At 39.7% G+C, this 144179-nt stretch overlaps 4 protein-coding genes and 1 pseudogene across 14 annotated transcripts in view; 1 reads left to right on the forward strand and 4 right to left on the reverse strand.

The window, feature by feature from the left end:
* Nucleotides 1-203: 203 nt before the first annotated feature.
* LOC149318074 (elongation factor G, mitochondrial-like) lies at nucleotides 204-38737 on the reverse strand. The gene is made up of 18 exons (XM_089508960.1): nucleotides 38647-38737; nucleotides 37560-37712; nucleotides 37094-37226; nucleotides 35504-35708; nucleotides 34812-34928; nucleotides 33938-34088; nucleotides 28435-28589; nucleotides 26604-26688; nucleotides 26038-26175; nucleotides 23536-23637; nucleotides 21888-21944; nucleotides 21050-21187; nucleotides 20483-20565; nucleotides 6777-6939; nucleotides 5262-5406; nucleotides 4506-4666; nucleotides 2405-2458; nucleotides 204-579 (listed from the first exon to the last, which is right to left on the reverse strand). The coding sequence occupies exons 1-18, from the start codon at nucleotides 38686-38688 to the stop codon at nucleotides 448-450; spliced, it is 2214 nt and encodes a 737-aa protein (XP_089365086.1). The 5' UTR covers nucleotides 38689-38737; the 3' UTR covers nucleotides 204-447.
* LOC149318075 (latexin-like) lies at nucleotides 10189-20487 on the forward strand. 2 transcript variants are annotated; one of them, XM_089508972.1, is made up of 6 exons: nucleotides 10189-10371; nucleotides 11985-12047; nucleotides 13990-14167; nucleotides 15925-16061; nucleotides 18520-18582; nucleotides 18697-19609. In XM_089508972.1, the coding sequence occupies exons 1-6, from the start codon at nucleotides 10243-10245 to the stop codon at nucleotides 18904-18906; spliced, it is 780 nt and encodes a 259-aa protein (XP_089365098.1). In that variant the 5' UTR covers nucleotides 10189-10242; the 3' UTR covers nucleotides 18907-19609. The 2 variants fall into 2 exon arrangements, with proteins under 2 accessions (XP_089365098.1, XP_089365099.1); XM_089508973.1 differs by lacking the exon at nucleotides 18697-19609 and adding an exon at nucleotides 20190-20487 and having other exon boundaries at nucleotides 10222-10371.
* Nucleotides 38738-42189: 3452 nt separating the features above from the next.
* LOC149318076 (myeloid leukemia factor 1-like) lies at nucleotides 42190-70070 on the reverse strand. 10 transcript variants are annotated; one of them, XM_089508962.1, is made up of 10 exons: nucleotides 69928-70070; nucleotides 66746-66805; nucleotides 62261-62381; nucleotides 55891-55935; nucleotides 54409-54453; nucleotides 50672-50758; nucleotides 49488-49616; nucleotides 47205-47364; nucleotides 46262-46394; nucleotides 42190-44338 (listed from the first exon to the last, which is right to left on the reverse strand). In XM_089508962.1, exons 1-10 carry the CDS (start codon nucleotides 69972-69974, stop codon nucleotides 44227-44229), a joined length of 939 nt encoding a protein of 312 aa, XP_089365088.1. In that variant the 5' UTR covers nucleotides 69975-70070; the 3' UTR covers nucleotides 42190-44226. The 10 variants fall into 10 exon arrangements, with proteins under 10 accessions (XP_089365088.1, XP_089365087.1, XP_089365093.1 ...); XM_089508961.1 differs by having other exon boundaries at nucleotides 50672-50761; XM_089508967.1 differs by lacking the exon at nucleotides 66746-66805 and having other exon boundaries at nucleotides 50672-50761.
* A 29493-nt stretch (nucleotides 70071-99563) lies between these two features.
* LOC149318077 (serine/Arginine-related protein 53-like) overlaps nucleotides 99564-144179 on the reverse strand; it is a 257271-nt gene continuing 212655 nt past the window's right edge. Inside the window, exons 7-10 of the mRNA XM_089508974.1 lie at nucleotides 141065-141133; nucleotides 102000-102106; nucleotides 100807-100953; nucleotides 99564-99759 (exon numbers count right to left, since the gene is read on the reverse strand). Of these exons, the coding sequence (XP_089365100.1) occupies nucleotides 99667-99759; nucleotides 100807-100953; nucleotides 102000-102106; nucleotides 141065-141133 (416 nt within the window). The 3' untranslated portion in view covers nucleotides 99564-99666. The remainder of the gene's footprint in view (nucleotides 99760-100806; nucleotides 100954-101999; nucleotides 102107-141064; nucleotides 141134-144179) is intronic.
* LOC149318078 (peroxisomal acyl-coenzyme A oxidase 1 pseudogene) lies at nucleotides 117544-128228 on the reverse strand (annotated as a pseudogene).

Consider the following 144179-nt stretch of genomic DNA (forward strand, 5'->3'; position numbering starts at 1 on the left):
GTATTTCTCCATTTAACTCAGTGATGTTTACTCTGATTGGCAACTGCTCTCTAACTTGCTCTTCTCAGGGAAGGGGCTTCCACTCCACTTCCTACCTGATTCTTCTAGTACAACAGGGGCAGGCCTCGGGGAAGAGAAAGAAGCAATATGGAAGGAATTTCAGGGAGAACAGAAGGAAAAAAGAACACATATAATCAGCATAATTTTAATACCCAGTCCATAAAACAAAGTGAAATATTTTATTAAATTAAGCCAATGATTAATTAATGGAATCTGTAACAGTTTCAACAACAGTCTCATAGTGACTTAGGAATTAAGTCAAAGTATTGATCCAGGATGAAATTCAGCAACCTGTTCTGGATTTTGCTTGAGTTTTTAAATCAATAGAACTTTGCAGTAGAAGAAGCCTGTCAGCAGGTCCTTACAATCTGCTCACAGGGAGAAGGATCAACTCTTGGCTTTGCCCTTCTTTCCAGGGAGTTGTCCTGTTGCTTCTAGGTGTCGGTTAATCAATTCTTCCTGTACACTGGGTAAACAGGGATGGTATCTACTGTATTCCATTGTGTATTCACCTTTGCCCTAAAGAGAGAATCTCCACATTAGGACAACTTAAATTAACGCCTATTAGATTACTCATTAAAAAAATTTAACAGTGCATTTTTATGTAATATACTATGGGAGATAAACACAGTAGAAAATGTAGTCCTGAACTAGTGTCTACAGCTGAAAAGGACATGGCATTAGAGCTTACAATTTAAAAAAAGGATTATTAATACACATATGAACAACTTTTGTTCTTCCTGTCCATGCAATCCAAAATCTGGCTTTTTCAAGTCAGAAGTGTAAGAATTTCAAAGTATAATTTTTCTACAATTCCGTATATGCATCTCTTCCCCTCATTTCTCTATATCAGAGGTGGGAAACTGTTTCAGACTATAATTTCCATTTGTTGTAGTTGCTAACTGCCTTCGAGTCAACTTCAATCCACGGCGACCCTATGTATGAGATCTCCAAGTCACCGTGTCCTCAACTGCCCTGCTGAGCTCTGGCAGACTCAAGGCCATGGCTTCTCTTACTGAGTCTATCCATCCGGAACACAGTCTTCCTATTTTCCTATTGCCCTCCACTTTACCAAACATTATAGTCTTTTCTAGTGAGTCCTTTCTTCTCATATGACCAAAATACAATAACCTCTGTTCAGTCATCTTTGCTACTAGGGAGAGTTTCGGTCTGATCTGCTCTTTTTAGCAATCCATGAACTCTTCTCTAGCACCATATCTCAAATGAGTTTATTTTTTCCCTATCAGCTTTCTTCACTGTCCAGTTTTCATACCCATACACAGAAATGGAAAATAAGATGGCATGGAAATCCTAACTTTGGTATTTAATGGTCTATCTTTACACTTCAGGATCTTGTCTAATTCTTTCATAGCTGCCCAAGTCCTAGACTTCTTCTGACCTCTTTACTGCACTCTCTACTCTGACTGATGACTGAGCCCAAGTATGGAAAATTTTGAGCTATTTCAATCTCTTCATCATTTACTTCAAAAATATGTAGATCATCTGTTGTCTTTTTTATGTTTTCTTAGTGTTCAGCTGTAAACCTTCTTTGCACTTTCTGCCTTGACCTTCTTCAATAATCGCTGAGATCCTCAGGGGAGGCTCTTCTCTCCATCCCACCACCATCACAAGCACGCTTGGTGGGGACAGGAGAGAGGGCCTTTCTGTAGCTGCCCCGGGGAGACCAGAATGGCCCCTCTCTTGATGGCCTTCCTTTTCAAACAGGCATTCAAAACAGAAAACTTTTAAAGAACACCCTGGAATGCTATATTGTTTTAATGTATTTTAGACATTTTAACGGTTTTTATTTTATTGTAGTAGTTTAATATTATTTTAATGTATTATTTTTGTATCTTTTTAATTGTATTATTTTTAATGTTGTAAGCTGCCCTGAGTCTCAGTCCTGGGAGAAGGGAAGGAAATAAATAAAATAAAATAAAATAAACTTACCATATCTCTGATATTTTCTGCAAGTAGTATAGTGTCATATATAATCTATGGTGTAATTTAATTATACCATAATTATGGTGTCTCACATAATCCATGACTATCATATAAGTTGGATGGAGTGTATGGGAGCTGCAGCTTAAAAGTAGAGTCTTAGTCCAACATCCAAATCACTGCACTATGCTAGCTCTATAACAGCTAGAAACATATTACAATTGCCTTGTTGCTCTGTGACTTTAAACTCAGGCAACCGTTTCAAGAAGCTGTATCACTACCAATACAAAATCAGCATTAGTATGTTGCAGTTGAGCATAGGTTATAGTAGACACACATTCCTGATTATTTCTGCAAGGGAAATAAAAAAATCAACTTGCTCAGAAATTGTTTAACCACTTACCTCTGTGCATGACCTCAGTTCTGTAGCATATCCAAACATATCATTCAATGGAACCTGATGACAAATTGATAGCATATTTTATATACATTTTAGTGCAAAGAAAATTATTTAGCTTTTTGGAAAAGCTACAGTGAAGGTCTTTATGTCTAAATATTATCTTTTAGTTCATCAGTACCAATAAAATACTAACAAACTGTTTCTCAGATGTTTGGAAAGAGGAGCAATCTTCAAAACATGGGCAAGGAGAAAAATGGTGTGCATTTATACAATGCTACAGAGTTCAGAAAAAGACTCCTGCAGATTATGCATCAAGAAGGAATTAAGGAAGTTAAATCTTATTAACTAGCATAACTGTACTTGGTACAGACTCTAACAAGGCCTAGAACAGAATATTTTCAACATAACCTTATACATTGTCTAAAGACATAGCTAGGTTGAAAAGACATAGCATGGATCCCAAGATGCATCCGAACAGGTGGAGGGTTGCTGATGCCTCACAGCAGCACCCCTGTCCCCCCTAAAAAATCTCTTCTGAAAGGTTTCCCAAACAGGGACAGAGAGCTACAACATCAACAAAACCCATTCCACCTGTGATGTGCAACAATGAATAAGAATGGTATAAACACTGGGCTGAATCCAGTGTGCATGGAATATAATAATAATAATAATAATAATAATAATAATAATAATAATAGGATTTATTTATATATAAACATTATCAAGAATGATGTTGGGCTATAATATAGCACAGTTATTTCTTAAGCTGCATGGTACATCCACACTGTAGAAATAATGCAGTTTGACACCACTTTAACTGCCAGGAGTCCATCCTATAAAATCCTGGGGTTTATAGTTTTATGAGGCACCAGCACTCTGTGGCAGACAAAGATAGACCTTGTAAAACTACAAATTTCAGGATTCCATAGGATGGAGCTACAGTACTTAAAGTGGGGTCAAACTGCATTATTTCTCTAGTGTAGATGTAACCACAGTTTCTGAAATTTTGCACTACCTATTTTTATTGGTGGTACAGAAGAGCTAAACTTCAGTTATTAGCAACATCATTTCAACTGATCCTGTGCACTAGATTAACCATAACCAGTTCTTCAGATCAAACTGGTTTTATGATGCTTGTTCACAATGAAAAATTATATGGTGTACATGTATGTAATTCCACACCTAAATCAGAGGTAGGTCACTTGCTGCCACATTCTGGACTACAACCCCATTTACTATAACTCCTAATCACTGATTCTGAGTTATAGTTCAAGACATCTGGAATGGATCAAGAGTGCCTAACCTTAACATGAGCTGTACAGAAGGGAGTCTAAAGTGAAGGAGAATCCAACATGGTTTTGCTTTGGCTGTGTCTTAAGATGCTATAGGCTTCAACATAATATTTGTCATGATTAATAGGTAATTCAGACAGAAACTGCTAAACTACAAAGTGAAGGTTAGATATGCAACAGAAGAGTACATGAGATCTGTGAGACAATACTGTACATTGCTTATTCAGAAGAAAAATACAGATGGCCATTCTGACACCTGGCATGAAAATAACCAAAATGTAAGCCTGAAATGCATAGCTTGGTTGGAAACTACCTCAGTAAATGTGAGGAGCTTTCTAGAAACTATACACAGAATCCACTTGTCCAGGGCTCTCATTTTGTACAGCTGTCTGGCTGTTAGAATGTGAGAAAGAAAGAAATGCATTTCTTTCAATAAAGTGTGATCCACAATTGGCCTCCTGATTGGACTAAGCTCAGAAGTAAGTGCTGTGATTGCAGCTCCACCATGTGGACAACCTACAGAGTCATATTACCTGTCCACAGAATGGCACGGAGGAACAGGACATGATGAACAGGCTCAGAGTACACAAGATAAAAAGGACTTGCACATTGACCTAAACACTGCAAACTCTACAGCAGCAATTAACTTCTTGTCATACACAGCTCCTTCATCACCTAGATCTATTTTTTAAATATAATTTTCACATTTTAGATAAAACACAGACTAAGATGCACTTTAAAAAAAATCAGAGTTAGGTTCTTTTTCATTCACTGGTAAAGAAATAGAGTTGATTAAGTTCTGCAGCACATACATCAGCATAGAGAGTAAAATAGCCATCAGTTCCATCTTGCCCTGTGATGATGCCATGACGACGATTCACTCCTGAAATGACTGCTCCTTGAAATTCTATGGGTGCTACAATTTCCACGGACATAATGGGCTCAAGAATACACAGCGTTGTATTTTCCATAGCTGCATTATTCAGAGAACAAATAAAATATGTTAGAACATCCCTATCCTTACATCACTTTTGCAAAAAAAAATTAATTTTAAATAAATACAGTACAGTTAGAAGAACAATATCCAACATGACCCTTCCACCCATGTAAGGGAAACTGCTAGTGCACAAGATTTATCCTGCACATGTGTGTCCCCACCAGGACAAATTTGAGGGAAGGAAGTGGGAGGACTATGACAGAAGAGGGGAGATGGAACTCTTGTTGCATAAGGAAACAATCACTCATGTAACAATGGAAAGGTTTGGAAAAAACTGAATGAAATCAAGAAATCAGAGCAGCAAATGAATCTTTTAAAATTCTTAACATTGTTTAAGTGATTATCAAAATGCTGACTTTAGTTATCAGCAAATCCATAAAACATCAAGGCTGATGACAATTTACAATTCTAAAGCTTCTGACAAAACTGACTAAATAGATTGAAGTGATTATGATTACACAGCCAGAACTGTGTTTTAACATATGTATTCTGGATAACCATAGAAAGAGATGAAGAAATGACAGAAGGTTTTTGTGGAAGAGGTTAAAATATCCCATCTTTGAAGTATTACCTTGCTTCAGAGCTCCTTCAGCAGCTCGGATGAAAGAGATTTCATTAGAGTCCACCATGTGACTAGCACCATCCTCTAAGACAAACCGTACCCCTGAAATCTTGTGGCCTGTCAAAGGGCCTTTCTCACATGCATCACGATACCCCTATAAAGAACGATCTGTGCATTAGTTACTTCAGTTCAAAGTGGTAGAACTCTAGAATGCCATTAAAAATGTGTAGAAAAAAATTATGAAGCAAAATAGTAATTTGTGGCCAAAATATTATGGGATAGAAAAGATCCTGCCTAATTTGAAACTCAAAAATAATTCCTTGAGAGAGTAATACATTGTTATGCTATCATAGAGGAAATGCAACATTTTAAATGCCACAGTTCTAAAGCCCCAAGGTACATTTGCAACAAAATGTGAACTGACATCAACATACTGGGGGTGTATGGGTGGCAATTAATAACATAAAGGTAAGGAAGAGGTATTCCCCTTTGACAAGGTTGTCAAGTTGTATCTGACTGTAGTGGGTGGTGCTCATCTCCATTATTAAGCCGAAGAGTTGTCAAAGACTACTCTGAGTCATATGGTAGCATGACTGCACAGAAAGTTGTTTACCTTCCCACTGAACCAGTGCCTATTTATCTATTTGCATTTGCATGCTTTCTAACTGGTAGGTTGTCAGAAGCTGGGACTAGTGATGGGAGCTCACCCCATCATGCAATGCTTGGGCCTCGAAGTGCCAACCTGCCAATCTTGCAATCAATAGAGTCAGCTTCTTAACTACTGAGCCACCACATCGTGAACTATGGTACTAGTTTGGAGAGGATCTCAGGAGCATCCTTACAGTATTACTCTTCATTTCAATCAAAAGCTTAAGTTGAATGCTTTCTATCCTCAAATGATGTTTGTTCTAATTTACAGGCTGAGTTGCAAAAGGGAATCAATGTTACATTAGAACAAGCTTGTGTTAGACTGCTGTAACTTGGACATTTTGATGCACATCAGTCAAGTTGCAGAATAAATGAAAAATACTATGCTATGCCTTCATCAACAGAACCTTACAACACCTCATATACATTTTATAGAAGTGGGATTGAAAAGGCACACTCTCCCCTGTGCAAATGTATTCCACTTCCAGTGACTGCTGCAATGAACACTGTACAATAGAAGCTATGACTTTGAGTGAGCGGGCATGGATGCTACAATAGGAAATCAGCAAAACCTATACATGCATAGGGAAAACTGTGCAGCCCTTTGAATATCAGCCATATATCTAACATGTGATGTGTCCACGTGTATTATTGGATGAAAATGAAATGTTGCCAGGTTTTTTTTTTTTTTTTTTAGCATTTTATGTCCACCGACAGTAACCAATTTTAATATGACTTCCTAACTGACATGCTGCTCCTGAGGATTTCAGGCTTAGTGTCTTGCTCTAATTGTATTATCTTAAAATATAGAGAAAGTGGAATAATGCTTAGTTTCATAATGCACAAAACATGGTGGTGTGAATGATGGGAAATCACCTTTTCAATAGCTGGTACAAACTGTTTTGGGATATTTGTTCCAACTGTTCGGTCCTCAAATTCCAATTTGGTGTAGCTTTCTGGCTCCAAGGGCTCTAGAAATCCAGTCACTTTACCGTACTGGCCTGCTCCACCAGACTGCCTTTTATGAGTGAAATCAAACCTGCAGAAGACATTTAAAAAGGTAAGGAATGTACTACCCATTCACTTTATGTGAAGAGAGGTTGATAATACTAGTTTTATACATGAAAAAACCCTTTACTATATAAAGGGGGTGGAGAATGTGTCAATTGCCAGAAGTTGCTGAGCTGCAGTTCCAAATAGCCCCAACTAGCACAATGATGAAGGACTATCGGAGAAGCAGTCCAGCAATATCACAATGAGCAACATTTCCTTTGCTTAACAGAAAATTTGCTCTCAGGATCTTCCCACAAAAAAATTGATAAAATTTTTGTGCTACTCCGTACAAAAACTAAATTAGAATTGCATTCAAGGGCATTAATCAGTGAACACAGCTTTCAAACTGAATTGAAGCGGTCCATACGTTAAAATACTTTGTAGGGGGAGAAGTAGAAATTATTCTTCTCCCCAACACATTTTCCAAAAAATACACACAAACCATAGAATGTGGAGAAGAAAAACTGAAACATTAATAATTCAATGTGATTTTTTAAAAAACTAAACCCACAGTCAATTACTGGTATTTAAAGACGACAAGGCTTGTCCAGGTGTGGGAGAGATAGTGCATTATACGTAACAGTAACTTAAAAAACTGAACTACAGATAAAAATGTAGAAGTGCAGGTTGAGTCTCCCTTATCTGGAATTCCAAAGTATTCCAAAAACCAAAACTTTTTTCATGGCTGAGATAGTAACACCTTTGATTTCTGATGGTTCAGTGTGCACAAACTATGGCCTGTTACAAACAGACAAAATAAAGCTGCTTCAAGTCACAGTGGAGGTATGGTGTTTCAATGATGTATGCGTCCTAAGAGTCCAGAAGTCGCACCAAAGCCACGTTCCAGTCCTTAGGGCTGGAGTGTGGCTTTGGTGCGACTTCTGGACTCTTAGGACGCATGCATCATTGAAACACCATACCTCCACTGTGACTCGAAGCAGCTTTATTTTGGCTGTCTGTAACAGGCCTTTGTTTTATGCACAAAACTATTAAAAATATTGGATAAAATAGCCTTCAGGTTACATGTATAAAGTGTATATAAAATATAAATATTGTGTTTAGACTTTGATCCCATCTCCAAGATATCTCATTTTGAGTAGATATATGCAAATAAAGGTATTCCAAAATCCAAAAGGGTCCCAAGCATTTTGGATAAGAGAGATTCAACCTGCGTGCTTAACTTTAATGTACAAGTAATTTCCATTATAGTTGTACTATAGCTGTCCTGCACTTAAGAAGGGAACTGGACTGGTTGGCCTATCAGTTCTTTATAATCACAGACCTAGACAAATAATAAACAGATAGAGCTTAAATGCTAGGTGAAACGAACACAACAATCTGTTCACAAACACATCATTGCCAGAGAGCATCTTTACAAGTTGGATTCTTTACTTCTGCTCACTTGCCACTCTCTTCACAATCTTCAGTTTTCAAAAACTTTCCCTTACTTCCACAGTTGCACAGAACACTATGGAACGGATATCCTTTGTTTCCAAAAACTACAATTGCTGATCTCGAAGGCATTACATAGCTGTTAAGAATTATCTTATTCAAGAAAAGCTTGCACCCAAATTATTAGTTACGTTTTTATCCTTTCTAACTATCCACCTCAAAACACTGAGCAGCTTACAGGATTCTCCTCTCTCACAATAACCCTGTGAGGCAGCCTAAATTTGTAAATCTGACCCCTCTGAGGTCCTCCAAGGAATGTCATCTGGTGACGATAGGAACCTGGCTCTCCTTAGTTTTAAATTATTTTGGACTAATGAGTTTGAGTTTGGTGGGAATCTCTTCTTTAGAAAGTGAGTAGCTTTAGAAATCTGAGGCTTTATCCTTGACTTCAGATGGAGTTTATTCCCAATAATTTATACTGGACTGGGATGGATGGCGCTCCCTAACTTTGTCAAAGGGTCAAAGCCGGCCTTGGCTATCATCCCGGCCAAGTATGCTTTCAGCAGAGGCTGCTCCAACCAAGGTGACCAGACATCTTCCCTTTCCAGGACAGGTCCTACATTTCAACCTTTTGTCTGGGAGGAATTCCAAAATGTCCTCCATTTAGAGCATGACTAAGAAGCTCATTTGAGTGGCATCATATTTGCTGTCACCCTTTGAGAAATGCACCAACTTGACAGCCTGTCCTTGCTCCAAATAGCGGGATAGGATGGAACCTCCTGAAGTTCTTATTTTCTAGGAGCAGCAGTAGACAAGACTTGCACCCAGAGCTCAGGCTGCATATGTTTCTCAGAGGGGAAACAAACAGCAAAATTTTGAGGCAATGGGCTGCTTGAGGACACAACGCAAATATTGAAAGGGCTCCCCCACTTAATTTCAGCACAATGGACAAATGAAAGGAATAACTTATAGATGTAGATTCAGTCAAGGGTTGGTTGCTAGTAAAGTCCAGTTTTTCAAAGTTCTGTTAGTATATTTCAAGCCAACATACCATTTTAATGAAGTTCATTAAAAAATGATTGAGTAATGTAATAAACTATAGCACATGCCATATAGCTGTAAGTAAGCCATATGAAATGAATGTATTTGTGCCAAGTTGCCCTCCTTTGTGGCTAGTGATGAAGTGTGGGATTAACAAATGAAAAATTAATAATGGTGAATCCTTACTATTCAATTTATATTTCTGAAGATTTTATTTGGAGCTGCACATTGCTTATCGCTTTTTGTCTTAGGACGAATACATATAATCAATAAATTATATAAATTTATTTTTATTATTTATTTTAATCCATTTTAATCTGCATTTTATAATGGCATTGTTCAGTTTTAAGGTAGGTGGGAGGAGGATGGAGGATCGTGTAGTTTTGGTTGTGTGTATTTGTGTATCCTATGTTATTTTATTGATGTTTTGCTGTTGTAAATAAAATATAAATAAACATAATTAATAAATTATACAAATAAAATGTATTATTATCATTCTTTCCCCTGGGGGAGGTTGTGTGTGTGGTGTTTTGAGGGCTAAATGTTCTGGATAGGCAAAGGGCCGAAGCACAGTCCCTCCTCCTGCTGCTTCTTCTTCTCCTCCTCCTTCTGTGGCCATGGCCGGGCTTTCTTCCAGGGCTCCATCCCCTGCTTCACTAGGGACCAGGCCTCATCCATGGGGCTGCTCGGCGCCTCACAGCAGCCAGGCCCCGCTTGGGGCGCCCTCCTCCCCGCCCTCCATTTTGTCTGGCTGCTGCTGCTGCTGTTCCTTCTTCTTCTTCTTCTTCCTGCTTCCCTCCTGGGCCTGGCCGAGGCGGAGGCGGAGGAGACCCGCCGCGCTGCTGCTGCTGCTGCCATGGAGATCCCTCCGTCCCACTCGGCTGCCTCCCGGGCGGCGGGGGCTGTGGAGAGCTATGTCAACTACCAGCACGGGAGCCCCCACCGCCTCTTCGCCCTGAGGGAAGTGCGCCAAGCCAACAGGGAGGTGAGAGCAGGCGCTGGAACCAGACATACACCGGTTTGGCACCGCTTTAACTCTTTGTCTGGTCCTCTGCTATGGGATTCTGGGAGTTGGAGTTTGTTGTGGGGGCCAGAGCGGAGCAGAGCAACAAACTCCAACTCCCAGAATTCCATAGCAGAGTTAAAGCACTCTCAAACTGGGTTTAGTCTCCAATGTGGTCGTGGGGTTTTTTGGGGGTAATATTTGTCCCGGGGAACATTTGCTATGGCCTTCCTCCTAAGGCTGAGAGAGTGTGACCTCTTGCCCAGGGTCACCCGGTGGGATTCATGGCTGAGCTAGGAATCGAACCCTGGTCTCCAGATTGCATTTCAGCACTAAACCCTTTGAGGTAGAGGGGTTCTTCTCCAGTTTTCATCCTGGCCCCTGTATGTACCTTTTTCATGCTTTGTGCAGAAGAGGGAATGTCAGCAAGTACTGCTTGTGACAAGTGACACCAGCTGCATCTACATTGCAGAAAATAATCCAGTTTGGCACCACTTTAACTGCCATGGCTCTGTGCTATGGGATTCTGGGAATTTTTCTTCGTTGTGGCAACAGAGCTCTCTGACAGGAGGCTAAAGGTCCCACAAAACGACTATAAACTCTCTGGGAGACCTTGTACAAGTCACATTCTCTCAGCCTCAGAGGAAGGCAAAGGCAAACCACTTCTGAATAAATCTTGCCAAGAAAACCTTGTGACAGAACTGCCTTAGTCGGAAATGACTGAAAGGCACACAGTAACAACATTTTATCTCCTGAAGCAGAGTGTGGACAGCCTCCCATCCCTGTATCTAGCTTTCAGGTTTAGCTTGTGATGGCCTCTGCCTGTCCCTTTACCCGCACCAAGGCAGAAACAAAGAAAGGCAATTGCAACAATAGAGGAATACATGTCCAACATTTACTCAGCCTGTTCAATGGGGAAAATAAAAATTCCAAGGTTGATCATTGGAAATATTTCCTCTCTACACCTGGTGTTGGGAACCTATGCCCCCTCCCCATGCTGGACTGCAATACCCATAAGATCTAATCTGTAAATCCACCACTTGGGGGGAGGCCTTTGTAGTTGCAATCCAACATCTGGAGACACCATTCCTGCTAGACTCAAATGAAGGTGTTCATCTGTTCCTCAGCGCTGATTCCCTGATCAAAATGCAGCTAATACAGAAATCAACAGAGCATACCCTTTGGCCATAATTTTATAGGACAGAAAGTCAAGAGTTTTCACAGCTTCCCAAGTTCTGTCTCCCAATTTCCTACCACCGCTCGGCTCTAAAGTATAAGCTATCACTTCCCCATCAGCACTGTCACACGCTCGTGATACCAACAGTGTGTCACTAAGAGACATCTGTTTTCTGCTTTTAAACACAGGAAGCTATCTAGTTAAACTGAAGCCCTTTAAATCCCACTTATTTCACCAGTAGAAAGTTAAAATAAATGCATGGCTTCCCTGCTGAAATCAAAGGGATATTATGGGGAGGGGGTTGGAGGGGGGTTGGGTCTCCTCCACAATCATAACATTTCCTTATTTTCAACAATGATACCTGAATCTGGCAAGATATTCATAATAAGCAAAACAACTGTTTCTTTTTTTAAAAAAGGACATTCCAGGTGTTGGGCATAAATACCGCCTGAAGTTTACAATGGAAGAAATTCTTAAGAAAGTAAGTTCTGCTTTTCATTTATTGTCAGTTTGAGTTTTTAGGGCTTTAGCATTATATGCATGTTTTCTAACCAGAATTTTTCCAACACAGTCCATTAGAAAAAGTCAACCCGGGTTTCTGAGAAACAAGTCATGGCACACTAATCTGATCTCTTTTTTTAAAATAAAATTACAGCTTGGTAGATGAAGAGAATGCTGTGGAGATAGCATATCTTGATTTCAGTAAGGACTTTGACAAAGTCTCCCATGATATTCTTGCAAACAAGCTAGTAAAACGTGGGCTGGACAATGCAACTCTTAGGTGGATTTGTAATTGGTTGATTGGCCGAACCTAAAGGGTGCTCAGCAATGGCTCCTCTTCATCCTGGAGAGAAGTGACCAGTGGGTGCCACAAGGTTCTGTCCTTGGCCCAGTGCTATTCAACATCTTTATCAGCGACTTGGACAAAAGAATAAGATGCACTCAGGGTGGACAAATGAAATGATAGATATAGGATGGGGGATATCTGGCTTAAAAAGACTACATGTGAAAGGGATCTAGAAGTTCTAATACAGCACAAGTTGAACATGAGTAAACAGTGGAATGCAGCAGCTAAAAAGGCCAATATGATTCTAGGCCTGCATCAACAGAAGTAGAGTCTAGATCAAGGGAATTAATATTGCCACTATATTCTGTTTTGGTCAGGCCTCACCAAGAATACTGCATCCAGTTCTGGGCACCAGAATTCAAAAAAGATGTTGAGAAGCTGGAGTGTGTCCAAAATGGTGAAGGGTCTGGAAACCATGCCCTATGAGAGACTTAGGGAGCTGAGTACATTCTGCTTGGAGAAGAGATGGTCAAGAGGTGACATGATAGCCCTGTTTAAATATTTGAAAGGGTGTCATATTGAGGATGGAGCAAACTTGTGTTCTGCAACTCCAGAGAATAGGACCCAGAGCAATGGATGCAAACTATAGGAAAAGAGATTCCACCTCAGCATTAGGCAGACCTTCCTGACAGTAAGAGCTGTTTGACAGTGGAACACAATCCCTCAGAGAGTGGTGGAGTTTCCTTCTTTGGAGATTTTTAAACAGAGGCTGGATGGCCATCTGTCGGGGGTGCTTTGTTTCTGTGTTCCTCCATGGCAGGAGGTTTGACTGGATGACCCTTGTCTCTTCTAACTCTATAATTCTATGAGAAACCATTCAAATTGAACACTTTGAACTACGTCTGCTGAAAACCACACAAGAGAGTCAGACCACTTTCTCAGACAGGCAGTCAAGCTCTGATGTTAGCTCTGGGAAACCCCTGTGATTTCTACAAGTATTTGTCATAATCATGGAACAGTCATTCCTGTAACACAAAGCTTCCATCACAGGATGATTCTATTACAGGATAAGGGCTGTGGTATTATTCATCTGTGTAATTCCAGCCATCATGAGAGCTAGTGTACTGTAATTACAATGCTGGACATAGTTTAAAGTACCCACTGAGTGATTAAAAATGGATGACCATGGGCCATTGATCCCTTCTCATACTGACCTATATTGCAGGGTTGTTATGAGGATAAAGGGGAGAAGGAAAGGACCATATTTGTTGCCATGAGCACACTGAAAGACAAGTTATAAGCATAACTAATAACAAATATAATAATTAGAGCAACTGGGGAAAAGAAGATAGAGGGGAGATAATCTACATGACATTTTAAAAAAAAATCATAGTAGCCTTCAATTATTCAAAGTGTTCAGGATTCATACTGGGAGGTGGATAAAGTAAAATGCATGACCATTCCAAAACAAATAATAGCTTAGCTATATCTTATTTAAATAGTATCAAATACAAGAATGAAATATAATGTATTTCTCATTAGAACATGCTAGCATATTCTGATGAAATTTTAACCTGTTAAATTACTGTTGTTGTTGTTGTTGTTGTTGTTGTTGTTGTTGTTGTTATTTTAACAGGACAGTCCTGTGAACTGCACAGCTGAGATACTTTATCATCATGGTGATCCACATGTTGCTCCAGAAGTGCATTATACTGTGGAAGGGGAGTTTGGGACCAATACAGAGCAAGCAGATAACAAATTTTACAACAGGATCAAGAATCTCTCTGAACCACTAGAAGCACAAAATATTCCAGGTGTTTTTTCTTTTAAATATTTTTATGACTTGAAATTCTGCTTTCTGAATGTTAAAACAGAAGTTTTGAAATATCACAAGTGGATCCTGCAACAAAACGGTGCAGTGTATCCTGTTTCCAAATTGATGTGCTCTTGCTAAGATTTCTAGGCAGCCATTCCCTCCAAGCAGAGCATGGCATGTGTGTTCATTTGATAATAGGGCTGTGTAACAGTATTATTATACCAGAAACAATAAGTCTTGTGTCACTTAAAAACAAACCGATTTATTATGACATGATATTAATTTACTATGGCATATATTTCTGTAGACAAGAGTCTATATCATCAGATGTATGGAATGTCATCATGAACTGGCAGGAAAAATAATAGCAGTGAGGTTATGGAGACTTGTGAGATTCAGTAAGTCTGTTTCTTACATCTTATTTCCACTTGAGCTTGCTGCTAACATTTATCTTTTCCCTATACCCAAGTGAGTGTATATCTGCTATTCATTTTGACACTCTGTGCATCTGTGGAAGTAGGCTCTGCTCCACAAAAGCCAGATTAAACTATGCCATAATAAATTAGGTGAAACACCACAAGTGTTCATTTGAAATGTGTTGCTGGAGGAAAGTTTTATGGATACCATGAAGTGCCAAAAAGACAAATAAATGGAGCAAATCAAGCCAAAACCCTCCCAAGAAGCCAAAATGACTGAATTGTGGCTGTTTTTCTTTGGACACATCATGAGACAAGATGATTCATTAAAAAAAAGATGATAATGCTCAGCAAAGTGTGAGGCAGTAGGAAAATAGGAAAACCAAATTGTAGATGGACAGATTCAAGAAAGCCATGGCCTTGAGTTCACAAGACATTAGCTGGGCCTTTAATAACAGGGAGTCTTCACAGAGTCACCATAACCTGAAACTTATTTGACAACAATTAACAATCACCATTACCTGATCCTTTTGGGAGGGGATGTTACTGCAAGAAACTAATATGGCTATTTGTTCTGAAAAATATTGTTACATTTCATTCTACTAAGTTATCTAAAATGTGCAAAGCTGGTTTCTGGTGCAAAATTTGGATGTTTATATTCAGCTTTAACACAATCTTTATGGTTAACAATAAAGCTTAGTATCTATGGTTATGGTATAGATAGAGAGGTGTGTGTGTGTTTGTGTGCGTGTGTGTATACACACACACACATATACATACAGCATTTATATATTATTCTAACAGAGTGAAAGATGAATTTTGATAGGAAAACTACATGAATCCTAGTCATAATACTTTAACCATGCAGTTCTGTATTTTTCTAAACTGAGCTCTAACACAAGTCCAAAATATGGATGAAAAATAAAGCACACAAGCTGTGCAAGCTGATGCAAGACCTTTAAATTTGCATATATTTCACTAAATATTTGCTGGAGTTACATTACTAGACATTTTTGAATACTTTATTACTAGAGTGTGAGAGGAGGGGCTGAGGGAAAGCATGCAAATATCTATATAATACCTAGATCAGCGGTTCTCTACCTGTGGCTCATGACCCCTTTGGGGGTCAAATGACCCTTTCACAGCGGTCGCCTAAGACCATTGGAAAACACATATTTCCAATGGTCTTAGGAAAATAATTTTATGGTTGGGGGTCACCACAACATGAGGAACTGTATTAAAGTGTCACAGCATTATGAAGGTTGAGAACCACTGACCTAGAGAAAAAAATATCTCCAGACACTCCCCATTTCAATACTAACTTTGTTTCTGTTGCCAGACAGTTACGGAAATGTGGATGCAGAAATGGAGCCTGTTCGGCATTTAGCCTGGGTTGCCTGTGGGTATGTAATATGGCAGAATTCCACAGAAGATACCTGGTACAAAATGGCACAAATTGAAAGTGTCAAGCAAGTGGTAAGTTAGCTTCACTTTCAAGGGATTTAAAGGTTGTTTTCTTCCAAGGCTTCTTTTCCACTTCCATGCAGAAAGCAACTGTTTGTGAGATGATCTCTCTGATGACAGCCCAAAGTGGCCAATGTTCTACCTATTCATCCTTCCAATTAAACTGCCCTTTTCCCTATACAGGATTCAATGTTTTGTTGTTATTTTTTATTGCCCTCGATCTTGACTCCTAGTGATCCCGTGGATGGGACTCTTCTAAGACTTGCTATCCTCCACTGCTCTGCTTAGGTCCTGCAACTTCATACCCATATCCTTAATAGCATGCAGTCTTCCTCTCTTTCTATGTCCCTCCACCTTTCCTAGGATTCTGTCTTTTCCAATGAGACATGCCTTCTTCTGATGTGGCCAAAGTATGATAGTCTCAACTTAATCATCTTGACTTCCAGGGAGATTTCTGACTTGATCTGTTCTAGGACCCATTTGTTTGTCTTTTTGGCTGTCCATGGTATCTCCAACACAGCATCTCAAATTTCAATTTCTTCTTATTTGCTTTCTTCACTGTCCAGCTGCCTCACCCATACATGGTAATGGGGAATACAAAGGCTTGTACCATTCTAACTTTTGTGCTCAGTTGTGTATCTTTACTCTTTAAGATCTTTTCTAGTTCCTTCATAGTTGCCCTTCCCATTCCTAGTCTTCTGATTTCTTGACTGCAGTCCCTGTTCTGATCAATGTCTGATCCAAGGTACAGGAACTCTTTTACTATTTCAATTTCCTCATTGTTTAGTCTAAATTTGTGTAGATCCTCTGTGGTCATTATTTTTGTTTTCTTTATGTTGATCAGTAATTCTGCCTTTGCGCTTTCCTCCCTGATCTTCCTTAGTAGCTGTTCCAAGTCTGTGATGTTTTCTGCTAGTAGGCTTACAACTAGTTAAGTCAATGTGGCTTCCAACTAGTTAAAATGTTCTGCTTAACAAAAGCTCTAATAACAGCATGTTCTGATGGCATGGTTGGCTGTTTAGGGCCCAGGAATAAAAAACAAGACTATTGGGGGGAAGGGGAGGGCAATGGGTATGTGGGCTATAGGAGCAGGTGCCACCCTCCATGTTGCTGGGTAAGCAGAGACAGTTTTGGATACCTAGAGGTTGCCCATTCCACTTCAAGAATGTTTTTAATATTTCTGAATACAATTGTCCCTCTATATCCATGAATTCTTTATCCACGGATTCAACTATCGACGGCTTGAAAATATTAAACAAAAATAGAAATTCCAAAAGGCAAACCTAGATTTTCCCATTTTATATAAGGGACGTCATTTTACTATGCCACTGCATTTAATGGAACTTGAGCATCAACAAATTTTGGTATCCATGGGGGGGGGGGGGGAGTGTCCCGGAACCAAGCCCCAGCAGTTACCAAGGGCCCACTGTATATATCTCATAGAATCACAGAGCTGGAAGAGGCCACAAGGGCCATCCAGTAAGACACAATCTATATTTGTATAGAACTGCTAGGTTAAACAAACATTTTACAGAAAAAGAAACCCCATGTTTTTACAACTGCTTTTATCAAATTTAATGACACAGTATAGAGTCATTATTTTTACTACAAGTTGTTATCTGCCTTCAGGTCAACTCCTACTTATAGTGACATTATCCTAGGGTTCTCTTGGCAAGATTTATTCAGAGGAGAGTTGTCATTGCCTTCCTCTGAGAAGTGTGATTGCTCAGGGTCACCCAGTAGGTTTCTGTGGTTGGGCAGCGATTTGAAATCTTGTCTTCCAGAATACTAGTCTGAAACTCAAGCCCCTTTGCTATGCTGGCTCACTATCATCTCCACCATTACTACTAAAATTTTATTGTTGGGAACAGCACAAATTCTGATCAACAGTTAGGGTCGAGAATCCAAACAAACAGATTCTTCTTGGCATTCAAAACAGTTGTGTTAATAAATGGCAAACACTCGGTTTTACTATTAGATATTTCTACACATGTGCTTTAAATTACAACAGGGAACAGGACATTACTTCCTGTTTGACGATTCCTTTTCAAAGATCTATAGATCTGCCCAAAAGATCTGAGAGCATAAATATCAAGAAGAATCCAAGATCAGGAAGAATTGTCCAGAGTGTTTTAATATTAAGATGAGAACACCCACGAGTCACTTCTGGCCTTATTAAGTTGTTTATGGGAAAAAAGGAGTATTGGTCCTTATGATAATATCATCATTCATTGTTGTTTTTAAAAGAATTAAAACAAACAAAATAGGACACAGTTACTCAAGAAGCCTCAGACTACTTAAATCTCTGGGCTTTGCCTCCCAAATTATATGAAGTTAAAATGACCAAATAAAACAAAATAAAACCTCTTGTTTGTTTATACAGCTCTCCATCATTTCATGTTCAATGGAGACATTTTAAATTTGAGCTGAGCTTAATAAAGTGTATTTTTTCACCTTTTATTGGTTTCAGAAGAGAAATGATGACTATCTTGAATTTTCCTATGTGGTTTTAATCCATGATATTGTTTCCCAAGTAAGTAACATTATTTAATTACTTATTAGTTTAAAAGAATTTTATTTGGGGAGGGTTTAAGAGTATTCCCTGCAAAAAGGTGATTCTAATAAGGTGATTCTCCCAACACTCAAGTTCAACAGGCATCCAGAACAGATGTCAACACTCAAGCACCTCACAGCTGAGAGCAAGGGAATTAGGAGTTTGATGCCCAGCCTGATGGGATTGCTGTGCAGGATAACACCGAATCAAAACAGTCTGGAAATTAATGTGTTGGGAGGCAGGTTACAATGCCAGTTCAAGAGAAGGCATAGCCTCCTGTGCTATGCACATGCCATGATTTAGAGGGAGTGCAGACAGAAAAAAATAGAATGTCATCCAGAGCAACAGAATTTTATTTCCTAAGAATCTGTTTGTTTTTAATTTGGAAAAAAAAAAGCTCCTAATGCTAAAAAATCTTGACTCCTATGGCTCCATATCTGTCTTTGAAAGTAAGCTACAAATGCCTGCTGCAATCTCAGAAACTAGAGGAAGGGCTGAAGAAAATTCTCAAGGGTGTGGGACAATCCAGAATACACTTAGGCAAACTTAACAATTACATGATATTATATAATTTTTTGCTAATAACTTGAGTTGTCACTTGAAGGTTGCTCACTTTTGAATCTATTGCTCTAGGTGTTCTTTCAACAGCAATTAGAATATCAGCTTTTGGGAGGTAATAAGCCTTTACTCCCTGACATGAAAAGCTTCACTCAATCATTTGGAATCAACCTTCTAAAGACAGAGGAAAAGCCAAAGCTGTAATCTCTTTTTTCAGACTAGTTGGCAATGCTAGCTAATTAGGTGCAGTAGTATTATTTTTTCAGCATGGAGTATGCATAGCTCTAACTGGGCCTTTATTGTAAATGTAGCAGCCTTGGGTTACATTTTCATAATTTTACAAGCTAAGGACACAAATAACTGAACAGAAGGTGAACTTTTCATGACTTGTCTTCTGAACCAGCTTCTTATACATAAAATATCTTTTATGTCTTTCTGTGGAATCATAGGGTTGTAAGGTACTGTACTCAAAATTTATCATAAAGTGTAGCTCCACCCTCCTTAAAATAGAATCTTTTTTCCATCGGTTCACCACCTCTGTTAGAGGAAGGCTGCTTTCATTAGAGGAAGAGAATCTGTGGATTCAGCTCATGACATTTCCAATATTAACCCCCCTGTGCCTATGGAACAGATCGCCCCAAAGTCCAACTTTAGAGGTTTTAAGGATGCCTCTCCAGAGTGGGTGCACACAGCGTGTGGACTATGCTTTGTCCACATCAATTTATATTAATTATACGGACAGCCTACTTGTACTGTATACTACAGCTTTGAAAAGGTTTACCTTAAAACAACAATGTGTGGGATTATTTGCCATTATTTAGAATCTACCTTCTGGATTGTTCGCATCTATAGCTCACTATACTTCATGTACATACAAATGAGAAAGGATGAGAGAGAGAGAAGGAAGGGAAAAAAGTGAACTTATTAGACGAGGAAAAGATTTTTTGCAAGAAGAGCAAAGCTCAAATAGTTACCTGGATTTTCTAATATTTAGATTTTTCTACTATTTGGTGCTCTTTTATTTACAGGAAATTATTCCTTGGCATATGCAAGTTTTATGGAATCCACAGCATGGAGTGAAAGTAACACGGAACAGCCGCCAGCCAAAACGTGCAGCTCAAGATTAGCTACACACCTTCTGTGCTACTCTTAAAGATGTTATTAAGTGCTTCTATAAAGCAACTGTATTCAGATAGAACAAGGGCTACACAATAGGTTTAGTCAGGTTCAAAAATTCTACCAACATTATGCATATTGTAAGAACCAGAGCAATAATCTCCTGACCTTGATTTGGTAATTGTTTGCAACAGTGAATACTTACGGTACAGTTGCCACAATGCTCTCTCTAAAGGCTACTTTAGGCTTTCCAGTAACACAAGGACAAGCATATTCTCTTTCCATTCGCTGGGTTAAAAAACAAACAAACACAATTATACAGATTTAAGTATGGTGCCAAATATATTCAGCCAAGCTAAAGAAATAAACAAATCAATATTTAATACTCTTTACAATCGTATATTAGACAGAGGCCAAATTTTAATTTCCGTTGAGGTTTTTCTCGGTAATGAACTAGAATGCCTTATATACACATGCCCCCACCCTCCTTTGAAGGAGATACTTTTGGGGACAGTATTGTTTTTATCCCTATTCTGCAATTGGGGGGGGGGGGGAATCTTCAACCTCAACAAATTTTTCATAAATTATGCTCACAAGGAATTGTTAACTTTGTTCCAGTTGTAGAATTTGAACCATTAATATATAATTTACAGCATTCTTATGCATGGAAGCAATAAACACAGCTAGACTACCGGCTGAATTTAAAGAAACACTTTCAGAAAGAAAAGTGAGATTCAGCAGCATAGTTTATCAATACAATCTTAATCATCACCTGAGCATAGATTTCAAGATGTAGTTCTCCCATTCCTGAAACAATTGTCTCTTTGTTCTCCGTGTCAAAATGAACTCGGAATGTGGGATCTTCTCTTGTGAAGCGATTAATACCTTTTGAAAATTTATCCAAATCATTCTAGAGTGGAAGAGAATCCACAAGTGTAAATTAATGTCTTCAATTTTATGACCCAAGGGGCTGACCATCCAATACAATTATTATTATTGTGATATTTATTTATATTCTGCCCCTTTCCCAGCCTGTGACTCAAGATAGGTTATAACAATTAAAACAAGTACAGCTAAAAAATTCACCTCATATGAAAGTTTAGTATATAATTAAACTATCAATAAAATTAAAAACGGTTAAAAGAAGTTAAAAAGAAAGCAAAAAATACACAGTATCTCATTATGCAAGGCCCATTCCCCCTGAGTAGTCATAGAATCATAGAATTATAGAGTTGGAAGAGACCACAAGGGCCATCCAGTCCAACCCCCTGCCATGAACTCTCATCTTGAAAGGCAGCAACACAGAGTGGGACAATTTCAACAAACTCTAGAGGCTCATGAAACAATCTTTAACTTCTCTCAAGGAAATGTTGATATTAGGATGTGAATAGCATTGAGCATATCCATGCATACTTTCTGCTGAAGCAAAAAACTTATTAACATTTGGTAGTAGAAGGGATCTTCCACATCAAAAGACATGGTTTAGTTATTTCTGAACAGACTTGATAAATGCAGTTAAATACACATATTTCATCTGAAATCAGATCACCAACAAACTCTAGAAGTAATGACATCTACTTTTAAAAATAATAATAACTTCAGACTCTTACCTTGTTGGATGGCTTCATTGCTACTGAAATGACAGGATCAGGAACATGAATAGATTCCTAAACAAAGAGAATTAGTTTGAAATAACTATTTGTCAGTATAAAACCACTGGAAATATTCTTTACAAATTTACACTCAAATTAATGTGTGCTCAAAAACTACGCTTGTATATACTTCCCATTAAGAAAACATTCCTAGCAGATGACCATCAGATTTTCTCCTTACCTAATGAATTTATTTACCTACAAAATTCAGGCCTGTTCAAGCAAACAATCTTGATATAATTAATCATGGTTTATTAAAAGAATACCCACATATCTCTTATGCCATTATTCATAATTCAAAACTTCCAGATTTTGTTAAACCACAGTTCTGCATTAGAGATTCAGATCCTAGTTTAATAATTTGGTTTATAGTCAGAGGTTTCCAGTTTAGAGGTAATGGAAAGCTGTGGGTTTTATAAACCACAGAAGGTTTGTATTATGCCAGAGGGAAATGCATTTAGGCAGATGTCTAGTTGCTAGTTTGACATTGATTGTTATACCTGAACTGGGCCCTTGATCCTCTCAAAAAATATTTTGACCATTTGAAGGTATGAATTCTCTTCACTTTGGCCATGCTCAGGCAATATTTTATATCTAGCATCTTTAATGACAGGGGCATGAGATATAGGTAGCTGGCTTACATGAAGTCTTTTTGACTTTTGTCACCTTGGGGCTGGGGAATGAAATGGCTCAGAGAAATCCTGTGTTCAGGTAAGTGTGGGATCTCCCTGTTTCATTCATTCATGTCACTATGTTGGTTGAGCAGAGGCCAAGATACTTCAAGCCTACTTTGTGTCTCTGCTCTCTGTCTTGCTGCATGCAGCCCATCAGAATACAAGAGGTTAATAATCTCCTAAAACAGGCTATTGAAATTCCTTCTCCCTTGAAGAATATTGGGATTTCAAACAATATTGTATACCTAACGATCTGATAAAGTCAGCCCTCCATAGCCATGGATTCAAAATTCCAAAAACCAAATCTTGATTTTGCCATTTTATATAAAGTACATTATTTCATTATGCCATTGTATTTAATGGGACTTGAGCATCTACGGATTTTGTTATCCATGGGGTTTTCTGGAACCAATCCCCAGTGGATACTGAGGGACCACGGTACTTAAATACAAAACAGAATGGTATTCATTGCAATGTAAATTCCTGACCATGCCCTTTCATGAAACAATACTATAGAGTTTTCATTCATATAATCTTACATACTATGTTTTTAGTTTGTAAAAGTTTGTAATAGCTGTAAAAGAAGTCTTAAAAATAAATACCATTTTCCTAAAAGTTTCTTTTGTAATGAGGACATTTTGATTTTGTGGAAGACAACTGAGTATATTTTTAAGAATTAAGGGTGAAAGCCAGTGAAAGCTTTACATTCACTGCTTCCATTGGAAGAATGCAAACATGGTGAGCCTCCTTCTCCAAAAAGGTCTTAAAATCTGTTCTGGAGGATCTGAAGACGCTTTAGAGCAGATCTGCAGGAAGCTGCTGAAGATGGAAAAGAGGGACCACGTCCACTGACTAAGCAGTCTCCCATTAATACAACTCTGGATACTATCCTAAATCTAAAATAACAGCAGCTCAGTTAAGAAAGAACTTACCATGGAAAGGTCGGTGCTAGACTTATCTGTAAATGTATCACCACTGGCACAGTCGATGCCAAACAATGCACAGATATCGCCTGCATAAACTTCTTCCACATCCTAGCAAAGCAAACAGTATTACAGATACACTTTACAGTATTAAGAGTGATTATTAAAGAAATGGCGAGTTAACTCCAACGCTGATTCAAGTGAAGCCTGCTTGTGCTGAACACAGGTTGGTTAACCATTCTATAGCAGTAGTAAGGGCTGCATATCAAATTTATCTTGATTATCAGAAAAAAGAGATTCATCCAAACAAGTATAAAAACATCCAGAACGTAAAACGAATAAATTTAACATGTACATACAAAACACATGGCACTCATACTGATAGAATTACCAGCATAGATGCATAAAGGAAACTGGCTCAGCATTTCCCAACCACTGTCTTCAGTGGCGTGAGCCTTCTCATTAACAGCATTAAATTCAATCTTAAAGAGCAGCATCTGCAAATGAGCATGGATTTAGAATTCTGTTTTCCAAACTAGTGAATAGCAAGGGTGAATTAAGTGACCCTTTTGGCAAAATGTGAATGGCCTCTCCTGGAATCTCTCGATGCAGTAATTCACCTTTCAAAATAAATTGCAGAGCCCCTGTACTGTTTGTGGATTTGCAAGTTGCCTGTCAACTCATGGTGACCTCATTAATTTCATATGGTTTTCTTAGGCAAGGAATACTCAGTAGTGGTTTTGCCAGTTCATTCGTCTGAAATACAGCCTATAGAGTATCTGGTGTTCATTGACAGTCTCCCATCCAAGTACTAACCAGAGCTGACCTTGCTTAGCTTCCAAGTTCAGATGGGATCTTGTGCCTTTAGGATATTTAGGTCTTCAACATTAAAATATACATTTTTTTTTCAAAACCAAAAGTGGACTTTCCATTTCCATTTTTGTTTTGCTTTCCATTTGGTAACACATTTAGACTGTTCCTTGACTCCCAGAGTGTTCAAGAAACAGAAAACACCTCTGGACATAGCACATTTGCCCACCTCTGGCACAGCCCCAATTTGTTCTTGAACCAAAACCCACTGCTAAACTGTTCAGTTTGTACTGGAATCTGCTAATACACATCAGCCAGCAAAAGTCATCCATGAGACATTCATCTTACCCTACCAAGTTGGTCAATATGTAAAACTGACCAGTTAGATAATTAAAAAGGGAAGGAGTGTCATGAGATGAGTAGCTTTCAGACAGGATAAGTAGATGACTGGTCATATGAGATACATTTCAAGGAAAGAAAAGAAAAAGGGATTTTTACTATCTGCAACTCCTGAGAGTTCATTTTTTAAACGGAAGCAGAATTAATGAATGAAGAAGCACAATGATATTGTTTTTACAGTCTAAAGATTAAATTCATTGGCTAAAGATCATAGGCTAACTGTGCAGAAAGAAACTGACCCTGATGCCCATTTGTAATACTGAAATCTTTTACAGTTTATTCATTTTGCTAAGAAAATGGTTGGTATGAGCCAGAAGACAGACAGAGGCGTGTTTTCCACTAGCAAAACAATATTTAAATGAAAAGCAGTAACAGCTGGGCAGTAGAAAAAGACAGAGTAAATAATTAAAATAGTGCTAATTTTCCTAGCCTACAGCCTAGGTTGATATGTAATCTTTAAAGAGGGGCATAATTTAAACAAAATGTTGTGGAACAGATCGTCCCAGAAGGTGGTGGGCTCCCCTTTGTTGGAGGGTTTTTTTTTATGGCCAATGATCAGGGATGCTGCAACAGTGGATTCCCTGCCTTGATTAGAGATTGGATTAAATGGCCTTCAGGGTCATTTCCTACTCTTTGATGGATCAGCAACAATGATTCCTTCTATGGATTCATTCCTGCATTAGCTGAGACACAAACAAAAGCCTCCTTAGAACATTAGCATGAATAGCAACTAATGCACTTGTAAAAGAGATCAATCACTCAAATAAGTGACAAAAGTATCTCACTCCCTGCACCACAGTGTCAAAAGATTTTTTTTCTTTATTCGTCTTTTTTTTCCTGATTCCTATTTGCCTAAAATATATAAGGAGTGGAATCGTGACAGAGCTAGTTCTTTGCCCTCTGCAGGATGAATCCCTTTGCCTGTGTCCCAGTGCACAGGAGAAATTGACTAAAGCAACATGTTCTCAGAATCAATAGCTAAAATAAGGGGCCAGATGAAGGGCCAGCCCACACCATACCCATTTTATTACACTGCTGAACACAAAAGCAGGGGATACACTAAAACCAAAAGGCTGTCTTTTTTAGAGGGGGGAAAAATTTAAAACCGTATAATGTGGAAATAAAAGCTCATTGCGCAATCAAGGAATTTACCATTCCAACCACCTCATTTGACTAGAAGGGCCTTATTTTTGATACAGATGATTGGATACAGTGTCTTCTTTTCTGACTAAAAGAGTTTGTTTACAGTAAAAATATCTCACAGATTAGACAGAAGTGCATTCTAACTGTCATCACACTCACCTGCATCATGTCTGCATGCATGCGGACAAGTCTCTGCACCCTCACCCTTTTCCCAGTCCTGGTGTTGTAGATATAATCAGTTTTCTTCAACATGCCTTGATAAATACGAACATATGTGAGCTGCCCAAACCGTCCAGCCTGCAAGTGGCACGAAACAGCAGTTTGTAAATCAAGACAGACAACAAGCTGCAAGAACTAAAGATGTCAAAAGAAAATCAGTACAAAACAACCTGAAATAAATGATCACTATTAGTGATCTTTTCCTGGTTTTCATGAAGACACTGCCTACTAATTACATTCCGCCCGCGCAGGAGCACATGGGGCAGCGCGTCCCATTTGGATGAATGGGCTGCGCGCCCATGGTGTGTGCACGCTACCGCGCTGCCGCATGCACGAGCCTCATTCATTTGAATGGGGATTGAGCATGCGTGGTATTTGGCTTACGCAGGGGGGGGGTGTGTGTGTAAAAGATCCCTGCGTAAGCCAAGGGCGCACTGTAAATTCAAAAACTCTGTGTACTACCCCTCCCACACACACACCACCCAAAATCCCCAGAATAAACTTACCTCAAGTTTAAATGCCAGGCCCACGAAGGGCAGGGAATTGTCTCTCACCGAACTCAGCAATATCTTGGATTTTTCCGTAGAATCCCTTGAAGAAAATTAAATTTTAGTTCAAATTCCATTATGTTAACATTGCTTATCCACCTGCACATCTTGTGGTGTTATACTGTATTTTAATCAATTTTCTCAACATGACCATGGGAAGTGTAAAATGGGCATAAGTCCTACAACAACAATTCTGTTACACTGTCTACCATCTATCTATATATCAGGGATTGGGAATGTGTGACCATCCAGATGTTGCTGGACAGTTTCCATGCTTCCATGAGCTGTAGCCAACATGGCCAGTGTAACAGCAAGAGTTACAAGTCCAACTAGAGGGCTAGGTGTTCTCTGTCTTTGCTCTCCAAAGTGCTGTAGTGTAAGACTGCTGAGGGAATGGATTTTAATAGAGAGCTATTCTACTTTCCTTAAAAAAAATTGCTTCTCATACGGTTGGGCTGGATGAAATTTAACATTTAAAAAAATTGTACCATCTGTGAGTTTTAGCAGTACTATTTAAATTAAGGTTGATGCATGCCACTTCAAGTCCAAGTATTGGAAGAACGGTGGGACAGAAGCCATAGGGAAAAAGGGGAAGAGACTAAGGATTGCTTTTGTCCCACTGTCACCTCTCTTCAACCAGAGCTTGCAAGTTTTTTAAGCACTATAAAAGCCTGCAAAGCTAGTTTACTTAAGATGACAGCTGGGGAAGAATCCAGACCTCGTTTATAATATCACCTTCACCACTACAAAAGAATGCCTGGTCTATCTTCAGCCAACTCTATGCATCTGGAAAAAGATTCAACAGGACCTTCCCCATTGACCCAATCAATCTTGTAAACTGAATATAGGGCAGTATATAAATACAGTTGGCCCTCCATTTTCGCAGGGGATTCATTCCAGACACCACCACCCGTACGTGTGAAAATGGAGACTCGCTGATATTCAAGCCCCATAGGCTTGCATGGGACAGGTACCCCCGAGTGTGTGTGGAGTGCACACCGCGAAGGGCACGCCCTATTGAATTTAATGGAGGTTGCCCCTCTGTGAATATTCAAGAACGCAGATCTCAAGTCTGCGAGAACACAGGGGTGACTGTATTAAAAAAAAATGCTATAAATAAATAATGTGTTTTATAAGCTTCATGCTTTAAATCAATTGCTACCATAACTGGCTATTGTTTGAACTAGCTAAAAACTGCCTCTCTGATTAATAATTGGGGATGATAACAATTGAAAAGATCCAGAGCTTTTGATTTTGTAGGTGTCTGCCTAGAAATTAGTTGCTACATGGTAGAACTGGGAAAAGTGTGTCCAGACATATTGCCAGCTGCAGTGAGAAACTGTGGATACACATGGACTAGAGAGAGCCATTTCAGATTCCCAACCAGTTATGAAGCTTACTGGGTGAATTTGGGTGACAGCATTTGTTTCTGAGTGTTAAATTGACTTATTTGTTAAAATTAATCTGGCACCACTTGCCTCTTTTGCTTACAAACTGTTTAGTTTTTTTTAAACACACACACACACAATTGTCTGCTTTACAGCAAAAACATAAAAGAATAGGTAGAAATCTTATGACATGCAGGACAAAGTCCCAGTGGTTTCAAAGCAAACTCATATAGGACAACAGTTCACGTTCTGGGGTGAAAGCTTCATGCCATTTTCATTCTGGCTTTTCTTTTCCAAGAATAAGTAGAACGGGATACAAAACATGTATCCATATGGGGGGGGGGGGGGGGGTGTCAGCATAACCCAAAGGTGCTTTACCCACTTTCAATATGCATACTCACTCTTGATTGCAAAGGGCATAGTTTTGCACTTCTGAAGGGTTTGGCAGGTATTCAAGAACAGCATCCAGCAGAGGCTGTACACCTTTGTTCTTCAGAGCACTTCCAACCAGCACAGGTGTAAAGGATTTACTAAGCGTTGTTCTTCTGATTGCAGACTAGGGAGAAATAAAACGTTTATGCATTTAGAATTAAGAGAACCAGCATGGTGTTGTGGTTTGAGCATTGGACTATGACTCTGGAGAACAGGGTTCAAATCCCTACTCAGCCATAAAATGCTCTATTTCGGCATACATACTTCCCAAACCTAATCCCCTCCCATGGCATACAGTATATGCCTCTCAACCCCAATCTCCTCCCAAGGTTTATTGTAAACCATAATAAGACAATTTTCTCTCATTCTTCTATCTCCAGTTTCTTTCCCCACCTTACCTCAGGACACCCCAATATTCTCTCTAGCTTAGCATTTCACAGTTGTTCGTCAGGCCATTCTGCGTGTCTAAATATATATTTTTTAAAATTCACAAACATGTACTTCTGCATATTGACCAGGATATCCCCTGTGTTTATAGAAACTGCTACCTTATTTTTGGATGGTCCTATTTTGCTTCCAAATCAACACACACTCAACCAACTGCACTTGCTATTAGAAGGAATGATGAATCTCCAGGAACCGGCAAAATCCTCAGATACCCAAATTAGCTGGATGGCCCCAGAAGGGTAACGGGTTACATTATTAGCCCTCCAACAGAATGGCTGATGTGTTTTAACCCTTGGGAGCAAGAGAGCACTCAGCAACTCTTAAAATGGGTCTCCTCATGTCAAGTGTTGTGTAAGAGGTGGAATAAAGTATAAATCTATTGCATAACCCCATGAAGCATTTCCCCAGACCACAAAGTCATCAAAGGCTAATGAGGGTAACAGGAAATTTATTTCCAGATTCAACGCTATATTTTCCATGCTCATCAAGTCCTCAAGCCAACTCCAGTTCTTGTCCAAGTGGGTTCAGCTACGGTGAAACAGTGTCTGCTTACACCAACTGCCCCTGAATTTAGATACAAGGGGATGGTATATACTGTCAAGGATTTTTATCTGCAAGTAAACCTGAGTCAAAAAAGAGCATCCACCGACATTAGATTTTTGCTTAGGAATAAATGTAGAAATGCAAGTGCACATCTAACATTTATAAATTCAGAAAAAACAAGGTGACAGATGACCTCCAAGATCTGTCACAGCTCCGTCCATCACACTTAGCAGCTGGTCTCCTTCAGCTAGTGATCATCCTCTACAGTCATCTGTGGTTATTAATGCCTGGTAGTGAAAGGCTGCTGCTTCCCTGGATAGCAGCAAAATGTCATGACAAAGATATTGCAGACACATGCCGTACAGCACACACTGCAAATGAGTTCAGCTCCTAAAAGCAATGAAATGTGATGCCTCAATACACAAAGCTATCTGTGCATGATAGCTAGCTATATAAGCTTCCCATTAAAAAAAACAACCAGCAGTCAAAACAACTATGCTAAAAAATTTCCTGCCCATTAATCATAGTTTGTTTATCCATTTACAATTATCATCCAATAGTATTTTGAGTTATTTACCTATTTACACTTATAATCCAACTATGGTTTTGTGTTATAGGCCACATTTTCTTTTTTTTAAAAAAATCTCTGTTATAACCTGTCCTTTCTATAACCTTTGAAGGTAGAGGATGAACCAAAAATCTTTACCTTCAAATCAAAACTTGCTTGTATTTTTTCTTGTTGTGAATGAGCCACTAACTGTACTTCATTGCAAGACTATTTGCTACTTGAAGTCATGGTGCACAACAATTTGCACAATCTGAGCAAGTGAAACAACAGCTGAGCTGAGATTTGAGGGTAGATGTTTCTGATTCAAGACGAAACTATCTGCTGATTCGGTTAAGAACAGGACAGGAAGTGGAGGCTCCCTGTGGCTGTTAGAACCACACGAGAAGAGAAGAATACAGAACATGGCTAATCCATGCCCTTTGAAGGCCTGTTTGCCCAATGGGAGTCATCAATGTAGGTGCAATCATATACCCTAATTCAGAGAAAGGCAACACTTCTTTTTGACTCGTCGCTCCACCTTACATCTCAGGTGGATGCGACGGTCAGGAGCACCTGTTATCAGCTTCGGCTGATACGCCAGCTGCGTCCCTACCTGAGCCGGGGGGACCTAGAAACAGTAGTACACACTCTGGTAACCTCTCGGTTGGATTTCTGCAATGCGCTCTACATGGGGCAACCCTTGTACCATACCCGGAAGCTGCAATTAGTGCAGAATATGGCAGCGAGACTGGTCACTAATACACCTAGGACCAGTCATATAACACCGGTCTTAAAGGACCTACATTGGCTGCCTATTCGCTTCCGGGCGCAATACAAGGTGTTGGTTATAACCTATAAAGCCCTAAATGGCTTGGGCCCAGAGTACTTGAAGGACCGCCTCTCTCCGTACAATCCGCCCCGCACGCTCAGATCCAGCAGGCAGCAGCTACTAAAAGTTCCAGAGGCTAGATTGAACAACACCACCAGAAGGGCCTTTTCGACCTCGGCCCCCATCCTCTGGAACGCGCTGCCTACCGAGCTCCGTTCAGCAACCTCCCTGGCCCAATTCAAGAAGGAGCTAAAGACGCTTCTCTTTAGGCAGGCTTATCCCTAAGCCTCTGCCTTGTGAGCCCTTCCCCCCTCTGTTAAGTCCCTGTTAAGTCCCTTTGTTAGTTCCCCTGTTAGCCATTGGTGAGTCATCTGTGATTTGGCACAGACTATTTTTACTGTATTGATGGTTTTAATATGTTGTTTTAATAATTGTATGGATGTCTGCTGTGAACCGCCCTGATGTTTCGAAGGGCGGTATACAAATAAAGTTTATTTATTTATTTATTTTATTGGTTTACAGCCCCCAGAACCCTCCAGTCAGCACAGTCAAAGGGATATTCTGGGAGCTGTAGTCCAAAAAATTATCTTTGCAAAGTTCTGACCTAACCACTGGTTCATGGGCTATATGAATGGTTATGTCACTGACAAGAAGTAAAGCAGAAGAGGCCTGCCCACATTCTGCCATGTTCACATTAGCTCACATGGCCCAAAACACCATTGCCTTCACGCATATCATTTAGATTGGTCGTTACCTACGTATATCTAATATCAAAGACAATGTTCAAAGGTATGCCTTCCTACCAGAAGTTAGAAAGATTTTGAGGGAGACTCTAACTTACAGAAATTCACAGCCTACATGGGATGAGAATTCTGGGAGATATTTTCAAAATTTTACTTCCTACCGTGTATATACAAAATAGAAATAAAAGTTCTGCTCCAAAGTATATGAATGCTTTATGCCAAGCTGACCACTGGTCCACAGGGTCTAATCCTGTCATCTCTTGCGCCATACTTGTTCATCTGTTCCAGAACCACCAATAACTCCTCAAATCCTTAGGAAGATGTCTCTCTCAGCCCTGCTACTTGAGATTCTGGAGATGCCAAAGACTAGATCTTAGATCTGCTGCAGGTAATGTATAATTTCTGGCACTAGGAAATGGCTCTTCCCAAACACAGAAGGAAGGGAATGTCTCTCTTGTTGCAAGCAGAAACAACATTTGGCAATGTGAGCCCTGAAAGTAGCTCATACTTGGAAAGACAGCTAAAATGGCTTACTAAGATCAGTTCAAATCTCATTTTACTCATTAATTCACCTGGTAACAACTGGTATGGTATCCCTTCTCAACTCAGTTCTGTTCTTTTAAAGAAAGAGCTTTACAGAATGATGTACAGTTGCCCCTCCATATTCTCTAGGGTTAGGGGAACAAGACCCCCATGAATATGGAAAAACCGCAAATAACAAAAACACTGTTTTTACCTGAGAGGACACCTCTCTAGGAATCTCTAGGTCCTCCAGTGCAACTCTGTGGTCAATGTCCAACATACACTGACCATAGAATGGCACTGGAGTAGCTACAAATGGTCTTTCAGTGCAACCTTTAGTTAAAGTTGACCACAGAGTTGCACTGGAGGACCTAGACAGTCCTAGAGAGAACATATTAATGAAATCCGTGAATAATCAAATCCGCAAATATCAAAGCTGCAAATATGGAGGGATGACTGTATTGTTTTCACTGAACTGTTTTGTATCCTTTTTAAGTGTGTTTTAAAATTGTGAATAGTTTAATTCTATATCAATTGTGAACTTTGTACATTTTAGCTATATTGTAATTGCTTTCAATTGTAAGCTGCCTTGACACCCAATTTGGGGGAAAGGGTGGGATGTAAAAAGTTGTTAATAATATCAACAACACTATCTGTAATAAAGAGGCTAACAAAGCTGTCATACAAAGCTGTCTTAAGTATTATCAAAATTATGTACAGTAGGCCCTTGTTCCAGGATCCCCTGTAGATATCAAAATCCATAGATGTTCAAGTCCCATTAAATACAATGGCATATCGTAAAATGGTGTCCCTTATATAAAATGGCAAAATCAAGGTTTGCTTTTTGAAATTTATATTTATTTTAAAAATAATTTCAAGCTGTGGATGCTTGAATCTGTGAATTTAGAGGGCCAACAGTATATAAAATACTTGAAATGCTCATCATGATTTTAAGAAGCATGAGTATGTGACTGTAGAACATGGACTCAACACTGATCTAAGGCCAGGGTGACAATAACTTAGGGTTGTGGGGGCTGCATTGTCCCTCTTCAAACTGGTTGAGGGCTGCACCTTACTGCTACCACATAATTCTGCTGCCAGAAAAATCTCAGGATTTCCACCGGGAAATATGGTGTTGTTTCACAAGAAAATCACATGCCCTTAGCCATTTGTAGAAGCTTGATTCTGCATCATTTGCCAACAGAATTGCTGAGATTTTGGTGGTGGTAGCATTTGGGGCAGTAACAAGAATCCAGGCTGGTGGCAAAGAAATAGCCATGGGGAGCACAAGTGTTGCCCAATTCCAATCTAAAATGCTTACTCCTGTATAGGAACACAGAGTTGGAAGGTATCCCAAGGACCATCTTGCATCTGCAACTTGCAACCCTAGGGCTTGCCAGGGTTAACAAAAAAAATTGCTCCCAAATGCCCCTAGGAGAGATGGGGGCATTTCACCATATTTTTGCCTCCCCCCCCCCTCACTTTCTGTTTTAAAATAGGCTTCTCTTGGGGGTTCAAAATATGCTGAAAATACTCCCCAAAGATCCTAGTGGGTATTTGGGAGTTTCCCTAGCTTTCTACAGTTGCCTACCTGTGATCTTGTCCAACACTTTGCCAGTGTAGGAATCTACTGCTAAAGTACCCCTAGAAGTGGTCATCTGACTTGTTCACAAACCTCCAACAAATGTTAGATTAAGCCCTATGAAAGCCTCAAACCTTGTTTGCTTCTTTATAAGCAGAACACAATCTATACAGAAAACATGGTGGAAGCCACAAATTCTAGTACATCAAATGTCACTAGTAACTGTTTTCAAAACAAAAGAGATATTAAGTCCCATTACCTTCAAGTCAGCCACTGTTGGGATCTTCTCTTCAAGAAAAAGTTCCCCAAGCTGTTCATCTATGTTTGCAACACATTCAATCAGTTCCTGGCGGCGATCCACTGACTCTGCTCTGAACTCAGGAGGAATTTCATCATATTTTACAATCTGGCTAAAGAGACAGAGTGGATGGGAAGCCACATCAGCATTTAGCTACACAACCAGATATTTAAGAAATCTGGCAATCCTCTGTACAAACTACAGCAGCAAATTTAGACTGTTTTTACAAATGGCATATTTTCAGTTGATTTTGCCTCTGTACAAAGAATGAAATAATTAGGTTGATTTGCATACACATTTGAGTTAAAACTGTTTAAACAAACCAGTAATTACGGACTGAAGCTGCTTTGTTTAACACTAAAGATAGTTAATATTCACCATAGTTCATTGGTGTTGACAATATGAGAATTGTGGCTAAGTCAAAGCTTCTATTCTGATCCTCCAGTCACATGGGAATAGACTAGCAGGGGGCACATGACCATGAGGCATCTCGTGGCTTGTTCTTGCACATTTGTGTCACACTAAACTATGATGGCCAGTATGCTAGAACTAGTCTTAACTGTGGTTAATACAAACCAGGGTTTATTAGAATGCTTACATTAGATATATTTAGGTGGTGGTGCCCATTTAACCATCAGTGACGTTTAAGACCAGCAGGGAAAATTCACACAGAAAAACAGGTGGCTGTGAATATGTTTTGCTTAATAGACTAGGGTTGTAACATCTATTATAATCCTTGCTTAGTAAGCTAAATATTAACTGGGGGGGGGGGTGAATCTGCTTGGACATCATGAACCAAATATCTTCATATTTAAAAAGCGTTCACACCCCTTACCCAAAATCACCATCAAAGTACATCGCTTTTTCTTCAATCAGATCGATAACTCCTCTGAAATCTCCCTCCAGTCCCATTGGAATCTGAATAAAAGCAGCATTGTGATTCAGCTTGGATCTGTGAAATTAAAAATGAATAGAATTTTCCTATAAAATCACAACAACAGATAGCATTTCCTACCATGAAAGCCCACTTCCTTTTTAGTACAAGCCCACTTATCCCCAGAGACACACTACGTACTAAGATTCCAGATCAAGAGGAGAGAATGGCAGAGCACCAAACAAGAGCTCCTCCACATTGACTCCAAGATTTGTCTAAGGAGATTTCACAATCTCTACGGTGTTAGCCTGAAAAGTAAATTCTACATAGGGGATAATATCAAGAGTCTATGGCTCAAGCATAACTATGAAAGAAGAAGACAAAGTTCATGTGGTGAGGTATGGTATCTGTCTCATGAGTGACAGTCATAAGAATTAAAAGGGTCACTTAGCAGGGAGTCTTCAATCCATTGCATACGTGACACTCACTGCTGAACCAATTACTCACCTATCCACTATTAGACATGACATTCTAGTCCAAAACATTCCACCAAAGATGCACATATTTTGTCACAGCATTTTAAAATTGTTTAAACCAGTTTGCTGTCTTTTTTTTTGGCTGGAGTTGGAATCTTCTAATTTCATTGTTCATACCTGAGTTGTTGCAGAGCTCTGTTTGGGCTTGAACCCATCCGATCTAGTTTGTTGATAAAGGTCAAAAAGGGGACATTGTACCGCTTCATTTGTCTGTTCACTGTCATTGTTTGGCACTGAACTCCCCCAACAGCACATAGCACCAGGATGGCACCATCAAGAACTCTCAGTGCCCTCTCCACTTCTATAGTGAAATCAACATGACCTGGAAGTAAAATAAACATTTCCATTATTATTTAAAAGCTTCTAGTTAACTTAGAATTCCTGCTAGTTTTGAATATGAGTCTCTTTTCTGTTGTTCTGTATGACTTTCAGAAATGGAGAGAAGGACATGCATGTGCAAATCATCATTTTATCAGGTTTAGCAAATATACTTCCAGTAAATTGTCTTTGAAAAACACTCTGCATTATAAAGTGTTTTTAATTTTGAGATAAATCATTCTATCATTTCCTCAAAGCAAGAAAGCAGGAAATGATAATCCATTTTTTGTAAACAAATCCATCCCTCCCTCCAAAAACAAAACAAAACAAAAAACTAACCAGTTTAATTTGAAAGTTGAGGAATATATGATTTACATTAAATACAGGTGCCTTGGTGGTGCATTGGTTAAATACCTGTACTGCAGCCACTCACTCAAAACCACAAGGTTGTGGGTTCAATACCAACCAGGGGCTCAGGGTTGACTCAGCCTGGCATCCTTCTGTAGGTCACTAAAATGAGTACCTAGCTTGTTGGGGGCAATTAGCTTACACATTGTAAACCGCTTAGGGAGTGCTTAAGTGCACTGATAAGCAGTACAGAAATCTACTTGCTATTGCTATGATTTGAACAAAGCTTACATCAATTTATTATATTAATAACCTGCATTTCTTCCATGAGGTTCAAATTTATCAAGCAAGTAAATAACATGTACCGTTCATAGAAAGATATGTCCAAGTATTGTTGTGACTTATTTTCAGTTTTAAAGGTATTATTAATACCAATAGTACTACTAAGAAAAGACAGTACTGACAGTCCCTCTGAACCTTCAGGGAGATTTACATCTAAATGCACATGCACAAACAAACTTTTGCAACCAATCCTATTGGAGTACCTTGGAACAGGAGTGGTGAAAAATACAGGGAACCCCGAGATATTAAAAAGCATTTGATGGGCTATAAAGCCAGCTGCACTCCTTTAATATAACCAGGGCTGGGAACCTCTACCCCTCCAGATGTTGTTAGACTACAGTGCCCATCATCCCTCACCACAGGCCACAGAAGCTGGGGGATTGCAGTCCAGCATTTGGAGGGTCACATGTTCTCCATCCCTCCCACAAAGGCTTATCTCTTCAGCAATAAGCTCTGCTCCATATCTGGACTGTACAGATTGGGACTGGTAATCTCAACCACAAAGATTCCAAGTCTAGTCCACACACACAGTAGTTGGGTTACAAAGTCATAGCCTCAGTTGCATCTGTAAAACAACTGAGAGTGAGCTAAGAAACAGTTTTATAAACCAGATATGATTTTGGCTGTAGGTCAAAATCATGCACTCTTAACTCCGGAAACATTTCGCATGCCGAATAGAAATAAGCTTAGTTCATATACCAGGGGTGTCGATTATGTTGATGTTAGTATCTTTCCACATAGTATAAGTTGCTGCAGACTGAATTGTGATCCCTCGCTGTCGTTCCAACTCCATTGAATCCATGACAGCACCAACCCCATCTTTCCCTTTCACCTAAGATGAAAAAACATGTATAATCATTACTACAAGTCAATGCATTTCTTCCTATACACCTATGCCTATTTGCATGAACCATGTTTCTTCTCCAAAACGTCTTATAGATTGCTGCAATCAGAATTATCCCATTGACATCTAGAGCAATAGAAGGCACCTGTACTATTCCTGCATGCAACTGCAATTTTAAAGCTTCTGGGTACATGTTTATGTTCTCCTCAGAACTCTACAACAAATGTTATGCTGCCATAGTAAACCAACAGGATTCTGGCCAGTGAGAGCAGACAGTATTCATGACATCCTCTCCACCAGATCCATCATGTTCAGAAGTACCTCGTGCATTTGTGCTATCCTTCCTGTGTAAAAGAGAACGCGTTCAGTTAAGGTAGTCTTCCCAGAGTCGATGTGTGCAGAAATTCCTATGTTGCGGATCTTTTCATTGGGAATAATCCCCGAAGAGCACCATCGGCCGCTGTTCAAGTACAGCTGAAACACAAGAGAGGGTATAACGATATTGCCACACATACTGAGATTATTCAGTGTACAAATCCACTCTATTCCATGCCAGCATTCTCTGAAGATGCCAGCCACTGCCCTGGCTCAAGGCTATGGAATTCTGGGAGTTGGAGTTTGTTGTGGGCCCAGAGCGGAGCAGAGCTCCACTCTGGGCCCCACAACAAACTCCAACTCCCAGAATTCCATAGCCTTGAGCCAGAAAAGAGTTAAAGCGGTGCCAAACCAAGTTATTTCCCCAATATGGATGCAGCCCCAGTGGGTTTACACCAGTGATTCCCAAACAGTTGTTTTGGACTTCAGTTCCCAGAAGCCTCAACCATCTTGGCCAACAGTCTGGGATTTTGGGAGCCGAAGTCCCGAAAACACTTGGAAGGCCAGAGTCTGGGGACGACCGGTTCACACGGCCGAACCAGGATTTGAACCCTGGACTCCAGAGTCACCATCCAGCCTTTGAACCACTGTGCCACACAAACACACACTACGCTCCACAATAGGATTTGGGGGCATTTGTGTCACAGTCTGGAGCTAATAAATAAAACAGCATTCGGTAAATACTGGAATAATAGAATTAAAGAAAACTGGGTCCCAGTCAGAAATGTGACTCTGTGAGGGAGGTTTTCTAGGCCACTCTGCAAACAGAAGGGCTGCCATTTTAAACAAGGACCCCACCATCTAAGCCTTAGGGCAGGGGTCCTCTTTAAGGGGATTTTGGACTTCAGTTCCCAGAATCCCAAGCTTTTGGCCAACATGGCTGAGGCTTCTGGGAGATGAAGTCTAACATTCTTCTTAAAGGGCACAAGTTGTGGGGAGCACTGCCTTAAGGATGCTCTGAGGAAAGGCCTCAGGGCTTCTCATAGGCCTCAATGGCCTCCCTCCCTCCCTCCCTTTTGGATGCCCTGAGCACCTGTTGCCGGGGCAACGCCGAGCCCAACACCCGCCGCAACATCCCGCCCGGCTCAAAGTCGCGCCGTCCACAGCCCCCTGACCAGCTTCACTTCCGGTTTGAGCCGGTGAGCCACTTCCGGGTCACAGATGTAAAAACTTCCATCGTGGCTGCAGCGCCCCCTTTGGCGGGGAGGAGGTAGTGCTTTGAGGAAATGGAGGAAGGGTCGACGGGAAGGCAACCAGAGGTCCTCCTTTCCCAGGACATGTCCTCCATTTAACTTTTCTCTCCAGGAGGAATGCCCCAAAGGCCCTCCATTCTGAGCATGACTTAAGAAGCATAATTGTCCACTATTTCCAAGGACAAAATGTAGGACAAATTCTAGACCAAACTGTAGGACAACTGCAGGACAAAACTCAGCCCAAAATGTAGGACATTTAAGGTCCTCCATTTTTCTTAAGTGTCCTACATTTTGGGCTGAGTTTTGTCCTGCAGTTGCTCTACAGTTTGGTCTCGAATTTGTTCCACATTTTGTCCCTGGAAATAGTGGACAATTATGGCAACCCTGCTTTAGGAGTTATTTTAGCATGCCCTACATTTTTCTCCCTTGGAGTGACCAGACGTCCTCCTTTTATAGGATCTGTCCTACATTTCAACCTTCTGTGGAGGAGGCATTCCAAAATGCCCTCCATGACGAAAAAGCATGGATTTTACATTACTATGAGTGCTTTTAGCTTTTAGTCAGGAATGTCCTCCATTGTTTCCTTGAAGGCCCACCATCTTGAGGTGATTTCTCCTCAGGGTGACCAGATGCCCTCCTTTTCTAGGACATGTCCTCCATTTCAACCTTCTTCTGCCCAGGAAGAATTCCAAAAGTCCTCCATTTTGAGCCTGACTAAGAAGCAGGAATTTATACTTTCATTCTGAGGAGCCTGCTTTGGCCAAGAAAGCTAAAGGCCTGGTCAAACCACAGATCCCAGGACTTAAAAAGTGGTGTCAAATTACACTCATCGTCCCTCCATATTTGCGATTTCAATTATTCACACGGATTTGGTTAATATGTTCTCTCTAGGAATATCTAGGTCCTCCAATGAAACTCTATGGTCAACTTTATAAGTTGCCCCGGAAGACTTAGAGATTATTATTCCTAGAGAGCATACTCTACTAGGCCTTTGTAGCTCCTCCAGGGCAGTTCTATGGTCAGTGTCCATCGGACGTTGACCGCTGAGTTGCACTGTTCTCTCAGGTTAAAAACATGGTGTCTTTGTTATATGTTGTGTGAATGTTCCCATTGTGTGCAATGGTTTCTTTCAGTACTGGAAGCCAGGACCAGCCACCAATAGTTCAGGGACCACCACTAGCCAAGGGGCCACCAACTTGACCACCACAGGAAAGGATATACAGTGGACCCTTGTTATATGCTGGGGTTTGGTTCCAAGATCCCCAGTGTATAACAAAATCCGTGGATGCTCAAGTTCCATTAAAGATAATGACATAGCAAAATGCTGTCCCTTATAAAAAATGGAAAATCAAGGTTTGATATTTGAAATTTATACTTTTTTTGAACGTTTTCAAACTGTGTATGCTTAAATCCTTGTATAAAAAATCCATGTATAAGAAGGGCTGACTGCACTCCGAAATGAATTTTTGGATTGGGTACAATACACACACACACACACACACACACACACTAAAAACCTGCCTTCCAGTGATGTCCTTGCAAACCCTGCACATTTTTATTCATAGATGTTGGTGGAGGATCTCTAAGGCTAAGCATTATGTGCAGTTAGGCCAAATCAGGAAGCGAATCCCAAATTCACCTGCAGAGATGGTGCTTCCTCTTCTTTTTACCAAACTCAAATCTTGCAAAAGTGCAGAGTTGTCTCCGTTTGTGTAGTTAGAGCAGCACTATGAACTTCTGCCCTACTATGCATTATTAGATGAATGGTTAACTTTAAAATGTTTTTCCTCAAACAATTCTGATATAATTTGATGTTAAGCTTACATCCGTGAATATTGTGGGACTGTAGCAGTGACTAAGCAGTTCATACCAGTCAAGGGACTCATTGCTCACACACCACTCTATGTTTGGCACTTCTAAATTAAGAATTTAATGGGCGGAGTGAATGTGGAATACTCCAAGTGCATGCGGCACAGACAGCTTTTGAGCATCTTTCTTGGGGCAGGGGGAAGGGAGATCCTTTTCTAACTTAAGCTTTTGCCAGCTCAGTTCCAGTTCACGACTTTAAGACATTGCTGTAAAAAACTGTGTCACTTCATGCCATGCAGTATGTATTGCAGGGGTTTTTAAAATTTAAAAATGGTATGTACTTCCAGTACTGATAACACGCCTATTCAGCTAATTTGCTTATGCTTTAAGCCTTAAAGAATAATGAATTAAAATAATCTCATGAGATAATGCCAATTATAGCTCTTACAAAGATGCAGGAAACACTGAGACCTGAAAATTGCCAGCTGTGCGCACTAGATCCAGTTATATTTTAAGGTGGCCCAAGCAAAGATTTGAACAAGTTTGCTACATCCTCAGTTAGAAACAACATTAGCTTTGATTTATGCAATTCATTTAGTTTTAAGAGAATGGAATAAATACCCTAAAATGCTTCTGTAGCCATATGTCCCAAAGATCTTTATGAATGTTAATTACGTCAGTATTTCATGGCAATGGCAATTGGAAAATTACTTTACATTTTGTTCATAACCAGACAGCATAGCCATGCCAGAATCAGCACCACAGTGATATATGTAAAACACCTGTTGCCTATAAACGTGCCTTAAACACAGTTGGAGTTCCCTACATAAGAACAGGGAAGTGCACTGAACAGGTGGCAATTTCCAAAACTATGCCTATTGCAGTACTCGGCTTGATCACATGACAGCTGTAATCTTAGTGGTAGAAGTGAATAAATCATAGGATTTGTGCACCAACACTGAGCTTTCCACATCTAAAGAGTCATGATTCCTGGCAGCAACTATTTGACTATGTGAAGCCTAAAAGGTCTTTGCTGATTCTCATTAGCAAGGCTCCTATTTTAGGGAGCTGATAGGTTATAGACTAGTCTCAGCTAAAAGATGGATTGCCTCCCAATGCTACACTTCAAAACACAACTGTGTTTTGGACAAGGACTGGATTCACTGCTATTAAGGAAGTGTTAAATTCAGAAAACTAAGGTCCAAAGCACACTGCAGAAATAATCCAGTTTGAGACCACTTTAACTGACCTGGCTCAATGCTAGGGAATTCTGGGAACTGTACTTTTGTGAGACATTTAGCCTTCTCTTCTAGAGAGCTCTGGTGCCACAATAAACTACAATTCCCAGGATTCCCTAGCACTGAGCCAGGGCAGTTAAAGTGGTCTCAAACTGGATTATTTCTGCAGTGTGTTTTGGAACCAAGACTCCTATTGTTGAAATGCTATCACTCTGGTTCCTAAAATATATGCATTAAGTGTATGTTTTTAAGAGACTTACCATAATGGAAAACGCAAATTAGCACAACAACAACAACAACAGAGGCAGTACAGTATTCTGTTAAACAGTTCTTTATTAACAAAAAAGTGGCAAGTGATATTCATGAACTCAATTGAGAACATTTATTAACATTGTCATACAGTATTAGTCTACAGTTATGCAGCATCAAAATGCAAAGATATTGCATCAACTTATACTTTTGTAAAAGCACAGAAACTATAACTTCCCTTTATTGGAAGGATGTAACTGTACAGAATCTTTATTTTTTATATACTAGATACTCTGTTAGCCACTGTTATAGAATTTCAAGTGACAAGTGTTCAAACTTTGCCAAGCTTGTTTCTATACAAAGACACCGAGAAGCCTTGAGCTAACCTGCAGAACCAACTAATTCATTTAATCTGGTGCATTTATAGGTAGCACAAATATAGGTTGCATTTGATCTTTAAAAATACTTTGTAACTGCTATCTCTTTAAAAATGAGACCATCATGAAGACTTTACAGTGAAGACATATCCAGAAAATTTGCATTTTTATTATGAAAGCAAATGTGTAATCTTTTCTAAAAACATTTTTATTGCAAACATTTTTGGGATCTGCAAGACAAAGTGTCTCAGATCACAACAGACCCTGTATTTCTAACTTACAACTTTCTAATTAACCAGCCAACCAATGGAAAAACCAAATAATAATGAGGAAGCACAAATCTAAATGATGGAGAGAAAAGGTAACAATGAAGACCACTAAAGATAATCTTAGTGTACACTGTCAAATAATACTAGACGAAATCCCTATCACCTCAAATGCATTTTGCACATTTCTAGTCCAGTCTAAGATTTGGAAGATGAAACTGGCTTGCCTCACTAGCCATATAATTTCCAATTAAAGATGACTAAATGTATTCATTAGAAGAATGGCTTTTAATAATTTAAAATGGGTTTATTTGCATTACATATATTGCAATATAATAGTTTGGAGGGGAACATATTTTGTTAAAAATAGATCTAAGTGGGACATACTAAAAACAAGTTTGGAGAACATACAAAAATCAGGATTACAGATCTTTTATGGGAATTTTCAATTAGTTTAGTAATGCAGTTCAGGTTTTTTTGGTACTTTTTGTGCCCTAAAAATATTTAGCTTTCTAGTTATGTTTATGCCATGTGTGTTGGAAATGTATTCAATAAAACCATCAGATGCATCATGGAAACTTTGTGAGCTATCTGTACGTCATTTAATGACTTGATAATGACATGACATCTTATCATTAATGTAGACTATCTTAAAAAAGCTTTCCCTTCACTAAGATGTCTATGAATTATACTTCTTGTTATTCACTAGCTCTAATAGCACTCAGGGCACCAACCTGCCAAAACAATCACAGGTTGTTAATGGGTAGGACAATGGTTTATTGCTATAGGCAAAGGACTGGTAACATGCTTCTTACACTCAGCAAGGAGAATAGCACAGCTGAAGGGTGATCTTCAACAGCAACAGAATAAACAACAATTTAGTTATGGCTATGTTAAGAGATAACACAAAACTTAAGAGACCAGTAACAAAATGCAATTTTATTTATGCACTTTATCTGACGTTTTTGAAGGTCTCTTTATCAATATTGGCTGTTTAATAGAAGAGTAGTCCACATGCTACTCAGTATTTTTTTACCTTTATACTTTTAGACTTTACTGCCTCTTCACCAAAACAAAACCCGCACTGCCTGAGTTGCAAACAGCAGTTTATTACCGGTCCTCCTTTGAAACTTTGTATGTATAGTTGCAATTATAACTTTGTCTACAAATATAATAGAGCTGCTGTTGTGAGTAAAGGCTTTTGCAATCCACATCATACCAACAAAAGAAAGAAAAAGAGAGAGAGAGAGAGAGAGAGAGAGAGAGAGAGAGAAGCCCATAAAGTGCTTTTCAGGATCAGTGTTTTTCCTTTACTGGCCAAACCAAGTGTTATCAAGGATTTGGAGCTGTCATTAACATCCAGTAGTAAAATAATAAAATCATTCCTAAGAAGAGAAGGCTTGGTCTTACTCATTGATTCAGAATTACTGTGTCCTCCCAAAAATACAGCCAGATTAATAATATAGAAGCAAGACAGCAATTTATTTTTTGCTGGCTTTGAGAGGGACATGTGACCCCTTGACAGTGAGATTCTGCAGAGAAGATTTAGGCTTCCTGGATCCCTCTATGGTTGGTCTTGGGTGCGTCTTCTCCCTGGAATAATATTTAGATAAAGAGAATACTTGATGCTTAAGATTTTATGTAAAATGGTCTTCACAATATTAGTTAGCTATATAGTTCCAAAGGAAAAAGGTGTTAACAATCTGTTAACAAGCAAGGTAAACAAACAACAAATCAGTAGATGAGCAGGATGTGGGACTATCTCATACTGAACCTGACCACTGGTCCACTTAGCCTAGGACTCTCAGCACTGACTGGCAGTGGCTTTCAGGAGTTTCAAGCAGAACCCCTAGCCCTACCTGGTGTCCCCTCGTCATCTTCCATTCTAATACTAACCAGCCCCTACTGAACTTTGTTTCTGGAAACTGATGAGATTTGGTATCTGAGGTGGTATTTTCCTAATGAAGCCACAATTCTCGCCTGTAATGGTTTCCATAGAAACAAAGACCCTCAAGATTCAGTGTACTTCCCATACCACATTTGTTTTACAAATGACAGAACTACTGCTCAAGTCAATCTATATCCATGAATTAACTTAAAGAGTTTCTTTAAACAAACTGGAAGAAAAGGGCAAGTAAGCCATACCCTTCTCTTCTCCAGAAGAACACAATTATCTTGGTTGAAGATGTTGGGGCTGTTACAATACATATCTTTCCCCCCAAGCTACCACCTCACCAATTCCTTCTCATGTTGACATCTAAACTGAAATTGGACAGAAACTTGTATTAGACTCAAGATTTCCATCCAACTGCAACATAAGCATGTCTACTTGCATATGCAGTAATCACTTTTGTCATCACCATTTTCTTGGGGGGGGGAGGATAATGTAATTGCAAATCAGTGTTTTACAAAATGCTAGACGTATTTGACAATGCTTGCTATCTTCTTGTTCTGAAGAAAAGAAAGAAAGCGGTAGCATAATAATTGCTTATGTTGGTGAACCTGTGGCATGTGTGCCCTCTCTGGCATGCGAAGCTGTCTCTGAGGGGAACACAATGGACACAGCAAGTAGGGGCAGGGGCACCACTTGGCCTGGCTCCTTCTCATGGCTCAGTCTGCCTAGGGAAAACTGGGCCACAGCAAAGGGGGTGGGCAGGCATAGGCAGTGGGCCTGGCTCCTTGCCACGGCCTGGTTTTCCCACAGAAAACCGAGCTATGACGAAGTGGGGTTGTGTGCGGCCCTTCTAGGCAGAAGCTCTGGCCCTTTGAATTGGAGGGTTTGGCCCTTCCGGCTAAAAGGCCCACACCTTGCTACGGGGTTCTGGGAACTGTAGTTTTGTGAGGTGTAATGAGGCCATTCATGGGGTTCTCTTGGCAAAATTTCTTCAGAGGTGGTTTGCCATTGCCTTCCTTTGAGTCTGAGACTGTGACTTGCCCAAGGTCTCCCAGTGGGTTTCATCACTGAGCTGGGATTCGAACCCTGGTCTCTGGAGTCACATGTTGAAACCACTGACTCTCTTTGTTCTTGTGCTTTATTATGCTTGTTGTTGTTGCATGCCTCCAAAATGTTTCCAACTTATGGGCCCAGAGCGCCTTCCGTCCCTTCTGAGCTCCAGTTCCTGGTGACCCCAGGGTGAAATGATCATGGGGCAAGCTTCGTCAGAGGGGGATTTCCGCTGCCATCCTCTGACGCTGAGTGTGTGTGACTTGTGTGGGTGGAGCTTTCAAGTCGTTTCCAACTTACAACGACCCTAAGGTGAAACTACCATGGAATTTTCTTGGCAAGTTTTGTCAGGTTTTTTTTTTGGGGGGGGGGCTATTTCTAGCCTGAGGCTGAGAGAGTATGCCTTGGGTTCCCCCCCCCCCCAGAAGTCCCATCCCAGGAAAACAGAAATCCCGCCCCCAGATGTCCTGCCCTTGAAAGTCCCATCCCCAGCACCCGGTGACACCTGGTGCAGGAATGCCACTGAGTTTGGGCACTCGGTGTCTAAAAGGTTTGCCACCATTGGCTTATACCTTCTTACTGCATCTTCCCTGCCTACATGCTGGATGTTTCGGAGTCTTGGTGCATCTATGTTGTTTCTTCCTAGAGAGAGCTTAAACTTCTGAATCTCCTTCTGCCATTGTTCATCAAATGCATGAGCTTCAGCTGTTAAAAAAATTAAATAGTGTGTCTTTACTTGAACCATTCCATACAGAACAAGTTAAAACCTCACCCAGGTAGACAATATATTTTAATCCCCTGGAATTAACGAGCAGACGGCAGGTGGATCCATGGTGTTTCTTCAGCGCAGCATTTAGACACGCTGCGCTGAAGAAAGGGGAAAAGCTACCCCTGCTGCGGCAGCAAGGGTGGCTTTTTGCCAGCTCCAAAAGGAACGGCTTTCTGCCACTTCTTTTGGTGCTGGTAAATCGTTGGTTCAGGGCCACAGCGTGCTGCAGCCCTGATCCAGTACTCAAAGGGGTGGCGGCAAGCCGCTCCTTTGCAGCCGTCTGTTTTGCTCCAATGTCCTCAAGTTTCAGCCATCTATTTTATGCAGTCTATTTTACAGACAAAACCCACAGCATTTTTAAGATATCACAGTTGTGTTGGTTACATATTTTGCAAAATAGAGGGCAGAGAGCTACTCAAAATAAATGTTCTGACCTTGAACCTGCACCCACAAACACTTCTGTAAGAGTCGAGTATTTTATACCCAGTGATACCTTGAAATTCTCACTGGGGAACAGACAACACCCAAGATTAAGCCACTCGATGCAAGTTTAAAACAAAAAACAAACAAAAAACAACTGACTGGCTGAGGATTAAAGCTACTAAAATTTCAAATACAAAATAATATGCAATAATCTATAGAAAGCATATTTTTTCTGTGTATTGGACACAGTCATAAACCTCTGTAAAATGTTGAGAAATAGTACTAAAACAAACAAAAAAAATGTCAGCCACAAGATTTCTTACTTTCATCTAAATTGACAAATTCTTGATTCAGTTCTTCATCACCAGTTTTGTTGTTCTTTGCCTTTTGAATTACATGAGCCCGATCCTGAATGTGATGACCAATGGCCATTTTTTCCAGTCCAGTTTCAGAATCTTTAAGTGCCTTTCTAGTTTCTTTAATCTGTATACATACATAAAGACAGCATTAAGAATGAATGTTCCCAGTTGGTGGCTTTGATTCTGTTTCAAGAAATTTTGCAGGACCATGGAAACATTAGATGTTATCTTGGCTTAGATGGAAAGTGTGTGTGTGTGTGTGTGTGTGTGTGTGTGTGTGTGTGAAGAAACGAGTACACCAAAACCGGGGGAGGGGGACTAAATTCTGAAGACAAATCAGAATATCCAGAATTATACCTACATACTGCAACATCTCCCACTTTTGAAGAGATAAACAACTGTCTCATTTAAGAAGTACAGGGCACCATGCGTCATAAGCGGGCGCCTTTTACGCAGCTTTCAGCTTACGCCAAAAGTTGCCCAACGGGGTTATAACACATCATGCACGAGCCCCATTATTTTCAATGAGGCTTATTTGCCTTATGCGGAGGGGTCCGGAATAGATCCCCCCATAAGGCAAGGGCGCACCAAAGTTAGTTTCCTCATGAACAAAACCTCTTAAACAAAACCAGCAAATGACAACCAGTTGTGTGCATAGTTCTTCCCCTTGAATGAATTATCTTTACTCAGAATTGAGAACATAACATGTATATCTAGGATTCACATGTCAATTTCTAACAGCTTGTGCTCACAATATTATTCTATCAGAATGGTTTCAAAAACCACCTAAGCCTAGTCTAAACATAGCTTGTGAATGGACCATTAAAGATAAGTATGTGCTGGTATGTAGTACATGAAAGAGACACCAACTATTAGTATATCATGCTAACCTACTTGAAAACTTTGGCTACTGCTTATCACCATGCTCAGTTATATTATTAGAACCTTCTGATAACCAAGTACTGGCTTTAGCTCTGAAGTGATCTGCTGTGGGTTATTTTCCAAGTCTCCTTCTTACATTTAATCTTTCATGAACCTTCAGGGTTCAAATTCAAATTTCATAGCAAACTTATATGCAACAGCTGTGTGGAAACAAACAAAAGGGCATCTTAAGCATTGTGCAAGATTTTAAAGTCAAAATATCTTTTCATTTAGATCTCGTCAATGAGAAGGAGGGGACCAATGTACACACCAGGCTATGGTCTGGTACTACGGGATAAGCCCTGTACTGGTGCACTCGCTGTTCATTTTGTGCATTTTAATTTGTTACATACCTCCTGCATCACAGCAAATCACACCATCCAAACAACAACAAATTGTAATTATGCACTGGCTCTGTGAACCTGGATTACAAAATGGGACTTGAACAATACATATTTTCTAAATTACAAACCATTCTATAGTACTGACACAAAACCTTAAGGTATTAGACTTCCTGTGCATATTTGGTCTCAGAGGGAGAGAAGTTCCGCTGGACTTTTCCCTTTCTCCACTGCCATTCCCTTCTCCTTTTTTGTCTTGTCTTTTTAGATTGTAAGCCTGAGGCAGGGAAATGTCTAATTTTTTAAAAAATGTAAGCCATTCTGATAGCCTTTTGGCTGAAGAGCGGGGTATAAATGCTATCTATCTATCTATCTATCTATCAATAAATAAATAAATAAATAAATAAATAAATAAATAAATTTGTTTTGAAATAAGAAGTGGTGGCCACCAGACTCTAGGAGTGAACATATCATACCAATATTAAAATTACTTCACTGGCTGCCATTTAGTTTCCAGGCAAAGTACAAAGTGTTGGTTATTACCTTTAAAGCCCTACATGGTTTGGATCCAGGTTACGTACAAGATTACTTCCTCTCGTATAATCTGCCTTGTATATTCCGGCCCTCAGAGGGACATTTACTTCAACAAGCCATCCCCTAGACTGTGGAATGGCCTGTCGGGAGAGATTTGACAGCTAAATATGTGGGCTGAATTTAAAAGAGCATTAAGGATCTATTTCTTCCAGCAGGCCTACCCAGTTGATTTTTAAGATATGAATTTTAAATTAGGGTGTTTTAATTATGCTGGATGATTGTAATGTGTCCTATCATTATGTGTTTTAACAATATGTTTTAATAGTATATTAATAGTATTTTTACAGTGTTTAAATGATTTTACATAGTTTAATCTATGTTGTATTCTGCCTCAGGCCTTGAGGAGATGCAGGTAAGAAATAAAAATTATTATATTATTATTATAACTTACTCCTCCTGGAGCCACATGAGTCTGTGCTGAAGCCTGGAAAATCTTTGGAGGTTCATCACCTTTCTTTGTAAAGGTCATCATTGAAGAAGAACTGAAAACGTGGGCATTTGAATTAAGTGCCATTTTATCCTGAAGTTTAAACACAACCAATTATTCAAAGAGGGAAAACTGGGATAAGAGCATATAGCAGGAAGTAACATTTAATACTGTGTATGGTTTCATTCAGACAATGAAAGATGGAAATATGGGAACAAAATTCAGGATGGAATTTAGTGCATGCAATTTAAACAATTACTTCCCTGTGACTGTCAGCTAGTAAAAACAGACTCAACACCATCACAAAGTTTGTACAAAAAGTACAAAAGTAAATTAAGTTCTTCTTGCAACCTACCAATATGTAACAAGGATAGGCTTACCCAGGCCAGTCAATATCATTTCTGGATTTATTTCCATGGCTACAATGGCAACTTTTGTGCATTATTTCAGCAGTGTTTTAAAAACAGCCATAGGATCAGAGGTAGGGACAAGAGAATACAGTCGGCCCTTCTTATACACGGATTTGTATACACGGATTCAAGCATACACGGTTTGAAAATGTTAAAAAAAGTATAAATTTCAAATATCAAACCTTGATTTTCCATTTTTTATTAGTGACACCATTTTGCTATGTCATTATATCTAATGGGACTTGAGCATACACGGATTTTGTTATACACGGGGGATCTTGGAACCAAACCCCAGCGTATACCAAGGGTCCACTGTATAGTTTATCTTTCATATATTAAAATGATTTTAGCAGAAAGTATGAATAAATGTTACTGCTTTTTCCTTTAAAGCAGGGGTGGGAGTATGTGCCTCTCCCAGATGCTCTTGGACTGCAACTCTCATTCTCCCAAGCCAGCATAATTAATGCTGAAGGATGATAGGAGTTCCAATCTAGAAATATCTGGAATGCCACATCTGTCCCCATCCCAAGCCTTCATAATCCATGAACAATATGCATGTATAATTGGAGTATTTTCTTAAAAAATTAAATCATACCCAAATTCAAGCTACAAAAATACAGTGTCTATAACATACTAATGTGTTTCCACTTTGAATCCCAATGCTACTATTTTTTTCCTTTTCCATATTACTGTACGTCAGTTTGGAATACTGAAGCATGTGCATTAATATGAACTTACAAAGTTTGCTTGCAAATCCATCATGTGGTTTCCCATATTTGACATCATCATGTTCACTGCAGAGAGAGGATCCCTTAAATCTATATTCTGCTAGAAGAGAGGATAAAAAAATACTTAAGAGGAAAAAAATAGTGTTTTACAGCTCAAGTATTTACAGCTTCTTTACAATTTTGCAGGGAAGACCATAAGACCAAGAAGAAAGCAGCTCCAATAATCTCCTTTATTAAAAGCAAACAAAAAAGCAAACAAGAACATCAGGGTAAACACAAAGATTGCAAGGTACAGCAACAAGAAGGTTCAAAGTGTGGAAGGTGGTGGTTAATTATTTTTTATAGATCAAGATTTTTTGTTTACTATTACTCTTTTAAGTTCTCATTGTGTTGAACTGAAGTCTGAATTAAACAAGATATAAGAGAATTTTGTCCATCTTTTTTACACTGCAGAACTAGCTGGGGTGATATAAATGTAGATTACAGGAAAAGGTTAAGATATTCTCTTCCAAGGTGATCATTTCCAAGTTTACCAATTATTAAAAGAAAAAAAACTAGGATGGATTCTAGATCATATTTAGTTTGGCCGTTATTCTACTAGAAGGAAAAATGTGAGAGGCCACAGAAATAAAGGCCTCTCAGAAAGGCTTTCTTCATTAACTTCAAGTGATGAAAATTTGTCCCACTGGCCATGTTGACTAAGAGTGAGAGGTCTACATACCTGGAAGTGACCAAGCTGGGGAAGGCTAGACCAATTTCATGTGTGGATGTTTAGAATGTGAAAGAAAGCATGAACTTGCCCTTCCCAACTGAGAATGGTGCAAGAAATTAAATGGAATTTTTTCTCTTCTATGTCAAATCATTATAGAGGAAAGAGGCACAAAAATAAGTCCTATCTTTTGGAGCAAAGGTCTAGGTTATTGGCTAGGCTTAGTTCATCAATTTATGAGTTGAGGAGGTATCCATAATTGAGATTCCCTTCCATGATTTATCATTTGTAAGTAAGGAATAAATTCCACTTGCTGTGAAAGGCGACATGGTTTGATGAGGCAGCACAAGAAACAACTTGTATGACAAGACTACTGACTTGGCTCCAATGTCTATTGTGACTTCTCAGTAACCAAGGCTTCCGTTTATATAGATACCATTTGTTACAAGCATTCCAACCAATGGATTACCACCACAGGACACACAGAGAACATTAGCAAAAGCATGCAAAAGCCTTTATAGGAAACCCAACAGACTCACTGAGGGGATTAACACTAGCTATAACTGTGACTATATGTACCATGTGCCAAAAAAAAAAGGAAAAGAAAAGAAAAGGCCAAGCCATTGACAACAACATCCTTTGCAGGACTGAACAAATCAAACAAAATTTTCTTCACACATATTTTTCTGTGCTAGATTGTCAAATTATAATTTTTGCAGGAAGGAATAATGACAGCAAGAAGGAAGGAAACATAATAAAGGGATAGAAAGCCTGGAAGTCAAAAACATTATATCTACTGGAGGCCTGTTAATTCAATAGAAGGCCGAAATGATTAGCACGGCAGATCGGCTTAAAGAACTACCTCCTCATTATAAAACTATATTTTAGTAATACACTGCAGTACTTTTCAAAGGTATATATTTCCTCACCCCTTTTGTCTATATTTTATTGTGCTACAACCTGGAATTGAAATGCATTTCACTAAGATTATCACTTTCTGTACACAAGGTACTCAACACTGTTCAGGTGCAAAATATTGTTGCACAAAAGTAAACCAAAAGAAACCGGCACTTGTTGGCCACCTACGTATTCACCCCCTTGAGTCAGCACTTCATAGAAGCAATGTTGGCAGCAATTACAGCTGAATATTCTTGAGTAACCATCAGCACTGCTTTCTGGATGCTGCAGTTTTTGCTGACTCTTTTTTGCAAAATTGCTCCAGCTCTGTCAGGTTGGATGGGGACTGCTAGTGAAGAACAACTTTCAAGTCTTGCCAGATTCTTAACCTTTAATTCTTTTTGTAGAATTGTCCTGTATTCTATTTGGCTACATCCACCTTGCCCTCAACATGATGATGCCACCATCATACTTCAAAGTGTGGACAGTATTCTCAGGGCAATGTGCACTCTTGTCTTTGTGCCACACACAATGTTTTGTGGCAATGCCAAAAAGTTTGGTTTGGTCTCATCATACTAAAGAATCTTTTCCTACATATGTCCTCCTATGTTTCTTTCTAAAACTTGCAAAAGAAACAAAAAGTTTCTTTTTGCAGACTTCAGATGAGCTATCATATGCCCCCGCCCCAGCAATAGTTTTATTCTTGCCACAAAAGTCCAGCTCTGTAAATTATGGATACTTTCTCAATCTCCCTGTGGATCTCTCTGGTTCTTTTGAAGTTGCTACTGGACTCTTGGTTGCTTCTCTGATTAATGGCCGATTTACCTACACACTAAGTTTTGGCATGTTCACTAGGCAGTTACATTTAATTCATATTCCTTCCATTTTGTAATAATGGACTTAAGGATGGTCTAGGGCAGTGATTCCCAAACTCTGGTCGTCCAGATATTTTAGACTTCAGCTCCCAAAATTCCTGTCTGTTGGCCAGGCTGGCTAGGGTTCTGGAAGTTCAAATCCAAAACCTGGAGGACCAAAGTTTGGGAATCATTGGTCTAGAGAAATGATTCACTAGAAAAGAGAATAATGCTTGGCAATGTAGAAGGCAGTAGAAAGAGGACACCACATTCTACATGGACTGATTCAATCAAAGAAGCCATGGCCCTGAGTCGGGAACACCTGGCAGGTTGTTAGTGACAGGATGACTTGGAAGTCTGTCATTCATAGTGTTTGCATAAGTCGAAGTCAACGGCAGATAAAACAAAAAGGGGAATTTTCATAGTTTGGGGAGGGTGGTTTTTTGTTTTAAATAACCCAACCTGTATTAGTGGTTCTACACAACTTTATCTCATACTTATTCTGATAACTCCTTGAGTTTCATGATGTTGTTTGTTTAGATATGCTCTCCACCAAACTATGGAGCCTTTGAGCAATTTATTTAATCTGACATCATGTGTCACTGGAGCTGCACACAGGCAGAATCTATTCAACTATTTAATGTGACGTCTGGAAGCAGTGAGTTGTACTGGAGCTTTAGACATGTCACAGCAAAGGGGGTGATTACCAATGCAATCAGGGAGTCTCCATTTGTTAGCTTTTGTGCCATTAGAAAACATATTTGCACCTTCACAGTGTTGGGTATCTATACATCAAGCAGTAACAATGCCAGTGAAATCAACTTCAATTCCATATCATAGTACATCGAAAATGTGAAAAGTGAAAGGGGGGGGGCAAATACTTCTGTAAGACACTGTAAACACCTAGTTATCATTTTAGTTAATAGAATAAATGTACAAAAAAATCACATGCACCAAATAATCAACATTTATAAACCTCTCAGAATAGAAAAGATTCAGCCTCACAGGGCTGAATGGCATAAACTGCAACAGAGTTTATATAAATTTTAACTGCGCTTTTACTTTTGTGGCAGCTTATCACACTGTTAGGAGGAGAAGATATTATTGGCTATTTATATATTTTCAATCTTCCCAATAAGTATTGTACAAATTGTTCCATTAACAAACAAAAAATAAATGCTAAATGTACTTCAGAAAGCATACTACAAAAAGCTTATCTTTTGTTAAAAGGAGATATGTGCCCATATAGCCAAAATTTAGAAACATCCTTGTGTTTAATATACTAACCATGCCACCAAAACAGCCAAAAGGGATAAGGGGAAAATTCCTACCCTGAAAAAGAAATATCAGTTCATGTAAATTGGTACAGCAGTACAATGGCATAAAAGCATGCAGGGTGCATAGAGATTGTAGTGTTTAGTTGCTGTTTTAAATAAAATTTACTGTTGATGTTTGCATGAAAGAGAAGCCTGCAGCTCTGCCACCAATCTCACTTCCTGTACTTCAATGGCATTTTCTCCTCAAGGAAGTGACACAAGTGTTTGTGCTACTGGAATGGAAAACATTTTGCACTATCTCCTTTCTTTTTTACTGGAGCCTTGATAGTCTGCAGGCTTTTAAAACTTGATCACAATGAAAGTTTATAAATGTTTATAAACAATTTTATTTCAATATACAGTAAATTAGCTGCAGGTTAACTGTTACATTAACATCCTTGACTCATGTTTTCTAAAGCATTCAAAATCTGGCTCTTTTGTTATTCTCTTTGTCCTGACAACTGTCCTGTGATGCAGGTCAGACTGAGAGTGATTGGCTAGCACAAGGTGTTTCACTACGTTCCTTGACTCAGTGGGAACGTGAACCTGGATTTCCCAAGTCTGAGTCCAACACTGTATCCATTACACCACAATATTTTCCCAGAACTCAGCTATTTCAAGATCCTGTCTTGGGGCTGCAGAGAGGGAGTTAACATAAATTTACTTGTGTCAATTCAGTTTTTCTAACACAGGTAGATTGGGATTAAAAATAGATTGGCATATAGTTCTCTCTCCTAACAACTGAAAAAAAAAACATCTAATTACAAAAGAAGAAGAAAAACGGTAACACCTTTGTTAAATTCTTAAAGAGGCTGCTGGGGAAAAATGCTTGAAGAAAATACTAGTAGAGATTTTTCCAGTGAACATTTTTGCAATCTTGATTCTGGTATCTACCACAAATTCCTGGATAGAGGATGAGCTCCAAAGCATGTGCTGTTCCTTAACTCTTACCATATTCTTTACCTGACTCAGTGACTGTTTTACATCTGGTTTCTGATGGTAGATTTGGGTTCAGGCCAGAAACAAAAGTATTTCTCACATTCCTTGCATCCACCTACCTCTGGGTTAACAATACATTTGCAACTAAATTAAGAACCCATTCCTATGCTTCTAGCAAAGGACATAAGCCATATAAGCAGGAGAAACAAGTTATGATTTCTTCCCAAAGAAAGACCAAAATAAGAAATGAAATGTCAAAAATATATTAGTCTATGCCAAGGCTAAGAACGCCATGCTACTACTGTATAATAAAACATTAGTGCTCCGGGGTTTCTTTAGTGTCCTGTCCATGCCATGAAAACTGCCAAAAGACATAAGTGGAAAACTTGCTTCCTGAAAAAAAACCATCAAGTCATGTAAAACTGTTGTACTAATAGCATGAGCTAAAGATTAAAATATAGAAAGAAGGCATGCCCAGATCACCAGAAGAGTTTTGTGTTTTTAGTATACTAACCATGCCACCAAAACTGCCAAAAGGCATAAGGGAACAGCTCATCGCCTGAAAGAAAAACATCAGCTTACATGAATTGTTGCAATACTGCTGTGGGTAAAGGACTACTATTTAATAGGAGGGCTCTGGGGGAGGGGGGGGGACCTAGCTCAAACTAAAACAAAGCACAGAATAACAGAGGACCAAGTCAGATTTGATGATAGCAGCCATATTTGTTGATTACATATCTGACTAGAGTTTTTTTTTAAAAAAGCAACAGTATCTACATGTGTGTCCCATTGGCCAACATTACTTACTTAGTATGATGCAAGTTACTCCTTGATCCCTGCCCATAGTTTGGGTACTTAAAGTGAGTTGGGCTTGGAAAATAGTACCTTGACTTTGGGGAACAAGTTATGGACAATCCAAATATGGTAGGGAGGAGGACTACCTTTCATCATCCATGCTCCACTTTTGATCCTACAGTTAAGATCCAACCACCTGATATGTGAACATGGAGGGAGACACATGAACAAATATGGCTGCAGCTATCCTATCTTGGCTAGCCTTGAAATTGGCATTTTCTAAAAAGTAGCATGGTTCATCCTGTATTTGAATAAATATGTTTTAGTGCACTAAAATATTGCTCTTTTCCTTCAACTTAACAGAATTCTATATTTTACACTTCTACAGCTTTCTCAGACATACAAATTCTGTGTATCTGCAACCAAGATTAGCCAGTTCAGATGGAGAGATGTTGATTAAAACCAACAAATCTGTTCCTGCTCAACATATAAATTCTGGTAACTAAACTTCAAAAGAATAAATTGCAGGCCACAAAAAATTAAAATAAGTGATGCAGCTAGTCTGTACACAAGCAATCATTTTATGCAGAAGCAAGAGATTATGTAGAGTTAGCAATGAAATACATACATATTCTCTAAAATATTCATAGAACTCTGGTGATAAACTAAGTCATCTCTCCAATGTCAGCAGTTTCAAAGGTCATTGCAAAGATCTCTTGAGTAAATCTATCACCATATACAGAATGGTGTAATTTATAAATTCACAGTGAAGAAATTATATGCTAGTATACACATATAAATAGATGATGCTATAAACACCATCTAACACAGTTACTTTCAGAACTTAGCCAACAGTGCTTGAATATCTTTGCATAGAAAAAAAAATACTAGAGTGTCTGTATATAAATATGAATGTCCAACAGCTTGGTTGAGGGGTGTACATTAAATCAAACTATTCTATGGAAATGCATTTTAATACAACAGCCTTTTTCCCCTTATTCTGTAAACAGAGAATCCTTCCCACAATACAAATACAAGACCAGGGTGCATGGGAAACCAACTCTGCTCAATTATAGCCTGCAACATCTACCTTGTTTCAATTCCATGATTTATAAATTTCTTTCTATACCTTTGCCACCCCTACTATTTCTACTCCCCCCCACCCCCCATTTCTTTGTCTTCCTGTTTTAAATATTCTTCCCTTCAGGGGGTGAGAATCACATTTGGTCCTTCCAGGAAGGACTATCTTATAATAATTTTGAATGCTGAAGAAATTCAGCCACACATTTGAAGAACCTTCCCTGTATTCCATCAATATAGAAGATTACTTGGCAATACATGGCTGCTGTTAAGAGCAACTTTGCAGCAGCTAGTTTTGAAATAAATTGCTTAGCTTTAAATTGCTTAAGATGTGCTCTACAAACATAACACCACCAACTATTTGCTGCTGAGTACTCAAAATAGTTTTATTTGGTAACTTGCTGCCATGTACTAAGATTTAATCTCTTAAATGAAAATGTGTGTTTTAATGTTATGTATTATCAAGCCCAACTGGAGGGTTTCCTACTGCACATATTCTAAGGAAGAGTGTTATCCTGTATTATTGAGACCTGCTTTCTAAAAGGTAACAATGCCAGGTGACAGGCAAAAGCACACCACGGTCATGCTTAGTAGCAAAGTTTTCCCTTGTTTAAGAATTGAGGGGATCAGCATAAACATTACTCTTAAAGAATTTTTTTTTTTAATTTATATACCGCTATTCCAAAGATCATAGCGGTGAACAGCAAGTAAGCTAATTAGCAAGTAAGCTAATTTGCCCCCAACAGTCTGGGTACTCATTTTAGCGACCTCGGAAGGATGCAAGCCTGAGTCGAGCTTGGGCCCTTTTGCTGGTCTTGAACTCGCAACCTTGTGGTTTTGAGTGAATGGCTGCAGTACAGGCATTTAACCATTACGCCACCAAAAAAAAAATAAAAATAAATAAAAGGTTGTATGTACAGCGCTGGGTAAATTTACAGCGCTTTATAAATAAAGGTTAATAATAATAATAATAATAATAATAATAATAATAATAGAGCCGGCCCTTATTATAGCAGCCCAGCTTCCTGAAAGCTGAGTGTTTATATCTGCTAGTCAGCCTTTCCCTAGGTTGCTACATCCCAGAATAAAGATACATTTAGACACTGAAATTTTTTTCAGCTCCTGAAAAAGCTTGGCTCTCTGGATATAAGCACAAAACCTAGCACAGTGTTTAAGCTTGCACTGGTTTTATGAAGTATTTAATCATGTTTGTAACACATACACATCATAACACAAAACAGATGTCTACAAAAACACATACAAAACTTATTCATTCAGACCATTAAAACATAATTAACTGTATATTCAATGTACAGGATGTTGAACATATGTGTGTTCACAATTAAAACAATCACGTGCAGAAAAAAATGTATATGCACAGACTGCAGCAAAAATAACTAAGGCACCCTTTCAGCTACATTCAGTTAATTAGATCTTATTTTTTCTTGACTGGATCAGGACATAATAATTCTAAGAACCTGGTCCTGATATCTGCGTTGTCTCTCTATATATGGATCAACTTAATAAACAAGTTGCTGAAAAATTAAATTAAAATAAATAGGCACAGGAGTAAATCCTCCACAACTACCACCAGCACAAATATAGAATTTTAAATTAAAGGCATTCTCTATATCTATAGGGATATAGAGCTGTTAGAAATATAAATGGTTCAGCATTTTCATCATAAACCACTTTTAAAAGTGGTTTATGATAAAAATGCTGAACCTTTTGAATTTTATCATGACTTGAGAGATGTCTTAAGTCATTGTGAAATTCAATCATATAATACCTGAAGGTTGGTCTGACATTTGAAAGCATATAAATGTCTCTATCACCTGTTTATCACTTTTTTTGGCATTGCCAATTAATCATCGAAAAAGTAGGCCCATGAAAAAAAGTGTGACTGCACAAGGTCATCCGTATTAGGCAATGAGATGCAAGAATTCTCAGTTTTAAAACATGGAAAAACTAAAAGGTCACCCACAGCTATTTCTACTTCTCTCCTCCAACATACAGTACATGATGTCAGGATCAGAGGTCACAGTTCCCAATAACCAAGACAGCAAGACAGAAAGTTCCCCGTCCTGGGTCAGTCAGAACTGAAAAAGTTCCCCCTCGGGCCATCACAAATACATTCCCATCCTCCAGACCCACGTTCCAACCCTGATGGCTCCCCTTTGATCCAGATCAAAGGGCCATTCATGTTTCCTCCTTCCCCTTCTGTGTTACCATTTCATCTCCCTTCAGGAAGAAGATCATCCCTGTTTCACGGCTCAGATCCATGGCAGGAAGATCAGGGTCATAAAACTACAACTCCTTTCTGCCACTGGCCATCTGCCCCCTCCCATTTATTTCCCAGGCTTGGATTTAACATAATTGATATCCCCTTCTCAATAGCCAACATAGCACACAGAGTCAAGTCACCATATCACCATGCCCTCATATCTTCATCCCCTAGTATCATCATATCATTATGCCAGCATGACAGAACCATGCATATGGATTCTGACAATGCAAACCCTCTGCAAAAATCTGACACTTCAGGGCCAGGACAAAGTGCATGTATTGCTCCAAACAAGTTTAAACAAAAATGAGTAGCTTCTAAACTGAACAGGCAAGAATATAATTAAAGGAAAAGTGGTTGAAGAAGTGCAAATACAGATGCACTTAATATGCTATAGGCAATTCACTCATGGTTCTCTTTATCAGGTACAAGCTTCCAGAAGGTTAAAGAAGCCCACCTTCTTGTAATTCACAGAAGGTTAAAGAAGCCCACAATGATCTTTTCATATCAGACTAAATGTAAATACGTGCCTAAAAGCCCAATACTACTCATACTCAGAGAACTAGATCTGAAATCAGCCCAAGTGTATTTCTGTTTGAAAACTGCTAACAAAGTAAAATCACAGGAGGAAGAAAAATCTGCCAGTTACCCTTCTGACCAGCAGATGACAGTTTCTGCTGCTGCTAGGTATATGAAAGCATCAATTCTAAACATCTAGATTACTGATCCTGGCAAAATTCCACAGCCAGCTGTGCCTGCATTATCCTTGAACACAAATTCCAAAAGCTCAGTTGTAGTACTAGAGCCTGTACAGACAGGCTAAAATAAAGCCGCTTCGGGTCACTTTGGAAGTATGCCGTTTAAATGATACATGTGTCCTATAAGGCCAGAAGCCGTGCCAAAGCCACGTCCCAGTCCTAAGGACTGGACTGCAGCTTTGGTGCAACTTAGATGCATGTGTCATTTAAACAGCAAACCTGCAAAGTGACCCAAAGCAGCTTTATTTTGGCCTGTCTGTATGGGCCCACTAGTTACAAAAGCAGTTTCAAAAGTAGAAAGAACTGTTTTAATGTACATATCCCTCCAAAAGCCAGAAATCATGGTTTCATAATATTCTGCATCAGAAATATTAATTTTTCACTACACTTGTGCACATCTAATACATCAATTACTGTGTAAGAAAAACCCAAAACTATTGCAGTTTAATGTGTGAAGATGGTACAACTATTAGGTTTCCTACTTTATTTACATTCTATAAAAGTTTCTATAACTTGTTATGTTAGCAACTTAGGTCCACTGCAGAAATGATCCAGTTTAAGACCACTTTAAATGCCCTGGCTCAATGCTAGGGAATTCTGGGAAGTGTGGTTTTGTGAGACATTTATCCTTCTCTGTTACAGAGCTCTGATGCCACAATAAACTACAAACCCCGGAATTCCCTAGCACTGAGCCTGGACGGTTAAAGCAGTCCCAAACTGCATTATTTCTGCAGTGTGTTTTGGACCTTAGTGATTTACAAGGCAATCTTGTCTGTGTGTACTTAGGAGCAAGCCTCAGTTAATTCAATAATCATTACTCCCGACTGTGTGCTACAGGACTGCAGACTCAGATGCAATATAGTGCCAAGATGGTGGTAGACATGATATTACGGTGTTACTACATTACAGCAGTAAATTGGTCAAAATATCTAATCTCTCAAGAAAAGATTGTTCTTGTGTACTTTCAGATCGATTCCGACTTATGGCCGTCCTAAAGCATACCTTTTACAGGGTTTTCATGGCCAAAGTTGTTCAGAGGGGGTTTGCCATTGCCTTCTTCTGAGGCTGAGGCAGTGTCACTTGCTCAAGGTCACCCAGTTGATTCCCATGACTGAGTAGGAATTTGAGCCATAGTTTCCAGGGTTATAGTCCAGCCAGTGGCTTCCCTATCTTAGTGTCACCCATTGTGGGGTGCAGAGCTTGTGGGATACAGGGCTTCTGGGGCACTTAGCCCTCCCCCTCACTGCCATGGACCCATTCTACTCATGAGTAGGACATTGCCATGACAGTGAGGTGGGGGGCGCTTGGCCCTCTCCGTGGCTACTGCATTTGGTGGACTTGCTGCAGCCATTGGCCTCCTCCTGACACCCTTGTGCCACAGTCTCAGGAGGGATGCCACTCTTGAGGATAGTGCTTTGGATGTCCTTGGCAAGCCCTGGCTGAGTATTTCTTCTACTAGTCCTGTCTTCTCTCTCTCTGCTTCCACATGCACCTTCCTTGGTCTCCCCAGGAGTTGTTGTCTCGTCCTTTCAGGCTGAGTCCCCCCTTTTGGAGAGGGCTGATCCCCCCCCCCCCCCCCGTTGCTGTGTCTGAGCAGAATGGTGCAGGAGCAGGGTCCAACCAGGTCTCAACCCTCTTCTTGTGTGTCACTTGATGCAGGCCACACACCTTTAGTGATCCCAATGTGTCCAGCACTCAAACTAGTACACCATGATAGGGTTAAACAAAAAGCCTTATTTAGTCTTTTGCTCTATCATTTAAATTCTAGTTTATGGCAGGTAACTGCACACAGACTTAAACATAATTCCTTCTAATTTGCCTGTGAGAAACCAAATATGCTTAAAGTAAACTAATGTGCCAGTGAATGGTGAGGAGAGTGGTGACTAAAACAAAGCAAATGCAAAGCAACATATCTTGCTAGTGATTACAGGTTATGATATATTCTGAAAAACTCAAAGAAGGCATACCTGACAATCTGAATGTCCTCTTTGAGCCAGACTTCTTTCTCTACCAGCAAAAAATGGATCACGATCAAAAGGTTCAGAAACGAATTGACGTATATGCTCATTATGTGCAGCAAATGGGTCCCTGAAAATGATATTGGGAGAGGGAAAGAGACAGTTCATATCTAAATATATAGTTAGTAATCACCTAAATCAAAAAACTTCATAGATGTAGCTACCATAGTTTACCATATTTCCAATAGTCAAGGAACACCTTTTCCTGAATTAAAATTGGTACATTGTTCATTGTTACTCCAAAAGACTGGGGCTGCCTCCCAATCTTCTGGGCGTAACAATGAACAATGTATCACACTCAGAGTGAGAATTCACACAAAGACACAGACTCAGAATTCATCCTCAGAGTCCAGGTGTGATGACCTCATTCAATCAATCACTCCAGATGGAAACAGACAGTATAACTACTAACCTCGAAACAAACAAAACTTCAGACCAGGCTAAAAGGCATTTAGAGCTTTACAGGATTTTTATTTATTTCTAATTCTTATTGTTAGCTGCCCTCGAGTCTTCGACTCATGGCGACCCTGTGAATGAGAAGTTTCCAAGATCTCCTGTCCTTTACTCAGGACTTGTGAGCTCAGGTCCATGGTCTCCCTGACTGAGTCAGGCTATCTGGCCTATATCTTCCTTTCTTTCTGCTGCCTTCCACTTTTCCTAACATCACTGACTTCTCCAATGAGTCTTTTCTTCTCATGGTGTTTCCAAAGTAAGACAACCTGAATTTAGTTATCCTGGCTTCCAGGGAGAGTTCGGGCTTTATCTGTTCTAGGATCCATTTGTTTGTGTTTTTGGCCATCCAACGGCCACCTCTATTTTCCTACCTCCCCCCCCCCCTTCACTTCTTTCCTCTTTTCTCCATCCCCTTTTCCATCCTATCTGGACCCTTGCTATACAGTTCTTTTTTACAAATCTTCTACTGATTTTATCTGTGATTTTATACTATTATTTTAATATCTCTCTGGTTTAATCTCTTTTTAGTATTACTATGGCGGGCTACAGACCGCCGCCGCCGCTTGCTCCGTGCGGGAGCCGTAGCAGTCACACCGCGCGGAGCAAAAAAGGAGCTCCAAAATGGAGCTCCTTCTTGTGGCGCCTCTGTGACGTCGCCGTGACACGTCTGGACGCTATGCGTCCGATACGTAAAGATGGCGGCGCCCGTATGAACAGGGCGCCGCCATCTTGTACGTATTCTATACGTACTAGGGTTAGGGGGGTGCGGAAGCACCGCCCCTTCCTAACCCTAGTACGTATAGAATACGTACTAAATGGCGGTGTGTAACCCGCCTATGTTTTCATACTGGGGGGGAGGGATAGGGGTCTTTAGAATTTTAACTGTATCTGCTTGGATTCCAAGTGATTAAGTGGAATACAATATATATATATATATATTTATATTAGTAGTAGTAGTAGTAGTAGTACTCTTCTCCAGCACAAGATTACAAATTCATTGATATCTTTTCTATCTGCTTTCTTCACTGTCCAGCTTTCACATCCATACATGGTACCCTCAGCTTATATGGTGTTTACAGGTACGCAGCCTGGAAATGACCATAAAAGCACATATTGAGATATCACCCCTGGCACCTAAACAAACATCGTCATAGAAGGGAAACAGCAGCCATTCTCCCATAGTTTTGTTCTCCTATATATGCTTTTTCCTTGAAAAGAGCTTAGTTTCCATGTTTCATATTTCTACAAAAACTATTAGAATAAATTCACTACAAGACACTAGTTTTGTCCTTGGCACCTGAACACACGTAATTACAAAGGAAATCAGCAGCTATTTTTCTAAGTTTGCTCTCTGATATGTAAGTATTCTCCTTGAGAATAACTTAGTGCACATTATTAATGTTTTCCAGGAAAGTCTAATTAGAACAGCTGATTTGGTACAAGACACCAGTCACAGCAGAAGACTATATTAAAAAATAGCATCACAGGCCACTCTTTGGCAGACTAAATGCGCAACACTCCTTTGCACAGAAAGGAAATTGCATCTGCACCTGTCTGTGATATTCAGGAAAAAGAACTTGGCAGGACCAGGAAAGAGTATGAGAAGTACTACAGCTTCCCAGGAACAGCTGCACAGTCAGAGAGACATTTATAAAACCAATTTTATCCTAGATAGTATTTTTGGCTTGCCAGTTCAAGATCTCTCCTTCTGAGGCAGGGAAAGCTTTCATATTACTTTACTATTTTAGAAGTTAATCATAAGGTGAAGTAGTTCTATCTACTTTTAGGATTCAATATCTAGAATAAAAGTTCCAGTAAGTGAGAACTACAATTTAGATTTTGACTCTGAACAGCTCCTGCACAAGACCATTATCAACTACTGTCAGGTCTGAAGAGACAAATGCATGTTTTCTTGTCCTCATTTTTATCAATGTAAAATGTAACCACTAAGGATGATAATGACTTTCATTCTTTCACACATTATCTTAGGCCAGTGTTCCTTAACCTATCTGATGTGGGAAACCAACCACATTTCCCCCCAATGTTCCAGGGGCCAAAACTATACAGTATTTGTGCCCACTGGATACATTTTTCTTCCTTTCCTGGTAACTCTTTCAGGGAATGGTAGCTGATGGCTCATGGAGCAGTGCCAGTCCATGGACCACCACTTTTAGTAGCACTACCTTAGCCTACAAACCCAGGTTTATTAAACCATAGCATGCAGCTTACTTTGCTCGTACCCCACTGAGTAAGTGGGTAAACAAAGCAGGCACTGATAACCTACCTTTACTAAACTATCACTGCTACATACCTTTATTAAACTATCAGTTTACTAAACTATTAATGGATAGCAGGATCAAAGTGGGAGTAAAAACACTCCATACATAAGCACATGATTCAAAAAAAGAAGAAAAAGCCTGGCTTTCTGGCCTAATGTGATACGTGAACATAGTCAACATCAACTTATCATGATAGGAATGAACCAATTCTTACTCCAGGCTAACATACGCTTCCTCCTCTAGAAGAGCTAGGTGTTTTGAAAGCTTTCATCCCCATTATGTATTGCCTGTGGCTTTCTGACACAGAAAACCTCAGAGCACATAACGGAGAAGAAAGCTTCCAAACACCTAGCTCTTCTAGAGGAGGAAGAGTATGTGAGCTTGGGATAAGAGTCAGTTCACGAGTATGTAAGCCTGGAGTAAGAGTCAGCCTGACAAAAGTATTTAAAACAGGGGTGGAGAATGTGTGGTCCTCCAGTTGCTACTGGGTGTGTAGCTTAAGACAGCACATTCCATGGTGAAATATCAAAATTGCTGCTATCCAACAACACCTGAACAACTACATTTTGCCCACTCCTGACAAGCAGTGGGTTGATGCTGGCTTATGAAGCTGGTTTCTTTCAATCCATACTTAAGGTTAACTACAATTTGTTGAGTTTGGATGCCACAGCTGCAGTTAATAAAAATGGAACTGAAAGTGTCTGAATTCCTCCTTGCTGTTGTGCCAAAGGAGAAAAGTGGTGGCAGGGGAGTGGGTAAATTAGGGGGAAGGAGGCTAGGCTCATTCCCATCATAATAAACTAAGATTTATTGTGATGTTCAACCACAGACACAGCATGAATTGTTGCACAGTGCCTAAAATTTCTTCTAACTAGAGCAGCCTGCAAATATTCTAAGGAGCACATATTATATATTATATGAAAATACTACATTATATTAGGCAGCATGATCTGTGTGTGTCACTCTGGGACTTTTACTTTATGACTAGATATTGTTCTAGATCATGACCCATAGCATAACAGAACTACTCAAGGATACTTATGCTTTCTCTCAGATATATCCATTAGAATATTCTAAGTCACTCAATTAATCATAGTATTTTCTAAAGAAGTCTTATGCACATATCTTGGATTGTTCATTTTGCAATTCTCATGACTGTTATGCACTTTAGAAAAAGGAGTTTGCATGAATGGTGTAATTTGTGTTATGGATTTTCTGGTTCGCCACTCAGTCTCCTTGCTTCAAGACTACATAAGAACCACTGGCAGGAAGTTTTGCTTTAACACATCATAATTTTGATGTGTTAAACCAGGGGTAGGCAACCTTTTTGAGCCGGGGCCCGGGTTGCTGTCCCTCAGACAACTGGGGGGGCCGAAGCCAAAAAATAAATAATTAAATAATTTTTTAAAAAAATTAAATATATAAATAAACCAGGACAAATGTAGGACAAAATTTTCAAATGGAAGACACTTTTTTTAAAAAAATGGAGGTCACGCGAAAAAATTTGCTGATTTTTAAAAAATGTTAATATAAATGCATGTTTCTGAGGCTTCTATAGACAATTGCCCCCCAAAGGCCCCGGTGGCAATCAGTGGCAGGACCAGGCTGGGGCCGGTCCCAAGGCCTTGCCGGGCCGCATCCGGCCCGTGGGCCGCAGGTTGCCTACCCCTGTGTTAAACACTTTCTGCAGAAAGCTACTCACCTTTGTGAATTCCTGCTCACACTAGGAATCCTTCTGAATCCATTATTAGGTGTTTTTCCCCTTCAGATATAATACATCATTCAATCACTATTAGCAGGCATTCAGTCACATCTACTGTTGGGCTTTGGGCATAACACATCTGCCTTCTATGCAATATATTTTCACTTCAAACATGAACAGAGAATTCAAAGTCAAAGCACTCTATACAAGATTTTTCCCACAGTGATACAGGAGATGCTTGCTATGATTCTTTTTTTAGCATAACTCCTTTTAAATTATGACAGAAAATGGTTGACTAACGAAGAACCAATTGTAGTAAAATTTGTGGCTTAGGACTCTTTGATCCTGGTGTAGTAACTCTATCATGAGAGAAACCCAATACGGTGCGAGTGGACCTCTGCCTGCACAATGGACTTTCTCCTCCTCTCTTTCCCACTGAACGTGAAGACCCCAAAATTGTCTCCAAATGCTCCCATAATCTTGAAGAACATATCTGGGAGTTGCCTCAAAAGCTATGGGGAGAGGAAATCTCCCCCTCCCTGTTCAATAGATTGGCAGAAACCAATCTACTGGTGGGAGGGGCTACTTGAATATGATCCTACAAAACTTATGCTTTTGTTTCATTTGCACTGCATTGCATCTACCTTTGCTAAAGTAGCAAGTCACTTCCAGACTTTTACACACTGACAAAAAAGACAAGACTGGAAGACTGAATGCAAATGAAAGAACCTGTGTGTACATGTTTTTGGAGCAACGCCACCAGATTTCAATAAAGTGGGAGGGTGATGGCAATTTAAGAGCTGCAAACCTTGTCAAAAGAGAAGACTAAACAGCTGCTGACACAGCACAAAATCATCAACAAATACCCTTCTGATTTCAAAGGATTTGTGAGCAAGCATAATTTTAGCTAAAAGGAGCCAGACTAGGCAGGGTGTGTACTAAATTAGGGCAGTTCACAAAAACACAAACACACAAAGATGTAAAGCAGCTAAGAAATGGTTAGACTTAATTCAAATTAATAATCAAACCACATGATGGCAAAATCCAAATATGCAGACAAGCATGAAACTGGTTCACAAACTTATACAAGTATCTCCTTCCTGGGCACTCTTCAGGCAAATGCTGAGTTAAAGACAGACGGTAAAACCTATCCTGGGTTTAAAAAGGAAATAAAGTACTAGCAAAAAGGATGTTTACACCTCTATGCCTGTCTTACCTGACATACTGCTACTTCCTCAGGGTTGTATATAAATATTTTATATAAGAAACACCATAGATGCATGGTATTAATTATTAGTATTTTCTAATACCATAATGTTCTGTAGTATAAAAAAAGTCCTTTTTAATCTGAGGAAGCAGACTTGGGATGTATCTACACAGTAGAAATAATGCAGTTTGACAGCACTTTAACTTACATGGCTCTATCCTACAGAACTGTAGGATTTGTAGTTTAGTGACACACCAGCAGAGAAGGCCAAAGACTTTATAAAACTACAAATCCCAGGATTTCATAGGATGGAGCTACAGCACTTAAAGTGTTGTCAAACTGCATTATTTCTACAGTGTAGATGCACCCTAATCTAGGAAAGCTTAAGATACAACTTCTTTTGTAGTTTCAAATGTGCTACAAGATCCTTATAAACAACAATAAAAATGTGTTGTTGTTGTGTGCCTTCAAGTCATTTCCCAACTTCTGGTGATCCTATCATAGGCTCTCCTTGACATGATTTGTTCAGAGGCGGTTTGCCATTGCCACTGCCTTCCCCTGAGAGAATGTGACTTGCCCAAGGGCACATAGGATGCATTTGCACTGCAGAAATAATCCAGTTTGACACAACTGTAACTTCCACGGTTCAATGCTATGGAATCCCCAGATTTGTAGTTTGTTGTGGCAGCAGATCTCTCTGACAGAGAAAGCTAAATATCTCACAAAACTAGAATTCCATAGCATTGAGCCATGGCAAGCGGTGTTAAACTGGATCACTTCTGCAGTGTGGATGCAGCCCCAGTGGCCTGCATGGTAAATCTCCAGTACTTACTCCCTAGTAACACCCACAAGGGTTTGCCACTGCCTTCCTCTGAGGCTGAGAGAGTGTGACTTGCCCAAGGCCACCCAGTGGGTCTCAAAGGCCAAGTGAATCCAGCAAAAGCCACAGTGACTCTGCTACTCCTGGGTTCCGGTATGATATTGTCATAAATTGTCATTTAAAGGTATAATGTATGGGTGTTTGTGTCACAACCATTGCCATTACATCCAGTGATGCATGGGAATTAGGATTTATGAGTAACTTTAGTACAAACAACATTACTACGCGACATAGGATCTCATAATAATAATAAATCCAAAGATCTACCCGTGTTAGTCTGTAGAATCAGTTGTAGAGAGATCTTGTAGCACCTTTGAGATGAACTGAAAGAAATGAACTTTTGTAGACTTCAGTCTACTTCCTCAGATGCATCTGAAGTACAAGGTGAACGTGAGGAAGCGGAGCTAAGTCTAGGAAAGCTCCTGCTGCTAATTTCTTTACTTCAGTTAGTCTCAAAGGTCCTACAAGATCTCTCTATTGTTTATTATTTCAGATGGGGGAGCAACAGTATTATAGCAGTGAGTTGTAATACTGTAATAATTACTGTTAATTATTATTATTATTAATATTATTACATATTTCACTGTATTGAAATAATTATACCTATAGTATTTCAGATGGGGCAACAGTATTGTAACAGTGAGGGATAGAAATAATAATAATAATAATACTTAATATAATGTAATAAAATATAATAACACATATATTATTATTATAAAAATAATAATATATTATATTAATAATAATACATTATATTAATAATACTTATATTATTATGCTAATAATAATTTATTATCATTATATTTATTATATATTATTATTAACATATTATTAGTTATATATATATATTATATTATAATATTAATATTAATATTTATTATATTTCATTGTACAGAAATAATTACGTGTGTGTATATATATATATATATATATAGAGTAGAGTGGAAGGGACTGTCTCCTGCCCAAAGGAATGCCCCTCTAGTCTGGGGCAAGATGGGCGACGCCTCCCTTCGTTTCCCTCCCTCCTTCCCTCCTTCCCAAGGGAGCCCCATCTGAACCCCGAGACTCTCTTCTTCTTCTTGTTCTTGTTCTCACCGAAAGAAGGGGTCCTCCTCGAAGACCCTGGGCATCCCCCTGAACATGGCCCCGGCTGCTGAGGCGCTGCTGCTGCTCCTCCTCGCCTTCGTCTCTCGCCGGCGCTCCTAGTCCTGATGTTTCTGGAGGGCCTCCAGGGCAACGGCTTCTAGAACAGAACGCCCCGCCCCTCCCTTCCTTCGCCCCGCCCCTCTCCCTTTATTGGCTCAGGCCCCGCCCCCGCCCCAAGATGGCGCCGGGTGGCAACAAAGCCCAGTGGTTGCCATAGCAACCGGCGCCCTGCCCCTGGGCCTAGCAAATTTTGCCCGCCCTGAGACTAGACTCCCTTCCCTGCTTGTTTTCTTTCCCTTCTTCCTCCCTCCTCTCGTTCGTTTTGTTTAAAAGTTCCAGGTGTCCTAATATATAATAAGTAATAAATAATAATAATAATAAAGGAGGACAAGGCGCCGCAAAACGGGAGGGGGGACGTTCCAAAAATAATAATAAAAAAGTTCATATAAAGAGATAAAAAAGAAAACCCATGCTGCTTAGTCCTGCTCAAAATGGAGGGTTTTTGATGATTCCTCCCAGACACGAGGCTGGAATGTAGGGTACGTCCTGGGAAAGGAGGACGTCTGGTCAATCTGTGTAAGACCTTACCAAATAAAAGTTAAAATCATATAAAGAGACAAAATCCATGCTTCTTAGTGCTGCTCAAAATGGAGGGCGTTTTGAAATTCCTCCCTGGGCAGAATGTAGGACATGTCCTGGAAAAGGAGGACGCCCCATCGCCCTGTGTAGGGCCTTACGAAAGAAAAGCTAAAAGTGTTCATAGAAATGTAAATCCATGCTTTTTAGCCCTGCTCATAATGGATAGGTTTTTTCATAATTCCTCCTGGACATGAGGCTGGGATGTAGGACACGTCCTGGAAAAGGAGGACATCTCGTCACCCTGTGTAGGGCCTTACCAAACAAAAGCTAAAAACGCTCCTATAAAAGTAAATTCATGATTCTTAGTCCTGATCAAAACAGAGGGCCTTTTTAAATTTAATATAGGACATGTCCTGGAAAAGGAGGATGTCTGGTCACTTTGTGTAGGACCTTACCAAACGAAAGCTAAAAATGCTCGTATGAGTCTAAATTCATGTTGCTTAGTCCTGCTCAAAATGGAGGGTGTTTTGGCATTCCTCCTAGACACAAGGCTGGGATGTAGGACACGTCCTGGAAAAGGAGGATGCCTGGTCATAGGGAGAAGGATGGAGCCAGCCCATCAAACTGAAGGCTGGAGAGGATAACTAGGTCCGTTGGTGACAGAGTCAGATATGGACGGTTAGGTTAGAGTCCAGAAGTGAGGGATACAGAACTAAGTTTAGGAAAGTATCCTAATATAAGGACTGTGTGGATCCTGGGTAAAAGTAACTATCATTCTCTGGGGAGAGTGTTATGAAGTAAACTGTAACTGCGAGAAAGTGGAACAAACAAAGTAACAAAGTAACAAGTGCATGAAACATCTCAACAAGTGAAGCATTCTTCAAACCATCCTTCCAATAAAGTTTTATCATTGTTCACATACAGACTTGAATACCGTATACACTCAACTATAAGCCGACCTCATGTATATAATGCGAGGGCAGGTTTTGGGGAAAAAATTATGGATTTTGAAATGTGACCCATAAATTGAGGGTAAAATTTAGGGGCATGTGACAAAGGATCTATAGGCTAAAGCAAAGGAAAATGATGCCAAAGAACTTAACATGATATGTTTCTATTGTTGGAATAATTTGTTTGTTGTAATCCCGCCTCGATCCGCAGGGAGAAGCAGGAAATAGAAATAAAATTTATTATCATTATTGTTATTATTATAACAGAAATCCAGCAGGCATAACTCTTTGTGCTCTCACTAAAGAGAGTGTTTTCAGGACAGATTACATTTTTGCCTTTCACCAAGGGATGGTTCCCTTTTCATAAGAGTTTTAGTACAGTACTTACATTGATCCACGGATAAGTCGATTCAGGTTTTTTTGGGTCAATTTTTTGATGAAAATTTCTAGACTTATACATGAGTATATAGAGTAAGAAACTATGCTAGTGACATTTACAAATAAGGAAATGTTTCAAATGTAAGTTGGAGTAGACAAGAAAAATGAAGTGACCCTGTCACACATAGGTAGCAGTGTCACAGGTTAATAAGGAAAAGATTTTTAAAAGTACAAATGCTTGTCACAAATAGGTGGCAGTGGTGAGAAAACAAAATCCCATTGTCTTGTCAAAAGAATAAAAGCAGTAAGGTGAAAGGGTGCGGTCTCCACAAAATTATAAAGGGGGTTTTGTGGGGTTTTTGGGCTATGTGGCCATGATCTAGAAGGGTTTGTTCTTGACATTTCGCCAGCTTCTGTGGCTGGCATCTTCAGGGAATGCTGCCACAAAAGTGGTGGCAGCGGTGGGGTAACAAAATCCACTGGGCTGAAACTGGAACAGACACAGGGCTGAAACGCACAAGCCAAAAAAAGTGTCTTCCAGCTGCTTTGGGGGCATGGCATTTAGATGACGCATGCTCCAAAACCGCCTGGAAGCTGCTCCAATGCTGCGATCCAGTCCTTTGGACCAGTTCAAAAAGGAGCAGAAATAATCTGGATCCTGGCAATGGCTGGCTTGGGACCAGTGGTGTCACTATGGTTGGTATCACCAAGTATGGTATCTCATGGTGTCACTCACATGCCATTGACCGCCTCCCATTTCACACTGTACAGAATCCACAGTAATGCTTTTTTGTACTAATGTTACTCATAAACTGTAACTCCCGTATACCACTGAATGTAATGCTATTAGTTCTGAGATAAACAACTAGCAACATTAAAATCATACCTTCAAATCACAATATAATACGCACACAACCTAAATGTATTTACATACACACAATGAAGATTGGATTAAAATGTGTTGTTAAAGAAAATTTATAAAGAATTAAAATTTAAAAAATTTCATTTAAAAAAATAAAATTTTGAAATTTGAAATTTTAATTTTAATTTTAAAAAATTCTGGGACTTCTTTCTCCTCCCACTGAGCTTCCCCCCCACACACTCCCACCATCTCTTAAAGCATTTTAAAGGGAAGCAAATAAATGCCACAGCCTGTTTCTGCCCAAATGTAGGTGTTTGAGGAGCAGTGGTATCACCCCCGGCCCCCCAGTGACGCCACTGCTTGGGATCATGGCGGTGGCCTGGTTTGGAAGTCAGCCCTACGATCGCTGTGGTCCTGGCACAATTGTGGCTCGATTGCAGCTGAAGCGGCCTCTGGCCACTCCTGGTGAGCCATCTGCTTTGCCCCTCAGTCCCTCCCCTGCAAGTAAAGCGAAAGGCTATGCACGTGCAGTGGGTCTTCAAATATGGTCTCCAAGTGGGGTGGGGCTGTGTCAGCATGCTTGATAAGGCAAGGGCTTTTCCTCTTTGCTGGAAACAAACTGGATTTCTTTCTGAATCCTATGTTTATAGCAAGACCTGATGACATGTATGACCCTTGTTTCTTGACCTTGTTATTGGCTACTTTGGACTTTGCTTACGATTTATGGCTCATGACCCTGGACTGTTCAATGTTGGCCCCTGCTTCTGAACGTCTGGCACCCTGCCTGCTGTTGCAGTGTGAAAACAGGACACATAGCAGAGGATTGGACAAGATGGTCCTTGCTGTGCCACCCATACAACCCATAATTAAGCTACAGAATTTGCTACTACTTTTTCTTGTTTTTGTGTGCATTTGTTTCTAACACATGGCGACCCTAGAGTGACCCTATCATGGTCACTCTAGGCTCGCCATATGTTAGAAACAAAGTGGCAAAATTTGTTCAGAAGAGGTTTGCCATTGACTTCCCCCGAGGCTGAGAGAGTGTGACTTGCCCAACATGACCCAGTGGGTTTCATGGCCCAGCAGGAAGTTGAACCCTAGTCTCCAGAGTTGTGGTCCAACACTCAAACCTATGCCACAGTGGCTACTACGTGATATAAGTATTCTGTGAAGCTGGATAAATAATAGTGGATTAGAAAAATTCATGAAGGGTAAGTCTGTCAGTGGCAGCTGGTTATGATGCTTCTGTACACAGTAAGTACAGAAGGAATATGCCTTCAGGGTCAACTGCTGGGACATAAGAACAGGAAGGTGTTATTATACTTGCACCTGCTTGTTTGCTTTCTTCTATTAGCATCTGGTTACTTTATACGGGGACAGGATGGTGAACTAGATAGACATTTGACTCAGCACAACACAGCACCTTGTCTTTTTCCATTCTTCTTTTTAATAACCCCTTTGGTTATGGTACAAAATGACAGTAAAGGCTGTTCGACAGTGGAACACACTCCCTCAGAGTGTGGTAGAGTCTCCTTCTTTGGAGGTCTTTAAGCAGAGGCTGGATGGCCATCTGTCAGGGATGCTTTGATTGAGAGTTCCTGCATGGCAGAATGGGGTTGGACTGGATGGTCCTTGGGGTCTCTTCCAACTCTAAGATTCTATGATTCTATGACCCAGCAACACTCAATCTCTTACTAATTAAGACTTAACAAATCGATGCAGGCTAGATATTTTTGTTTAAGAATATCTCAGTTAACAAAGTCTCTGACCGTGAAATTCATTTTTACAAAGTCTTTTTATGTCTGCCTTGCCTCCTCATCCTTTCTCTAGCTGGAACTTTCTTTAACAACATCAGGGATAGGAAGATGGAAAGGGAAGGCTGAATAAACCCAGATTTTGGTGTCAGGTTGCAACAGTGTGTCTGCAATAAAGCTTGAGCTGTGAAAGGGATTCTATTGGGTCTGAATAGACAGGCCAAAATAAAGCTGCTTCAGGTCACTTTGGAGGTTTGCTGTTTAAATGACACTCACATCTTAAGAGGCCAAAGCAGCGCTCCAGTCCCTATGACTGGAGTGTGGCTTTGGTGCAACTTCCATCCTCTTAGGACACATGCATCATTTAAGCAGCATACTGCCAAAGTGACCCGAATCAGCTTTATTTTGGCCTGTCTGTTCCGGCCCTTAATCATCTAGGCCACACTACAAAAAGCAAATAGCAGCTGCCTCCAGAATGGCTTACTGAGCATGCATGAGAAGGGGAAAGCAGCTAAGCCTGACTCACCACCTACCTTTAGGATGCTTTTTAAAAAAAAGCAATCTAAACATAATTCTGTGTTTGGCCACCATCTATTCCCAAATGGAAATAAGAAGAGTGGAGGCTGTTGAAATAAAAAGTCATCCTTAAATGCATTTTGGAAGAAGCTTTCAAGATGTTTCTAAAAGGTTCCAAATGATTTTGTTTACTTTAAAAAGGCTTACTTGACCTGGTTGTTTCATTTCACAAGTCTGTATTGATAGTTTTGAATAAAATATTTGATGAAACTTGGGTTTTTTTATTCATATATTTATTAATTTTCTGTTAAAGAAGGAAACATGTCTTTTTTGTTAAGTGAGGTACACCTGCCCCTCCTTGCTGTATTAAAGACTACAATCAACTCTGAACTGCCATGCTTTGCAACCAAACAGCATTATTGAGCCACTTTGATGTGGAGCACGCTGCTGAAATAATCCAGTCTGAGACCGCTTTAACTGCCCTGGCACAGTGCTAGGAAATCCTGGAAACTGTAGTTTTTTTAGACATTTAGTCTTCTCTCTCAGAGAGCTCTGGTGCCACAACAAACTAGAATTCCCTAACATTGAGCCAGGGCAGTTAAAGTGTTCTCGAACTGGATTATTTCTGCAGTGTGTTTTGCACCAAAATCTATTGTCTTCTAAAGTTCACTTCAGAGCTTAAGCAATGGCAGTATGTTTGGTTTTACTATTATCATGGCTTTTAATGGTCACTGTATATATTTTCAGTAAATTTCAGCTCTAATATAATAACCAGTCTTTTTTAAAAAAATATTTCATTTAATTAAACTGACATTTCTATTTACAATTTTAGTCTTTAAGGAAACATTTTAGTTCCATGTGACGAACAGTTCTTTTTGCTCCTGAGCCAGTGCCTCCAAGTTAAAGTGACCCATTTCTTCCTATGTTCTGAAGATATAACAAGGTTCCAGAACATTCCCACAATTCAGGAATATATTTTGTTGCTCTTTTTGTTGTTGTTGTGTGCCTTCAAGTCATTTCTGATTTATGGCAATCCTAAGGCAACACTGTCATGGGGTTTTCTGGGGCTGAGAGTGTGTGACTTGCCCAAGGTCAAACAGTGGATTTCCACGGCTGAGCTGGGAGTTAAACCCCAATCTCCAGAGTACAAGTCCTATGCTCAAAAACCATGACACCATGCTGGCTTTCAGAAATATTTACTCACAGTCCAGTCTTCCATTTATTGCTGAGATCTGTAATAAGATGTGTTTTACTTTTACTCTTTTACCTTTGCAAATGCAAGGTATTGGATTCTTGTGAAGGCAGCAGAAACCTGATCTGGACTATTAGGAGAACTCAGCAGTCCTGCTTTAAATGACATCACTTAAAGGGTTTGGATACTGCAGTATTTTTAAAATGTCCAGCACCTAGACAAGTATTGTCAATAAAACAACCTTGAAATTACCTTCACATAATAGTTCAGGTTACCCAGCTGCTACTAAGCAATACACAAATTAATAAATCTGTAATGAGAATAAATTCTGGAAAATATTTTTGTATAATTTATTTCTTACTTTAAAGTGCTTTGATCTATCATATTGCTTTTATTTTGGTACAGTATTTTTATGTGCTTTGACATTCTTATCAGGTTGGATCCAGACTTAGAGCAGATCCCTTGAAATCAATAGTACTTTACCTATGACTTAAAGTGGGATTGTGTTTGTCTGAATCCAAACCACTGTGTTTTATATTACTGTTTTATGGCTTGATTTTAACTCCTCTGGCAATTTTGGTGAAGACAAGCTAATAAATATTTTAAAAACATAAAATTGATAATATTGCTTCTAAGAGATGTTTTTAAAAAGAATGTGAAGAATCTTAAGATTATTTTCACCCCTTTCTCCAGGTACTATATAATCATGGACTCATGGAAGATGGTGCTAGCGAGCCTCCGGTTGGTGATGGTGCCGTTGAGAGCAAACTTTTAGCATCCTGCTAAGGGCTTGCCTGCATGGCGTGGTTTGGTCTGTCAGAGAGCATCAGAGACAGCCAATTTCTGCATCCCCGCGGAGGGGAAACGCGGACGAGTCCTACAGGGGTCTGATTCCCACCTATAAGGCAAGATAAACAGCTCGATTGCCTAAAGAAGTGGAGGTGACCGAAGGACAATTGCGACCACGCCATAGCCGCCATAGAGCCCACAGGCTCAGCCAACTATAGATGAACTGCAATCCACAGTAATCGTCATGGAAGATGGTGCTAGCAGTGAGTGAAGAGTGGTTTGCTCATTTTTTGGCACTACATAGATTAAAAAGAAAAAATAGACTCTGCTCAAAGAGTTAGTTGTTACATGCCTTCAAGTCAACTCTGACTTATGGCGAACCTTATAAGGGTTTCTTGCCAAGTATTTCTTGACAGGATTTATTCAGAGATGATTTGCCATTGCTTTCTGTAAGACTGAAAGGGTGTAGCTTGCCCAAAGTCTCAATAGGTTTTCATAAATGAATGGAGATTTGAACCCTGTCCTCCCAGTCCAACACTCCCCCTCCCGCCATGTGCCTTTACTATCTACATAGGCTTGCAATCTCCATGGAACAGAATGGAGGTGAATGTTTGGTGATTGGAAAGGCACTAAGGAGAAGGCAGATGGTTTTTGTTTTGAGCTCTGTGAGCAGGCTGTGCTGCCTCATCATTTTTTCTGCCGCAGCCAGGTGAAGAGGCTGAGAGAACAGCTCTGAGAGAGTAGCCAAAGGGCAGATGATCCCAGCTGAGCCAATGCATACCTACCTAAATCTTAATCTCCCTCCAATAAAGATGAAACCCAGTTACTAGCTTCCCATTCCCTTCCAGGTATACAGGCAAGGAATATGTTCCAGCTTGCCAGCTAAGATAGGCAACTGCTGATGTGTTCTTCTCAGAATCAGTATGCTGAGGTCTGCCTTCCCCTCTTTTAGATCCAAATGGGATTCCCAGCCATGCCAGTCCCTGCTATTCTTTGAATGATCAGGTAAAACAGCTTTTTAGAATTTATACAGACTGAGATCTGCAGAATCAGCAGCACTCTACTGAACAAGGCAAGAAAACATGTTACCAGCAGCTGCCAATTGATGGCCTGATCTTCCCCTGTTGACCTGTATACAAAGCACACATCAGGTGGCAGTTACATTCTCCTTTGATCCCAAAAAGTGGCCAAACTGAAGCTTATATCTCTATGTTAATATCTGAAATGAATTTGAGACTTACCAAATAAATTTATTAGATGCCAGGGATGTTACAGAAAGGGAGTCTTTTGAGGAAGTATAGTCAGCCCTCCGTATCCACAGATTCTTCATCCACGGAGTCAAGCATCCACAGTTTGAAAATACTTCAATAATATATAAATTCTAAAAAGCAAACTTTGATCTTGCTATTTGATATAAGGGACATCATTTTACTATACTACTGTATTTAATGGAACCTGAACAGCCATGTATTTTGGTGGGGCATCCTGGAACAAAATCTCAGTAGATACCAAGGGCCCACTGTAACAGCAACAGATCATTCTTCTGAAAGAAAACATGGAATTGCCTCATCCAAAAGCTCAGCACTGCTGGGCTTTCCCAATGCACCTACATTTCACTGCTGCAACAATTAATTATTCCTCATATTCTTCACGCTATTTTTTATGCATCTTTCTGTATATGTTCAAGCACTTGCCCTAATTGAGGCATGTAGAACCCACAGAGTTTCAACTTCTGGGGTGTACAATATCAAGTAATGATCACTAGTGCTTAGATATATCATTTTTATATTCTCCCACACTGAGTTAGTTGAATAAATAATGTATCCTGTTCATTTGTAGTCTGTGTCCAGATACACTTGTCATAAATTAGGACAGAACACACAGGGCAGCTTTCTTTAGGACATTCATTATAGCAGAACAAAATTGCTCTCAATGTTCCCTGGCATTAATAGAATGCCAGTGTGAGGCATTTTGTCTGCCGTGAAAAGTGATTTTTTATTGATTTCTCAAATGTATTTAGTTTATCTAAACATGTCTATCTTCTTTTTCCTGCTTGAAACATTACTGAAGGGATGCCTTCTATGACAATGGATAATGGAAAGAAAATTAACAAAATATAGATAGAAAATAACATTTAAGCAAATATAGTTGTAATTCAGAGACAACCTGTCTGACAATTCAAAGTAAGCAGAGTCAGCCCCACTGTTAAAAAGAGTGAGGCGGAAGCCTTAGGCAGCAGATTCTGGAAGCCACAAAAGGGCAGAATATTTGTTTCCTTTGAGGGAGAAGTATTTTAGGGATTTTCTGTCTCAGATTCTAAAATAACATGAGTAGAGAGCCAGCACAGTATACTGGCATATGTGTTTCACTAGGACACTGGGAGGCGAGGGTTCAAATCCTCACTCGGGTTAATTTGGGTGGCATCCTGATCTTATCAGAAGGTTTTTGCCACTGAATTTGTCCCCCAAACACAGCCCGGATCCACCCCCATTTCCAGGAATGCTCCGCCGGCCGTTTTCTTAAGTCGGAAAACTCCCAGATTCGAAAAGGGCAGCATGGAGCACTCCTGGAAGCAGGGATGGACTTGGGCTGTATTTGGGCGGCAAATTCGGCAGAAAAAACTTTCTGATAAGATTAGGATGCTGCCTGAATTAAGCATTAAACTGGACAGAGGTAAGCCGGTTTTAATAGCCAAGCAATAAGCTCCCAAGCAAGTCCCACTTCTCTCAGCCTCAGAGAAAAGCAATGAGAAAACCCCTGGATAAACCTTGCCGAGAAATCCCTGTGATAGGATTGCCATAAGTCAGAAATAACTTGGAAGGCACACAACAAAGCACTGGGTAATTCACTCTGTGTGTGTGACCGGGGGGGGGGGGGGGGGGGTCATTTGCTTTTCAGCCTCAGGCAGCAAAATGCTTGGGCGAGTCTCAATAGTAACTGCATTTTCTCCTTATGAAATCTTCCTGTCATGATCCTCATGCACAAAACAGGGGATGTAACAAGAGTGGATGGATCAGCAAGCAGGTAGGCACTGCTCCTCAGGAATCTCTCTTTATGAGACAGAATTGGCTCATTTCGACAATCCAAAGGTGTATAGTCTTGCACACATAACAAGGAGGAGCTTTGGGAAGTGTTAATTCTTTTGGATGTTAGAGTGGGGGGAGGCTGCTATTAGAAAGGAGCTCATTATGAGAGGAATAATAACACGTTAATGTCCGTAGCCCATTTGTGAGAGTGATGCCTCTAATTGCTCAGTCCTTTTCACGACTGTTGTCTGATTGAGTTAGAGTTCTTTTCGACAGATAAAAAGAATTTTGGAGAAAACCTCCTCATAGCTACTGGAGGGCATTTCCAGTGAGATTAATGATGTCGCCAGTAATATAAGAAAACTTTTTGGCATAAATGAGATTATGGAATCCACAGAAAGCTGCCAAATGGTATTCATTCACAGTAAATACCCCTAATTAAAAGTTTTGAGGTATTTTTATGCCTGAACTAATGAGTTCTGTTGCAATTCCCCTTAGGAATTAATTTACCTTCTTAATTCTTCTTCACTTCGAAGATATGGCTGTTTAAACCCTATTCAGAACTGGCAGCCTCATTAAGCACATTTATCATGAACAAAAAATCATGTTGTAGTATTGATGTGTTCTCGATATGTTTTTTTGTTTTTGTTTTTTGCATAAGCATTATGTAAAAGTTGTGATTTTTCACCAAAACAAAGGGTGCAGTGTGCCAGTTGCTTCTCTCATGACAGCTGCATTAGAGAAAATCCCATTAATCTAAAATGTGGTATTTTTAAAATGAACTACGCTAAGGGTGGGCAATGGAGGGTGGGCCAGGGACCAATGTCCTCTGCAGTCCCACTCAAAATGGAAAATGGAAGTGTTGTTGCATTACTTCTTGCTACCATTTTGAGAGGGACTGCAGAGAAAAATTAAGGTACAGTCAGCCCTATGCATCCATGGATTTTTTATCCACGGATTCAAGCATCCACATATTGAAAATATTTTAAATATATATAAATTCAAAAAAGCAGACCTTCATTTTGCCATTTTATATAAGGGACACAATTTTACTATGCCATTGTATTTAATGAGACTTGAGCATCCACAGATTTTGTTATCTACCGGGGTTCCTTAAACCAAACACCAGTATCTAAAGATAGTAGGAGGTTGTGGCATGTTTTGCATGTTTCCATGCATTTGTGTGGAGTCTGTACAGTTTGTGGGCAAAGTTTGCCCAAAAAATCCTGCCTACTTTTTTTAATGGGGACTAGGGGCTTTGGGGAACTGGCAAGGACTTCAGGGACCACCTAAGTGGGATGCTAAGGCCACATACAACCCACAGACTAAACTTCACTCAAGCTTAAACTATACTGTGGTGTGCAATTGTGGAAGGCTCTGGGGAGCACTAGCCCCCAGAAGACTTAGAAGGGACACATCCCCACTGCACATGCTTCTGCTAAAAAATAACTTTTACCCCCAAATACCCTTTAAGTGTCATGGGAGTGTTGTCACACTGTTTTGGGGCCTTCTGTGCCCCTTTGGAGCATTTGAGGGCTTGTGTGGTCAATTTTGAGGTAAAAATAATTTTTGAAGGAAGAGTTTTGCACAATTTGTTTTGCTCCCTGAGGAGTCCAAGGGGGTTCCTCAAATGGTGAAAATGCCCTCCACACTCCCTATAAGTAATTTTGAAGACTTTTGGAGCAAAGACACTTGCGGGGGGGGGGGGAATTGATTCTTCGGGGGGCCCTGTGGGCCACAAAAAAAAAATCCCTTCAGAACAACATGTGGCCTTTGGGCTACACTTTAGCTACCCCTGAATTGCACCCATGTAACTGGACTTTCTCTGAGGAGTGCATGGCAAGGTACAGTGGACAGTGAACCTTGTTCAACCAAATGGCCTGGAAGTCATGTGTAGTCATTACTCTCATAACAGGAAATCAGAGCAAAAATGTATTTCAGCCATTTTCTTACTGACATGGATACCTCACAGAGTGGCTACAAAGTTAAATCAATTAAGGAGTTTCTGTAAATTAGTATTTCTGTAAAATGCCTATGGAATATTTATGCGCTGTGCCTGTTAATCAATGTTTTTCAGGTGGCTTACAATACACACACACACACACACACACACACACACACACACACACAGAGGAGTTATCAAAGAGGGCCAAAAATGTATATAGGTTTTCAGCTGATCAAACATCTTGCCAATGCTACTTTGCTTCTGGATTGCAATGGTTGTTTCTGCTTTGCAATGGTTGTTTCTGCACCCAGATGTTAGCTCTTCAAGGGTGTGACATCTCTCCCAAAAATTTTGCTCCTGCTTGTAGTAGTAAGAAGCACAGGTGGAACAAAGGTGTTTAACAAGCCTTTTGGCCTGTTACAGCCAGCCAAAATAAAGCTGCTTCGAGTCACAGTGGAGGTATAGTGTTTCAATGATGCATGCATCCTAAGAGTCCAGAAGCTACACCAAAGCCACGCTCCAGTCCTTAGGGCTGGAGCATGGCTTTGGCACAACTTCTGGACTCTTAGGACACATGCATCGTTGAAACACCATATCTCCACTGTGACTCGAAGCAGCTTTATTTTGGCTGTCTGTAACAGGTCTTAACTTGTTCTCAGATTTTCCAGCTGCCATGGATAACTAAGCAAATTAGTTTATCCATATCTTTCTATATTTGCTTTCCATTGCCTTCTGTGTCTTATAAAAGGTTTGTCTTTCACTGTGTATGTAAATATCAAAATACTTATACAATGCACTACTATCAAAGGATCTCATGATGGCATGCAAGTAAAATCAATAAAATTAATATTTTAAATTAATAAAAGGATCATTTAAAGAGACTAAAAGCATATTAAACAATTGAGTAAGTATAAACTATTGTAAAACCATGTTTGTGTACAGAACTGCGCAAAAAAAAAATTAGATCTTTGTTTTTGGGTTCCTTCAAGTTCTTTCTGACTTATGGTGAACCTATCCTGAGGTATTCTTGGCAAAGTTTGTTCAGAGGAGATTTGCCATTGCCTTCCCCTGAGGCTGAGAGCATGTGACTTGCCCAAGATCACCTCATGGGTTTCATGGCCAAGCGGGGAATTGAACCCTGGTTTCTAGAGTCATGCTTTAACATGATGTCAGAATGAAATGCATATTGCCATCAGTTTGGGCCTTCAAAGGGAGGGCATTCCACAACCAGGGTGCAATGGTACAAAAGGTTCTGTCGTAGGTCTTCATCTGAACTGTTCTAAGTTAAATTTGCAGAAGTAACAAGAAGAAGAACATAAAAAGGTAAGAAATAGAAAAAACATTGTACTATCATTGAAGGATAGCCAGCTATCTCAGTACTTGGGATGCCTGCTTCAATTGACATATTATTCTTCATTAGCAAGAGTGAATTAGATTTGAAGGTGAAAATTTAATTACTTGGTCATGGGCATACATGATAAGCAAATTTCCAATATATGCTGCAGACCAGTGTTACCCAAACTTTGATCATCCAGATTGTTTGGGCTTTAGCTCCCAGAATTCATGACTGGTTGCTAGGCTAGGTCTGGGAGTTGAAACTCCAAACACTTGGAGGATCAAAGTTTGGAAAACATTGCTACTTAAAAGTAGTAATCAGAAACCAAAAACCTAACAAAAAGCAAATACAGGCACATTGGCTAAAGGATAAATTCCAGAATCATAAAGGAGTGTAGTTCCTTTATTAGACCAGCCAAAGGCATGTATCAAGATCTACATTGGCTGCCTATTCACTTCCGGGCGCAATACAAGGTGTTGATTATAACCTATAAAGCCCTAAATGGCTTGGGCTCAGGGTACTTGGAGGACCGCCTCTCCCCATATAATCCACCCCACACTCTCAGATCAGCCGAGAAGCATTTGTTAAGGGTTCCTAAGTCAAAATACACCTTGACCGTGCAAAGGGCGTTTTCCATCTCGGCCCCGCAGCTCTGGAACTCTCTTCCTGACGAGCTCCGCTCCGTCACCTCTCTTGATCTTTATAGGAAGGAATTAAAGACCTTTCTCTTCCGACAAGCTTTCCCCCATGTGTCCTGACTTCATGCTGTTCTCCCCTGTTGTACAATGGTTTCATTCAGCTAGTCTGTTTTTTTCTGGTTTTTATGCTGTTGTATTTTATTGTGTTTTAAACATAATGAGCTGTTTTTATGATGTTTATATTATATGTCTTGTATTCTGTTTTTGTATTTCTTTTGCCTTGTTGTAACCCGCTTTGATCTACCCTGGAAAAGCGGGCTATAAATAAAAATTATTATTATTATTATTAAAATGTGCAAGCTTCCAAATCTCCCAGTCTCCTCAACAGGCAAACTATTTCAAAATTGTGGGTCAGGAGTGAGAAGGTATGGGGAGGGGAGAGATTTTGAAAATATAAAAATCAGCCATAAACTATTATTTCCATCCTGGGTGAAACACACTGCCTTCTTAACTAGTACAAAACAGAGAGAAATTAGGAATCCCATCTATTAAAAGTGCTGGAGATAACTGTAGAGGCTGGACAAGGTAAAAAAGAGGAAAAAAAATCAATAGAAGCCAAATTAGTTATTTACCTTCAACCAATGCAGTTTGACTAATGCTTACATCTTAAATAACATAGCTAGATGCTTTCATTGGCACATCCCTCTTTTAACCAATTTATATGTGTTTCTTCTTCCAAAAGTAATGCTGTAAATGAAGTAATTAGATTTAAAAAGCAGCATTTTATAAATACCATATAATGTGCTCTGAGATACCAAAAACAAGACTGTGTTGTTGGATGCCACCTTATGGTTTAAGGAGGAATAAACATTTGAAAGAGAACATTGAGAGCATCGTGAGGATTATCTGTGTATTTTTCTCATCTAGACTCAAAGTGGTGGTCCACAGGACAGTGAAAATCCACAAGACATTGACTTCTGGTCCGCAGTAAGTTTCCAGGAAACAAAGAAACTTTTGTAGCCAATGGGCACAAATGGAGTAACAACTCCTGGCTCACTGGGAAAAAATACCTGCTGGTCCACCCCATTAGATAGCTGAAGAAGAACTGCCCTAGACAAAGGATGGTAAATTACGCCTCATAGAGAACAGATGAGCCTCTGAAGAGCTTTACACCTGCACATAGTGTCTCTATAAAATTTTAACCCTCATTCTAGCAGAGAGGACATTTTAGTACCACAGAGTCATGCTTTTTTGAGGAATTCACACACAGGCCCAGACCTACAAGTTGAGCATTTAATGGCATTGTGCCCTCAAGACTTCTAAACAATGTTGCTGAGTTTCAGCTGCCTGTAAAGTACCCTTCTTCAATAGATGGGGGAGGTGGGATAAAACATTAATTAGCCCATGCATTTCTATTGCATTTTGCCACTGGAGTACTCTTTGTTTCATATAATATATTCAAGACCAAAAATTCCCATGCTGTTTTGTGATATGAATGTAAAGCTCGTATGAGTACTTGGATGAGAAACAGTTTCTTCCTCCCTTCAAAGCGATGTGTGTCTGCCGGAGGAGCAATTCACTTGATCCTGTCTTGGAAGGACCACACAGAAGCACTATTGTCTTGAGAGATAGGGATGGAAGGATCTGGTGCAGGCACCCACAGACAGTTCACAGCAGAACAGCCAGAGATGTCATTCTGGAGCATCCAGGGCCGAAAGGGTACAAACATGGAAATAGTACCAGAAGCCTTTAAAATCCTCATCACAGAAAACATTATTTACTGTACTATCTCTGAAATAAATAGAGGCATGGTGTGTATTCAGGGTATAGAACATGAACATTTGGACCGCATCTGCACTGCAGAAACCCACAGATGTTTCACTGCAGATCAGCCAGAGCCCCTTGGCATCAATGAGCTGAAGATAATATACTCCTCCTCCTGGTGGTGGTGTATTGTGGACAATATGAAGACATGAAGAAATTATGATACCCAGTCCTAGGATGCTACTGATTTGGAGAAATGATAAGCCTGATGTTTCTGAAGCAGCTTTGAATATACCACATACCAGTGATGGATCTAACCCTCTGATGAATCATTTTGTTGAGTCCAGAGGTAAATGTCCATTTAGGCAGTATATGTGAAGTAAACCAGGCAAGTGGGCATAACAGTGGTGATGCTGTGCTGCTACAACATCTCATCTCAAGGGATGAGAGTAACTACTCCAAGGCTGCATCCACACTGCAGAAATAATCCAGTTTGACTCCACTTTAACTGGCATGGCTCAATGCTATGGAATTGTGGGAACTGTAGTTTGTTGTGGCACCAGAGTCGTTTGACAGAGAAGGCTAAATATTTCACAAAACTACAATTCCCAGAATTCCATAGCATTGCACTATGGCAGTTGAACTAGTGTCAAACTGAATTATTTCTGCAGTGCAGATGCAGTTCAAGTGGAGTACATCTGGTACTCTGGAACCCTTCCTTTCCCACAACTGGGAAGTACTACCAGCATAGCAGAAAAATTACGGCATGAATGAGGATTATTTAAAGAGTTATCTAAATAAAGTTATAGAAAGTTATTCTGAACATGAAGATTGCATTACTTTAGGGTCAGCATCATACAGCACGGTGTGCCCATCCAGGCACAGCATAAGTTACAGAATCCAGTAAAACATTCCGACAACCACACAAAGCAAATAAGCAGAATATTACTGATGCATTTGGGTACATATTACATGAGCCTGTTCTCACTGAAGTTGGTATCCCTGGTCCCTGATTAGGCATTGGTCTTTGGATCCACTAAGCCACAATTCCCCCCTCCACTCTGCTGCTGGCAAAACATCAGGACGAAACTCTTCTATAACATGGCCACATAGCCCGAAAAACCCACAAAAAACTATCAAATGTGACTGTTGTCTTCATAGAGTAAAAAGCCAAACATCTGTGTGCCAAACAGCTAAGTATTACATGTATAGGCCTGAAATCTGGTCCTGAGTATTTAGCTGAGTTAACAGATAACAACATAGTCCGCCTATGAGAAATAATAAGTGACATAGGCCCTTTACAGATGGGCCTTTTAGTACATACTGTGTACGTATTAGGGTTGCCCGGGGGCGTCTCTTTCAGACGCCCCCAACCCTAGTACGTACACAGTACATACAAAATGGCAGCGCCCATTCTACATGGGTGCCGCCATTGGGACGTCATGGATGGGCCACCTCCGAACGGAGCGGCGCGGACGTGACATCCTGGTGCCACGGAAGGAGCTCCGAAATGGAGCTCCTTCCTTCATTTGTATTGCTGGCGCAGCCTTTACATGACTGTGCCAGCAACACAAAAGAGAAAGGGGCCGAGCTTGAAGCCCCAAGGACACCCCTTTCCAGGCCGCGGGAAGCAGCCTTTTGCCTGGAAAAGTGGCAGATCGGGGCCTTAGGGCTGTTGCTGTGGCAGCTGAGGCCCTGATCTGTCGGGGAAAGGGGCGGGTACAGGCCACCCCAAAGGGGCAGTCTGTAAACCGCCATAGCTAGATCCGGAGGATGGTGGCCTTGCAAGAAGCCCAGTAAATGAGTATAGGGGGAAAATAAATAGTTGCAGTTTAGCCTTGTATTTTCCTGATGGCACATAGCTGGTATAACTTTGATCAGATAAAGTCTTATGTGATCTTGTATAATGATTGGGTGAGTAGTGGCCTTGTATGAAAGATCAGTAAAATCTCATGTCCAACTGGTTGATGGGTGACCTTGAATGAACAGACTATTTAGTCATGATGTCCCAAAGTCAGCTACTAGATTTCATGGGGGGCTAACTCATGAAGCCTAGTAGTAGGGGCATCCCTGCTAGTCTGTGCTAGCAGTCACACAGGAGGGAACAGTTAACTGTATCAAAGGCAGCAAAGAGTTTAAAGGAGGCAAAGAGAGATATAGACATACATGGCTAGCCCCTGCACCATTTTCTGAAGATTCAAATGACACCCATTACCAGAATAGTTATGATTCCATATGTGTGTTTGGATTCCTTTGCTTCACTCCAGGAGATCATCATCTAAAAAGATGCATTAAGTAACACATGTATCAGAGGACAAAGGGCTTGTCCACACTTTTCATAATACTCTGGGCTGTCCCCAGAGTATTCTGGCCCTGAATTTGCCCCTTACCTACTTCACAGCAGTGACACTGCCTTCAGAGTGATGCAACTGCAATGGCGGTGGCAAGTGACACAGGTCTCTTTGCACTGACAAGATGGCAACACCAAGCTGCCAACCATCCCTATGGATGTGTTGCTCTGAGGCCAGAACAAGGCGCCCAGCCATACTAATGATGCAGGGCTCATTGTTCTGATCTTAAAGCAACACATCTGCAGCTATGGTGGGCAGCTGCCATAATTGCCGTAAAGACTGGAAAACTTGCAACAAAAGGTGAGTTAAGTAAATGTGTGTAAGGGGGTGGAAACCCCAAATTGGGTCTGAGCATTGGGTAAATGGGGAGTTTGGGGCTGCCTGGTGTAGACATCATGTGGTCAGCCTGGGAGGAATTTGGGGTAATGTAGACAAGCCCAAAGTCAATTCAAAATGCCAATGGTTAATGTAAAAATTGCTTGTAAAAGTGATCCTAGGAACTCTGTAATCATAGATCCCTTATAATGCTTATGACTGAGTTTGATTATAACTGATATGAAACTTCCAAAATCAGCAGAATCTCAGAATCACCACCACCTTTGGCCTGCTGTATTCCACGTAGTTCCTCCATACTCCCTTTTTCTTATTGACAATCACTACTGTAAAGCTGACAAATGTTTGCCAATCAGATTGCTGCAAATTAATCAAACTTTGAAAAACACATAAGGTACATATACCAACAGCATTTACATTTCTCTATTGCTTTATAGTGCTAAGCACTCTCTAAGCAGTTTACAATGTGTTATTAAAGTGTTAGCCAACTGCCCCCAACAGACTGGGTATTCATTTTATGGACCTACAAAAGGTTGGAAGGCTGAGTTAACCTGGAGTCTTGCAGGATCAAACTTACAACATTTTGGCTGCAGTACTGGCACTGCACCACTAACAGTGCATGAATTAAAATATAGACTTGACAACCTTTCCATAACTGGCCTCTAGTACACACTACAGTTGTGTTCACACTGTTGGTGCTTTTTGCCACTTCAGCACAGATTTCAATTACTACAGAAACTGTGCAGTCCTAATGGAACTGAAGTACACCTCTGCTATCTTTTTTTTAACTAATAATTTTTATTAGAGTTGTCACACATGTTATATAGAGAACATAAAAAACAATAACATAATTCATTACCACATTCTTCAACCTTCTGCGTATCTTTTTTTCAATCTTCTTCTCCCAAAGTATAATTTTAATGGCTAAATATTTTACTCACAGTCAAACTGCTTGTTGCTGATCCTTTGAAGAAAATTGGTTTTCTGTTCAAAACAGCTACATCTGAATTTTACATGGCATAATTCCAGTAACTGCAAAGACTGTCATTAGTCTGGGATGCTGTTTTCTGTGCAAAAGAGCCACAAGTGAATAAGTTCCAAATTTTGAATAGCCTGTGAAAACGGTGTGGTTTTGAAAGTCTTTCTACAGCAGGAAGAAATTTGCTAAACTTACTCACTACTTCCTTAAAGAAGAAAAATAGTGACAAATTATGTCCCTGGTGATGAAGAAAAGAAGGGTATATGTGAAGAAAGGGAGGCTCAAGCCTTTCCAGATGCTAAGGATGACCTAGCCCAAGACTTCTACCCCTCTTCCAGCTGTGCATTTCCAGCAGCATTCAGCAATGGAGAAGAAGCTGTTTTTCAGGGTCATTCCCAGTCTTATTGAGGAACCGTTGATAGTTTTTCAGAGAACACAGTTTGAAAATAAGTGCATCAACTATTTTGCTCTCTCCAGACTTGATAGCCACACTGTGGTAGACTTCAGCTGTGTCATTATATTCAAGACAGAGATAATAATTCTTTTCCTCTTTGTTTTTCTTTCTTCCCAGGAGATAAGATAAATGAATCACCTTTTTTTATCAGACTTTTATTGAAAATGGTACCTCTGGATTCTCCGAGTATGGGGCTGACCCCTGGGTCTCCTCTCTTGACTAGGTTCCTCTGTCTAGCATCTTGCAGGCACTTCTTGTCCACTGGTCCCGAGAAGGATTGCTAGACCTGGAATCTCCAGCTTGTAAAGTCAGTTTACCTGTAAAGCCAAATTGGCTCCTTCTAGTCTCCTTGCTCATTCTCCTTCCCTTTAATCCATTCTCCTGACTAGCTTTTCCAACATAGGCTGCTCTCAACACTATCTTGAAGGAGATACACTGGTCTTAGTTCTACTTTGAATATACACTGGATTTAATTTTTAAAGGAAACAACAAGAGAAAAACAGCTAATTATGACTCCAACTACTGTACCTTATACATCTTTATGAATGTACGTGGGTCAACTAAGCTAGCAATAGATTGGTGCTTTATAATACCTCCTTTAATACACTCTACAAATTACTTGGAGATCCCTTGAGGGAAGGAGTAGGTGGGGTGGGAGGCAGCCTTATGTATTGCTCTTTCCCCTTTAGATATTAGTATCCAATGTGCTCTGAAAGCCAAACAAGAAATCCTTTACACAACCCACAGAAAACAAACACGTTTCCCAGGGTTGCACATATCACTCATTAATCACTGATAATAACATTTTAAAAAATCTCCATTAGCAGATCTGCCATTCATCATTGTTTCATAAACAAAACCTACACTGGGATTAACTATAGATAGATTTATCATTGATTTCTACAAGTTCTTGACACACTTCCACTTATAAGTCACTTGCAGACCCACTTCCTCCCATCACACATGAATTAGAGTATCATCAATAATTTATCAGTAAATAAATAATGATTATATACTGCAGTCACGTCAACAAAAATCTTTTATACTATGTCAGAGGTCAGCAGCCTGTGATGTACCTCTCAGGAAATATTAATAAGGCTGCAAATCTATACAGCAAGTTCTTGCATTGTAACAGTTATTCTTTAAAGAAGATAGTCATCCACACTCAGTATTGTTTGCCTAAATGTCTTTCTTAGATCAATGGAGAACAAAGACTTCCATACTTACCATTATGGTACAACCGCATGGCATAACTAAAAAGAAATTGTGTAAGCAAGTTTAATGTAATTTATGGCAGGTGTTTTCAAATGGTTTACAGTTAACAGCCAATTCACACTGTTAGCTTGGTACAGTCAGAATAAAAGTACATGTGCTTGGCAAGATGGTAGTGTGACTATCTTACAACAAACTTAGTTTTTATGACTACCCTCACTGTATAACCCATTTTAGGAAGCTTGGGAGATATACAACCAAAATTCTCAGCATACTATTTTACTAATATGACTTGACTCACAGCTATCTTTAACATTAGTATTCAATGATATATCTTTATATTTCAGGTTCTTGTCTAGTTCCTTCATAGCCACACTTCAAAGTCCTAGTCTTTTTCTGATTTCTTGACTGACATCCCTATTCTGATTAATGGCCGAGCCAAGTTATGGAAAATCTTGAATTATTTCATTGTTTGCTTTAAAGTTATGTAAATCATCTGTGGTCATTATTTTTGTTTTCTTAATGTTCAACTGTAAACCTACCTTTCCATTTTCTTCCTTGACTTTCTTCAGTAATCCTTCTAAGTCTTTGCAATTTTCTCCTAGTAATATATCCTCTGTATATCTTAATTGGTGATGTTTCTTCATTCAGTTTTCATGGCCCCTTCCTCTGAATTTAATCCCCTTCATGTATATGTTCAGCGTACAAGATAAATAGATAAGGTATTAAAACATACTCTTGCCTGACTGCATTGCCAGCTGGAAACCATTCTATTTCTCTGTATTCTGTCCTGATGGTAGCTCTTATCCTTATTCAGATTATACATCAGGACAAGCAAATATTGTGGCAGACCTATTCTTTAAGAGTGAACCATACTGAGAGGGACAGCCACCTGCAATGGCCACAGAACGATTGGGCAGTTTAATGATTACAGCATAGCATGGCCATGCAATCCAAACTAGAGATAGGAGGAACAATGGGGATTGTGAAAGATTAACCAGAACTGTGGAAACTTGCCAGGAAGGCAGGAAGACAGGAATGAGCCAATAAACTGGTTCTGGGGAGTTATTAAGAAATGTTAAAAACTAACTCAAAAAGAGATGTTGCTTAAGCTATGCTTGCATTTTTGAATGTATAAAAGGTTCGAAGAAAGACAATTGGGTGTGACAGTCTTGGAATTGCCATCTAGGCGGCTGTCACCCCGTACGGAAAATAAAGGTGTGCTTATTTTGAACCACAGTTCGGACTCTTGACTCTCTTTGTTGCTGGGTGCTCCAAGGACCCTTCCGGCATAGGTTGGGAGGGCTTGCACCCTCCCCCTTCAATACTTTTTCATGATCTACACAATAAAAAGCTTTGCTATGATCTTTGCTGAAGCACTACCACCTAGAAATCCTCCTCAGCATCTTCTTTTCTTCCAGGATTGAATTTGGAATAATTTTGAACAATATCTATGGCTCAAAACACACAGGCCAAATAAAGCTGCTTCCAGCCACTATGGGGTGTCACATTCAAATTGATAGCACTAGAGATTGAAATTAGAAAAAGATTCCTTAATAATAAATTGGTAAATTCTCAAAGAAGCCTTTTCAGATCAGACTAGCAGAGAAAAAAAGCTATTGCTAAACTAAGAGGAAGTAGATGCCAATAAAAAAAGCCATTATGCTGGTCCTATGAGAAACAGGCATTTCTACATTTGTGCATGGAATGTTTAGATTAGATTAGGTTTCTTTCACAGAATCATAGGCCTGTTACAGACAGCCAAAATAAAGCTGCTTCGAGTCACAGTGGAGGTATGGTGTTTCAATGATGCATGCGTCCTTAGAGTCCAGAATTTGCACCAAAGCCACACTCCATCCCTAAGGACCAGAGTGTGGCTTTGGTGTGGCTTCTGGACTCTTAGGACACATACATCATTGAAACACCATACCTCCACTGTGACTCAAAGCAGCTTTATTTTGGCTGTCTGTAACAGGCCCCAGAATTATAGAGTTGGAAGACACCACAAGGGTCATCCAGTCCAACCTCCTGCCATAGAATCATAGAATCATAGAATCGTAGAGTTGGAAGAGACCACTAGGGCCATCCAGTCCAAGCCCCTGCCATGCAGGAAATCCAAATCAAAGCATCCCTGACAGATGGCCATCCAGCCTCTGTTTAAAGACCTCCAAGGAAGGAGACTCTATCACCTTCCGAGGAAGTGCATTCCACTGCCAAACAGCCCTTACTGTCAGGAAGTTCCTCCTAATGTTCAGGTGGAATCTCTTTTCCTGGAGCTTGCATCCATTGTTCCGGGTCCTGTTCTCTGGAGCAGCAGAAAACAAGCTTGCTCCCTCCTCAATATGACATCCTTTCAAATATTTAAACAGGGCTATCATATCACCTCTTAACCTTCTTTTCTCCAGGCTAAACATCCCCAGCTCCCTAAGTCGTTCCTCATAGGGCATGGTCTCCAGACCCTTCACCATTTTTGTCGCCCTCCTTTGGACACGCTCCAGTTTCTCAATGTCCTTTTTGAATTGTGGCACCCAGAACTGGACACAATATTCTAGGTGGGGCCTGACCAAAGCAGAATACAGTGGCACTATTACTTCTCTTGATCTAGACACTATACTTCTATTGATGCAGCCTAAAATTATATTGGCCTTTTTAGCTGCTGCGTCGCACTGTTGACTCATGTTCAACCTGTGGTCTACTTGGACTCCCAGATCCCTTTCACACGTAGTTTCATTCAGCCAAGTGTCACCTATCCTATATCTGTGCATTTCTGCCCTAAGTGCAGTACCTTACATTTCTCCCTGTTGAAGTTCATTTTGTTAGCTTTGTCCCAGCTTTCTAGTCTATTCAGGTCATCTTGAATTTTGATCCTGTCCTCTGGGGTATTAGCTACTCCCCCTAGTTTAGTGTCATCTGCAAATTTGATAAGTATGCCCCCAATTTTGTCCTCCAAGTCATTGATAAAGATGTTGAAAAGTACTGGGCCCAGGACAGAGCCCTGTGGGACCCCACTGGTCACTTCTCTCCAGGATGAAAAGGAGCCATTGTTGAGCACCCTTTGGGTTCGGCCGGTCAACCAATTACAGATCCATTTAACAGTTCCTTTGTCTAGTCCACATTTTACAAGCTTGTTTGCAAGAATGTCATGGGAAACCTTGTCAAAGGCCTTACTGAAATCAAGATATACTATATCCACAGCATTCCCTTCATCTACCAAGCTGGTAATTTTGTCAAAGAAAGAGATTAGATTTGTCTGGCATGACTTGTTTCTCTGAAACCCATGTTGACTTTTTGTGATTATGGCATTGCCTTCTAGATGTTCACAAACTCTCTGTTTAATGATCTGCTCCAGAATCTTTCCTAGAACTGATGTCAGACTAACTGGACGATAATTGTTGGGATCCTCTTTTTTCCCCTTTTTGAAGATGGGGACAACGTTTGCCCTTCGCCAGTCTGCTGGGATCTCTCCTGTTCTCCAGGAGTTTTCAAATATGATTGCCAATGGCTCCGATATTACTTTTGCCAGTTCTTTTAATACCCTTGGATGGAGTTCATCTGGTCCCGGAGACTTAAATTCATTTAGATTAACAAGGTGTTCCTCTACTATCTCTTTAGTTATTCTGTGCTGAAATTCCCCTATTCTGTCCTCTGCTCCATTATCCTCAGGTTGAGCACCCTTTGCCTTTTCTGAGAAGACTGAGGCAAAGAAGGTGTTGAGTAATTCTGCCTTTTCTCTATCTCCTGTTAGCATTTTGCCATCTTCTCCACGCAGTGGCCCTACCGTTTCCTTCTTCTTCCTCTTGCTGCGGACATATCCAAAAAAGCCCTTTTTATTGTTCTTAACCTCTTTAGCAAGCCTGAGTTCATTCTGCGCTTTAGTTCCATGCAGGAACTCACAATCAAAGCACATCCCTTCTTTAGTAGAAGAATGTTACATTTTGGTGCTATGCGTGGAAGAAAGTGGAATGGTGGGGGGGTGGGATTAGGTGCCTGCTAGGATTGTGCTGTATGTTCAGTTTCTTAAACATCTGCCACTGTCCTATTGCTTTGCTGTTACTTTGCTCTCAGTTGAGCAGAACACAAACAAAAAGACCTAAACTGGTGTTCCTTCATTTTAAGTATCCAGCCTCTGTACCTACCCTTTGAAAATTTGGATATTTCTTGTCTAGGAACACCTCTATGCTGTTTTGCATTTGCGTACAGTTCACGGGGGGCGGAGGGAAAACACTCCACTAATTCAAGACTCTTCTTCTTCCAAAAGGTCACTGTACCTGTTCTAATTTTTTTTTACAGGTTTCCTACTTAGTGTTATCTCTATTGTATCTACAAAAAAAATTAACAAGTATACCCTTTTTTGAAACACAGAACTATAAATATTGCTCTTGCACATACAGTTGGCCCTTCTTATACATGGACTTTTTATACACTGATTCAAGCATACACGGTTTGAAAATGTTCAAAAAAGGTATAAATTTCAAATATCAAAACTTGATTTTCCATTTTTTATGAGGGACACCATTTTGCTGTGTCATTATATTTAATGGGACTTGAGCATACACGGATTTTGTTATACACAGGGGATCTTGGAACCAAACCCCAGCGTATAACAAGGGTCCACTGTAATATCTTCCATTTATTTATGTGTAATATGGCAGTGTTAAACCTACGATAAAGGATTATTGTAAATTTTATCTCATTTTAGCAAACGTACCTGTTTTTGTTACTGAGATGGTTAATACATTCAGAAATGTTGCAGCAGCTTGACTCCACTCACCACTCAGAGCTTAAACAGTTGCCAATATGTCTGCCAGCCAAGCAAGTCCCATCCTAGCAGTGAGTGGATGGCTGTTTGCAGGAGCCTGTCTGATCACACTCAAAACAGCAGCAGAAAAAGATGCTGGCGAAACATCAGGAATAAACTCTTGTAGAACATGGCCACATAGCCTGAAAAAACCACAAAACACTATGGATGTTGGCCATGAAAGCCTTTGACTTCACAGCAGCACCAGAAGTTGGCTGCAAATCACTCAAAGAAGAAACTTAATACCACGGCCATCAGGAGACAAATGAGAGTACTAATTTACAGAAGAAAATGTTTTATTTTGTGTTTTCTGGTCCATTATTTATTACGTGATTTTTTTTCTTAATTACTGAAGGTGCTGACTGAAGTATTGTCCAGAAAGTACTGGTGAAAGATAGATCAGATGCTCGCTGATCAATGGTGTACTGCAAGCCAAAATATCCATGGCAGGCTACATCACTGTTAGGAACTTGGGACTGAGAGCCCACAGCTCTGTGCACAACTATCACATATTGAGAATCTCCAGAGCTGCACATTGGAGCAGCAGAGTACTTTGTAATGGACTGGCTCTGCCTTAACCTGAAGGGCTAATGAAGTCAGTATCTAAGACAGGGTTTCCCAACCAAGGTTCCCTGGAATTCTAGGGTCCAATAAGAGGTCTCTAAGGGTTCTGTGAAATATCTTTATTGGGGGGAAATAAACTGCCCTTGAGTCAGTTCTGACTCATGGTGACCCTGGGGATGAGACATCTCCAAGAATCCCTATCCTCCACTGCCGTGCCCAGACCCTGCAAGCCCTTGCCCACAACCCCCAATTGAGTCTATCCATCTGGTTTGTGGTTTTCCTCTCTTTCTTCTACTTTCTACCTTTCCTAGCATTATTGTTTTTCTAGTGATCCGTGCCTTCTCATGCTGTGGCCAAAGTACGACAGTCTCAACATGATCATCTTTTCTTCCAAGGAGAGTCCTAGTCCGATCTGTTCAAGAACCCATTTGTTTATCTTCTTAGCTTGTCCATGGTATCCTAAGTACACTTCTGCAGCATCACATCGCAAATGAGTTGATTTTCTTTGTGTTTGCTTCCTTCACTATCCAGCTCTCACATCCGCACATGCAGTACTTCTCAAATAGTGAGGTGGGCCCCCCAGGGGGGGCGCGAGGCTCCGTAAAGGGGGGCGCGAGGCTCAGGATACAGTGTTATGCAGAGGTGTACTTATAACAATTTTATAGACAAATGATACTATTTACAGTTGCGTGGGGGGCGCGAAATGTTTTCTTCTTCCTAGGGGGGGCATGACAGAAAATAATTGAGAAGCACTGGCACATGGTAACTGCAAATACAACGGCCTGAACGATTCTGACTTTAGTACTCAGTTGTATGTCTTGCTCGTCAGTATTTTTTCCAGTTCTTTCATAATTGCCCTTCCCATTCCTATTCTTCTTATTTCTTGACTGCAGTCTCCATTCTGGTCAGTGTTTGAGCCTAGATATGGGTATTCTTTAACTATTTCAATTTCCTCATTGTCTAGACTGAATTTGTGTATTTCCTCTGTGATCATTATTTTTGTTTTCTTTATGTTCAGCATCAGACCTGCCTTTGTACTTTCATTGTTGAGCTTCCCTATTAACTGTTCCAATTCCTGAATGTCTCCTGCTAATATTATGGTGTCATCTGCATATCTTAGGTTGTTAATGTTGCTTCCTCCTATCTTCACTCCTCCTTTTTCTGATTCTAATTCTGAATCTATGAAAACCATAACACTCCAGAGATTGGAAGTTATTTTTTAATTATATCATGCAGAATCCTTCAGCCAGAATGGCCACTGGCTATGATGGTTGAGGGATTCTGGAAGTTGTAGTTCAGAAAACAAAAACAAAAATCCATCAAATTTCCCAAACTCTGTACTACATAAATAACTTCATCTTGCTTAGTTACAGAGTGAAAAAGAAAAAAAAATGCACACAATGTAACATAGTTGATTTCTTTTCGATGCTCACCTAGCAAGTAAGTATCTTAAAATCTAGCTAGCATCATCAGATGGAGAATCAGGTTGACTTTTTTCACTTGAGTGAAAATAAATAATCAGTCTTAAGCTTTTTGGATGCATTCTCCTGAATAATACTGAACTGATCTTTGATCATCTGGTGAAAGCAAAACTTTTCTGATTCTTTGGGAAAGAGTGGAAATATAGAATGAAATCATATCAAGTTTTCTTCTTTGAATTAACTTTTATTTCTAGCATCCCTAATAACCTATTAAGAATGAATTGAAAGATTAACATCTTCTAATACTCTATATGTTATCATTTTCCTGTAGTTCTAAAGTATGTCATCAAAATCCCGCTACTATGCCTTTAAAAATTCAGGCAACAGTAAAAATTCACCCAAAAAATCTGTCAGAAAATTCAAAATAATCCATTTGTTAAAAAAAAAAAAAAATTATTAGGTGACTATTAAAGCTATATATCTCTGCTCTTTCCCAGCTCAGAATATATGCCATGATAACATATAATGCAGAAAACTTTTGTGCACAGTTTAGTTAGTACCCAATACAACTTTGTATTTGTCTTTTTTATGCACAGAAGAAAGTAATTTATGACAAGATGAAAGGGGTGGTGTCCAGAGGTGGTTGTAAAAAACAATTCTTTGTGCAAGAATAATCTCCCTCATCCCAGTCGGGTGTTGCTCCAATGGTGCCTGATGCCAACATTCAGGATGTTACTGGGGAGACTACTTCTAAGAGTAGAAGTTAAAATATATTCAATTATGTGTGAAATAACACAGATGGCATTAAACAAGCGTATCTCTGGAATACATGAAAAAGTAAATGGCACAAAATAGGAACAGTTTATAAATTTACCTTAATCATTTCTTTCACATAGTGCCTGTTGATAATGTCCTATATATGTTTGAACTGGTAGTCTAAAAATATCTGAACATAATTACAATTGGAGAATGAATAGTACGCAGTATATAGCATGCTATATTTAAAGAATCTCTGTGCTTTAGTAACGTATTTTGTTTTCAAACTACATTTTTATTCTCACTTAATTTATGCATATTTTGCCTATCTTAGATCCCAATTTCTGTTAAGAAATCCCATGCCTAGACACTGCTGGTTCAGCTGAACACTGATGAAGAAACTACCATAAGATTCTAGTAATTTATCATATTTTTAATAGGACAGAGCTATTCAATATTACCTTACTAACTTACAGTAGCATAAACATATCTACAAACTGGAAATATGCTAAAAATGAACATGTCTGTGCAACGCAGGAATAGAAGATACAGAAAATGATTACTTTACATTTCTTTCCTTTCCCCTCTATTTCCTTGTATTTTATATCTTCTCAGTAATTTTTTTGTAGAGAAAGCAAAGCATATAATGACATTTTAATAATAGGAAGCCAAAGAAGGGGGCAGGGGGAATCAGATTTGCATGCTTCTCTGGGGAGTATACATGTTAAGGTCTTTTACAATGAGAGATACTTCACTCTCATTAACTTTCAGATATAAATGGTAAAGAATTGTAAAGACAGTGATGCCCTCATGACAGTGCCTTGATACCTTCATCAACTAAATAGTTCCTCCAAAGTTCCATGCACACCACCATCATTCTACTAATCATTCTAATAGCAAGCGCTGGGCGATCAAACAATGCACTATTCTGCTATCATACTGTTGAATTAAAACAAAGTTGGTCTCACACAGAAGTCAGGCTAAAGTATTTCTTTTAGCATAGACTGTATTTACTTGGACACTTATCCAATTTTACCATGGAAATTTTACAGCAGACAAGACAGGGAAATACTGCAGTCAATTTCATTTACTCATGCCACAGGGCTACCCATTAGCCTTTCTTGTCGAAGAGCAATCAGCCTCTGCAACCATCTTTCTTCTGCTTCTGCTTTGTCCACAAACAGCTACAAGAGAAGGTAAAAATAAAATACCACTTATATAGATAACCCAATGATTCTGGGATTCATAAGCAGTAGGAATTCCCTGTAAAATTCATTTCCACAAACATGAAGCAAATGCAGTGGGGAATGTACATTCAAATACCTTAGTTAAAACTAGATTTTTAGTATTGTTGCTTTCACTCTTCATTTTCTGTTAAAGCATGGAGGGATTTGCATCACTGCTTAGGTCAGAAACCTTTCCTCAATGCTAAGGATGCACACTAGAGCATATATACAGGAATGAGATTGAGGATATTCCAAGTATCTTTGCCTTACTATTAAGTAATCACATTCCACAATGACAAGAGAGACTTGTGATCTAAGACCTCTATTTACAAACTTATTCCTGTATCAGATCAAAATGTTCTTCTGTCATCACAAGTTTTTAAATATATCTGCTGAGGCAAGTGAAGACTACCTATCAGACTGAAAGCCAACTAGGATATTCAGAACACAGGTAGCTTACAGTTGTATTTTAACGTATCAGATATTTTAAGCCTTTACATACCTTAATGGAAGAAAAGTATTTCTGCATGAATGACAGACACCTATATTATGGTTTGTAGAGTGTGCTAATGCTGGGATTGAATGCAGAAAATCCAAATTAGGTCTCTGTTTAGATGTGAAACAAATCTGATGGATCTGAGGAAGTTACTTTTTCTTAGCTTTATCTACCTCACTTAACTAAATATACTGTTTTGAATACCTTGTATTATTTTGTGTCTTCTGGAATGTTAGTGACTTTGAAGATCTACCAGAAAATCATAGGAAACAACACGTCCCCTCCCCATTCAATAAACGACTTTCAAAAAGATTTAATTTCCCATAGCATTATCTAAACTAAAATGTAGCAAGTGGAATCAATGTTAGACAGTAACGCTCAGGCTATGAACTTTAGTTATATAAAAACAGCTTTTAAGACTTTTTTCAAAAAATGTATGGACACAGAACTCACATCTCTTGAAAGTATCTCTGAGTCAAGGCTATCATAGTAAGTGCCACCATACTTACATTAGGGTGAGCTAATGAGTTCTCATCTTGGTATTTGATAGCTGTAGGAATAGTTCCAGTCAGTGTTTCTTTTTCAGTAATAGCTGAACCAGCACTACCCACTTCTGCTGTTGCAGGCTCAGTCTTGACTTCAACAGGTTCTGTTGTCTAAAATCCCCAGGGGAATCAGAACAGCAGTCACAAAATGATATTTATAATCAACACAATTTTTATAAGCAAATCTCCCCTTTGAATATTGGACTTGTGATAGTATACTGAGCAGAATTTTGCTTAAACTGACCCACTAAATCTGTTGAACAGGAAAAATGGAACCACCAGGCTGCCTTAGAAGCCTGAAATTAGAGCCTGGACAGGTGCAGCCTTAAGTGTCTGTACCTCCACAAAGGGAGACTTCCTGCACAGAATTTATTTTCAGTGTTGAAAACTGAAGAAGGGGTGTAATTTATTGCGCAGATAAATTGTGGCCTGTCCAGCCCCATATCTCCTCTTCAGGAGAGTTTCCTCACTTTCATGGAATGATTGTTTTTATACTACTGTACTTTTCTTTTTAAACATGTAAGCACATATTAACAGAGATTCTGATTGGGATCCAGAGAAGCTCATGAGTGCATGGCTAGAGGACTGCTAGTTTTGTCTGGTGGCACTTTTCTCATGTCACATGGCATGGTGATCTAGGTGACCCCTGATCTCTGGAGTAGGTGGGGGGGGGGACTTACTGTGACACTATCATTAGAAAAGGGAAATCAAAAAGTCTTCATTGTGTGTAGGTAGAAGCTACAATGTGTTTTATTGATCCTGGCCAAAATCTAATACTTTCTAATCCAAAATATAAAGCATAATTACTGTGATTAAAAGTCAATATTTGCAACAACACTTGTGTTTGGTTGCTATTAAAATCAGTCACACAAATTAAACATAACACTGTTGATAAATATTCCATTTCTTTTATATTTAAATAAGGTTTAACATAATGACTTGGATTCACATTTGATTTCTGACTATTGGAATTAGGTCTACTATTTAGTTTTTTTTTATTTATGTATTCAATTTATATTCCACCTTTCTCTCAGCATTAGACCCAAGGAAGCATACAACAGATTATTAATATCTACAGCCAATGTCAATTGTATTAATATGCAATTTTGCATCAGCTCTCAAGGGCAACATGCAAAGAAAGTAGATTACAAACTTACCTTTTTGACTTCCTTGCTTGATCTGAATGTCTGTGGAACAAAGGAGTCACTTTCAATTGCTTCAATTTCTTTCACTCGTTTCACTTGCTCCACAAGACTGGTCTGGTCTATGAAGAGAGTATAATGTCAGTATGATTTAGCATAAGATTAAATCAGCACTGTAATATACTTTTAAAAAATATACTTTTGCTTGGGAAATAGAAAAATCTGAGGTAAGATATGGTTCTGCCAAGAAGAAACTATGTTTGCTTTATTCAGAGAAAAAGAATGGGAAAAATGGAAATGGGAAAACTAGTCCTAGGACAATGATTTTTTTTCTCACACCAGTTACAAATGAAATGCTGCTGCTGGCAACACATCTATTAATTATACTTTTGATACTTGTTATGATGAAAACAGTCATATCCACCCCTGGCCCCAAAATTGTACAAATAGTTTGCTAGAAGCATTGGAGGGAGAAGAGTCTTAATATTTTGTCACATGACTCAATAAAAAACTCCAATATCAGTATCTATAGTGTATCAATGTATATGAATTTAATATTCCAACAGTGATTTCAAGCAATGTTTTAAAAGTGTTTTTCAATCTATTTGGAAATGAAAAAATTGAAGAATGCTCTAGAGTCAGAAGCATTTCTTTTTACAGAGTCATATATTTCCTTTGCGCTTCATTTTTTCATTTGTGATAAAATGTAATGAGTAAGATCAGGCAAATATCTACTGGCAATAAAATGTCTCAGAATGCAAGTACTCCGATGCACACTGAGAAACCCAAAGAGAATCCATCCAATGATAGAAACTGCCTCTCAATCATAGAGGTCCTATATTACACAATAAAGGAACACAACGTTCTTCAATAGGAAGTTATGTTGGGAAGAAGCCAACATCTTTCAGACAGCTTTTCTGAAAAGTATCACAGTGCAGATTATTCTTTGAGATGTTCACCCTAGATTATGCTAAGTATGGAGCAACACAGACGGCCCCAAAGGGCGGCTTCAAGCCAGCCCTTCCAAAGCAAGATTGGGACCGCAGCAACTGCACGCTGGCTGAAAAGGAGCAGCAAAGAGTCGCTCCCTTTTAGGCCAGCAAAAAGCTGGTCCCACCATGTCCAGAAGCCGGCTTTAAGGTGCTCTGGCAGCATGCGGCGTAAAAACGCCGAGCTCCCAGAGTGCCTGGAAGCCAGCCCCCATGTAAACAGCCCATCAGCTTCTGGGTGTCTTGGGAATGTGCGGCGTTTAAACCTCTCTGTTTCGGCGCTATATCTACTTACTTCTAAACAAGTATCTTAATGCTGACTTATTGGAACAAACAGTGCATGTAAGTTTAATTATACCCACTATCTTTCTTTGTCCGGAAGCAGATAGAACAGAAATATTCACAATATCAAAATGAAAACTGCATTCTGTTTAGTCAAATAGCCAATGAAATGTGGAAAATGTAATGCTGGCATATTCAGCAAAGAAAGGAAATTCAGCATTGTTACATTACATGTTCCTCTGGACCATATAAAACTCAGAAGACTATCGCCTTGTTTAATTGCTTGCCTGCTCACATGTAGGGCTAAATGTTAAGTCAAATGTTGAGCCAACAGTGTAATGAAGGAACCAAATAGAAAAAGGAGGAGGAAGAGAAGAAGCAGCAGCAGCAGCACAATTCTAAGTTCCATCAACAAGAATATAGTATCTAGATCGATAGAATAATAGTTCCCTTCTATGCACCTTTTGACATACCTCACCTAAAATACTAGTTGCGGGCACCACAGTTCAAGAAAGATACTAACAAGCTAGAATGTGTCCAGAGACCAGTAACCAAGATGGTAAGAATTTAGAAATCATGCTTCCTGAGAAATGATTTGGTGAGCTGGGTAGGTTTAACCTGGAGAAGAAAAGACTGAGAGCTGACAAGATAGCCATCTTTAAATATTTGAAAGGTTGTCATATAGTAGATGGAGAAAGCCATCTAGTAATTTAAATCCATGAATTAATGGACTCAAATTATAAGAAAAAAAGTTTTAGCTGAAGATTACCAAAAAAAGGGGGGTGGGAGGGGAGCCCTGACAGAACAAGCTGTTTAATAGACCACCTCCTTCTTTCGAGGTTTTTAAACAGAGATTGGATGGCTACCTTTCAGGAGTGAATTAGTTATGTATTCTTGCATGGCAGGGGGCTGTACTAGATGTCCCCTGGAATACCTTCCTATGCTATAATTCTGTGAAATGAGTAAAGGGACATGTGGGGGGGGGGGTCGCAGACACAGGAGCTCTTAGGGCCTTTGCATTCAACACACAGTGGTTTATGATGGGATGGGGGCATTTTGTGGGTGGGAATTGTACTCATGCCCACATCCCTATCATCCACTTGACCCTATACAGAAGCAGACAAATGCCTGGTTTGGGGGCTCCCTGAGTTGAATGTAAGTTTACATATCAACTGTATGCTGCTGTTACTACAGGAATGGATAGAAAATAACTGGGAAATAATATGCATGTACAGTAGGATAGACACAGTAGATACAACAGAAAACTCAAGGTGATTTTTCAAATATAATTTTAGGTATTTCCAACACTTCCCCTAAACTAGCCATTCCCAATCTGGTGCATTTCCCCCCCTTCATTAGTAAACCTAAGGTGCACTTTCAAGTCACTCTTGTGATAGAAGTGGTAACAAGATTTTCCACGCATGCTAAAATAAAAGATAAATACAGCCCAAATTTCTCCTGGACTGTCAGGCATAACTATGTCTGTTTTATACATTTTGATTTTCCTTATCAATGACTAGTGACATTTGTGTAGGAAAATGATATAGATATTTACGTATAGTATCCCATGTGATCAATGCATCACTTTTCTTAACTATTAAATATTCAGTGACAAATCATGAGTAGGTATGTGTATGACCTTTACTATTTCTGAGTGCTCTAATGCAAATGACAGTTATAAACTGGGGACATGTTCCCCAAGAGAAACGAAATCACAAAATATTCCTCCTGAATTACTTCAGTGACATTAACTGGATAAAAATGGACTGGAAGGAAGTTGTATCCATTAGTCTACAATATTGTTGACAAACACATTATTGGTAGATAAAATGCCTTCCATATAGTGTCTGTCAGATGTCAGTAGAAAGGATATATATTTCATAGTAAAATCAAAAATAATGGAGTCAGAAAGCTAAGAGGGTACAGACAAAAAAAATCAATACTAACTCATTGAACAGCAAGTCCTTTCACTCTGGTCAGACTGAAAATACAGAACTATTTGTATTAGTGACTGTTGATGCCATGTTTCATACATAAATCATTCCTTCTACAAGAATCACAATTAAGCTTGCTCTTAGTAGGTTTGCTCCTTTTATTTTATTATGAACACAGTGGGGAAAATAGTAGAAATATGAACACACAGCAAAACTATCAATATAGTTTTGCAAAAGGTTTGGCAAGGCCTTCAGATGATAAACTTCGATTTCAATCTGTCTGTTCAAATCACGTGGTTTATATATTTTTTATCATACTGTAGTAGTGAACCCCTGCAAACAGCAGGTGGCATTGTATTACCGGTTAAATTATTACACAGGAGCTCCAAGGATCTTGCAGTCAGTATAGATAATACATCTTAATAAAAAGAAGAAGAGAAAGAAAGAAAAACACTGATTCTTTTTATAGAAACTTTAAAATATTTGCCTGCAATTTGTTCTTGTAACCTCTATTATCCCAAGTACCTTTAACGTGAATGTTGTTCCTGTAACTAAAAGGCCAGCTAAAGCAGTGACTAATATGGCAGAAAGTTAAAACAAAACCCAACACCCACAACTGGGATGGTAATACTTAGAAAAATGCATAAATAAATAAATAAATAAATAAATAAAAATGTTCAGGTTTTTAAATATGAAAGACAGTATGAAGGAAGAATTGAAGGTTGCAAGAGACCCATTGGGAAGTTCAAATATAATTAGAAGAGAGGTAAGGGAGGGGAAGGAAACAAAGTCTATGTTATAATTCAAAATGACAGAAGAATGAATATCTTGTGATAGTCGATATTTAGATATTATACATAAATATCACGATTTTCTAATACTCTATCATATGTTTCATGTGACAATTTTTATATAATTAAAGAATAACTTTTACTTTAATATAAACAGTGGAATTTATTTAGTTTAAGTTCCTACAAAACATCCTCTCCTTGCCTAACCTATACATTGTGAGTAGCTACTCCTCCAATTTTCCTAATCTTCCTTCAAACGCCACTTGCCTGCTACTGCTGGATTTACTTTTGAGGCCTATACCTATGTCACACCATAGATTTACTACAGGAAAACAAGTTCAACTTATAGAGAAAATAGTGGAGAGAATTTCAGCTTCTTAATCAAGCAACTGAAATGGGAATCTCAGAAAGCACTGATAAAATATATATATAGTGGAGTAGGTAACCTACAAGAAGCCAGAATCGTATAGTGGTCTGAGTGTTGGACTCAGCCATGGAAACTCAACTGGGGAATCTTAGGCAAATTGCATGATTTTAGCTTTAGAGCAGTGTTTCCCAAACTTTGCTTCTCTGGGTGTTTTGGACTTTAATTCCCAGAAGCCTCAGCCAGTTTGGCCAACAATTAGGAATCGTGGGAGGTGAAGTCCCAAACATCTGGAGGACCAAAGTTTGGGAACCGCTGCTGTTAGAGGAAGGTAATGGCAAACTTCCCCTGAAGAAATCTTGCCGAAAAACCCAATGATAAAGTCTCCATAATATGTAAGGGACATGTTGGCGGGATACAGACCGCCGCTTTGCGGCGGTCTCCCGCCGGCGCCATTTGCTCCGCGAGGGAGCCGCAGCAGTCAAACCGCGCGGCTCCCGCGCGGAGCAAAAAAGAAGCTCCATTTCGGAGCTTCTTTTTGCGGCGCCTTTATGACGTCGCGAGGCGCCTGGCGTGGACTCGTGACGTCATAGGCGCCGCGACACGTACGGACGCTCAGCGTCTGATACGTAAACATGGCGGCCCCCATGTGGAAGGGGCGCCGCCATGTTGTACGTATTCTATACGTACTAGGGTTAGGGGGGTGCGGAAGCACTGCCCCTTCCTAACCCTAGTACGTATAGAAGACGTACTATATGGCGGTCTGTATCCCGCCGTTATTGTTATTCAAGTCAACTCTAATAACAATAACACGTCTCTTATATTGTCAGATCAATTTGTGGTATTGCCTGGGAAATCTTTGGAATCCCTGAACATAAAAGACAGGAAACTCTCACCATTTCCTAAAACATTCTCTTTCTCACAATCCCTACCTACACTTTATACAAGGATTATTCGAGCATTAACAGATATCTACTACACCCCTCTACTTAGCTTGTATTCCACATAACTACTTCTATCCAAACCACTAGCCTGTTTCACTGAAGAATTCCTGCTGCCAACCTCTCCCTTAATAATAATACAGTGGTACCCCGGGATACGAAATACCCAGGTTACGAAATTTCCGGGATACGAAAAAATCCCATAGGAAATAATTGTTCCGGGTTACGAATGTTTATTCGGGTTACGAAAAAAAATTTTGGTGCTTTTTTCGGCTTTTTCGCACGAAACGCGGCTTTTCCCCATTAGCGCCTATGGCGATCCGGCTTACGAAGGCTTTTCGGGTTACGAACGGCGCCCCGGAACGAATTAATTTCGTAACCCGGGGCACCACTGTAATAATAATAATTTGTTTTATTTATATACTGCTATTCCAAAGATCATAGCGGTGAACAGCAAGTAAGCTAATTTTAGCGACCTTGGAAGGATGCAAGCCTGAGTCGAGCTTGGGCCCTTTTGCTGGTCTTGAACTCGCAACCTTGTGGTTTTGAGTGAATGGCTGCAGTACAGGCATTTAACCACTGCGCCACCAGGGCTCCTTGCTCTCACACTTTACTACTTGTTTCAGTAGACTATTGCCCATCTTCTTTCAGCTGGTCCCTTGTTTAATACTGTGATTTGTAAAGAACAGGAAAGGAAAAAAAAAACATGTCCATATCTTGTGAGCATGAATACATGTATTCAACAAACATGTTTAGAGATAGCCATGTTGACCATGCTGCAAAATACAGTAAAGTCCAAAATCCACAAAAGAGTGATACTATTGGCTAACCAAAATGCAGAAAAATGCATCAGTTAGCTTTGCACAGGAGAGGGGCAGCCTGAATCTCAAAGGAAAGTACTTTGAGATTCCTGGTGGAACTGAAATTTAATTACCTTTTATTACCTTTTGTTCTTTGTCCCCACAAGGCTAAGAAAAGGAGTAGTCTTTGTCTGCATTGATATCCCTGTTGACAATCTTAACTGGCAACAAAAACAACACCTGAGACAAAAGGTAACTTTGTGACTCTAGCATCATCACTTTTCTTCTCCTGTATGATTTTAACATCTTTTCCTGACAAAGAAACCAATTAGCTTTGAAAGCTTACAGGATATATTTTCTGCATTTTTGTTGGCCAATAAAGGTATCACTCTTTTGTGGATTTTGTTGTATTCAACAGAGAAACACAAGGTTTTTCTCTGCTATTTCACTTTTCTTGACTGCCCATGAGCATTAATCCCACAAGCTCTTTCCTGTTGTAGTTTTCTACTTATAAGCTTTTATAATTCATGTGCTGGCTATGCATGAATATTTAAGATTGCAATACAGATTCGATAGAAAATTAAGCACTCAGTCTCTCTAAAGCCAAAGGAATGAATCACATGATATTTTAAATGAGAATGCTTAGTGTATGTGGGTGGGAGAATCTGAACTTTCTGCATGTTGGGGTTGTATAAAGGCACACACATAAATACACTGTTCCACCTCCACTGTGTTTTCAACAACCACAACATTTGGGGCATCTCCTAGATCCATTACAAATCTTCATACAAGACAGTTTTTAGTGACCAAAATTCAAGAAGTAAGCTTTCATGAAAACAATGGCATCTTCTGTATCTGTCAACTGAAATCCAATCGGAAACTTTTGGAGGGTCACAAAACTCTTTGAAAAAAGGGTGCTGAAAGAGAAAGACCAGAGATCATAGTGCCTAGAGAAAACAGGATGGGGCATATAGGAAGAAGAGAAAGGGTTGGAGGTAGGAAGAAAAGAAATGGCACATGTTATGGAATCTTCCCATTTTCAATGGTAGTCCAAGACTTTGTAACAAAAGTAAGTAAGAATAGTTGATTTCTTACTCAGCCCCCACTTAAATAACAACAAAATTCAGTGGTCACATTTTCAGCCAAAAAAAAACCAAAAACAAAAAAAAACACCCCAGGATGCCAGCAATAGTGGCTCTGAAAACTGACTGAGTAATACACAAGATAACACTCCAGCAAATAACTATTTAGGACTCTTTTTCAGAGTGAACCGGAAAATAAATTTTGTCAGAGGAGTTTTATTATCTTCTCCTTGTGCTTTAGTCGGCACGTATGACAGAGCAGTTGAGGGCAGGAAGGTCATACTTGACCACAAATATATAGGTCAAATGACATATGGACTACTAGAGCAAACTCTTTCTGCATTACCTTTAGTTAAAGTATTAGTTATATTAAATATACGAACTAATTGTTTCCAGACAACTATGTTTAAATAAAAGATATGTAACTATGCAGAAATCTTAATAAAATAATGAATAAAGATAGGAAACTTAAATCATGTACATAAGGTTATCAGAATTGTGCTGCATTTTCAGAGGAACAGACTAGAAAGTTTCATTTGCAATACATGAATAGGCCAGAGTGCAGCTTCTGCTATTGCTGTTAGCTGTCCATTTTAATTCTTGAATTCTTATTGACTCTAATTAAAATTCTATAGATGGAAGAGCTGTAGGTTTCTCAGGAACTTGCCAGTGAATGTTGTCTGCCAACCATCTCCAAACACCCCATAACCACACACAACCAGCTTGTCAGGAGAGCTAATGCAGACATAGTGGGGCACACCACATTTGTCACTGTGGCTAATATGAGAGATACTCAGCTCTTTTTTCTCAGCATACAAAAGCACAATATGTAATTCAATGCTCAATTTACCCTTGTCTCGTAGGAGATTTTTCCCCACTAATTGATAGAAATTAAGCCATTAATCAAGCCACTAGCCATCATTCAAACCAGAGAAGATGAATACAAACTTTCATCATAACCACCTTCCCCATTTTAGTGTTCATTAGCATTAATTTTTAATGCAATTATGCTATTCTTTTACACTGAGCTCATAAATTACTGCTCTTTTGTTGCTGGCTGGCCTTGTAAAATCCAAGGTAATGCTTTGTGCTCTGATCTTAAAGGCAATTATTAGCTTCTTCTATCTTTTACATCTATACAGTCAAAAAAACTTTATATAGCATATCCACCATGGTTATGCTGGTATACATAACAAAAATAAATCAGGTAGATACTACTGATACAGAATATGGATATTGTAAATTGATAGGCACATAGAATTAGAATACAAACACACTGAGGAATTCACTAAAAAGGAATTAACTAAAAATTAGTGGATCTCAGTAAAGTCAAGCACACAAAAAGCCAGGCAGTAATCACCAAGACAGTTGGGAAGCAACCAAAATTTGCCTTACACAAGTACAAAATGAGTGCATACTTAGCTGCTACCTAACTGTACACCTGAATACACACCCTCATTTTCTCTCTTATAAATGAAAAACTGCCATCTACTCCTATAGCTCAATGTAATGCGTGTACTGGAGACATGGCAGGTATGATGAAAACTCATATTATCATCATCACATAATCCTGAGTACACCCTGACATATTAAACAAGAAGAATCAGAAAACAAATAGGGAACAATTGCTCCCCTTATGATACCTCAAAACAGACAGACCTTCAGTCTATCAAAATCATGAACATTTTTAAAAACCCTTGTATGCCAAGGGCAGCAGCTTTACAATCAAACATGTGGAATATTAGTATTACTCTGATGTAAATAAAGCAAGATTTTGAAACAGATGAAGGCACATTCTTGCTTTAGAATTCTTTCACATAATTTATACTTTATAAAGTCATTATATGGATCAAACCACTTCTGATGTTATAGTTACTATACATTACAGTGTATAGTAAAATAAAGTGAACCTTTTAGAAGATATGACTTGTCATAATATGATCATATTCCATAAGAGCATGCTGTGCTGGACTCAAAGAAATGATCTCACTTTACTCTACTCTTCCCCTCCACCTCTTTCCCTTGTGTGCTGTGCTGAGCTTCATGTTATGTCATTTTCTCTTTACATTTTAATATTAAATAAAATACACTTCCTAAAATAAAGTAAATTAAGATTCATCTTTAGTCCACACAGCTGGGCAAATTTACAGATTAATTTTAAACAAATAATTTCAAAAATAACAAACACTGGCTGTGTTATTCATAAACTATTTTATTTCATAACTGGATTATTCTGCAATACAGAGGTACTGGAATACACTTCAATACTAGGATAATTTTGTACATATTTATAATAAATAAATAATTAAATAAAATGCTGGGATGGATTACAGTTTGCTCTTAAAGAACATGCTTTCAAGCCAGAAGGTCTCAGGTCCAATTTATACCATCACCAGTCAGATAGCAGAGTAATGGGTATGACCTCCATTACTGGGTATGAGAGGAAAAGGCGGCTGGGAAGAGGGGCTATCGCAGAAGAGGAGGATGGGAAGAGGTAATCGGAGGAGGGTTAGGAATTGTGAGCCAAAGCCTGGGGAGAAGAGGGAGTCCTATCTCACTCCACGCTAGCTGGAACGCCCCGAGGGTTGGTCCACATGCCACAGTTTGTCTTCTGGACCCTTGGCGGGAAAGCAACTGAGGCAGGTGGACCCGGAACCCTGGGACCCTGACACCGTGGAGAGAAGCTGGGATCTTAGAAGGTCGGTGGTGGGACAAGGCTGGCATTAGGTGGGAGCACGGGCCTAAACTGGGTGGACCAGAGAAGGCTGAATTAGAGTTCCCTGGGAAGTGAGGACAGTGAACTCCAACCCCTGAGACAGACTAAATAAGGATGTGGTTCTGGTTGGAGGAGAGTCTGAAGTAAGACCTCCTTTGCCACAGGACGGAGGGGGAAGAATCAGCTGAGTTTGTTTGTTTCGTTTTAGAAGCACCTGTTTCATTAAAGTTTGAGTTGAACACTTGTAAGAGAGAGCCACGTGCATTTGTTTGCGAGCCCTGCCAAGGAAGCCAAGGGACAGCTCCCCATGTATGAGCTGTTGGCCCCGCCCACAGTCTTGCAAGGATTGCGCTGACTTCTAATTTGCTTCCAAGCTCAATTCAAGATGCTAGTGTTGACACGCAAAGCCTTAAACAACTTGAGTCCAGGATATCAGAAAGACCACCTCCTTCCATATGAACCTGGCAGAAATTTGAGATCTTTAGAGAAGGCCCTGTTGCGTTTCCCAATAACTTGTGAAGTTAGGTTGATGGGTACATATAACAGGGCTTTCTCTGTGTCTTTACTATGGAACTCCCTACCTAAGGAAGTTAGGTTGGGCTCATCACTTTTAGGTTTCTGGTGGGCAGTCAAAACAGTGCTGTTTTGCATGGCATTCAGAGTCTGAAATTGCTGTTTTAACTATTTCAAAACTGGATTCTAATGTTCTTTTTAAATTGTTTTTAAGAGTTTTAAAAGAGTATCTTAGGCCCAGTACAGACTGCCAGTTTGCGGCGGCCTGGAGCCAATTCTAGGGTTTTGGAGCACGCAGCATCCGCACGCTCCGGAACCCTAGCACGTATGAACGGTGTCATCTTTACACAGTGCTGTCCATATGGTGCACATGTCCATGATGCAAGCGCAGCACAGCATCTGCACCTCTGGGTGCCGCTCTTCCATCATGGACGTGTCAGTTATGACTGCGTGCATGCCAAGAAGAACCTGGTTTATCTGGGTTCTTTTTGGTCTGGAGGGATGCCATATGGTTTGGCTGCTGCGGCATCCCTCCAGAGGAAAACTGAGCACCTCTAGCCTACTTTTTCGGGGCGGTATGTACCACACCTTAATGTATTTTAAAGATTTTTTTTTAATCTTGGAATTATTTTAATTGATTTTTATTTGTTCATTGCCCTGTGAGCCTTGTGAAAGGTGATTCAGAAATACTTTACATAAATAATAAAGTAAACTTCAACTTATGGTGACCCTGTTCAGGTTTGCAGATTCAGAGCTGTGGCCCTGAGTCTGTAATACCTGAGCATTTGGTCTACTAGGGCCCTATACAGACAGGCCAAAATAAAGCTGCTTCAGGTCACTTTGGAGGTATGGTGTTTCAATGATGCATGCATCCTAAGAGTCCGGAAGCTGCACCAAAGCTGCACTCCAGTCCTTAGGACTGGACTGCAGCTTTGGTGCGGCTTCTGGACTCTTAGGACGCATGTATCGTTTAAACACCATACCTCCAAAGTGTCTCAAAGCAGCTTTATTTTGGCCTATCTGTATCAGGCCTATGCTAAGTTTGCTTAGAAAAGACACTTAGTCCAGTGAATGGGAATGTTGTTGTTGTGTGCTTTCAAGTCATTTCCAACTTATTATGACACTAAGGAGACCCTATCATGGGGTTTTCTTAGCCAGATTTGTTCAGACGAGATTTGCCATTGCCTTCTACTATGACACAATATTTTCAGATGATTTCTGTCTTCCAAAGTAGCTCTCAACATAAAAAAAAGAAGCCAAGACATAACATCAGGACCATACACTAAAAAGATATAAAGGGAAGCAGAGTGGAGGGAAATGCAGAGGAGGAATATCAGTGCTTTAAGGTAAGAACAAAGTGTTAAGGTAAGAACTAACTATAAAGCAGGCACATTCCAGGCTGATTCTCCTTTGTTGGTGTTTCATATTATAACTAATGATTTGTGGTTCTTTTCCTTTGCCAATGGATATGTTCCAAGTGTTCTCAACCTCAACCCCACCTCCCAGCTTCTGCAGGTTAATAATAACAGGGAGTTGGAGTGTTCTCTCTCTCTCTCTCTCTCTCTCTCTCTCTCTGGGAAGCAAGAAGCAAATTATATCCCCCTTGTTCCTTCTTTTCCTGATGGATGGGCCTATTGGGCATCCTCCCTAGCACTGATGGAGGGGTGCAGCCTTCCAGTGGCCTTATGTCCCTTGGCTGATGGCAAAGAAGTCAAAGGATTGTTTCTTTCTGCTTTAAAGTCCCAGGGCATCTGACTGAAAAATTATTGTTACTACCTAGACAAAAATCAATTTGTGTATATTTAATGCAATAAAGCCAAGTTACAAACAGATTTTAAAAATAATTTTCTTAGCTATTATTTTCCACTATTTTTGTACAAGAATGAAAGACATCCCCACTGACAGAGTTTTCAATTGTCAAAAAGTGATGGTGCAAGAAAAAGTTGAAAAAAGACATCCATTATACAGACCAGATGGTAATAGCAAAAATCTAAACAATAATTTTCATCTGCTGGTACAAACTTTTTAAAAAAGGATTTTCTGTTATTTCCACACAGCATGTATTATAAAAGCAGTGTTTTTCACTGTTGGCTTCAGCCTCCACTGTCCTGCACAAGCTAGAAGATCTTGGTAAAAAAAATTTCAAAGCCTAGCATTTGGTAAGATTGCAAATGAACATTAGCTTCATATGCAGTGAGGAAAGCTTGGAGTTAAAAAAAAAAACTTTGCCACATAGGAAAGCATATTCATGATGGAAACTGTGCTGTTATCAAGCAGGAAATAATGAAAGTGAAAAGAAAAGCCAGAAATTGAAGAACAATGAAACCCAAGAGAATGGTTTGTGACATATGTAACAGCTGCTAAGGAGATAATCAGTTCACTTATCTCATAAAAAGTGGTCCTGTTGGGTGTATCTGTAGAGAAATATGTCACTGTACTAGAATGAAGCTATGGACAGAATGGCAATACAAAGTTAATTTGGTAGATTGTTAACTTACTAGTGCAGTCTGCTCCAATGGGAACAATGTAAAATTATGAAAGGTAACATATACATATAAACACATAAAAATTAGAATAATTTCACAATTACATTTCACCCTAAACCATCTGCTTATTTTTTTCAAAAGGCTTACACCATTTCTAGTAACCCAATCTCTGGATCATATAAAAGAGAAAGAATTACAGAGAAAGGTAGCAATTACCAAGAACATCTATGTCCATGCTTATATATTAAGTATACAGTATTTTGCCAACAGGAAATGGGCTGAAGAAGACAGTATGCATGTAGGAATCATATTGTAATAGCACGTTATGGACTGATTATGGACTGAGATCCACTAGTAGTTCGTTTTTAGATGGGGCTCAGTGCTGCACCTTGTCTAGTACCATTTTGCTTGTCCTGTATCACAACTATGCTAAAACCTTTCACTTGGACTGATGCCACTAGAAGCAGTAGTAGCAGCAGTAGCTGCTGCCTACATTCATACTGAATAGGTATGTATGGAAGCAGAAGTTGATTAGAAAGCAAAACTGCAGTATATACGTAAAGAAAGGAAGGAAAGAAATACACGGAAAGACAGATTAGTCAGGTGAACAAGACAGAAGGAAAACAAAGAATGAGGCAAGTGGAGGTAGAAAGTTAATTATTGCTTTCATGTTGTGTAAAACTTTTATAAACTGGCTCAAGGAGGCAGTAAAAACATTTTAAATAAATAAAATTAAAAGTTACAAAGGCTGAGAGAGAGTAAAAAGAGAAGCAGCAGCAGCAATTTCTGGTCACTTTCAGATGACCACCTCTGTTTCAGAAGAACGATCTGGCACTGGATAGTAGCACCAGACAACTGAGAGCTTATTATGTATGCCCACCTGTGGGATGAGGAGAGGAGAAAGGAAAACAAAATGGAAATGAATAAAGGTTGCAGATAGACAGCTAGAGGGGCTTTGAAGGAAATGAGAAAGAGAGATTAAAGTTTACCAACAAGAACACTAGAATAGGGAGGAAAGGGATAAAAGGAGGACTACTATAGGAAGAACTGAATATAAAAACAGCAAGAGGAAGAGTTGAAAAAAATGTTGAGATAAAATGCAAGTTACATGTGAAAGGAAATGGCGGGAGGTGAGTTAACATAAATTGTGACAGAAAGTATAATTATGAAATAGAAATATTAAATATATGGTAGAATATATAAGATTCTATTTCTGTTTGCTAGTGTTTATAATCAGCTCTACTCCTTCATCGCTGGGTAACTTTCAGTTCTTTCTGGGTAGAAAATTGGAAAATGTCTGTGTGGTATAGAGGTTTGAATGTTGGACTAGGCCACTGGGAGACCAGGGTCTGAATCCTTTGCTCAGCCACAGAAACCCTTTGGCTAATCTTGAGCTTGGTCTAAGAGGAAGGCAATGACTAACCTCAAATGAATAAATCCAGACAAGAAAATCCTGTGATAGGGTTGCCATCAGTCAACTTGAAGGCACATACGTAAGAACAATATTAGTACATTAGAACCAAGTTATATAGAACTGATAAGAGTTTATTTAATAGTAGTGCCTTCTGTTTTGCCTAATTTGACATTTTAGAAACATTTTAATGCACTGTTCTAGAATAGCACCACAGATCTTAAAGGGGCAGCTTTTCAATAATGTGTTTGAAGTCCTAGTATTCTTGCTATTAGTACATAATATGCTTGGGGAACATTTAAGACAGATCAAGAATGTTTTATTATCAATAGGAAAGTGTGAAGGTTTTTCATTCATAGAATGACTACTTATTTATAGACACCAGAATAATTCATTAGATAAGCAACCATGAGTTATGAAGGAATTATAAAAACTGCAGCAGAAGTAATCTGGTTTTAAAGGCATAACATTTCAAAGATATTCATCCTGATGACCCCACCCTTGCTAATTCACTCACATACAAGATACAAATATTTTAATGATCCATTTTAAAATTGATGTCAAGAAATATGAAAAACTAGCAGCACAGATATATATTTATGTAAGGTGTAAGTGAGAAGCATGGGGCCTAAATATCTTAAGGCACCAGATTATGTCTGATCTTCGAAGTTAAGGAGGGTCAGTCTTGGTTAGTACTTGAATGGGAGGCCACCAATAAATACCAAGTTGTATTTCAGGGGAAGGAACTTGCAAACCTTCCTCAGAATATTTCTTGCCTAAGAAAACCTTATGAAAGGCACAGGGTCACCATAAATTAACAGGCAACTTAAACGCACACACACAAAGTGTGGACCATCTTTTCTTTTTATGGCTGCAATTTTAGGATAGAAAACAGCTTGTTGTCTAGTGTAATTATACTAGCATAAGCCATGATAAAAAGGGTGAAGTATTGGCTGGGGAAAGGCAAAGACAGTCTTCTCTGTTGCTGCAAAAGGAAGAGAAAAAAAGGTGCCAAGTCATTAGTTCCTGGTTTTCAGGTGAGCTGCACAGTTGGCAGCACATCCCAATAACTGTAATTTTTATACACCTCAAATCTTGTTGGCATCTGTAACTATGCAGTATAAGCAATGGTTGCATGGTAGGAGTGGTGTGGCAGTAGCAGCCGAAGTTTTTTTTGGAAAAAAAACAGTCCCCAAATTCTAGACATAGCCTTGAAGTGAAAGGTGCTCTGGAGAACTGCCTTGAAATAATCACCTGCAATTTTCAAACATATTTTCATAGACATTACCATCGTATCGGCCAGGCACTGATCCAACAACAGAATCGTGGAAGTCAAAGGAATTCACCAGAGCTACTGCATGAGGACAGATTAATGCCAAGAGTTCTTGCACATGCTGGTTCACCTGAATTATCTGTGCATCTGTTAAAATGGCTCCAAGCAAGAAGTCTCCAATGTTTTTACTAATTCCTTGAAGTGGAATTCCATGAAGTAGACACAGATTGCTCAAGACAGCCTGGACATCTGGGTCACCAATTTCTGAAAGCTTTGCTGTGAAAAGCTTCACCATGACATAGTGACAGTGTGCCTCAGATGTTCGTACTAGATCAATGGAAGTCTAATTCCAGGCATCCTCCTTGCTCCTCCTATGGCTTAGTTCAGCCTGCAACTTCTTTGCTGAGAATTCAACCAACCTAGAAGCTTTCACTCTATATGCTACCACTAAGCTAGCTGGAATGTTGACATGTACTGTGGTGGGTCGAGCAGCCACTTGCTGGGGCCAAATGTATTGTCCTGGTAGGTCATTCAGGTAGTACATCATGTCAATGAGTAACTGTCCGGAACTAACCTGCATTTAGCTTTTGACAAGGAACTGTGCAGTTTGCAGCATCATGACAGTATTCTCTCTTTCATAAGTACAGGAAGGGGTGCAAACTGACATAGATATCAGGCAGGTCACTGCAATGGGAATAGTTTTCGAAGGCATACTTCCCAAAGCACCTTTAATTTTAAGGTCCAATCAAAACGCGTGCACTTAGGAAACAGAATGCTTCAGAACTTCCAGTTTCCCTTCCAGGCAGAATGGAGACAGCTTCCTCTCCATAACCCCTATGCCATTCCTATAGAACTATTAGAGAAACTGTGGTATGCCAGCACAATGGACTCTTAGTATACCAATAATATTCTGATTTATTTTTTATTAATTTTAATGTATTAGCTCTAGATTACCCTTTTTAATATTAAGATTGTTATTTCCTTGCTAGTTTGGCATATGTATTCAAATAACAGATGTGACTTTATACCTACCTTTTAAATATGCTATAAAGTGTTGCACTCATATACTGTAATGTATTGGTGTATTTATAGGAAATTGTTCTTGGCAGTGATCAGGTAATAGTTTTTGACTGAATTGATTATTCACTGAAGGTACTCAACTCCAGTTTTGCAAATGCATCAACTGTGTGATAAGGAACTATTAAGAGCATTGATTTTCTGATTTCAACTGATAGCTAACCGGCCAGAGCTACACATCGATATTATCGTAACTAATACCCAAGAGCTACCAATTTTGACAAATGAAAACCTCAATAGACTAAACAATGAAAATAAATGGATATTTAAAGCCTACCTCACAAATTCAAATGAAATATTTACAACCATGACAGATTTTACTTTGCAGGTAAAGTAAGGAGATACGCATACACATACATATAATTTTTATCAAAAAGGCACTGGCTCATTCATTGTTCAAAAACTGAGACGAGAGGCAGAGGTAAATCCTGTGGGAGGAAAAGAACAGGAAAGCCGATTCTATGAACAGAAGTCCATTAACAGCTTATGACTTCTAATTTATAACAGTTATTTTGAGCATTATCTTTTGCAGATATGCATAGCAATATTATTAAAAACAATCAGCTTCTAGGTAAATATAAAATATTTAAAGCCTTCTTTTAAGAACCACAAATTTAAATAAAACTCCTAACTTGCCCACAGTTTAAGCTACTATGTATATAATTCACTTAAATGCTTATGATACATTTAAACTTCTTATTTATGCACTTTAATCACATGAGATTTTATTTCCATAACTAATGACCTTGGGCTCTGTTTATTGGAAATTGAGTCATATTACAATAATAATACCAAGAAGACAAATATTCTAGAAATATACCAGAAAGTACCATATAACAGCATATCAGTTTTGGAAGGGCAGGAGTGTACTAAAAAAAATGTTTATGATTTCAAAAATCAGAGGTCCAGACAATTTTCTGAAGGTAACTGGCAATAAAACAGCTATAAAACATGTGTAAGCTCTTAAAGAAGGTCTTTCACCCCAGAAAACCTTTAAAAATACATCAAACTAGTAATATGGTTTTTATATTTCCATCTTGTGAGGTAGCTGTGGGTGCTCCTTGCTGTTTCTGCTAATCATCAAGGATAACAATGTTTTAACACAAAATCTCCTTTACAGCCCGTTTTGTTCTATTTTGCACTTGCAATCAAGCCAATGTTAAATTGGTAAGACCACAGTATTTCTAAAGCCAGATGTAATTTCAGAAACAGATTTATGACTTTACTGCATTAGGTCTGGGAAGAAAATGTTGTAAATAACCCAACTCTGAAATTATATCTTTTCAAAGTGACAGTGAGTATGTACTTCAGATTTTCTGAAGCTTTGTATTTAAAGTCAACTGCAGCTAAATCTTTGGTTTCTGACCACCAGCAAGATTCCAAACTAAGTAGCTGCTAGCCTTTGAGGTATAGTAAACCATGAATGCACATCTCTCTATGCCCTTTGCTGGTAGGAAAATTGATTTTTTTTAATATATATATTGTTAAATAGGATAATCTTTAGTTAACAGACTTAACACCTCCTTAAGTCAAAGTTTATGGAGAAAGAAGGAATATAAATTTAAACAATAATTAAAATATAAGCTACACTTTATATAAACATACAGGTTACTAATGTATCCAGGAACAGTAGAAGAGAAAAACACTTGTCCAGTGGGTTCAGTTCTCTGATTTAAATCAATGCAGACCCAAGCTTCCTGCTTTCTACTGAATTTGTAGAATCTCCACAATTTGTATACAAAAATTAGAAACTAGGTTTTTACACAGCAGAACATATTTTGTTAGGCTGGCTAGCTGTTTTGTAATCAGAAATACATATGATACATAGCTTGCTCCTGACCATTTGTGATCAATACAGCACAATATTAAGGACACTTCTCATTTTTATAACTGTAAAACTGAAAACATAATTTAAAAAATAGCAGAGATTTTATAACAAACTGCTATTCTGATGTATTTTTCTTTCTTTCCTTTACAACTTCCATTTCCCAACAGTAGTATCAAACAGTACATCTATGGATATATCTGAACTGCAGAAATCTATAAATATAGAAAGATCTACAAAGATGTTCAATGGGCAAAAACAATGCTTTAAGCAGCACCAACAATTTAGGGGTTGAGGGTTTCTGTGAAAGTGCAAATGGCTGTGGTGGCCAGGATTCACTTCTACCAATTAAGGTTAGTGTGCCAGAGATAACTGTATGCAACTGCAGAAGATCTCACCTCTACTACTCATTGTCTAGTTATATATAAGTTATTCTACTGCAACGGTCTTTACAGGCGACTGCCTTTGAATTAGCTTCTGCTAGTACAAGACAGTACACCAGCCCCATAGTTAAAACATTTTGAGAGCTAAATGTTCTCCAAACCTGCTCTACAGGAGGAAATGTCAAGAGTACAATGGAGAAGGTGTCACTCTGTATGCCAGAATGGCATAGTGTCAAACTAGAAAACTCAGCACTGGCAGACTACTTTCATAGAATGATTGTGGGCAGTGGAGTTACTTGGGGTGGGTGGGGGATGCAGCCTGAATCAGGTGACATCCTAGAAGAAGGTTAATACCTGGTCGGGCCCTCCCAGCTTGCCACACCAGAGGCGGCTTCCTCACAAGGAGGAAATATGCTGCTGTTCCCCTTCATCAAATGCTTGGTGTTATGGGCAAGGGCTGAGACAGAGAATGAAGTGAGGAAGGCATCCAGAGGTGAAAGTGCTATAGCAATGGGCAAGTTCTGTTACCCTCACATAGACTGGATAAATACATATTTCAGTCACAACAATGAAGAAACACTTCTAGATAACTTAACTGCGCCATAGAATATTCAGTTATGGAACAAACCTGTCAGGGGTTAAAGTCAGCACACTGGGAAATACTTAGATGTGTGTGTGTCTGACCATGAGCATCCAGCACCGGAAGGACAAGGCTGATCAAGCACAGCTGATGCTCATAGCCTCAAGGACACTCTGGTGCCTGCATGCACTAAGCCCTGGATGATGAAACATCTAGCTGGATTGCACAGGGGGACACTTTAGACTGTAACTCAGGAAGTCACTGGGTTTGGGAGACCGCATGGTCTGAAGGCTATATAAGCACAGAGGCTTCCAGTGATTGCTTGTGGGTTGTAGTAGTAGAGTTGGTATTCGTTTGTGATCTGTATTATAGCACCGTAAATAAAGCACTTCGGGAGACTTGGCTTGTCTGGTCGTTTATCAGCTGAAGCCTGGCATCGGTTGCTGAGAATCCCCGGAGGTTCCTGCATTTCTTCAGTTCCTGGAAGACATCCAGCTTCTGTTATCTCAACTGAGGACTGAGAACCACGTTTCTGAATTTGCCAGTTTACTCTGCTGTATGCCAGCATTGGCTACAGGGCTCAGATGAGTTGCTGACAAAACCGAAGTGTAGACAGCCATGCTAAATGGCACCCAAGACTTGGTAAAAGAAGACGGTGTTAAACTGAACACTAATAGTGACTACACTGCTGTTAGATTTAATTTACCTCTGTGTGTGTGTGTGTGTATGCGTAAATGCAAAACTGTCAAAGAACTCCAACATAGTCATAGCTGACTTCAAAGAAGGAAACCCCTCTAAAATGATATAAGATGGAAAGCACAATTTAAATATGCAAAATATCTCCAGAATGCCTGAGTTTTACTCAAAACCACAATAATAGAAAATCAGCTAGAATGATGTAACTGTACGTCCAGAATCAAACTAACCATAATAATTCAATAAGACATGGAGGCTGCGGAAGGTTGCTCACAGACTTACGTGGTGTGACTGGAACCATTTAATCTACAGGCAGCTGAGACATCCATTAATTTATGCTGGATACAGGGAAAGTGAATAAGGAGACGTTTCCCCCTCTGTCTTATATCAAGACCATCCCAATGAAGTCAATTCAAGGTAGATAAAGGAAAATACTTCTTCCCAGAGCACATAGATAAGATCTGCTATGTAACATTTTATAGAATGAAACTGGGGCAACTTTAAAATATTTGGCAGATTCATGGTGGACAAGATCATTGGCTACAAGTGATTATATGTATTACTTATAGTATCAGAGGCAGTATGCCACTCAGCACCACTTGCTGGGCAACAACAACACTCTGTTCCTCTCTTGTTTAGAGGCTTCCCATACATATTTGGTTGGCCAACATGCAAATTAAATATTTGACTAGATCAGTGCTACTCAAAGTGCCATGATACAGTTTTTGGGTCAATTCCTAAAGCATTCCTAATATTGCAACCTTTATTCATGACTACTATTCCCATTTAAAGATAGGGAATTAAGAAGTGAGTAATTTGGTCAGGGCTGTACGGCAAAGCCATGGCTAACAATTCTGAAGCACACCACAAAGAAATCACCTGCTTCAATTAAATATAATATAGGTAATGTTTTATTGTGGCATTCAATGCAGGCATATTCAATAGCTAAACCTTTCTGGTTGGATGTATTACAATGTATTAATTTTGTATTAGAAAAGTCTTTAGCACTTGAGGACATACATCTTTTATATCATATCCTTGAGACATGGATTTTACCAAATCATGACTATGATTGGATCCTATGTGGTCTTATAGATGGTGAAAGACAGACATTTACCATCTATCTTTCAACTGTCAAAAGATCTTACTGCTCTATCAATGCATGCATCTGTATTTTATAGGTAACAGCACAAGAAAGTGCTTTTGGAAATCCGGTCATTCTATATTAAGGTATAGCCCATGTTCTTATCCTATGTATCCCCTTCTCCTCCCCCCTCCCTTTCTAAGCTTTATTTGCAATTACACAATTAAAAAAATTAAAAGTAAAACACAAATTTAAGTGAGAGCAGAAGCAGAAGTAGTTGTATAATTAATGGCTGAGACTGAGATACTGTTTTGAAAAGTGGCTGTGAGACAGAAGCAGAAGTGTATTCTGCACTAGCAAAAGGACTGTCAAATTTTACAAATGGATTGGTGATTACTCTGCAGGAAACAAAAATTTCCAATTTTTTCAGTCAATTTCCCCCCAATTTTTCTCCTACTACAATAACTATGGCCCAGAACAGACATGCCCCACAACTCTCGCACGTGATGAGGGCGTAACAATGGTGGCGCCCTGTATACATGGGCGCTGCCATTGTTACGTAAATGCCGTGTGGCGTCTGCACAGCGCTTACATAACGAGGGCAATAGTGGCGCATTTGTTATGCCACCGCGGCTTGAGAAGAACTCGCTTTTTGCAGGTTCTTTATCCACCGTCGGGAAGCCGCGTGATTTGGTGGCTGCGACTTCCTTCTGGCAGAAAAAAGGCCGCCGCCAGCCGAGACCAGAAGAGAAGGTATGTACTGGGCCTTTGTTTACTTTGCAAGAAGCATTCATTTTAACAAGAACAACAACAACAAAGTTGTGATCATTCAGTTCTTGTTCCTAGCACAAAACTATTTCCAGGCTCATGACAGGCCAATAGCAGGATGGGAAAAAATATCAGTGCAAAGGAAAGTAGCACATCTTAGAAAGACACATTTAAAAACTGAAAACAGGCAAAAGCATTGATTTACATACTAGCATTAACCACTTTTGATGGCCATGATCTAATAATTAAACATCAACAGCACTGTGACAAAATATCAGAAAGATTATTTATCAATCAAAGTGCAGGTTTTTAAAGCTATTTTACAATTTTGTGTTCATATTATTTCTAAAATATGTTACATTTCTATTAATCTGAATATCTGTGATAACTAATGCCACATTAATTAATTAATTTCTGCCATAAAATCACAATAAAAGATGAATCAGATATATATATATAAAGGATATCACATGGTATGTAACAGATGTTACAAATTCTCTGGAGCCTGGAAATTCAACACCAGGTGGTTATGTCAGCCTAATGAACCAACATCTATACTCTTCAGGGACAAAAAGGGTGTAGTTGGAGGCTCTCAGATATTGCTTAAAAATTAAAATATGCCATTTGTTAGTCATTAATTGAAGAGTATGAAATCTTTCTGTTTGTATAGTACAGCCCATACAGACATTTAATTTACACAGTCTCATAAGAGAATTAATGCTGAATGTTCCTTTCATTCAAAGTTAGATACTTCAGTTAATATAGTGGATCAGACTGATTTTGATTAATAATGCAAAAACTAAACAGACGTTATCTAAAATTAAAATTGAATTTCTTTCAGAATTTATATGTATATATACTCTTATGGGGTAAAGGCCACACAGCCAGAGTTCAGGTCATTGCCATAAGAATGGACTTCAATAAAACTAACTGCACATAAAGTATGACCTTTGGCAACCCCTAATGAACTTAAGGGTATTGAAATATATTTTCTTATCATTGAGTACAGCACTCTACGTTATTACAGCTATGTGGGCTACATGGCATGACCACATGCAACTTTCAGTCTTGCTGTGTTAAGCTCTATCTTGTTTCCAATGTCAATTAAATTAGGTAACCATATGAACTTTAATTATCAGCTGTATAAACTAACGCCTAATCTTGCTAAACTTCGGTGGAATCTACAGTGCCGTTAAGAATGAATTTTGTAACAAAAACCTGTTCCATAAGGAAGATGCATAAGTATGGGAACAAATGTAGCATATATAAAATAAATCTCATGGGATACCTGTCCATGAGATGTTAGCCATATGGCTATCTTCAATTAATTCTTTCTGAACACAATGATATAACTGAGCATACAGAAAACAAAGTGTAAATAGGGCTTTTTAGGTGCTTCTGCTTTTACTTAGATGATCATATACTACAGGGACTTGGTGATAATGCAAAATCATTCTGATCAATTAAAGGCTCTCTTGGGCTCAGCTTGCCCATACAGTGAGCTCTCTAGGTACTGCCCCTGCCTCATCATTCAGTTAAATAAAACTGAATGACAGAGGCATCTTATGACAATCCTACGAAGTGGGACAATCTGAGTAAGTATTCAGTTGATGTCTCAGAGTATATTGTGACACTCCAGTTCATACAGGTCACAAGAACTGGAGTGTCAGGTGTCAACTGTAAGGGTATTTCTGTTGTACTTAATACAACAAGCCTGTGTCTACCCTGAGTTCTATATTGCTATGTTATTCAATACAAATGAATGATCAGTTTATAAGGGAGAAACTCATTCAGATTTTCCCAAGGAACCTGTAAATTATTAGAATGATTCTACCCTTTCCAAGTAATAGAAACGGGATTATATGAAAATGAAGATTACTTAATATTTTTAAAGAGTAAATAAAGCCCAGCAATGACCTTTACTGGGCCACAGGAAATAATGAATACAGAAGTCAGCATTGTCAGATCATTTGGCAGTTGTTGCTACTGTCAAAATCTGAGCCATGTTCATGGATAAATGTAAAAAAGAAATTGCCTTGAACCTAACCACCCCACCCCACCCAATATACATAGAAGTAGAATTCAAAGACATATCCATGTTAGTCTGGAAAATCAGTATGCAAAGTGATCTTGTACTACTTTTGAGATGAAGCCTCAGCTAGTCTCAAAGGTGCTACAAGATCGCTTTGCATATACATCCACATAATAATAGTTGTTCCTACACATTAAATTAATGCAGTCTTTCTATCTGACATATTTTATGCATTCTCTTTTTGAGACTGAAGTATAAGGCAGTTTCCTATGTTCTTATTCCGGGATCCCTATTTTGGAAAAATAGGAAAGAGACTTGGAAATTTTCTCCTATGCCCTATCAGATACTAAGATGGACAGGTTGCTCACTTGTAACATTATTTCGAGTGGTTATCTGCGAATACATACAAATGGGTTGTACTGCGTCTGCACAGTGCTGCTCGGAAACTTCTGAAATTACTGGGCCAAGTTAACTTTGCAACTTTTTGGCGTTAGCCCCGCCCACCCTTTATAAGTCTCCTGTCTTCCCACTCTTTCCCCAGTTCCGAAATTTTCGCCGCATAAGCGACCTAAGAATGAGCCAATGTAGAGCAGGACACTGAGGGGAGGATGGGTGGGATTTGTATGTATTCGCAGATGACCAGTCGAAGAAATACCGTTACAGGTGAGCAACCTGTCCTCCTTCTTCTTGGTCTCTGTGAATCATACAAATCGGTTAGACTGACAAGCTTAGGTCAGTGGTGGAGGGAGTGTCATGACACAAGTTAGGTTCAAATAAAGCTGTGTATATAAAACCACACAATAAAGATCTTTGAACCAAAACTGTGTTTGCTGTACTTAGTACTTCAATAAATAGTACTTTAAGCCATCAACCACTCTTGAAAAAACACTCCCTTGATCCCCTGATTAGAAACAACTATAGGCCAGTCTCCCTGTTACCATTCTTGGGCAAGGTGATCAAGAGGGCAGTTGCCATCCAACTCCACGCTGTCTTGGATGAAGCCGATTATCTAGACCCATTGCAAACTGGCTTCAGGGCAGGATACAGAGTTGAAACTGCCATGGTTGCCTTGGTTGACGATCTCCGTCTGGGTATCGACAGGGGAAGTGTGACCCTGTTGGTGCTCTTGGACATCTCAGCGGCTTTCGATACCACTGACCACGGTATCCTTCTGGAACGCCTGAGAGAATTAGGTATTGGAGGCACTGTGCTCCAGTGGCTCCAGTCCTACCTCTCGGGCACATTCCAGATGGTGGTGCTGGGGGACAGCTGCTCTCGTAAGAGAGAGCTAACATCTGGCATCCCTCAAGGCGCCATTCTGTCCCTCATGCCTTTCAACATTTACATGAAGCCACTGGGAGAGATCATCCGGAGACACGGGGTGTGGTGCTATCAGTATGCTGCAGTGACCAAGGATGGCATCTCTCCTCTTAATGCCTGTCTTGAGTCGATAATGGACTGGATGAGGGAAAACAAGCTCAAGCTGAATCCAGAGAAAATGCCACGGGTTCGCCATCACGGCTCTAGGGCCTCTTGGAACCTTTTGGGTTCCATCAGCCTTCGAGGGTGGACCATTCTAATAGGTCCTCCACCCCCGAGGGGGATATGGGTAGTAACCATCAGTCCCACCTTGACCAGGAAATGGTCCATCCATGACAGGGAGGAGGCTTGAATTACTTACGCCCACGGATGTTCCTTTTCCGTACTAAAGACCACATCGAATGTATTACCAGCACAATGTGTTGGACCTGATACTAACTGGGACAGGCCCATGGTGGTCATGGAGTCCATGAACTCCCAAGCTGCACCTGTCAGATCTGATAAGCCAGCCTCGAAGGGGATGTTGAGGTCCCCCAGAACGAGAAGCCTGGGAGTCTCCAACACCAGCTCCGAGACCAGCTGTGTCAGCTCAGCCAGGGAGTCTGTTAGGCCACAGGGTGGACAGCAGACCAACAAAATCCCCAGACTGTCCCTAGCTTTCAAGGTCAGGTAAATGCACTCGATGTGATTTGTTATCCGAACAGGTCTCCTGGTCAAGATGATGGTGCTTTTATGGACTAAGGCTACACCTCCCCCTCACCCACTTTCCCTAACTTGCTCCTGAATGGTATACCCAGCTGGGAGGGTGTTGACCCATGTCACGCTACTATCCTCACCCAGCCAGGTTTCCGTAATACAAGCCAGGTCAGCATTCTCCTCCTCCAGCAAGTCATACATGATATGTGACTTGTTCCTTACTGACCTGGCATTACAGAGGAGCAGGTTGAGGGTCTATGGTATAGTTGGGATGACCCTCGGTTCTTTTGGGTTAACAGGGTGCGTGGAAGACAGGATAGATTTCAAGCATCATTCTCATCTTCCCTTATATTTCCTCCTCACCCTGTTAACGCTATATCTCCCATTGCCCCACACTGCTCTAATAGGTGCTCCATAGCCAGAATCTACAGCCTTATGATCTTGTTCTTCCACAATCATATTTATAGTTTAAGGGATCTTCCAACTTTGAGATCAAACAAGATTAAAAGTTTAGACAGACAGACAGACAGACTCTGATTCGATCACTAAACCACCCTTCCACCCCTCCTACCCTCCACAACACAAAACAATCCCCCCTAAAAGCCACAGCGATCCAGGTGGTATTCTGGTGCTTGTATGGGATATCAGAGGAGCCGGTAGGCTGGTTTAAAGACACCACTCCCATCGGTGCCCCTCTCCTAGTCCTCCACGGTGTTTGGAGGTTGCATTGGGCGCCGGAGGCTGCGCAGGCATGCAGGTGTAGTTCAGGCAGGCTAAGGGGAGGCCGGCAAGCCGGCTTTTGTAGTGCCGCTCCTACCGGCACATCCCCCTCAGTCTCTCCCGTGGTGTTAGGCTCTGGCATCGGGCTCCGGAGGCTGCGCAGGCACGTAGGTGCAGTTCAGGCAGACTAAGGGGAAGCCAGCAAGCCGGCTTATGTAGTGCCGCTCCCACCGGCACGTTCCCCTCAGTCTCTCCCGCAGCACGGTGTTTGGCACTGGCGTCGGGCTCCGGAGGCTGCACAGGCACGCAGATGCAGTTCGGGCAGGCTAAGGGGAGTCCAGCAAGCCGGCTTTTGTAGTGCCGCTCCCACCGGCATGTCCCCTCAGTCTCTCCTGCAACACAGTGTTTGGCGCTGGCATTGGGCTCCGGAGGCTGTGCAGGCATGCAGGTGCAGTTCGGGCAAGGTAAGGGGAGGCCGGCAAGCCGGCTTTTGTAGTGTAGATGGAAGCATCGACCCATTCTTCAGAGATTCGGTGGAAGGCTAATGTAGCAGGCGGGGAGGAAACCGAAGCCGGCATTTGGTGGTCCTGGAGAAATGTGGATTCGGCTGGTACTGACAAGTCCTGTCTGGGTACCGAAGAGGCCGCATGGTCCTTGGAGCCTGACCAAGTGCCATCAGGAGTCTTGGTGCACGCCTTCTTAGAATGCGAAGAGCCATGAGGAGAACCTTCTCCTGAATCCAAAGGCCTCTTTTTTGAGGAGGAGTTAGAGCTCAATTCACTTAGGAAGCTCGAATCCTTATCATGGGCCAAATCTTTCTTGGAGCTCGAGTCCTTGTGTTTAGTCTTGTCCTTTTTGGAGGACCTTGTCTGGCGTGATCCTTCAGAACCAACATCCCTTCCAGGGACAGAAACGGTGGTGGCACTCGGCTCAGTGGAGGAGCTCTGGGCCACAGAAACATCCCTTCCAGGGACAGAAACGGTGGTGGTACTTGGCTCAGTGGAGGAGCTCTAGGCCACAGAAACAGAAGCTGTAGGTACCGACTCCGAAGCAGCAGATGCAGAAGCAGAGCGGGAGACTGATGGAGGCAAGAGAGCCTGTTGGTACAAGGCAGCCTTAAGGCAAGAGTCGCGATTCTTTCTGGCCTGGGGAGTCAAAGACTTGTAGCCCTCACCGAGGCAGAGAAAGCATGAACATCCTGTCTGGGGATCTTACCACCACACACATCACACTTTTTGAACGTAGCTGGACACACCATAAGCTGAATCAAATCTAAATCGAAGTCGAAGAATGCAAGATTGGTCAACAATACACTGGGGGGCGGGGAGTCAGATCAAGAATGGTCAAAAAAGCTGAGGTCATTCTCAGAAAATAACAAGCAGATTCCTGTAGTGAAGTTCCTAAGCAGCCAACGCGGCGGAAAGAAGGAACTGGGGAAAGAGTGGGAAGACGGGGGACTTATGGGAGGGGCTACCACCAAAAAGTTGCAAAGTTAACTTTGCCCAGTGATTCCAGAAGTTTCCGAGCAGTACAGCAGTACAACCCATTTGTATGATTCGCAGAGACCACAAAGAAGAAACCTATGTTTTTAGAGTTGCAGACTGAATGATAAAACTTTTTAAAAGTATAGAATTAATTAAGGCTTATTTAAACTATTATATATTTTGGATATTTTAGAGGTTTCAATCTAAAAGTAATAGGCTGTAAGGAGAAAAGAGGCTAAACTGAACTAATGTGTTTCCCACTGTTACCGTCATAACTACCGTATATACTCATGTACAAGTTGAAGATAGTTGTTGGGGGCCAAAATTATGGATTTTCATATGAACTGTGATAAGTTGAAGGTAAAACTTGTGGGATGTAAAGGACATACCAAAGGCAAGTGATGACAAAGAAATTGCAAAATTCCAACTTATGATCACCTGGTAATGGAAGTAATACATGCAGACAGAATGGCTACTGTTACATCATGACTCACTCCAGCATTTGGATAAGGGCAGGGTGACCAGATGTCCTCTTTTGCCAGGACATGTCCTACATTTCAACCTACTGTCCAGGAGAAATTCTAAAATGTCCTCCATTTTGAGCATGACTACAAAGCATGTTGATATAAGTTTTTTTTTAGCTTTTCTTTTGTAACACTCTACATTTTTCTTGAATGTCCTACATTTTATGGTTCTTTGACCTCCTTTGCAGTTATAATAACTAGTCACCCTGGATAAGAGTATTTCAGATGGCAAAAAAGAAAAACAATTCAGTGATTGAAAGTATTACCATGTCTTAATACAGTCGGCCCTCCATATTTGCAAGGGTTAGGTGTGAAGAACCCCCATGAAAATGGAAAAACAGTGAATATTTTAGCCCCCCCCCCCCAAACTTCAAAAGCTAAGATGCCACTAATAGGAGTCATTCAGGTTGGGAGCAGGTAGGGTTGCCATAAGTCAGGACCTCCACACCAGGACAAATGTAGGACAAATGTAGGACAACATTTTCAAATGTAGGACAATATTTTTTAAATGGAGGACATGCGAAAAAATTGATGGTTTTTTAAAAATGTTAATATAAATGCATGTTTCTTACGCATGATCAAAATGGAAGGTATTTTGGCATTATTCCTAGACAGGTGGCAGAAATGTACTTCCCTTTCTGGCCGCCACCCCTCCCCCCCATTCCAAACAGCACATTTGGGCATTGAACATAGCTTTATTTAGCATGGCCTCTTGAATATTTCAGAGACTTATTCCATAACCAACTGGGTTTAACACTTAGCATGGTTTAACATGGCTATGCATATTGAACATGTTAAGGTGGTTTCACAAAAAGTGGATTTGCCATTTCAGGTTTCTTGCACCAACTGCACTTCTTAGAAGTGTGTACTTGGTCAAGGGACTGTGGTTTTTCTTCACTGCGCATGAGATTGTAAAAATCACAGCAACTTACATTGGCCAAGCCTCAGAGGCTTGCTGATATCAATATCACCATTAAAGAACCAAAAACACACAGAAAAGGCACTTTGGAAAGTCACACTCTCTCGACTTCTGAAACAGTGCCTGTATGCCTCTGAAGCTGACTCATATCATCATCATCATCATCATCATCATCATCATCATCATCACACTATCATTGTCAAAACAAGGGAGACTTGTTAGCATTAAAAGCACCCAAAACACACTTTGGAAGGTGACACTCTCTCAGCTTCTGAAACAGTGCCTGCATGCCTCTCAAGCTGACTCATATCATCATCATCATCATCATCATCATCATCATCATCATCATCACACTATCACTGTCAAAACAAGGGAGACCTATTAGCATTAAAAGCACGCAAAATAAAAATTTAAAAAACTTGAGGCCTCTGGCCACTTACCACCACCTCCTCCTCCTCCTTCTGCTCCCCCTTCTCCTCCTCCTCCTCAAGGCTATGGAATCCTGGGAACTGTAGCTCTGTGGACCATTCAGCCTCCTTTTGTCAAGAGAGCTCTGGTGCCACAAGAAACTACAATTCCTAGAATCCCATAACACTGAGCCATGGATGTTTAAGGGGGGGGGGGGTCAAACTATTTCTGCAGCCTTTTGCTACCCCAAAGCCCTTCCTATTTACAAGCAAGGCAAAAACTCTTCATTGAAAACCAACCCAAGTGGAGGGCTGATTGCTTCTTTCCCATTGGTCAGCTTTGGGAGAAATTTGCATATTACAAGTAAAGGTGTTTAGGAACTCAAAAACGATCCTGTGATAAAGAATTACAAGAATACTGACGCGGTATACATTTAAAAGATGAGGCGTTTAGACTCCCAGTGAAACATGAACTATTTATGGCCTTTTTTTTCTTTTCTCACTGTAACCTGGAAGGTAATGCCTGTTACAGGGGATATATACCGATGTGGGCGGGCAAAAGCTCTGAGTGGCGGGCGTCCCGAAGACCTGCTCTCTAGGCTATGCCGCGCAGGGAGGCAGGAAGGGCAGGGCGGGGCTGCGCTGGGAGGCGGGGAGGGTGGGGCGGGGCTTCCCCCTTCGCCTCCTCCGCTCCAGGCTGCGCGGCCCTCCTCTTCCTCCTCCGCTCGGTGAAGCAGGAGGAGGGCAGCGCAGTCAAGCGCTGCAACCGGGGTTGTCCTGGTTTCTGGTGGCACCCGGGACAGGAGGGGCCCCGGGCCGCCAAAACCGGGATAATCCCGGTTGCAGCCGGGTTATGGCAACCCTAGGAGCGGGGCTCAGTATGGGGCTCCTTGGATCCACTCCACTGAGAGATGAAAGTGCCAGCACCACCTCAGGAGACTAGGCTCCCGAGCTGCCACTATCATTTTTCCACCCAGGCATTCAAAAGGCCAGAAGCAGTACCATGGCAGAGAGTGCAGAAGGGGTTGGTGGTTCTTTTAGGTTCTCCATGGACAGACCAAGCTCTCAACTTTTGCCTCTCTACTTATAAAAGCTGATGGTTCCTTTTTTGCTAAGAGTTAAGGTACAGTACTTATACTGACCTGTGGATAAGTTGACCCAGGCTGTTTTGGTTTTTTTGGCTATTTTTCTTAACTAAAACATCTACCCTTATACATGAGTATATACAGTAACCCCTTTTCAACTGATATCCATATCCATATATATATAATCTTAAAGAAGAACCCCTCAACCACCATACTAGTATTGTTGACTAGCTGGAGCATGTCCAAAGAAGGGTGATTAAATTGGTGAAGGGCCTGGAAGGCATGCCCTATGAGGAATTTAGGGAGCTGGGTATGTTTAGCCTGGAGAAGAAAAGATTAAGAGGTGATATTTAAATATTTGAAGGGATGTCATATTGAGGAGGGACCTAGCTTGTTTTCTGCTGCTTCAGAGAATGGGACTGGGAACAATGGATGGAAAATGCAGCCTCGGTGGCTGATGGGGTCTCCTTCTTTGGAGTCTTTAAAAAGAGGCTAGATGGCCATCTGTTGGAGATGTTTTGATCGAGAGTTCCTGCATGGCAGGGGTTGGACTGGATGGCCCTTGTGGTCTCTTCCAACTGTATGATTCTGTGATTGTGTTGTAATTTTTTAATATAAAAACTGATATTTGCCACATATGTGCTTCCAACAATGATAAATACTTATGATGGATTCTACCTACTTAGTGAATTTTTAGGAGTGACTAGATTAAGTCCCCCTGTTCCAGATCTCTGATATGCTAATCTCTTGAAAGTCAATTGTAAAACAAGGGAACCCTCAGCTTTAATAAAAAGTTTAAATCTCAGGTCTAGTATTCATTGTGGTAGTAATGAGCACGGCTCATCATAGCACTTCAAACTGCAAGATGGGTCTCAAATTACTGAATACCTTTCCTTTCAAAATAATAATTTGCACATTTAAAACTAGTTGCGAGAGGAAAAAGTAATAATTTGCACATTTAAAACTAGTTGCGAAAAATTACTTCTCCCTGGCAAACAGTGATGATTGCTGCGTAACAGAACTGATGGGACTGACAGCGGGGCAACTAACTGTGGGTGGAGCTGGGGTGACTACTGTTTCAATTAAAAAGGCAAAGTGAGGTGTGTAAGTAATATGTAAGTTCATAGGTACATTGGGAAAGATTTTTCACAGGGAGAAAGGAAGGATAAAAATAAAATAAATATATAAATAAAAACAGACCACTGAATCTATATTCATCTAATCCAGTAAACCTGAGACTTAGGGATGGCCCTTGGTGATGTCATTAAGTATTATGCATTAAGCACCAAACACAGTCATTCACATCTTGTGAAACACACACACACACACACACACACACACAGAGTGAAATTTTCCTGTTTGTAAATTAAGACAGAAATATTAGCTAAAGGATCTGTTCTCAAATCAAGGTGAAATAAGATTGGATAAGGACCATTTAATCTAGGCTATTTGCTTCTAGCTAGAAAGCAGATGCAGAGCAGCGTGGATGGTGGGACCTGACACTATAAAGACTGGAAGGTAAGAAGGAAGCTAATTAAGGAGTGAAATAGACTAGCCTGAATGAGTGGCTTTAAGTTGTCCTTTCCATAGGTGGATTGGGGCTGTGGCAACCACATGCCATGGCTCCAATCTGCCTTTTTGCTGGCCAAAAAGGAGCAGTAAACAGCCGCTCCTCTTTCCGGTGGCGTGTGATATATAAAAACCATGCCGCCAGAGTACCTGGAAGACGGCCCACTGGCTTCCTGGCATCTTTGGGGGGGGGGGGGTGTTTTTGCCCCAGTCTGTTCTAGCCCTAAGTACAAAGACCCATGGAAAGTCTTTGTATGTTGCAGGAACCAATCAATTAAGCCTTGTCAACTATGGCAAGCTACTTCTCTCATAGTAAAGTTAAAAGATCTGCACACAGCCCTTACCTCTTGTCTGAAGCTGAACCTACCAAACCTGGAGAATTTGCACCCCCATTGCCCTTCTGGAGATATCCAGGAAAACTAATGACTTGGGACCAGACTCAAAGATGTGGCAACTCTAATCCCTATTAAAAACTATTAATGGTAGTGTGAGGGTAAAAGAGCAAAAGGGCAAGGTCTCGCCTATGAGGATGCTTATTATAAGTGCAGGAAGAACATTTTAAAAGAGAGCCTTACTGATGGTAATCAAAAATATCTGTGGATTCCTAACTGGTTCAAGTTAACTGAGCAGACCCATATACTAATATTAAGCAGTGGTGCTCTTGGATATCCTGCCCATTCTACAATGCATGCACACATGGAAAATATCTGAGCACAAACAGTTCACCCAGGAGAAGAGAAAAATAGTGACCTGTGTGCTTGTGATAAGACAGCAGGCACACACAACCAGTCACTAGCAGATCAGAGGCATGAGAGGAGACATATCACTGCAGACACAAAATTGAAACAACAGAGGCTGCATTTGCTGCACACAGACATGTAAGTAGACAGTGGAATAAAAAGTATGCTACTTCATTGAGCGATAATAAGCAAGACTCTTCTTACACCACATGTTCCAAAAACAATGACAACATAAGTGCTGATATTTATTTGAATGCCCACATTGTTCAAACAGTAAACACACTTATTACAAACTTCGTAAAGATTTTATTTGGGTGCCAACTATGCTGCCTTTCAATACAATTGGATAAGTTGTCATTTTTCCGTACAACTCTGAACTAATATTTATAAGTATTAGTTCCTTTTTAAAAAATCATAATTCTCTTCCCTGAAGAACAGTTTCTTCAGAGGTCTTCATTTGTATTTACCTTTTCTTCCTGCTCATGTGAGCTTTATTTCCAAGCCTAATCAATACGATGTTTTCCAAGCATGTACCATGTGAATTGTTCATATAAATGGAGCAAATTAAACTGTCTGCACATATATCCTATCACATTTGTAGCCCTGATTTCTCTCCTTAACACGTGGTCAAGACACCGTATTATCTCCCTGCAGAGGCTGACCTCAGGATATTAGATTCTGCCACACAGCTCTCTTGTACTAAACTGAGGGGAAACACTTAATCACCTCTGCCTTTTCAGGGAAAAACCAACTTTAAATTTGCCATGATGAAAAATCAATAAAGCAGTAATTGCTTGGCTTATCATTGTGTGGAGGAACAAATTGGGAAGCGAAGCTTAGCATCCACACAGATTTCAGTTAAACACATGGAGTTTCAGGATCACTAAGCTAGAAAAGGGAAAGGTCTCAGAGCGATAATTAAATCTACTCATGCTGATTTTCTGCCAAATTTATTTCCCCAGTGTATATAAAATGTTTCACTGCTTACTAGCTAGGCATAACTAATCAATTCAACACTGGGCCAACACACATGAAAAACTGAAATGCAAATTCAGGAATGAAGGCATCAGGATAACATTCCTTTAAGCATTAGTCAATTTTATTTTGTAAATTCAAAGAAACTAGTCTTTATTTAGCTATATTCCTTGGATATTTAAGATTACATTTACAAATGTCTTTTCCCAATAATACACACTAAATTTTTTTCACACTAATTCATTTCTGGTACCAAAATAGTGCTATCACTATCAGATATTTTAATCATCCTCCACTTCACATTTTCTAAACTGTATGTTTTCACCGCCAGCTCTATTTTATGAAACCAAGAAACTGTTTAACTGCATTATGTGCAATACATTAACACCACTTAAGTATTGCTTAGCAATACTGTAATCCCAAATATTTGATTTTAATATAAAAGGGTCATGCTCTTTCTCAATAATATTTATATTATTGTATCTTATCACAGTGACTATATATTTCATAAAGCTTGACTAGCCAGGCCTAGAATTTAACAACTGTCCACAGGTCTCCTAATAAAGCTGTCATGAATCCTGATGTCCCCATAAATAAAATTCTAATACTAATGACATTTTGGATTAGTCCCAAATTAAAACACTTTTTGCCACTGAAAACATTCTTGTAAAAGTGGCGTCCTTTTTAATAGGCCTAATTTCATGCAGCAAATTAGCATAGCTGCAGAATAGCTCTGTCAAATTTAAATCAGGATGGGGGGAATTCTCTCATGCCTTCCTTTTTCTGACATAAAAATTATTTCTAAAAGGGTCCTTCAACTGGCTATAGGGACTGTGGTAATTAAAACATTTAACGTAGCATAAGCCCCCTAGTCTCTAATCTGTAGCTCAGGTCAGCTGTCTGTAGATTCTAATTTGTCCTCCATTTGTATTCATGACAGGAAAATACTGCATATGTAACAGCAAACCAGCAGGAGGGTGTAGTGGTGGGCTTGGAGGTCAAATAATTTGATTTCTGAGCAGATTACATGTAACATCCAACATCTAATCTCACACCTGATTTGGCAATAAAATTACAATAAAAGTAATGTTAAGACACCATTACTAAAGGTTAGATAAAAGAATAACCTTTCTTCTTGAGTTAGAAAACAATATGCTTATTTATACCACAGGCTTTGCTTAGTACAGCAATGAAGCCAAAGCTTTTAGATTCATTCATTTCCAGAGTTCTGCTATCGACAGTCATTCAACATACGGGGAAGGGGAATTTTATTATGTTTATTTTAAAATGCCTACTGTGACCAAAGGAGGAAGAATAAAAACTGTGCATTCAACAACTCAGTCATTTCAGTTACAAATTATTATTTTCACTTTACTAGTAGTTTTTGCTGGATGCAGCAATTGTAAAATATGTGGGGGAGGGTGAAATAAAATATTACAAATTAAAACAGCAATATAGAGAATAAAAAATACAAAACTACTTGTATACATATATCTATAAGATTAACTTTCAGACATCTGATAAAGGAACAGCCAACAAAATTTTATAATATTCAATTTTTCTTTCTTCTATACTGATTCATAAGCTATTCTTGAAAGCAAATGTTTGAGAATCACTGCAAAACAATCTTTTCAATTCAATTTGGATTTCAATTAAAATTATTCTTCAAACCAATCATTCCAAATGATTCTTGATACTGATCACGTGTCATTGAATTTAAGGGACAGAATTTGTTACAAAAATGAGTTTGAATATATAAGAAAGTTACATTTCTTAGTTACCTTCCATAACAGTATGATATGGGAAGTTCCTCAGGGCAAAGAAGATGGGTCTCTATAGGGAGAAGGACCATAGTTCAGTGGTACAGCACATACTGTGCATGCAGAAGGGCCAGGTTCTCTTTCTTGTATCTCCAAATAGGACTGGAAAACCCTTATCTGAAACCCTTGCAGAACCACTATTAAGAATACTAAACTAGATGGATGGCCTGACATAGTAAAATGCAAATTTGAAGATTCAACCTAGACAATCAGGACATAGAAATAATTTTTAAAAAATCATGCGTGGGATCAAATATTGATCAGAGTGGGGACTGCAGTCAACAAATCATAAGAAGGTTAAGAATGGGGAAGGCAGCTATGAGAGAACTAGAAAATATCTTCAAATGTAAAGACATATAACTGAGCAAGAAAGTTAGAATCATACAAGCCACTGTATTCACCATTACCATGTATGGATGTGAGAGCTGGATAGTTAAGAAAGCAGGTAGGAAGAGAATTAATTTATTTGAGATGTGGTGTTGTAGAAAAGTGCCGAGGTTACTATGAACAGCCAAGAAAACAAACAAATGGGTCCTATAGCAGATTAAACCAGAAATCTCTCTGGAAGCCAAGATGACAAAACTGAGGCTGTTGTACTTTGCCCACATCATGAGGAGGCACAACTCACTGGAAAAAACAATAATGCTGGGAAAGGTGGAGGGAAGCCAAAATAGATTAAGGTCACATGGACTCTATTAAGGAAGTCATGGATATGAATTTGCAGGACCTGAGCAGAGCAGTGGAGTAAATCTTTAATGTTGGAAGATGTTTTAGAAAACTAGAGAAGACAGCACCTCTGATCATCTCCAGAATAAGAATATGTGATATAGGGGATCTAAAACAATATCTTTCAAAGATTAAATGCATCCCTAGGAGAAGGGATAGCTCAAAACAGCATCAATGATGGAGCAAGTATTTACCTCTGACCACTGGCATCATTTCCCCCGCTGCTCAAAATTAACAATAGTCTTTGGGGAGGAGATGGGGACAGGATAAGAACAACACAGTACTTCTATTTCCTCAGTAGACTAGTAACAATGGTGTATGCACACATGTACATGCACATGAGCGTTTGTGTCTGTTTGTAGAATGAGTATGAATGGAGTACACATGGAAAAAGTAATTTAGCACTTCCTTTTCAAGTCAATTCCTACTCATTCAGGTGATCTTATCACAGATCTCCCAGTTTTCTCCTACAATGAAATGTCATGGAAGAAGTTTGGGGCTGTCTTATATTTCTAACAATAACCAGACTCTAGTTTCATAAAGATTCCACACAGAAAAACAGACCACTTTTGCATTATGCAAGTTGCACTGAGATCTTAATGTACTCTTGATACAACTAACATGAAAGCACCCACACTTGAAAGTGTTTAATCACCAGCTCAGTACTATTGAGATGGAAGACTAGTTAGAGGAACCTACATTCCACTTTGAAATCTGAACATTGGTAAAGCACAGCTGAGTTACTTACTTTTACTTTCACACAATGCCCTTTCAAATGCCTTCTAATTTAGCTTCAAGTCAAAGTAAAAACTACAAAAAGCCCTATCCAGATGCCTTAAAAGCATGATAGAATATCATGCCCAGGATAACAGAAGCACCCTTGTTCTCATTTATTAACTGCTTCAAGAATAAAAGCATTGGCCTAGAGGTGGCAGTAACTTTAGTGCTTTATCTTTTGTTGAACTGGACACTGCTAAATGTGAGAAGTATATACACCTATTAGAATACATGCACACAGTGTATCTGGATAACATAATTAGAATATTAACATAAAAGAAAAGCTTTTCTTTAGATGTAATGAGTGCCCAAGTGTGCTTTGAAGTTGAAGGGAAAAAAGCTTCAACTATTTTTGAACAGATCATTAAACTGAAAAGTTTATGAAATTTAAACATCTACAATCACCTCTGTTTAGGATTTTGAAAATTAAATAAAATTATTAATTTAAAATTTAAGGCTAATTATGTTTTCTATTTCCAGTTTTCATCAATAAAGTTCAACTGTCTATGTACTGAGACATCCAGTAGTGGTCCCCAAACCATGCTCTTTAAGGGATTTTGAACTTCAGCTTCCAGAATCCCACACTATTGGTCAACATGGCTGAGGCTTCTGGGAGCTGAAGTCCAAAATCTCTGAAAGGGCACAGCTTGGGGACCACTGAGTTAGATAAATTCTCTCTCATCCACATACACACCACTGAACAGGAAGCCTTGGAGTATGAGACTTGTAGGATGAACACCAGCAGAAAGGGGGTCAATGCTCACAAATTTCTGTTACTATAAAATTTTCATATTTTAATGCCTGAAATGGCTAAGGTATTTTCAGACAACCCAGACAACCAAAATGGAATATACATATAGCAGAAGACAAGACAAGAATGTGCAAAAGTGAGGGCTCTGAGGGGGAAGATATCTGATTTGAGTAAAATGAGAACAAATATTTTGTTTTTTATATTTCTCTAATGATGATTGGGTTTTCAACCAAATTTCACGCATTAGCTCATCAAGAATACAGTCTGCCCTCCCCATACATGAGGGATCCATTCCGGACCTCCCCCTGCATATGCTGAAAACCGCTTATGCTCAAGTCCCATTAATTGTTATGGCAGCGCGCCATTTTCCCCCTTGCTGTCCATGGAATGCGTACATTCAAAGCAGCACATGTAAAGTCCGCATAAGGCAAGGATGGACTGTACTATAATAATTTTGATATGACTGAGTTAGTGAGTAAAATAAATTAATTTCCAGAACTTTAATTCACCTAGGTAACATAGGAAGGACATATGGATTACCTTCTTCCTTTTTCTTCTTTGCATCTTCTTCACTTCTCTCTTTAGCTTTTAATGCCTCATCAGCTTTAGCTAAAAATAAATAAAGTGGTGATTAGTTCCAAGAGTAGCATTTTTAGCAAACAGCATGTTTTGGAGGACTACACATAGTGCAATACAGTCACCATTCATTTGACAGCAATATTTAAGAAACTTCAAAACAAATTTATTATTTCAGAATATGCAATAAGTGACAGCTAGAACTTAAAAACAAAAATGTCCAAGTAAAATGAGTAAAGCTGGAAATAATGATCTGGTCTGCAGATAACCCGTGAAAAATGTAAGGCTGTTTTTGAAAAGGCCATTTAAAAAAATGTGAATTTCTATTCTCCATGGCTTCCCAGAGGACATTTTCATCAGCCACTCCGAAACTGTGGAATGACTTGCCGGAGGAGATCCGTCAGATTACCATTCTTGACACCTTATAATAATAATAATGTTTTATTTATAGACGTTTATAGACGCAATGATCATAGCGGTGTACAGTAAAAGTTGCAATACAAAATTAGCCCCTACCCATCCCCTCACTCCCTCCAGGCTGGATGATGACAGTTGGCTGTGGAGGGAGGGCTCTTCAAGAAGGCAGTCAAGACGGATCTCTTCCGGCAAGCCTTCCCTGACTGACTGACCTCCCAAAATAATAAGACCACCTCTTCTGCCCATACCTATTTTTATTATCTGTCTATCTTTTAACTGTTTTAATTAATTTTAACCTGAACTTGTAATTTTATTGTTTTTGAATGGTAACTAAATGTTATATTTTATGTTGGTGGTGGGTTGGGGGGATTGTGATATTTTATGATTTACTGTATTATGTATTTTACTATTTTTATTGTAACCTGCCTTGATCTGTTAAATAAATATTATTATTAAATATTATTAATAAATATTATTTATTAAATAAATATTATTATTATTCCCAGAGAGATTTCAAATCCTTTAGGAAAAAAAACCCTCCCTTTGTCCAGCAGCAGGATACAATTCTGGACTGATTTCTTAATGGGGAAAGGGTATTTCCTCCTCCCAGAATGGATTACAAGTGCAGTACTCATCCAGCTTATGAATATGAAAGCAAAATTAAAAGTAAGTACAGCAAAATCAACTCTAATCTTCAGAAAAAACAACAACTGAGAAATATGGAAACCTTCAGAAAAGCAAGTCAGTAAGAAAACCCAAGGAATCCATATGCCTGCTTCTCCCATATGAAGAAGGCAGAAGCCTTAAAGTCATGCACAAAGCAATGATGGGAGAGAATGTTCTTTATATTCTCTAGAAAACATGAATTTATACAAACTGGTTTTTTTTTCTGTTTCTGGTTTTTTGTCCAACCTGGATGTGATAGCTGTCCTGATCCACTGTTTCTGACAGATGAGTGCCTCCTTAGAATCATAGAATAATAGAGTTGGAAGAGATCACAAGGGTCCAACGCCCTGCCATGCAGGAAATCCATCCCCGACAGATGGCCATCCAGCCTATGTTTAAAGACCTCTAAGGAAGGAGATTCCACTACACTCCAAGGGAGGGTGTTCCACTGTCAGACAGCCCTTACTGTCAGGAAGTTCCTCCTAATGTTGAGATGGAATCTCTTTTCCTGTAGCTTGCATTCATTGTTCCGGGTCCTAGTCTCTGGAGCAGCATAAAACAAGCTTGTCCCTCCTCAATATGACATCCCTTCAAATATTTAAATAGGGCTATCATATCACCTCTTAACTTTCTCTTCTCCAGGCTAAACATCCCCAGCTCCCTAAGTCGTTCCTCATAGGGCATGGCTTCCAGACCATTCACCATTTTAGTCGCTCTCCTTTGGACACACTCCAATTTCTCAATGTCCTTTTTGAATTGTGGTGCCCAGAACTGGACACAATATTCCAGGTGGGGCCTGACCAGAGCAGAATATAGTGGCACTATTACTTCCCTTGATCTAGACACTATACTTTTATTGATGCAGCCTAAAATTATATTGGCCTTTTTAGCTGCTGCGTCGCACTGTTGACTCATGTTCAACCTGTGGTCTACTTGGACTCCCAGATCCCTTTCACACGTAGTTTCATTCAGCCAAGTGTCACCTATCCTATATCTGTGCATTTCTGCCCTAAGTGCAGTACCTTACATTTCTCCCTGTTGAAGTTCATTTTGTTAGCTTTGTCCCAGCTTTCTAGTCTATTCAGGTCATCTTGAATTTTGATCCTGTCCTCTGGGGTATTAGCTACTCCCCCTAGTTTAGTGTCATCTGCAAATTTGATAAGTATGCCCCCAATTTTGTCCTCCAAGTCATTGATAAAGATGTTGAAAAGTACTGGGCCCAGGACAGAGCCCTGTGGGACCCCACTGGTCACTTCTCTCCAGGATGAAAAGGAGCCATTGTTGAGCACCCTTTGGGTTCGGCCGGTCAACCAATTACAGATCCATTTAACAGTTCCTTTGTCTAGTCCACATTTTACAAGCTTGTTTGCAAGAATGTCATGGGAAACCTTGTCAAAGGCCTTACTGAAATCAAGATATACTATATCCACAGCATTCCCTTCATCTACCAAGCTGGTAATTTTGTCAAAGAAAGAGATTAGATTTGTCTGGCATGACTTGTTTCTCTGAAACCCATGTTGACTTTTTGTGATTATGGCATTGCCTTCTAGATGTTCACAAACTCTCTGTTTAATGATCTGCTCCAGAATCTTTCCTAGAACTGATGTCAGACTAACTGGACGATAATTGTTGGGATCCTCTTTTTTTCCCTTTTTGAAGATGGGGACAGCATTTGCCCTCCTCCAGTCTGCTGGGACTTCTCCTGTTTTCTGGGAGTTCTCAAAGATTATTGCCAATGGCTCCGATATTACATTTGCCAGCTCTTTTAATACCCTTGGATGTAGTTCATCTGGTCCTGGAGACTTAAATTCATTTAGATTAACAAAGTATTCCTTTACTATCTCTTTGCTTATTCTGTGCTGAAATTCCCCTATTCTGTCTTCTGCTCCATTATCCTCAGGGTGAGCACTCTTTTCCTTTTCTGAGAAGACACTCGTTTTGCCCTATAGGAGTTAGAAGCAGCAGTGGCAGCTGCAGGGCACTCTCTAGAGATGTT

Source organism: Sceloporus occidentalis, unplaced genomic scaffold (genome assembly GCF_023333645.1).
Source record: "Sceloporus occidentalis isolate IW3139 unplaced genomic scaffold, rSceOcc1.0.p SCAF_2, whole genome shotgun sequence".
Classification (NCBI taxonomy): domain Eukaryota; kingdom Metazoa; phylum Chordata; class Lepidosauria; order Squamata; family Phrynosomatidae; genus Sceloporus; species Sceloporus occidentalis.

What these genes read in the sequence shown, in the direction of transcription:
- LOC149318075 (XM_089508972.1), top strand. Translation starts at nt 10,243, where the DNA reads ATGGAGATCCCTCCGTCCCACTCGGCTGCCTCCCGGGCGGCGGGGGCT. An exon ending in TGCGCCAAGCCAACAGGGAG is followed by an intron (nt 10,372 to 11,984) that starts GTGAGAGCAGGC and finishes TTTTTAAAAAAG; the next exon opens with GACATTCCAGGTGTTGGGCA. An exon ending in TGGAAGAAATTCTTAAGAAA is followed by an intron (nt 12,048 to 13,989) that starts GTAAGTTCTGCT and finishes TTATTTTAACAG; the next exon opens with GACAGTCCTGTGAACTGCAC.
- LOC149318076 (XM_089508961.1), bottom strand. Translation starts at nt 69,974, where the DNA reads ATGTTCAGGGGGATGCCCAGGGTCTTCGAGGAGGACCCCTTCTTTCG. An exon ending in TGGATTTGCAAGCAAACTTT is followed by an intron (nt 49,617 to 50,671) that starts GTAAGTTCATAT and finishes TTTAAACTTCAG; the next exon opens with GATAAAATGGCACTTAATTC. An exon ending in AGGGAAGATGCAGTAAGAAG is followed by an intron (nt 44,339 to 46,261) that starts GTATAAGCCAAT and finishes ATATTATTCCAG; the next exon opens with GGAGAAGACGCACCCAAGAC.
- LOC149318074 (XM_089508960.1), bottom strand. Translation starts at nt 38,688, where the DNA reads ATGTTGCGGCGGGTGTTGGGCTCGGCGTTGCCCCGGCAACAG. An exon ending in GGATAGCACAAATGCACGAG is followed by an intron (nt 37,227 to 37,559) that starts GTACTTCTGAAC and finishes TTTTCATCTTAG; the next exon opens with GTGAAAGGGAAAGATGGGGT. An exon ending in TTGTACCAGCTATTGAAAAG is followed by an intron (nt 5,407 to 6,776) that starts GTGATTTCCCAT and finishes CGTTCTTTATAG; the next exon opens with GGGTATCGTGATGCATGTGA.